This window comes from Canis lupus, chromosome 37, assembly GCF_003254725.2.
Source record: "Canis lupus dingo isolate Sandy chromosome 37, ASM325472v2, whole genome shotgun sequence".
Classification (NCBI taxonomy): Eukaryota; Metazoa; Chordata; class Mammalia; order Carnivora; family Canidae; genus Canis; species Canis lupus.
This window is the reverse complement of record NC_064279.1, coordinates 26141563-26266626: the sequence shown is the minus strand read 5'-3', so window position 1 is coordinate 26266626 and position 125064 is coordinate 26141563. Positions and strand designations below refer to the sequence as shown.

Sequence of the window (125064 nt, the reverse complement as noted above, 5' to 3'; positions counted from 1 at the left end):
AAAATAAAAATAAATAATTTTCAAATGTGTAAAACACAAACCAATGATAATTAGGTAAAACTCCAGGTTTTGGTGTGACAAATGAGCTTGTTTTAGTCTCCTTTTAACATTGAATATATACATTTATATATATATAAAATATATAAATATAAAATATAAAATAAAAATAGCTGAAAGCATGGAGACCAACCAAAAGCAAGAAAAACAAGGACTATAATCCTTGAAAATAAAAGGAAGTCCACAGGTGAGTCCTACAGTTAACAGGCTTTCCTCCTAAGGACACTTCACAGTTCACAGTGTGTTAAGGAGACCAAGTGTGGGGTTCAGGACCCATAAAATTAGAAGGTATTGGTAAACACTTTGGGTTTTTCATTGAAATCCCAAAAGGACCAAACCCTAGGTATAAGTACAATGTCCCAGGACTGACAGTTACAGCCTAGGATTAAGAGCAGAACCAAGGTCAGCCCCAGTGGCTCAGTGGTTTGGTGCCTTCAGCCCAGGGTGGGATCCTGGGATCCTGGGGTCCTAGGGTCCTAGGATCGAGTCTCGCATCAGGCTCCCTGCATGGAGCCTGCTTCTCCCTCTGCCTGTGTCTCTGCCTCTTTCTCTATGTCTCTCATGAATGAATAAATAAAATCTTTAAAAAATTATTTTAAAAAAGAGCAGAACCAAAATACTCCTGTCCTAACTAGGCTTCAAAGTTTTCTGCCAAAAATTTAATTGTTTGCCAGAGGGCAGCCTCGATGGCTCAACGGTTTAGTGCCGCCTATAGCCGGGGGCATGATCCTGGAGACCCGGGATCGAGTCCCACGTCGGGCTCTCTGTATGGAGCCTGCTTCTCCCTCTGCCTGTGTCTCTGCGCCTCTGTCTCTCTCTCCTCTCTGTGTATTCTCATGAATAAATACATAAAATCTTTAAAAAAAATTGTTTGCCAGAACAAACTCAACACCCTTTAAAGGAAGATAACATAATTCAGCATCTCTACTATGCATCAATCCAAAATATCCAACATACAACAAAATGTTAGTTGGCAAAAAAGTAGGAAAATGTAAACTGTAATCAAGAGAAAAATCGTCAATAGAAGCAGACCTAGAGGTGAGCCAGATGTTAGCACAGAATTGAAAGCAGCTATTGGAGATCCCTGGGTGGCTCAGCAGTTTAGTGCCTGCCTTCAGCCTAGGGCATGATCCTGGAGTCCCGGGATTGAGTCCCACATCAGGCTCCTGCACGGAGCCTACTTCTCCCTCTGCCTGTGTCTCTGCCTTCCTCTCTCTCTCTCTCTCTCTCTCTCATAAACAAATAAAATATTTTAAAAAGCAGCTATTATAAATATCTTAAATAATTTACCAGAAAAGATAAACAATTGAGGAATCAACAAAGAAGTAGAAATTATTTTTAAAAATTCAAATTTTGTAAGTGAAAAAAGTATCTGAAATGGAAGATTCATTGGTTGAGTTTAATAACAGGATGGATATAGCAGATATAATGATCAAATCGACAGAAATTATCCAAATAGAAGCACTGAAAGAAAAAAGATTGAAACAAAAACAGAATACAGGGGTGGCTGGGTGGCTCAGTCAGTTAAGCATCTGCCTTCAGCTCAGGTCATGATCATGGGGTCCTTGATCGGAGCCCCACATCAGGCTCCCTGTTCAGTGGAGGGTCTTCTTTTCCTTCTCCTCCCGCTTGTGCTCTCTCCCTCTCAAATAAATAAAATATTTTTTTAAAAAACCAAAACACAGAACCTAAGATTTGTAGGATAAGAGCAACTAGTGTAACATGTATGTAACTGGAGCCTCAGATGGAGAGGAGAGACACAATGGGAAGCAAAGAGTGTTTGAAGAGATAACTAAAAATTTTCCAATATTGATAAAATACATCAACCTACAGATTAAGAAGCTCAGTAAACCCTATTCAGGATAAATACAAAAAGGACACATTTAGCCACACCATAATCAATTTGCTGAAAACCAACATAAAGAAGAAAATACTAAAGTTAGGGAGAAAAAGACATCTCAGAGGGAAAAAAAGACCCATTTTTTCAGAGGGACAATAGTAAAAATAAAGGCTGTTTTCAGATCATAGAAGCCAGAAGACAATAGAATGAAATTTTTTTTAAAGATTTAATTTATTTATTTGAGGGAGAGAGAGAGAGAGAGAGAGAGAGAGAGAGAGAGAGGAGCAGGGGGAGGGGCAGAGGGAAAGGGAGAAGCATACTTCCCACTGAGCAGGCGGCTCTATCCTGGGACCTCAGGATCATGACCCGAGCTAAAGGCAGACACCCAACCAGCTGAGCCACCCAGGCAGCCCCGAATGATATCTTGAAATGCTGAAGGAAAAAAAGGTATACCTCAAATTCTATATATAGTAAACTCATCTTTTTTTAAATGAAGGAGAAATGGAGATATTTCTAAAATGATTAAAAATACGAGAGGTCATGGTCAGCAGACCTGCACAAGAAATGCCAAAGAAAGCTCTTTAAACTGAAATATAATGATCCCAGATAGAAACTGGACTCTAAGGAAGGAATAAAGAACATACCAGAAATGGTAAATATGTGAATAAATATAAATATTTTTTCTTAATGTCCTTAAAAGTCTACTGACTTATTAAGGCAAAAAAAAATGTAAGAAGTACTGTGTGATTTACAAAATATGTAGAAATAAAATATATCACAATAATACACAATGGGAAGGACAAATGAATTATACTGTTGTAAGGTTCATACATTTTAAGCAATGTGGAATAATGTTAAAGTAGTTGTGATTAAGAATGCCTACTGTAAATCCTATAGAGTAACCTCTTGAAAATAGTACAACATGAAGGAATATACCCAAAAAGTCAATAAATACAGTTGAATACTAAAAATTACTTGATTATTCCAAAAGAAAAGAGAAGGAGAAACAATGGAAAATGGGTAAAACAAATAACAAGATGGCAGAACTAACCCCAAACAAATCAATAATGTGGGACTAAACAGTCCAATTAGAAGGCAGGTGGGACGCCTGGGTGGCTCAGCAGTTAAGCACCTGCTTTTGGCCCAGGGTGTGGTCCCAGAGTCCCAGGATCAAGTCCCACTTTAGGCTCCTACATGGTACCTGCTTCTCCCTCTGCCTGTGTCTCTGCCTCTCAATCTCTCTCTCTCTCTCTCTCTCTCTCTCTGTCTCTCATGAATAAATAAATAAAAATTTTTTTTTTAAAAAAAGAGAAGGCAGAGATTGCTGGTCTGGATTTAAAAAAAAACAGAAACAAACTATATCTTGTTTATAAGACATATCCTTAAAATATAATGACAGAGACAATTAGAAAGTTAAATAATGGAAAAAGTCCATGAACACGCTTACCAACAGACAGCTGTTGTGGCCATCTCAATATCAGAAAAAGTAGGCTTAAGATAAGCAGTATTACCAGAGATAAAGAGGGATATATATATATATAAAGAGAGATATCTCATAATGGTAAAAGGCTCAATTCTTCAAGAGGGAATAACAATCCTAAATGCAGATGCATCAAATAAGTTTCAAAAAACACAAAGCAAAATTGACAGAGCCTAAAGGAAAGATGGACAATTCCACAAGTAACTTTGGTTATGATGGATAGATAGGTCAAGCAAACAAAAATCAACACAGATATGAAAAAAAATGAACATTAACCAACATGACTTACCTGACATTCATAGGACACTAAAACTAATAATTGCAAAATACATATTCTTTTCACATGCACAAGACAGAGTACATGCTGAGCCATGAAACAAAATCAATAAAGTCAAAACAATTGAAGTCATACAAAGCTCATTCTCAGACCCTATTAAATATAAATAACAAAAAATCTTTAAAAAAACTCCAACACCAACATCCTTCCAAATGATCCATAGATCTAAGAAGTTACAAGAAAAGATAGAAAATACTAACCAGGGCATCCTGGGTGGCTTAGCGCTGCCTTTGGCCCAGGGTGTGATCCCGGGGTCCTAGGATCGAGTCCCACATCGGGCTCCCTGCATGGAGCCTGCTTCTCCCTCTGCCTGTGTCTCTGCCTCTTTCTCTCTTTCTCTCTGTGTCTCTCACGAAAAAATAAATAAAATCTTTAAAAAAATAATAATTAAAAAAGAAAATACCACTTGATAATTAAAACACAAAAATGTAACACTTAGAGGGAAATATATAGCTTTACATGCATTTACTCTGGAAAAGAAAATATTTAAATCACTGATCTCAGCTATTAACTTAGAAAGCTAGAAAAAGAAAAAAAATGAGACTGAAAGAAAATAAAGTGAAATAATAATGAGTGGAAAACAATTACATGGACAAACTATAGAGAAAAACCAATAAAACCAAAAATCAATTCTTTAAAAAGACCAATAAAATTTATAAATCTCTAGCTACACTGATAAAGAAAAAAAAAAGGAGAAAAAGTACAAATGGTCACAATCAAGAATTTAAAAAGTGAAGCTTTAAATTCTATAGCTATTAAGAGGATAATGGGGCATGTTAATGCTAATAAATGTGATAAATGTTATAGACAAATTTCTTGAAAAGTTCAAGTTTCCAAAATAGACGTGAAAAGAAATAGAATATCTTGAGTAGCTGAAGAAATTGAAATTGTAATAAAACTCTCTCACAGAGAAACTCCAGGCCCGAACACTTAAAGAAGTAATACCAATCACGTACAAACTTCTTTCAGAACATAACCGAAGAGGAAATGCTTTCTGACTAATGAGATGAGGTCAGTGTAACTAAATCTTTTGAAGAAAGCCTAAGAGAAAAATATTTGTAACTGGGTTATGACACATTTTTAAGAAACAGAAAACATTTGCCATAAAAAATAAAACTAATAAATTGGACTTCCTCAAAATTAAAATATTTGCTCTTCAAAAGACAGTAGTAAGAAAATTAAAATGAAATGCTCAGGGATCCCTGGGTGGCGCAGCGGTTTGGCGCCTGCCTTTGGCCCAGGGCGCGATCCTGGAGACCCGGGATCGAATCCCACGTCGGGCTCCCGGTGCATGGAGCCTGCTTCTCCCTCTGCCTGTGTCTCTGCCTCTCTCTCTCTCTGTGTGTGTGACTATCATAAATAAATAAAAATTTTAAAAAAAAGTTAAAAAAAGAGAAATGCTCAGAGTTGGAGAAAATATTCACAAACCATTTATCTGATAAAGGAGTTGTACCAGAAGGACTAGAGAATTGTGGAAATTAGGAAATTATAAATATGTTTAGATGTTATGTTCCTTTCCAATTGCTGCTATAATAAATCACCTCAAACTTAGTGACTTAAAACATTACAAATTTATCTCATGGTTCTGGAAGTCAGAAGCCTAAAATCAAGAGGTCAGCAGGGCTGCGTTCCTTCTGGAGTCTTAAACAAAGAATCATTTTCTTGCCTTTTTTAGCTTCTAGAGGCTGTTTGCAGTCCTTGGCTTGTGGCCTCTTCCTGGCATCTCTCCAACCTCTTCCAATGTCACTTCTCCCACTACTGACTCTGACCCTCCTGCTTTTCTTATAAAGAACCTTGTGATTGTATCACATATACTTGGAAAATCCAGGCTAATCTCACCTGAGGTTAATCACCTTCTAAGGTTAATCACACTGCAAAGTCCCTTTTACCATATAAAATAACATATCCACAGATTCCAGGGACTCTGACATGGAAGTCTTTAGGCGACATTATTTAGCCTACCACAGGTGTCTGGTATTGTGGTTATGTAGGAAACTACATAATTCTAACAACTGTTAATTCTAAGAGATACATATTGAATTACTTAGGAGTGAAATGTCATGATGTCTGTAAGTTACTTTATTTATTTATTTATTTATTTATTTATTTATTTATTTATTTATTTATAAATTTATTTAAAAGATTTTATTTATTATGAAGCACAGAGACACAGGCAGAGGGAGAAGCAGGCTCCCTGCAGGGAGCTACATGCGGGACTCGATCCCAGGTCCCTGGAATCACGACCTGAGCCAAAGGCAGACGCTCAACCACTGAGCCACTCAGGTGCCCCTGTAAGTTACTTTTAAATACTCCAAGAGAAAGAAGCAATTCTGAAAAATCCTAATAATTGTTAAGTCTGGGATACATATATGAGTGTTCATTAGATTCTTCTTTTTTATTTATTTTATTTTTTGTTAAAGATTGTATTTATTTATTCATGAGAGACACACAGAGAGAGGCAGAGACACAGGCAGAGGGAGAAGCAGGCTCCCTGTGGGGAACCTGATGCGGGACTCAGTGCCAGGACCCCAGGATCACTACTCCAGCGGAATGTAGATGCTCAATCACTGAGCCACCCAGGTGCCCCTCTTTTTTAATATTCGAGAATGTTCACAATAAATTTGTTAAGCTTAATGAAAAAAAAATGTGGAGAGGTGCTTGGCTAGCTCAGTTGATAGAGCATGTGACTCTTGATATCCATGTCATGAGTTTGAGCCCCACGTTAAGGGTAATTTTTTAAAACTTTAAATGTTGAAATGCTAATCTATGGTTTAGAAAGCTCACACACTAGCTTATAACTAAATAAGAATGGACTCAAGAAATCAGTTAGCTTGTTAACTAGTTATCAGAGCACCAGCGTTTGAACCAAGGCACTGGCGGTGGATGTGGAGAGAAGAGGATGGATGTGCGCTAGATTTTGCAGGTTGAACGCATGCATGTTGAAGATTTTTAAGAGGTGATGGTAAAGTAAGCATCAGGGATAATAAAAATAGACCAATTACATTAAGTGTCCCCTGTCCAGTCGCTATTCATATTTAATCCTTATAATAAACTTATGAAGTAGGTACAATTTGGACCCGCATCTTAGGTGCAATAGGTTTGTACAACTTTGGGGCTGGGAGTAGAAGCAGTAGTCCTGGGAATCCCTGGGTGGCTCGGCGGTTGAACGCCTGCCTTGAGCGTGATCCTGGAGACCTGGGATCGAGTCCCACGTCGGGCTCCCTGCATGGAGCCTGCTTCTCCCTCTGCCTGTGTCTCTGCCTCTCTCTGTCTCTGTGTGTGTGTGTGTCATGAATAAATAAATAAAATCTTAAAAAAAAAAAAAAAAGCAGTAGTCCTTTGGACCTGGTTTACATAAAAAAAGCGGGCGCCCGGGTGGGAGCTGGGATGGCTCTGCCCGCGGTTAGGGAAGGAGGAGTGGGCTACACGTCCGCTGGGACAGGGACCGACCACGATTGGCCAAGCTGCCGAGGGTTGCGCAGACCCAGGCCTCGCTGCGGGTGCGAAGCTACAGACCCGCTCAGCCCCTACGGCTGCTCGCTCTCCTTTCTCTGCGACTGAGGAGGGGGGCGAGCGCGCCGAGCTGGGGAGGATGCAGCACCTGCTGCGGCCTCGGGGCTCCGGGGGGCTCTGGCTGCTGCTCTGCTTCCTGCTGCCGAACAGCCGCCCAGGGGGTTGCAGCGACACCAGTGGTCACGTTCCGGAGGAACCTGGGGGCGGGGTGGGGGGAGGGCGGGCAGCCAGAGAGCACTCCTGAGAGAGGTGGGTCGGGAAGCCTTGAGGTTAGGAACCCAGGAGGAAAAGGATGGGGGGGAGGGCGTGAAAGAAATGTAGAAAGAGACGCAGCCTTGAGGTGGGGCTCCGCATATGGGATCTGGACTTAAGAGAAGCGACTTCAGGGGAAGATGGGGGATGCGGGAGGAGGACGGGAAACGCGTGGGCAGAGGGAAGTAAGCCCCGCCTGTGCTGCCATAGGCCCGCCATAGGCCGGCCGAGGGGCCAAGGAAGAGATGCCGGGGCTGAGGGCTAGGCAGGGACCAGGATTTCTGGACTCCAGGTGCAGGGACGCACGGCTACGGGGTCCTGGCTCCAGACAGAAAGCTGAGCCGCGCTGGGCTAGGGTTTCCTCAGAAGCCCTCAGAGCCTGGTATCTGCGGTCCGCACTCCGACAAGAAGGGGAAGCTGAGGCTAGGGCCAAAGAGTAGGAGGGCAGGAGCCCATCCTCCTTCGTCCGCCTGCACCCCGAGCCTCCGGGATAGACCCGCGCTGGCTCGCGTCGGAGCATCCAGAACCCGACTGCGCAGACTCAGGATCCTCGTCCAAGCCGGGCTTCGGTCGCCCGCTCAGCACCACGGACAGCGCCTCGCCCCTCGGGCGTCCCATAGAGCCTGCTGCAGCGACGCCTTCCCTAGCAATCTCCCCTTCCAGAAGAAGCTCTTTTCTTTCTCAGTAGGGTGCTGGAGGTTCTGCTTCTTCCGAAAGCCGGGAAATTGGTATGAGAATCCATTTGATTTCAGAGGACAATTCCCTTTGCTTAACACCTGTCCATAATGGCTCATGGTAATTCCTTGAATTCCATAAATTTAATTTATGTAAACAAAAAAAATGCACTCTCTGCAACCTTACCCCCATCTCTTTGGAATAATGAAGGTGTTATGGCATTAGGGATTATCCTCCTCCACACTCTGTTCTTCCCCTATGCACAATTAGGTAAACTGTGGCTTTCAAGACAAAGATCCAGACACACAAACCCTATGCATACCAATACTTACTTCCTCTGAGGATTCTAGGACTCCTTTATAATCCCCTCCAGCCTTCTAAGCCTTTGAGATGCAGTTCACCTGCTTCCCATGCTCCATTTGTTCACTCAATTATCCATTCCATGTGTATAGCTTTCTGAGTCTCTGCTTACTTCACCCTCCACAGGCCGCTCTTTGCCCATAAGCTTGGTTCTTATCTGGAAGTTGGCATCAAAGGCGAATGAGGTTCTGAAGAACAGAGGCTGGTAGTGATGGGGGAAGGGAAACATGAAAAGAAGGAAGACTTAGAGGAGGAAGTGGTCTGTGAGAGGAAGGACAGAGATCAGGGAACCCAGGGGTCATAATGGAAGAGATTTGAAAGGCTTCTAGCCAAGCTCCTTGCTGATGCCACCATTCTGCCTCGTAGATGGTCAGGGCCAAGTGGGAGTAGGACAGTTCTGGTCCCTCCCAGGATTTGCCACTCCAGTCTTCCAGCACTTACAAGCTGTATTCCAGGAGATTGTGCCCCAAGGTGAGTAAGGGCTAGGGAAGAGAAGCTGGGGCCTGATCAGAAAATTTGGGGAGAATAAGGGACTGTTTGATTGGAGGATGAGCTTTCTTCCTCAGATATCTCTACTTGAAACTTTCCTGTTATGCTCACCTCATGGAGAAAGGAGTATGACTGAATGGGGGTGTAGTTGGATGGGTAGGTTTGTCCTTGAACTCCCTGGAAGAATCCAGCAGAGGGGAAGGGGCCAGGATCCAATTTCTTTGATGTGACCCAATCCCTAGTAATATCTGAGTTTTTCCATAGCCAGCAATCCTTAAGATCTCAGCCAGGAGAACACACATACACACCCTTCAGCCTCTGAGTAGGAAGCAGAGCAAATGGCATGATAAGTGGACAGGAGGAATGAAAGGGAGTGAAAAGTCCCTTGGAGACAGGTGTCTGACCCTTCCTTAGAGCACAATTTCATGGAAAGGAAATCTACCTGGAGTTCATATGACTGCTACTACTACTGATGTCTAATATGTGTGTAATGACTTAGAGCAGTGCTTCTCAAGGTGCATCCCAGGACCAGCAGCACCAGAGAACTTGTTAGAAATACTCATTCTTGAGATGCACCCCAGACCTACTGAATCAAAAATTTGGGGGCTGGGGACAGTAATTTGTGGGGATTTTGTTTTGTTTTGTTTTTGTTTTAAGATTTTATCTATTTATTTATTTATTTATTTATTTATTTATTTATTTATTTGAGATGGGGAAAGACAGCATGAGCATGGCAGGGGGAGAGAGAGAAAAGCAGATTTGCCACTGAGCAGGAAGCCAACTTGGGGCTCCATCCCAGGACCCTGAGATCATGACCTGAGCTGAAGGCAGACACTTGACTGACTGAACTCCCCCAGGTGCCCCTAATTTATGTTCTAACAATGAAATTCTAATGCACAACAAAGTTTGGAAATCACTGCCTAAGAATTTTCTAAGCTCTCTTTACACCCCTAATCACATCAAATAAATCAGCAAACAGAATGTAATCCTAGTTGAAGGTTTATTATGCTAAGGCATTATGCTAAGCAACTTTTATACACCAGCTCATTTAGTTCTCTGTACAAATTGCGATTTTTTATCTACTTGAGGGAGATGGCGACTGCTGGTCTCACTCTGGTTCCTGGAGTGGACCAATCAGAGTGTCCCGAGTACAATTCACCACATCCTTTTACCCTGCAGCTTTGTTCTGGAAGGATGACATCACTCAGGATGTGATGGCCCAGAAGATAGAGCAGATCGGCAGATTCCACCCCCAAGATCCATGTCTGAGGCATGGGCAGGCAGCCTTTCCCACCAAAACCACTGAGGTAATGTACGTGAGGACAATTGTTGGTCCATGCTGTCTAGCAGACAGACAGCATGGAGGGAACAGATATTAAAACTGCAGATAAGAGCTGCTGACAGAACTATGAGAATGATTCAGGGGTTCTGTCTGGGATCCACAAAAAATAGCTCCATTAGCCATTAGTGATATCTACAAAGGGAGAGGAGGTGGGTGTTGGAAAATCTGGCTTCCACCTGTCATCCCTGTCTCTTCTAGGAGCAAGCAAGAGGAGAAACTTCGACTCCTATTACCCAAAGTAAGACTTATGAGTCTTCTCAAGAATTGTAAATCCCTAACTTTGGGGCCTATTCCTTTCACCTCCAGAGCCCTGTCATCCTTTTCTGCCTTCCTCTTGACTGCTGGCTTTCACCTTCCCAGAGCCCAATGACCAAAGTGAACAGGGAGCAGTGCTTTACCTCGAAAGTGGATTTGAAGACCCTTGAATGAGAGATGGCCAACCCTGTCAAGGTAAAGGTTTTACTTTTTCTCACAGTTTGGAACCACCAAAAACCTGTTTAAATGAGAGAGGCAGCTATGAAGAAAGAAACAGAAAAACTAAAGAAAAGTTCTTTCCTTTTCCAATCAAAGGGTATCCTCACCCTCCTTCCTCACAGAAACACCTGTGGGTATCAGTGTGTGACATTGGGAGGGCAGATGCTCCGAGCTTCTAAGGATGAAATGATCTAAAAGATTGTGCATAGACATTGAGTCAAAAATAGGAATTGAGAGCAGCCCCAGTGGCGCAGCAGTTTAGCGCCGCCTTCAGCCCAGGGTGTGATCCTGGAGACCCAGGATCAAGTCCCAGGTTGGGTTCCTTGCATGAAGCCTGCTTCTCCCTCTGCCTGTGTCTCTGCCTCTCTCTCTCTCTCTCTCACTCTGTCTGTCATGAATAAATAAATAAAATCTTTTTTAAAAATAGGAATTGAAAATTGCCAAATTAAAAAAATTAAATTAAAAGTCCTTTTTTTTTCTCCATATACTCCTTTGCAATATGCAAAGCAAGAGATAGCAAAGCTCCTTTGGATAAATGGGAGAGGTAGCCCAGAGGCCTTCATATTCAGCACCCTCCTTGCTCTACTCCATGGCCTGGGGAAGTGACCTGGGCAAGGCTCTGGGTTATCTCCTTGAGATGCTTGAACTCTTCAGAATCCATATTAAAACACCCATCGTGGGGGAACCTGGGTGACCTCAGGCAGTTAAGCATCTGACTCTTTATTTCAGTTCAAGTCTATGATTTTAGGGTTGTGGGATTGAGCTCCGCTTTGGACTCCTTACTCAGTGTGAAGTCTGCTTGAGATTCTCCATCTCCCTCTACCCACCCTCCAACTCAAGCTATAAATAAATAAATACATACATACATACATACACTCATACATACATACATACATACAATCATTTTTAAAGAACCCAAAACACCCATCTAGCACTCCTATCTGCCTTTATAAATGAGACATTGGGGCCCGGGCTGATCAAGGGACTTACTCAGAGCTGCACTGCAGGTTCATGGCAGAGCCAAGATTGGACCCAGATCTCCTGCTTCCTAGACCTGTCCCTTGCACAGCCCCTGCCCTTCCTCTCAGGGTTGCAGTAATAATTGGGCTGGTCCAAACATCAGATTCCTCTACACTGATGAAGGGTGTTTTTTGTTTGTTTGTTTGTTTGTTTTTGGACTAAGACGTAAATTGCAAGAAGGTGGCAGCCAGAGGAAAGTGTAAGTAATGGGCATCCCAGGCTGAGAGCACTGCAGTGACAAATGCCCTGAGGCAAGTACACCATTCACATTAGAGGAACAGGTGGAAAAGTCAGTGGCAGAAGGTTAGGCTGGAGAGAAGCAGGCCCAGGAATGACCATATAGGATCATGGTAAAAAGTTGAATTTTATTCTAAGCATAGTGACAACGTAACTGGGAAGTTTCAAGGAAGGAGAGGTCATAACGTGATGCATAATTCCAAAAGCCCCCCCCCCCCTCATGATATCGGAGTATAACATCTGGGAATAGAGCAAGCATGAAAACTGAGAGAGGCAAGAAACCTGCACCTCAGGGGGCTTCAATCCCCTCAGCTATCCTAGGAAACCAGTTTCCACTCCATCAAATAGCAGCTGGTCTTCCTAAGCCTGGATTGGTTGCTGGGTCAAGGCATTCAGAGCTAAGTGACAGACCCACTTGTGAGGGATGGTTGCCATGGTGCTTCTGTGAATGCAAACAAGGTGCTGCCATTCTTCTCCAGCCCAGAGCCCAAGGGAAAAGCATGGGAGGGAGGGTGAACTATTTGTGGGAGCCAAGGGGACAGACAATGGTGATGGGCTGAGTCACTGTAGTTTACATAAATCAGGCTCTTATGGAAGCTTTTTGTGAAGGAAAGTAGGTAAGGAAGGGGCCACCTCCCCATATACTGATTCCAGTCCTTTGTTTCTTCTTGTTTTAGGGCTTCTTTGAGCCACCCCCCACTGTGGGCCGCCACCTTATTGCTGACTGAGACTTCACATGAAGCCTCTCTGCGCCAGTGCCCTCCCATTTGTCCTCCAGAAGGGCAGTCCTAGGATGACCCTAATCTGGATCATTAAAGTGAACTTTCATGCAGACTCTTTCTGTGATTTGTCTTGAGGCAAGATGGGTGGGATTCGGACATGGCCAGAGCCCCTGAAGTGAAAGAGTAAGGGTGGACCAGAACAAGGGTACAGTGAAAAGAGCACAGCTCTTCGGTGCTAGTAGGAGACTGGTTTTTGTCTTATCTTCCCTCCATGACCTGAAGCAGGGAAAGTGAGAGTAGGACCACAGCTGGAATGCAGGCTCTCTCACCCACACCTACCTGCACTGTGTGGTCTATCGCATACCCTTCCATGTCAGACAAGCCTGGACCCTGCTGTCTTATGAGGGGCTCCCTGTCCAGCATTACCACCCTTGCCAGCCATCTCCCACACTCATCTTGCTCCCAAGAATCACCAGAAAAGTGCTGTAACCAAAGTGTACACACATTAAATATTTTGATGGCTCTTGCTAGTTTGCTCCTGGTAGCTGAAAATCTTAAAAGGGAGTGAGTCATCTGACCACTGATGCTTAGCCCAGCTGAACACCAGAATATCCTGTTTGCAGAGCTTTATACTTCTCAAGTACTCTCACACTCACTGGATACTCAATGGTGTAAGCAAATGGGCAGGTGTCAGGATTTGACTTCTTTAAGGGGTTATGGAGTTGTGTACATATACTAATGTTCATGTAGCTATAAACCTAAGTTTCCATACTTTATTGGCTATAAGTTATACTTCAATAATAATAATAACTATGAGCCTCTCAAAGTAAAAAAATGTAAAAAGTGAATAGGAGAAAAGATGTTTCTGAAAGGAAGAAAATGGGGTGATTTGCTCTACCTGCTTTCAATACTCAGTATGAAGCTGTAGTAATTAAAAAATTGTGGCATTAAAAATAAATAAATAAATAAATAAATAATAAAAAATTGTGGTATTAATGTGAGGATAGAAGGTAGATCTGTGAAACAAAGAGCCTAGAAATAGGTCCACAACAATGAGGACCCTTTTTTTTTTATAATAAAGGCAGCACTGCAAAGAGGAGAAGATAATCTTTTCAACAAATAGTCCAGAAACAATTGAGTACCCTTACAGAAGGAAAATCCACCTTTGTCCATAACTTACAACATACACACCAATAGAATCCAGGTGGATTATAGGCCAATGTGAAGAATTAAATGATGAAACTTATTCTGTAGTTTAAAGCCATTGGTGGTTTTATTTCACTTCTCTGAACTCCTACTCTGCAAAATTTTATAGATGAAGCATTTAGAAGATAGTATAAGAGGGGCACCTGGGTGGCTCAGTCAGTTGAGCATCTGCCTTCAGTACAGGTCATGATTCCAAGGTCCTGGGGCCCTGAGATCCTGGGCTCCTGGAATCGAGCCTCAGGACAGACTCCCTGCTTAGCAGGGAGTCTGCTCCTCCCTCTCCCTCTGCCGCTCCACCCCATTTATGCTGTCTCTCTCAAATAAATAAATAAAATCTTTTTTAAAAATAGAAGATAGTGTAAGAATAACTTCATGTCCTAATGATTAGAAAAGATTTCTTAAGAAACAAAAGTACAAAAATAAAGGAAAAGATAGTACATTTGGTACATTAAATTAAGAATATCTATCAACTTTAGGGGCACCTGGGTGGCTCAGTTGGTTAAGCCTCTGACTCTCGGGGGTGCCTGGGTAGCTCAATCAGTTAACTGTCTGCCTTTAGCTCAGGTTGTGATCTTGCGGTCCTGAGATGGAGCCCCACATCAGACTCCCTGCTCAGCAGGGAGCCTGCTCCTCTCCCTCCTGCTTGTGCTCTCTCTCTTTCTCAAATAAATAAACAAATCTTAAAAAAATAATATCTATAAACTCTTACAACTGAAGTAAGACAGTTTTAGGATATACTATTATCTCTGCCATGTGAATACAAACTTCTTCCAGCTATCTTCCCTGATAAGAATGGAAAAGAAAGAATTTCCTAAGTCAGTGTTGTTCAGTAGAAATTATAATTTATAATTATATATGTAATCTAAATTTTTCAAAAATAATTCTCAGTCATATTTTTTAAAAAGTAGAAAAGAAACAAGATTATATCAAATCTCCTGCTCTCTGTAAAAGATATTTTTTACTTTGATATCCCACAGAAAATCACACTGGTCCATTATTTGTTGTTGTTGTTTTTCTTTTTACATAGGCCTTTAGGGACACCTGGGTGGCTCAGTGGTTGAGCATCTGCCTTTGGCCCACATCATGATCCCCGGGTCCTGGGATTAAGTCCTGCATCAGGGTCCCCGGAGGGAGCCTGCTTTCCCTCTGCCTATGTCTCTGCCTCTCTCTATGTGTCTCTCATGAATAAATAAATTAAATATTTTTAATAATTAATTAATTAATGAATTAGGCCTTTATTATAAATTTAAAATCTAGGGAAGCTCCTTTTTCCCTCTACCCAAAGAGTTCATAAATACAGACATTGGAACAAGTTCTTCATTGAAAGATAACACTCATGAATTTGTAAAAGATGATATCCATGGGCACCAGTGTAGCTTCTGATACACGGTGCAATCCTCAGATAGTCACCGTGCCAAAGTCAGCGAGGTTGTGTCACCATCTAGAATATATAGGTTAATTCCCACCCTTACCAGGAAAGGATAAAAATTTATGGGTCCAAGGGGGGAAAGCTATACCTAAAAGACATTCATGGATGAATCCCCACATTTTTCCATTTGAGGTGATATTGACTTTTCCTGTCCCATTTGGCCCTTGGGATGTTTCTTCATATGTACTACTATTATTCTTTATCTCTTTTTGCACACAGCTGAACAAATACTTTCTTTGATTATAGTATTATATTGGGAGGTAACCAGTGATATTTAAATATGCTGGCTCATAAGTGATTGAACTTTCAATGAGAATACCCTATGGGTGCCCTTCAGCTTTGATTCCACACAAAGAGATAGGGTAAAGGAACTCAAAGAAATCCAACAGCCCTCAGGTTGTAGGACAGTCAGTTCCCAGATATATTTCATAGTGCTGAGGTTGCTGATAATGCAAATAAGGCTTTTGTTTAATTCTGATCTGAAGCCAGTGCTCATTACAGGTTACAAACACATCCTCAAAACCACATATCAACACAAAAAGCCCAAGTAGCCCTCCAAACAAGCCAAAGACCCTTATCATTTCAGATCTCAACCCAAGATGTTAGAGGAAACAGGAAATCACACTGGTCCATTATTTTGATGATATTGTAGCAACTGGATACGGTGGGCAGGAGAGCATGTACCCTTAAATGTCATAAGACACATGCATGGAAGAAGAATGTCAAGAAAGTCCAGAGTCCTGCTACATTAATGAAGTTTCTAGGGTCCAGTTATCTGTAGTATGTCGAGATGCCCTCTCTCTGAAGGAAGATAAATTAATTAACCTTGGACATCTACCACAATAAAAAAGAGACATTACTCTCCATGGAAGAATGAGCCTCTTTGGCATTTGAGGCAACATAAAACACATTTAAATGTGCTACTCTGACCCATTTAACAGTAACCCATCAGGCTTTTAGTATGGCCTGAAGCAAGAAAACATTCTGCAGGAATTCCAGATTGCAATGCAAGATGTCCTTTCACTTGAAAATTATGACCAGTAGTCTCAGTAGCATTGGAAGTGTCTGTAGCCCACTATAATGTCATAAGAATCCCCTGGCAAGCCCCAGTAAGATTATTATTATAATAATCCCTAGGATTATTAGGATCCCTAGGATTTTAACGGAAGGTGGTGCCCTTTAAGGCCATCAGCTATTCTCCATTTGAAGAGCAGCTTAGTTTCCTACAAGGCTGTCGTGTACTGAACACCTGGCCATGAAACAACCAGTAATTATGCACTAAGTATTATCTGATCCACTAAACTATAACATTGGAAGTTAAATGGAAATGGTGTATGCGAGACTGGGCCCAAGAAGATCTGGATGGAATAAGTTACATGAGAAGGTAGCTTTCTTGCTTCACTGCATTTCCCACAATCTTATTATAGCCTTATGGGGGAATTCTCTATGATCAGCTAACAGACTGGAGGTAAAGCACAGTATAAGATGTAGAAATGTTTGCACAAAAAAGGGGGGGAGGGGCATCAGTTAGAAGTGGAAGGAAGCTATGTTACAGCACAATTTACAAGTGTCTGTGGATTACATTGGTGAAGAGCAATCCCCTCTGTGGGAAGTTTTGTTAGTAGATCTGGTGGTCCACCTGGGATGGAAGAAGAAAAGAATTGAGGTATGTGTCTATACTGACAATATTCATGACTAACAGGTTCGTTGGCTGGTCTGGGATTTGGATAGAACAAGATAAGAAAATCTGTGGCAAGAAAGTCTGAGAGGGATCACTTGGAATGAACACAGTGTGAAGATAGTCTTGGTTTCCTGTGTAAATAGCCATGAGAAGACATAGACTATAGAAAACTTCATCAGTGATCAGGTTATGAAATGACCAATTCTGTGGATATCAGTCATCCTCTTTCTCTAGCCACCGGGGTTCTTTCTTAATGGGCCCACATATCAGTGAATATAGTGGCAGGAAATGAGGCTATACATGGGCTTACCAACGTGGATTTCTCTCCTCAGGAATGATCTTTTAAAGGGAGGAATGATCTTTTAGGCCCACTATTCTCCATTTGAACAGCCACCTCTGAATACCAATTTGCCAGCCGCAGAGGATAATATTGATCTCCCAGTATTGCACACCTAGTGACAAATTTTTCTTTCGAACCTCTTTTCCCATGAAAAAAGGCAGTGAATTATATTCTGGATATAGATTTGCCCTTTCTGTCCACAATACTTCTGATAACACTACTCCCCATTAGTGAACTTAGAGAGTGGTTGTTTCCATCTGCAAGAGTTTTGGAACCAAAGGGTACAGGTCAGAGTGGTTCCCTCACTATTAAACCTCAAAAATCTCTGAAGGAATCTTTGCTTCCCATCTTCCCATCTCCTGAATGATGAGTTTTCAGGTGCTAGTGCCCAAGAGAGAATGCTTATACCATACTCATCGTCATAGTTGAATTGGAAGCTGAAAACTACCACCTGGTCACTTTGGGTTCCTCATGCCACGGAACCAATAGACAGTATCACTGTACTAGCCACAGTGATTGACTCTAATTACCAGGAAGAAGTTGAGTTGCTGTTACAAAATGAGGGCAAAAAAAGGTTATTACTGGAACCAGAGGAATTAACCCGGGCTCTTTGTATTCTCCTTCCCAGTAGTACTGGTTCAATAGAAAACTGTAGAAACCGGAGGGGTAGGGGGGCTCTGCCTTTGGGGCATCTGCCTTAGGCTCAGGTCATGATCCCAGGGTCCTGGGATGGAGCCCCTGGTGGGCTCCCTGCTCAGTAGGGAGCCTGCTTCTTCCTCTCCCTCTGCCCCTATCCTCCCATTCCTGTTCTCACGCGCTCTGCTCTCTCTCTCAAACAAATAACCTTTAAAACAAACAAAACAAAACATCCAGAATAAAGCACAGAGAGACAAAAGAATGGAAAATACAAAAGAAAAGGTAGAACCATAAAAGATACCATATGACAGTCTAATATAGTTTACTTGGAGTTCCAGAAGGAAGGGAACAAGAAAGTGGGATAGAATCAATATTTTTTTTTTAGAATCAATATTTAAGTAGATAGTGTCTGAGAATACCTCAAAATTGATGAAAGACATCAAGCTATGTATACAAGAAGCTCTTTGAATCTCAAGGAGAATAAATGTAAAGAAATGTCTCTCTAATCACAGCCTAGTAAAACTGTTGACAATCAAAGACAGGTTACCTACAAAAGAGTAACATTATACTGACAGATGGTTTCTCAAAGAGAGAGAAAGAGGGAAAAAGGTGATCGAAAGCAGATAACCAGATACTGTAAGTTTAATGATGGATCTTTTTCTCTACTTGACTTTACCCTATTTTCTCTCCCAAGAGGCTAACCTGTCTGGAGTACTTCAATGATCTCTCTCTTCCTCTGGATTCTGGTTAGGTTAGGACAATGGGAATATCTAGGAGAGCTCAGAGGGAGGGAATGAGGAGAGTAAGAGCCGGTTGTTTTTCCCCTCATTCTCCTGCCTTTAAGGTTGTTACAGGCTGTCTACTCCTCCTGGCACATATGTGCAATAGGAAACATGTACATGCTATACATAGTCACACTATTCATGATAAACCAAGACTGGAGATAATCCAAAGTCTATGTATTTTTACTTTTCTTTACAGTTTCATAACCTACCCATGCATCTTTAGGTTATAAAATCGTAAAGAAAAGTGAAGAAATATGGTCAAAAAAGAATGAATAATGGTTACCTTTGGGAAGAAGTAATGATTAGGGGGACACAAAAAGGTTTCTAGGGTGCAAGAAATGTTCTATTTCTTGACCTGGGTTACATGAGTGTTCACTTTGTGACAATGTATTGAGTTGTTCATTTTTGTTTTATGTGTTTTTCTGTTTCTTTTATTTCTCAATTTACAAAGTTTTTAAAAAGAAAATAAATGAGTGAAGTGATAAAAATGGCAGGAGAGGGGTACCTGGGTGGCTCAGTCGGTTGAGTGTCCAACTCTTGGTTTAAGCTCAGGTTATGATTTCAGGGTCTTGGGATTGAGACTCACATTGGGCTTGGTGAGTCCGCTCGAGGTGGGGAGTCTGCTTGAGTATTCCCTCCCTCTCCCTCTGCCTCTCCCCTCACTTGTGCTCTCTCTCTCTCAAATAAATAAATAAATCTTTCTTTAAAATATGGCAGGAGAAATCGTGGAAGATGCAGAGAATTCCCTGAGTATATTTTATTATATAGTTTTGATTTTCGAAAAATGTAAATATTTTACATATTCAAAAATATGTATTTTACATATTCAAAAAATAAAATTATATATAAAGTAAAAAAAAAACCTAATATTGAAAACAGACAAACCGAGTTATATATCAAATTGGTAAAAATGCCTACACAAACAAAAGAACTATTTCAAATGACTTTATTTTTTTTTTAAGATTTTTAATTTATTCATGAGAGACACATAGATAGAGAGGCAGAGACACAGGCAGGGGGAGAAACAGGCTCCATGCAGGGAGCCTGACGCGGGACTCGATCCGGGGTCCCCAGGATCACACTCTGGGCCAAAGGCAGTGCTAAACTGCCGAGCCACCCGGGCTGCCCCTCAAACAACTTTAGAATGCAGTATTTTAATGCTATACTCTGAGGGATTATATTCCAAGGACAAAATAAACTACCACACATCTTAAATGTCTTTATTGTTTTATTAGTAGAGTAATATTTGTATCATTATTTGTAAATAATTGTATGTATATTATAGGATTACACATATATGTGATTATATTAGATTATAAGAAACCAAAGTTAAAAAAAAAAAGAAACCAAAGTTTTCAGTATAAGAATAGAGATATGAGTACAAAGTCAAGAGTTCAGTATAAATCACAGTTATTTTATTTTTTTTTAAAGATCACATTTATTTACTCATGAGAGACAGAGAGAGGCAGAGGCAGAGGCACAGGCAGAAGCAGACTCCATACAGGGAGCCGAAGGTGGGACTCGATCCCAGGTCTCCAGCATCACACCCTGGGCTGAAGGCAGGCCCTAAACCGCTGAGCCACCCAGGGATCCCAACACTAGGGCCAATTTAAAGGAGCTTTCACTGACTTATTCTGAGGGAATTTGAATATAAAAAAAAATAATTACTGCAATTGATTGATGCACATTGAATATATGAAAATCCATACTTCCATAGTAATGCTCAAACAAGAAAAGTCGTTAAAATATTTTTTAAAAATTTATTTGTGGGATGCCTGGGTGGCTCAGCAGTTGAGCATCTGCCTTCGGCTCAGGGAGTGATCCCATACTCCTGGGATCGAGTCCCACATCAGGCTTCCTGCGGGGAGCCTGCTTCTCCCTCTATGTCTCTGCCTCTCTCTGTGTCACTCATGAATAAATAAAATCTTAAAAAAAATTTTTGTCACTGTTGGAGGTAACTACTATACCTAAATTCATTATGCTGCAAATGAAAACCAAAAAAATTAGAATGTATGCTACCTTTCCAAGGTGGAATTGTATTTCAGAGTAAGTAACCCAGTTGATGAAGAAAGTTCATCTTTATACAATAAAATTAGCTAACAAACGTTAAAAGAATGATAGAATTAAAAAAATAAAAGAATGATAGAATTAGAAAAATCACTATTTTGTGACCCTCTAATGAAGTAATTTAGTCAAGAACCATCAAGGAACAGCAAATCCATTAGGTGAAAAGTTGATGGGAACTAAATATTTTCACAATGCCAAAATATCATCCCATGGATTACATATTAGTTATAAGAGGGAAACATAAGTTTACATACAGTGATCGATCTTTACCTTTAACAAGTGATCAACTTTAGCATCACTAATAGTAGGACAGGCAGACATTATGCAGTTCCTGAAATGACACAATTGGAGACATAAACATCACCTATAAAGCATTTTGTTTAAAAAAATTTTAACCTGATCCAATCAAGACTTTAGATTAAAAAAAAAAAAAAAGACTTTAGATATAACATCTAGCATACAGGGGATCCCTAGGTGGCTCAGTGGTTTAGCACCTGCCTTTGGCCCAGGGAGTGATCGAGTCCCGCATCAGGCTCCATGCAGGGAGCCTGCTTCTCCCTCTGCCTGTGTCTCTGCCTCTCTCTGTGTCTCTCATGAATAAATAAATAAAATCTTAAAAAAATAATTTCCAGCATACAGTAAATGCAGGGGATACACAGGATAGATACTGGAGAAATACAGGGAAACCTATCATGAGGAAATAATCAGAAAATTTTAGAAGGTGGGGAATTGTAAAGAAAAACTAACCTCATCTATTCAACAAGACAATGTCAAAAATGGGGTGGGGGGCCTATGTTAATTTAAAGAGAATTAAGAAACATAACCACATGCAATGGTGGCCTTTTATTCCTATTTTTTTTACTCCTATTTTAAACAAAACAGATGGAAAGGGCATTTTTGGAAACAATTTGAGAATTTGAATATGAACTAAGCATTAAATGATATTAGAGAGTTACTGTAAATTTTGTTAGAAGTCACAATGGCATTTGGATTATGTGGGAAAATATCCTTATTTCTTGGAGATGCACACTGACACGTTTATAAGGCAAACATGACGTCTATAACTGAGTTTTAAAAAGAAGCGAATTTGGCAAAACAAAAATAACTGTTAAGTCTAGTTGATGAATATATGAGTATTTAGTATGCACCACTATCTTTTCTTGTATTTTGGAAAATTTTTAATGACGAACAAGAAAATAAAGTGATCAAATTTGAACTTTAGAAACCTCACTTCTTAGCTTTCTGGGTGAAAGGAGTTAAAACAAAAGATTAGTTAGACAATTACAGTCTAACTAATTAGACTGTAATTACAATATTCATGATGAAAGAGCACAGTGGTTTAGATAAAGTAGTGGAGGAAAAGAGAAATAGACAGATGGGAGATATAATTTGCTGGTAGAAACCGTAAGATTGTTGATAGGCTTGAGGCAGGAGAGGTTAAAAGAGGAGTCAAGACTAATAACAAAAGCCAATATGTATCATGTGTTTAGCATATGCCAGGGCAGTCTTTGTTCTATGTGATCCACATGAGTTTAACTCGTGTAATCCCCCACAACCACCTTGTGAGGTAGGAATTATTAGCATATCTATTTTATTTTCTTTTTAGATTTTATTTATTTATTCATGAGAGACACAGAGAGAGAGAGGCAGAGACATAGATAGAGAGAGAAGCAGGCTCCCCTGACGGAGGCTGATGTGGGACTCCATCCCAGGACCCTGGGATTGCGACCTGGGCCAAGGCAGACGCTCAATCACTGAGCCACCCAGGTGTCCCAGCACATCTATTTTACAGATTAGGGATTTGGGTGCAGAGAAGTTAAGCAACTTCCCCAAAGTTATACTCCTAGTAGGTAGCATTGCTAGATTTGGAATCCAGGCACACACGCAGGACCATCCCTGCTGTTAAGGATGACACCAGTACCATTCATTGAGATGCGTAACAGTACCTCCTCTACTCACTTTTATGTTCATCCTAGGTCTATACTAACCGACTCCTATTTCCTGGCCTCTGCCCAGCTGCAGCCCTTTCCTCCAACCCTGGGACTGGGTGACAGAGGTGGCAGTCCTTGGCGAGAAATGTGTGTCCAAAGGGGGTGGGGCCAAGGGGGAATGCTACTGCAGCGCCTACTCTTCGGTGGAGGGAGAAGAGCTGCGGGCAGGCACCTCCGTAAGACAGAGCTCTTACGCCACGTGTGACGCAAATAAGCGTAAGAGCCGGGGGTGGAGATGTCGTCACCACCCGCCCAGGGTTGGCCGAGTTGCCGCGAGAGGGGCGTATAGACCCCGCCTCGCCGGTGGGTGGGGAGCGGCAGGCCCCGCCTCGGCCCCTGTGGCTGGCTCCGGCCGGCGTCGCTGCGGTTGTGGCAGGGGAGCGAGCGCGCCGAGCCCGGAAGGATGCGGCGCCCGCGGCGGCCTGGGGGTCCCGGGGGCTCCGGGGGGCTCCGGCTGCTCCTCTGCCTCCTGCTGCTGAGCAGCCGCCCGGGAGGCTGCAGCGCCATTAGTGCCCACGGTCAGGAGGAAACGTGGGGGGTGGGGTGGGGGGTGGAGGATGGGGCCGGGAGCGTAACTCGGTGGGGGGTGGGGAGAGGTGTCACGAAGGTAGGAACCTCGGGTGGAATAGGTGTCTGGAGTCGGGCAGGGGTAAGCGCTGGGAGACGGGGAAGACGAGAGGGCGTCTGGGAGGAAAGGGGCGTAGGCCTGGAGGTGGGGCTGGAATACGGGGGCGGGACCGAGGAGAAGCAGGCTCGGGGAAGGATTGCGGGTTTGGGAGGAGGAATGGGGGTGCTTATGGACGGAAGGATTTAGAGACGGGCTGCAAGACCACGGGCGAAGCAAGTGGCGCTGAGGCGCCAAAGAAGTGGTGATTGGCGCTGAGGGATGGGGGTGGGAGGTAGGGGTAGGAAGAGGGAGCCCCGGCGTTCGGGCAGGAGTTGGGGCCACTGAGCATGGGGTCCCAGCTCCCAGGAGAGGATCAGACCGAGGGAGGGGCCAGGGTTTCCCTCTAAGTCCCGAGAGGCAGATTGCTGCGACCTCATCTCCAATAAGAGGACGACGGCTAGAGGAGGCGGCAAAGGAGGGTGAAGAGAGAAGGGTCCTTTCCGGGCCCCCTCCCCACAGCCAGGCCGGTGCTGACTCACATCTGAGCGGACAGAGACAGTCAGCGCTGACTCACGGGCCGGGGGAGGGGGGTGGGGCGCGTGGGGGAAGGGGCGCAGCCTCCCCGTCTGACGCCCTCCTTCCCCACCTGGCTTGGAGACCAGTGCGGGGTACTTCCTGTGGCGCTGTGGATTGGTAGGGGGGTAAGTGAAGTCTAGAACGGCGGAGGGGTCAGGTCTCGTGGAGGCTCCCGACCCTAGTACCCTTCCCTCCCCGGTAACTGCTTCCGAGCTAGCTAGCCCTCGGCGGCGCCAGACTCGGAGCTTCAGCACCGCGGACAGCGCCAGCGGCTCGGGCCGCTGACCTAGGGACGGTGTGGGGAGCGCTGCTTTCCAGACACCCCACCCCTACCCCTTTCCTACACGAAGGGAAGGTGTGCCTGGGTTTCCATCTCGTTGGAGTCCCAGCCCATCATAGTGAGAATGCTTTTGGAGATTTGGGGAGGAAAGTCCCGTTTTCCTCAGAATTTGGCCAAAAATCCCCCCCATAGTAATTCTATGACAATAGAAGTATACGATCCTTCAGTACCCCCTGCGCTTGCAAGGCTTCTTCTCCCCATCACTCAGTTAAGCCAACTGAGGCTTTTAGGGAAAAGATCCAGACTCTCAGATCCTTAAAATCCAAAGCCAGATCCTGTGCTTCCTTCTCTTAAGAATTCTAGGCCTCCCTACTCTCCTCCCAGCTTAAAGCCTTTCTGAGAATGAAAGAATGGGCCTCATCTGTTTCCCCCTTTCCCAGCCTGTCCATTCTCTTACCCTTCTATGTGTGTGGGTGTCTTAGCCTCTGCTTGCTTTTCCCTCTACAGGCTGTCTGTTTGATCGCAGACTCTGCTCTCACCTTGAAGTCTGTATTCAGGGTGAGTGAGGACCAGGCATAGGATTTACAAGACAGGGGACACAACATGAAAGATGTGTGTGTGGGAGGCCTGGAAGGGGGGAAGGGGTGCTAGGCTTGTGAAGAAGGAATGGCTTGAAGGAACAGAGTTCTCTGAAGCCAATAGAGATGGAGAGAGTAATGCCCTTTTGCAACCTGGACTTTGAAAGCTCCTTGCTGACACCACTTTTGTGCTCTTAGATGGCTTATTTGGACAGTGCCAGGTGGGAGTGGGGCAGGCCCGGCCCCTTTTGCAAGTCACCTCCCCAGTTCTTCAGCGCTTACAAAGTGTGCTCCGACAACTCATGTCCCAAGGTGAGGTCTAGCTGCACTGAAGGAGAGACACTGGAATTTGGTTAGATAAGGGTGGGGAAGTGAGGGGCCACCTGACTTGAGAATTTCTCTTCATGAAACATTGTTATCACACCTACTTCTAGAGCCTCACCTTCCCAGACCTTGCTGGAGAAGGGGACAAGACAGGAGTCGGGGTGGAACCATAGAGATGGGCTATTCACACTTGGACTCTTGGAAGGAGTCTAGAGGCTTCCACAGAAGGAGCCACTGAAAGAAGCCAGTGTCCATCTCCTTAGGACCAGTCTATTCCCTGGAACTGTCTGAGTGCTCCACAATTATGAATTCTGGAGTCCTCAGCCAGAACAGCTCACTCATCAAAATCACTCACTCAACAACTATTTGTTGAGTATTTACTATGTGGCAAGCTTAATTCTCGGTGCTTGGGATGTATCAGGGAATAAAACAGACAATGATCTCTGTCTACTGGGACTTACATTTTGGGAGATAAGGGGAATACAATATACAAATTAGAAAATACATAGTATGTTATAAGGTGATAAATGCCATGGAAAAAAACAAATATCATAGCATGATAAAGGGGTCAGAAATGGTGGGGTAAGAAGCTTCAGTATCAAATTGAGTGGTCAAGATAGATCTTATTGAGACTATGAAATTTGAACAAAGACATCAAGGAAGTGGAGATGTATTCCAGGAGGTTATTGGGGGCAGTGTTTCAAGCTGATCAAAGAGCTAGAACAAAAGGCTTTACTAAAGCAGGAGCATGAGTTTGAAGAATACCATGGAGAACGCCTCTATGGTCTGGCTGTAAAGGAGGGATAGAGAGGGAAAGTGGAAGATGCAGATAGGTATTGGGAAATAGGGATGCAGATCATTGTAGGGACCTACAAGAGAATGTATGGATGGATGTTGTCTTTACTCTGAGTCAAAGAGGAACCCATGACAATGTTTTAAGCATAGGGATACATAATCTCACCTCTACTTTAATAAGATCAAGCTTGTTGCTGTTAAGAATAGATGGAAGGGAGTCAAGGGTAGAAGCTGGAGGTCATTAAAAGCTACCACAATAACTCATGTAAGAGATGAATGTGGCATGGATCAGGTGATTGCAGGGAGGTAGAAAGGAATAAGAGAATTCTATATATATTTTACAGGTAGTAAGCATGTTATCATGAAATATTGGAAAATGCTGTGAAAGAAAGGGAAGTGTCAAGAATGACAACAGGTTTTATTGCCTGAATAATTGATTAATGGAGATGTCATTAATTATACAGAAGGATCAATTTGGAGGAGGAGGTGTTCAGTTTTGAATATATTAAATTTAAGATGTTTATTCAAGTAAAGTGGAAGTTGAGAGTATGAGTTCGGTTTTGAAAAGAGATGGAGGATTCTGGAGTGGAGATATGAATTTGGAGTTCTTTGGCATATTAATGGCAAGTGAACTCATAAGGTAGGTGAGATAACCAAAGGATTTGGTGTATATGAAGAAGAAGCCTAGAGAATTATAATAATAAAAGGACCAGGACAAGGAGAAGAACCAACAAGGTAGACTGAGAAGAGGGAGACAATGAGGTAGGAGGAAAAACAAGAATGTTCAGTGTCCTAGAAGCCACGTGAAATGTACCACAGAGGAAGGAGTGATCAATAGTGTCAAATAATGATGGTAGGTGAAGTAAGATGAGATCAGAGAATTGGCCACTGGCTTTAGTTAGCTATGCAGAAGTTACTGGTGATTTTGATGAAAATAGTTTTGATAGAACAGGTGATTTTGATTGAAATAGTTTTGGTAGAATGAGTGGGAATAAAATCCTGAATAGAGGAGGGAAGGAGACGAAAAGAATTGGATACAGCTGGTAGATAGAGATAACACTTTCAAGGAGTCTTGCTGGAAAGAAAAGGAAAGAAATGGAGTGATCACTGGAGAGGAATGTGGGGTCATACAGTAACTTTATAAGATTAAAGGTATTCCATGTTTGAGTGATAAAGGGAATAATTCAGTAGAGAACAGAGGAAAATGATCATGTAGGAAATAGGAGGAAGTTGTGGAGAAGATATTCTTAAGTAGATAGCAAGGGATGAAATCCAGTGCTCAAGTGAAGCAATTGGCCTTAGATAGGATGAGTGATCTGATGTTCAGAGGCAAGGAGGCAGGTATGGATGCTAATCAATCTTAGAATGTGAATTAGAAGCAGTACAGACTATTAACTTAGGAGCAAGGAAGAAGGAATGGAGGTGGAGCGTGGGAGATTATGCCTTTAGAATAGGTAACTGACTTTGCCTGAGAACAGTTTCATGAAAGGAAAGAGTCAAACAGGAGATCTGCCTCAGCATAGGATGATTGATGCTGCTGCTGCTGCTGCTGGTGGTGGTGGTGAATGTTTAAAATGTGTGTAGCTTTAGAGTTTTCTAAGCACTTTCATTTCTCTGATTGCACTTGATCTTCACAATAGCTCCATGAAGGATGTATTATTCCCACTTTACAAAGATAAGTAAGATTCAGCATCAACAAAAAGAATAGGAATAATAATGAGGATAATAATAATAATTAATAATAAGAGCAGATGTTTAAAGTTCACTATGTGACAGGTACTGTTCTTACCAAGTTACATTGGGTTATTTTAATTATCACAATCTTAGGAAGTATAAACCCCTATTTTACAGATGAGAGAATTGAGGCTCAGACAGGTTTGGTAATTTGCCCAAAGTTGCACAATGAATAAATGGCAGAGGATTCAAACTTAGTCTCAGTGGAGGCAGTCTGACTTGAAAATCTGTACCTGAGAGTGGGAAGGATAGCTCAGATCACCCCCAGGTCCCTGGGCCACCTCCACTGCCCCTCTGCTCTGCCAAACTCAATATACTGCAGGGTAGGGAGTGCAGTTTTTGATTTCCACTGGTCCATGTTACTGGGCCCTCAGACTGTCCCGAGCCAACCTCACCCTATCCTATCCCCTGGCAGGATTGTCCTGGCACGATGACCTCACTCAGTATGTGATCTCCCAGGAGATGGAACGCATCCCCAGGCTTCGCCCCCCAGAGCCCCGTCCAAGGGACAGGTAGGCATCATTTCTCAACAGCTCTAGCATAGCAAGGCTGGTGGGTCTGGGTCCCATCCTGATGGACAGAGGGAAGGGGAAGGGAAGTGGCCTTCAAGGTGAGTAGCCTCAGGCACAGGTAAAAGAGGTTCAGGAGTGGTCATAACATATTCACATGCTCAGCATGACCTGAGATCACCCCTGGGGATCCAGCAAAACAGAAAAAAATGTAAAAACTTGGACATTTCATAATTTAAAAGAAGCATCAAGGGGATCCCTGGGTGGCTCAGTGGTTTAGCGCCTGCCTTCGGCCCAGGGTGTGATCCTGGAGTCCCGGGATCGAGTCCCACATCAGGCTCCCTGCATGGAGCCTGCTTCTCCCTCTGCCTGTGTCTCTGCTTCTCTCTATATATATCTCTCATGAATAAGTAAATAAAATCTTAAAAAAAAAATAAAAGAAGCATCAATGGAGTCAGCATGGGACAAATGAGAATCTTGTCATACTGAAATTATTTAATGTTCCATTTCATTAGTATGTGGAAGTGTATGTGGAGAGACCATAGTCTTTCTGTGGTTAGGGCCTCCGAAGGCATTCTTCAGACCCTGCAAGCAGAGAGGAAAGCAAACGAGGGCCATGGGGCTCAAATGATGATTCCAAGATGAAAAAGGCAGAGTGGGGTGGGAGAGCAGAGTCGGGGGGCATAGTACTGAAGTTTGAACTGAATGCTTGAACGTACACTTGGAGAGCCAGGTGTGGGAATGTGAGTACAGGGGGAATGGGGCATACTGCAGCCACAGTTTGTCTGTAGAGGTGCCTGACTGCCTCCCCCTGCACCCATTCTTTCCTCCATCCCTCGTCTCACATTTCCCTGACCTCCTGGGTGTTTCAGGGACCTAGGTGTGCTTACCAGGGAGGCAATGCCCAGGCTTGGCCCTCTAGCCCTTCCCCATTCTCTTCTCTCTTCCCCTGAGGCTACCTCATTTCTTAAGAGGTTGGGCTTACCCTAAGCTTCTAAGCCTGCTGGTCCACCATCTCTGCCTCTTGTAGTTCTCTGGACACTCCTGCCCCACACAACCAACACATACACACAACGCTTTGCTTTCTTCCCCAGATCTGGCTTGGTGCCCAGAAGACCTGGTCCTGCTGGGGAGCTGCTTCTACAAGGCCTCCCTACTGGCTCCACCCCTGCTGCCCAGCACCGGCTTCCTCAACCTCCAGTGGGTGGGGGTGGAGCTGGGGTGGGCTCTCCACTGTCCCCCCTGCAGGCTGAGCTGCTGCACCCTCTCTTGGAGCATCTACTGCTACCCCCGCAGGCCCCCCACCCTGCTCTGAGTTATGAACCTGCCCTGCTGCAGCCCTACCTGTTCCATCAGGTGAGCTGTGAACACTGGCCCCAGCCCAATGTCTGTCCCCCAAGCCCTGATATCTGCTCTGACCTGGATCTCCGATTTCCCCACAGTTTGGCTCCCGCGATGGCTCCCGGGGCTCAGAGGGCTCCCCAGGGATGATCAGTGTTGGCCCCCTGCCCAAGGCCGAATCCTCCACCCTCTTCAGCAGAACTGCCTCCAAGGCCATGTTTGGGGCTCACTCTGACCATTCCTACGGGGACCCCCCAGGGCCTTCACCTGGTCAACTTTTCCAGGAGTCAGGGCTTCTCTACCTGGCCCAGGAGCTGCCAGTGCCCAACAGGGCCAGGGCACCGAGGCTGCCAGACCAAGGGGGCAGCAGACGGGCAAAGGACTCCTCAGAGGGCTATGAGGAGGAAGGGCTAGAAGGTCGCAGGGAGAAGCCTCCTTCTCCAGCAGAGCAGCCAGGTAACAGAGTTCTCAGCATCCTTCCGTGGGGGCTGCTTTCGGGGACTCCTCCCAAACTATCCATGCATTTGTTAATTTGTCTTTGAAGTCATTCCTACATTTAACTAATATCTACTGACAGCCTGATCTATGCCAGGCACTAGGTAGGCAGTGGGAATACAGGGTGGTGGGGCGGTGGAGGTGTTATAACTCTTCCTCAGCTGGAGAGTCACGATGTCCATAATGGGCCTGTAGTTTGGTCTTGGCCCTAAGAAGGCCTTTCCCCCAAAGTGTGGACAAGAGCTGGAAGGTGGAGGGCATCAGTGTCCTGGTGTTTGAGAAGAAGCTCTTAAGTATACTAGTGCCCTCCCACCCCCAAATGCATCCCACAAGTTCATCTTACCACCAGCACCTCCCCACCACCATCTCGCCATAAGCTCTGTGTCTGGCTCCCAGCAGACGTGACTCTGCAGAGACGGGCAGCTGTGCTGGCGGGCTATGGGGTGGAGCTGCGTCAGCTGACCCCTGAGCAGCTCTCCACCCTCTCAACCCTGCTGCAGCTGCTGCCCAAGGGCGCAGGACGAAATCTGGGTGAGTGTCCAGGGCGAGAGACCAGCAACTACCAGCTCCATGATGGCCTCTTGCCCCACCTGTCAAGACCACATGGAACAGCCTAGAGGGGAAGGGTCAGGGTCAGAGAAGGGAGTTCTTTTGAGACACAAGCACAGGGTCATTGCCTGGCAAGGGCAGGAAGCAAGGGAGTGGGGTGGTGAGCTGGAAAGACCTGGAAGGTGGTAGTAATGGAAAGAAGAGGCCAACAGGGGGATGGGCAGGGATCAGGAGGCACCAAGGAAGGTGGGTTGTTGATAACAGCCTCTGAGGAAGGAAGTGGCCAATACCAAGTGAAGCCAATAATTGATGGGTAGGGAGACTGAACAAAGAATAGTTTTGAGAGGTGTAGCCAATAACTCTGGAAGGAACTGATACAACAATTATAAGGTAGAAGCAAACAAGGATGAGGTCATGCTTAGGATGAGACCAAAAACAGGGCTAGGTCACTGACAGAGAGAAAAGAGGCCACAGAAGATACAACAGGCCCAGGGCCTCTGGCCCTTTCTCCTGCCTATGTTATGTAGACCTTCACCTTGGTCCTTTGCCCAGAATCTTGTTTATCCTGTCTCTACAGGAGGGGTTGTAAATGTTGGAGCTGACGTCAAGAAAGTGAGTTCGTGACACCTCCCTGCCCCGTGGTGCCCCTAGCAGCAAACCCCCCTTGTCAAAATCTAAACCTCAGCATTGGGACCCTGATCTGTATCCTCCAACCTTCCTCATTTGGGGTGGGGGGTGGGGAGCACCAGGGACCAGAGACTCCAAGCCGTGGCCTTAAGATCTCACCTCAAGTTGAGGGCAAATTGGGTCTAGAAGCTGGAATTTCCAATTTGCTGCTTTTTTCACTACAGTCATTTCAGACCCTACCCTGAGGATCCCTAGGTGAAGAGGGGAGTTGCAAGCATGCAGGCTCTGACCCCCTGTAGCCTGAAGAGCTCTCTTTCTCACATGTTCGACTTCTGAGATTTTGGAGCTAAACAGAAGTCTAAAAACCATTACCTGCCTGTTCATGTCTCCTAACACCACCGGCCCTCCCTCCAGAGGTTCTCCTCACTCCAGCTCCATCTTCTGGATCATTACTGACCATGTCACACTCATCCAGTCCTTTATTCATTCATTCATCCACCTAAATCACTTTTCTGGGTGACCTCTCTGGGCCCAGTGCTGCCCTGAGCCCGGGGGTGGGGGTGGGGGTGGGGGTGGAAAGAAACAAGTCCCAGGGTCCTCTTTAGGGACTTCAGAGTCCCTACAGTGTGGACCCCCATCCCTCCCATCCCCTATACTGTCCAGAGACCACACCTCTGTCCTCTCTTCTATGCAGACAATGGAGGAGCAGGTGCAGGGTGGAAACACGGCAGAGCCTCCACCCCCCACACCCTCCCTGCCTGGGTACCCCACTGCCAGCCCCACTGCCAGCAAAGCCCAGCAGGTGCCGAGCTCTGGATCCTCTGAGCCTCCCAAAACTGCTAGCCACCTTGCCACACCTGTCCTGCTGGAGAAGAAAAGTCCACTGGGCCAGAGCCAGCCCACACTGGTGAGGCAGCCCTCAGCTCAGTCATCAGCAGAGGAGTATGGCTACATTGTCACCGACCAGAAGTAAGGGCTTCAGCCCCCCAGGGTGGGGGGGTGTTGTGTGGGCTGGCCTCCCGGCAAGAAGCAGAGAGCAGAAATCCAGATGTAGAGTGGACGGGGGGTGGGCTCCTCTGCACCCTTGGAGATAGCTTGTTTCAAGAAAGTGGCCAATAGGATCCCTACTTTCTTTCCATTCCCTGCTCCCCACCTCCAGGCCCCTGAGTCTGGCCGCAGGAGTGAAGCTGCTGGAGATCCTAGCTGAGCATGTGCACGTGTCCTCGGGCAGCTTCATCAACATCAGGTGGGGCTGGTATCCAGCTGGGGAAGCAAGGATTTAGAAGGTAGCTCGGGGAGAGGTGGCTAGAGGGGCTCAGGGAAGGAAGGGAAGACAAAGTCTTGGGTAAGTGGCCCAGGTGGGGTCAGAGATGCTCCCAGCTGCATTGAAGGTACCCCCACCACACACACACACACACACACACACACACCCTCACCGGATGCTGGCCTCATCCAGCATTGCCCTCAAACATCCCTTTAAGGCATCTCTGATCAGCCTCAGCTTGGTCCTCTCCTGTGCAGAGGGCCCGAGCTCACCGTCTGGGGGCTGTGGTGGGTGAGGCGGTAACGCAGCTCCTGTTTGGCAGTGTGGTGGGACCGGCCCTCACCTTCCGCATCCGACACAATGAACAGAACCTGTCTTTGGCTGATGTGACCCAGCAAGCTGGTAAATACCGCCTGGTCCCAGCCCCAGCCCTAGTAGGACATACCCAGGCCTGTGGCTGATGCCTCCCCTTGAACTGTTCCCAACACCCGGGCTGTGCCTGCCACCTAGCAGAGCGGGACACGGGCTGGAGAGCACATGGAGCCGGAGACAGTCTGACCTATGTCTTCCCTGCAGGCCTGGTGAAGGCGGAACTGGAAGCACAGACAGGGCTGCAGATCTTGCAGACGGGAGTGGGACAGGTAGGAGCTAACTGAAGAATCAGCGGAAACCCCGGAGGGTGGACATTGCCCACAAGAGACGGGGGCAAACTTGGCAGGGAAACCGGAGCCGAAGCCTCCTGTACCTGGTTGCCCGCCCCGCCCCCGACCCGGGCTTTGCCAAAGCAGCCTCCCCCCCTTGCAGTTCTCTTTCTGGCCACCAGACGGCCCCAGTGGCTCCTCCCCCTCCTCCTTCCCCCTGCCCTTGCCTTCCCAGCTTTGCCCTAGAGATACCATAGCAGGGAGTGTGGCATGGGGGGACAGGGTTGAGGAACAGCCCCTCGGCTCCCCAGCCACTGACCCCCGCGGTGATGCTGGCCTTGTTCCCACAGAGGGAGGAGGCAGCTGCGGTTCTTCCCCGGCCAGCCCGCAGCACCTCTCCCATGCGCTCAGTGCTACTCACCCTGGTGGCCCTGGCAGGGGTGGCCGGGCTGCTGGTGGCTCTGGCAGTGGCTTTGTGTGTGCGGCAGCATGCACGGCAGCGAGACAAGGAGCGCCTGGCAGCACTAGGCCCTGAGGGGGCCCATGGTGACACTACCTTTGAGTACCAGGTGTGCAGCCCCAAAAGCTTGCTGATGAGATGTAATGGAAGGGGTGTGGGAGTCTGGGTGTCACATGGGGTGAGGGTGGGGTGTTGGACGGAGAGTGAGCACCCGTCCCTGGGAATACCCAGGCCAGGGCTACAGAAACCCAAGCAGAGGTGTATGGGGGGGGTGGTGGTGGGGGTATTTTGAATGGATGGGAATTGGGAGCAGGTGCTTCCTAAAGTTCTTCCCAGTGCAACAACTCTGGGATTCCACTCCAGTGTCTGAGGCTGTCATAGGCACCACCCAGATGGGACAGCCCTGAGAAGAATGAGGGCCAGGCCCGAAGAACCAACCCGGAGGAGACGGGTTTCATATGGAATCAATCAGGATGAGCCTAGAATGGAACCCAGGATGCTGCGAGAAAGGCTTCAGGGGGCCTGGGACCCTGCCTGATTTTTCTTCTGCAGGACCTGTGCCGCCAGCATATGGCCGCAAAGTCCCTGTTCAGCCGGGCAGAGGGTCCCCCAGAGCCTTCTCGGGTGAGCAGCGTGTCCTCTCAGTTTAGTGATGCGGCGCAGGCCAGCCCCAGCTCCCACAGCAGCACGCCGTCCTGGTGTGAGGAGCCCGCCCAGGCCAACATGGACATCTCCACGGGACACATGATTCTGGTCAGGACCCGGCCTGGGCCCGGAGCGGGTGAAGGGACAGGATGGTCGAAGAGGCAAGGCGGGTGGCGTGGGCCAGAGCCAGGCCGTGGTATCCCTGTAGGCCTACATGGAGGACCACCTGCGGAACCGGGACCGCTTGGCCAAGGAGTGGCAGGCCCTGTGCGCCTACCAGGCAGAGCCGAACACCTGTGCCACCGCCCAGGGGGAGGGCAACATCAAAAAGAACCGCCACCCGGACTTCCTGCCCTGTGAGTGAGTCCTGCTTGGCCCACCAGGCCCAGCCATCTCTCTGCTGGGAGCTCTGGAGGCCTTGGGGGAAGGGCTGGCTCCTGGCTCAGGCCAAGTGGCACAGGTTCCAGGGCCCCAGTAACTGGAGGGGCCTCTGAGGTAGGGTGTGGGGTCTGTGCAGATGATCACGCCCGCATCAAGCTGAAGGTGGAGAGCAGCCCTTCTCGGAGCGATTACATCAACGCCAGCCCCATTGTAAGTGGCCCTGGCTCCGGCCCCCTCCCCTGCCCCATTTTTATCCTGCCTGCATAAACTCCCATTTCAAAAAAACAAACAAACAAACAAAAAACTCCCATTTCCTTATGGTCACCATCTGCCCACCCTCTGCCCCAAGCCCTGGAATTATGGGGCCTGGTATCCTGGCAGGGAAATGGAGGTTTCTCAAGCCCTCCATGCCCTGGCCTGCTCCCTCCAACCACGCCTCTCCATAGTAGCGTTTCCCATTCAGGCTCATGGTGTGTCTTCCCTGCCCCAGATTGAGCACGACCCTCGGATGCCAGCCTACATAGCCACACAGGGCCCGCTGTCCCATACCATCGCAGACTTCTGGCAGGTGAGTTTCTGGAAGGAAGGCTTCTCCAGGGACCGGTGGTCTCTGAGAGCAGCTGGACAGATTAGAATGGAGTCTCTGTCCTTAGATGGTGTGGGAGAGTGGCTGCACTGTCATCGTCATGCTGACCCCACTGGTGGAGGACGGTGTCAAGCAGTGTGACCGCTACTGGCCAGATGAGGGGTCCTCCCTCTACCACGTATATGAGGTCAGCAAGACCCCACAGGCCAGGGGACAGTGGAAATGGGGAAAGTGGACAGTGAACCATTCATGCTCGTATGGATGTACATGCATATACACATACGTATGTACACACGTGTATTATATATTTACGTGTGTGTGTGTGTCCAGTCCAGGGCCAGAGAGCATTTGTAGTGACCTGTGATGAAAGGTACAGAAATAAAACTATAAAACCACCAAAACTGAGGTAAGAAACTAAGAGCTGAGAGTATAGGAGACAGAGAGATAAGTAAAAGCAAAGACCAACATTGGGACCTACTTTAATCGAGCCTCACTTAGCTCTGAGTTCCCTGAAGACCAAAGCAAAGAAAGAAAGAACCAGGCATGCCTGGGTGGTTCAGCGGTTGAGCGTCTGCCTTTGGCTCAGGTCATGATCCTGGGGTCCTGGGATCAAGTCCCACATCGGGCTCCCTGCAGGGAGCCTGCTTCTCCCTTTGCCTGTGTCTCTGCCTCTCTCTCTGCGTCTGTCATGAATAAACAAATAAATATCTTAAAAAAAGCGAAAGAAAAGAAAGAACCATCAGTCACATGAAGAATAGAAACAAACATTTTCATTAGGAGAGACGATAGGCAGGGGGAACTGGGCAGAGGCAAAGCCCAGGGAAGAGGAACAGATTCCTGACACATGGAAGGCTTTACCCCTCCGTGAAACAAGAGCCACTGTAGAGCACAGCAGAAGCTTCTTGTCACCCGGTGAGCCTGGATAGGTTTTTTTCATTATTAGGTGGGCACTCAGCAGCCTGTTTAAAAGATTTTATGTAATTATTCATGAGAGAAAGAGACACAGAGAGAGAGGGAGAGGGAGAGGCAGAGACACAGGCAGAGGGAGAAGCAGGTTCCCTGCGGGGAGTCTGATGCAGGGCCCCATCCTAGGACCCCCGGATCACGCCCTGAGCCCAAGGCAGATGCTCAGCCTGAGCCCAAGGCAGATGCTCAACCAATGAGCCACCCAGGTGCCCTGAAGCTTTTTTTTTTTTTTTAATTGGTGTTGCTCATGGTTAAAGAAAACAAAACCAGAATTTCATCAAGGTTTATGGTGTGTGTCGCACAGACACTTTGCTAGACTCTGTGAGGAAGAGGAAGGAGGGACCCTGGCCCCCAGAAGCCCACAGTAGTTGTGGGGGGGGAGGCACCAGTTGTCCCTGAGCCGCAGATAAGTGACACAGACAACGAGGGGCCTGGGGGACAGCAGGGGGCGGCCGGGTAGGCTCCCTGGAGGGGTGGCATGTGCACGGCCCGGAGGCTGGGAGGGCTGGAGAGGCCGTGCGGCGCTCGGGGCGCCCAGGTGAGCTCAGGCCCGGGCCGCTGCTCGGCAGGTGAACCTGGTGTCGGAGCACATCTGGTGCGAGGACTTCCTGGTGCGCAGCTTCTACCTGAAGAACGTGCAGACCCAGGAGACGCGCACGCTCACGCAGTTCCACTTCCTCAGCTGGCCGGCAGAGGGCACCCCCGCGTCCACGCGGCCGCTGCTGGACTTCCGCAGGTGAGGGCGGCGGGGAGGGCGCGCGCGGGCTGGGGTTCCCCCCCCCCCGCCCCCCAGCTCCTCCCCGGGCCCTGGTCCTGTGAGGCGGGCCCTCCTCCGGCCTGACCCCAGCCTCCGCCTCTGACCCCGGCCCCCGCCCCCCCTCCCCCCACCCCAGCCCGGACTGATGCTCAGGCTGGCCGCGCGCCCCGCCCCGCCCCGCCCCGGCCCGCTCCCCGCTCCCCGCTCCCCGCTCCCGTCCTGCCCTCGCTCTGCTCTTCTGCCGGCCGTGCCCCCCCACCCCGTTTTCTCGCCCTGCCAACCCCCGCGTCTGGCTCCGCCGTGCCCCCCCCCCCCCCCAGGAAGGGCTCACCTTAGTGCAAGCTCCCTCCACCGCCCCCGCCTTCTGTCCCTCCACCTGGTCCCGGCTCCCGTGTCTCCTGGGCGTCGCCTCCTGCGCTGCTCTTTGCGATCTCCAGCACATTCTGTGTGTCTGCTGTGCCCCGGCCCCTCCCTCCCTCCTGCCCACCTCGCCGTTTCTTTGCCTCTGTTCCCTCTCCCCACCCCCCCACCCCCGTCTGTCTTTCCTTCCTTTCCCTCTGTGCCCGCCCCTGCCTCTCCCCTCATCTCCGTCTCTCAGTGTCTGAGTCTGTCCCCCTTTCAGCCCCCCTGCACCCCTCCCATGTTCCACACCGTCTCCCCTCCTTGTCCACCTCCTGGCCCCCTCTGCCTCTGTCCGTCCGTCTCCCCACTCTGTCCACCGCCTCCCCTCCTCTCTCTCTCTCCCTCTCACGGCTGCCAGTGTCATTTTTGTGATCTGCAGCTAGTGTTCTCTCTCCAGTTGCATAGTCACAAAAGTGATCATTGGCAGGCGTGGCCGCTGCATGGACAGGACAACCCAATCAGGACATGTGGGCCCAGGGGCCCCCTGAAGGCTGCTGGGAGGGCTGGAGGCGGGGGAGGAATCGAGGAGACAAAAACACTATCAAAGGTAGTGGAAGGATCTCGGGATTCCTGGGGACTCGGTGGAGCCGGTGGGGGCTGGTGGGGGTCGGGACAGGAAGCTAACTAGGGGACTTGCCCTGTTCTGACAGCAGAACCCCCACCAGGCCAGTCCTCCAGCATCCCCAGCCTCCCCATCGCCCGCACTGCAGCCTCCTCCTGCTTCTCTGCCTCTTGCCAGGCTGGCCTGGGGTCTCCAGGTGCTGGGCAGAGAGCAGAAGAGCAGAGCTGGGGTGGGGAGCTCGGGATAGTTCCTTTCTCTCTCTCTCTCTCTCAAGTTTATTTATTTAAGTAATCTCTACCGTCAATGTGGGGCTCAAACTCAAGACCCTGGGATCACATGCTCTTCCGACTGAGCCAGCCAGGCAAGTCGGAAGCTGGGGATAGTTTCTGAGGCTTCTCAAAAGCAATGCCAGGGGTAATAGAGCTATTTCCTGTTTTCCACATTTAAAAAATGCTTATAGAATTAGTGCATGGGCCGTTTTTAAGACCACAAGGGGGGCTAAAAGGTTACACTTCTTTGCTTTAGGTCATAATTATGTAAACTCAGTTGGCATTGGACACCCAGAACAAATTAGTTGCTGCTTAATAAATATGGTTTGCTGAAGGTCTACCAGAAGGAAGGCAAAATAATCTCTAAGTGCTAAGAGTGACCCTGAACAGGTTCCTTGATCTCCCTCTGTTTCCTTACCTGTGAAACAAGGATGATGACCCATACTTGAGGGGGTCGTTACGAGAGTCGATGGGAAAAATTCTGTAAAATCTAGTTTAAGTGCCTGGCACACAGCAAAGCCTCAATGAATTCTAGATGCAATTCATCGTCTTTATTATTAAACAATTGGGAGCTACTGCGGAGACTTCTGTTCGGCCCCAGCTCTCTAACACATGAGCCAACTTGCTTGACAACCACGTGGACTCCTTTAAAACCATTCAGAGTCACCTGGCCCTTGAAAATCTGGGGGAATCGAACTGGAAGACCATTAAATTCCAAGCTTCCCCTGAAATAATCAAATAATCCCGAAGGTGGTCCTCCCTAGTCCGGGCCCACTGCAGGTGACTCTCAGAGCAGGAAAGTCATAAGGGACAAGGGCAGGTTAGACTGGGCCCACTGAGGAAGGGAGAAATCCCCTGCTCCCTGCTGAGAGGACAGAAGTCAGGGTAGCAGTAAAGAGTTTGAGGTCCAAGTGGACCCCAAGTCGAAATATGACCCAACCACAGAGCCCCTGTGCTGAGACGAGGGAGACAGCCTCATAACATTCTGGGCTGAGAGGTTGTCCTCCCCTGGCCAGAACTTTGTGCCAAGGGGTACCCGTAGTCCTCTGTAGCAAGGAATACAAGGGACCTGGGTGGGGAGGGAAATAGCCTGGGCAGCTCTAAGGGAGAACAGAGGAACAGAGCAGGAATGTGACAAGATTGACACCCTGGAAGTCACCAGAAAGCCTATTCTCCTTGGACTTCCAGCAGAGGTGGCTATTGATATTGTCTATTATCATTGATAGCACTGCCATTTATTGAGCACCTACTGTATGTCAAACCGAAGAAGGTCACTATTATTATCACCCTCATTTTACAGGCAAGAAAACTGAGGCCTTAAGAGGCCAAGTCAGGTATTAAAGGTGCAGAGCTTGGGCCCCCAGCTCTTTAAGTGACAAGGCAAGCCCAGCGCCACCCACGCCATCTCTGGTTCTTTGCCCCCTGCCCTGCCTCATTGCTCCTGCCCTCTTCCCTCCTCTGCCCTGGGCACTCGGGGAGCAAAGGAAGAAGGAGAGGCCCACAGGTGTGTGCTGGTGCCCCCCACCCTCACACCCGCTTCTTGTTGCAGGAAAGTGAACAAGTGCTACCGGGGCCGCTCCTGCCCCATCATTGTGCACTGCAGGTGCGTGTGGAGGGGCTGTGGGCAGGGGTGCGGATGAAAGGGGACAGGACAGCCCGGGCCGGGGCCCTGAGTTGGGGCATTCCCGGTCCCCACCCCCTCTCTGGTCCTCCCCCCAAGTACATCTCCCGTGCATGCTGCCCGCCTGTGCCCTTGATGCTGGCCTGTGCCCTTGATGCTGGCCGACTGCAGCCCACGGGCCAAGTTCAACATCCCGTCTGGTTTCTTTAATGACCCGGGAGCTAAGAATGCTGTTCACATTTTTAAATGGCTGAAGGAAAAGAAAAAAAAGAAGAATGTGCCACAGACACTAACATGCAGCCCACAAAGTGGAGAATATTTACCCTCTGGCCATTTACACCAAACGTTTGCTGAACAAAAGCCTGGCCAGAGGCTGGAAAGGGCCCTTCCCATCCCCTCCAGGGCTTCCACCTTAGGACCCAGCCAGGGCTTTCCTTTTCGGTTGGCCCATTACCCAAGTGACACCCCCAAGGGTCACAGGCTTCCCACTCAAGGCCCAATTTCTGGGGCCCAGGGGATAGAACTGCGGCCCCCTCAGCCCACTCACGCTCTCCCAGCCTAGCCTCCCCGTCTCCTCTGCCCTTCCCCCTTTCTGCTGGGTGAGCCTGTCCTCATCTCCCGTTTCAGTGACGGTGCAGGGAGGACTGGCACTTACATCCTCATTGACATGGTACTGAACCGCATGGCAAAAGGTGAGGACCTTCCCCGCAGCGCCCGCAGCCCAGCCCGATTAGACCGCTCGCACCCAGGCCCGCATCACATCCCCAGGCTTTGCCCAGTCCTCCCAGCCTCCCACCCCAGGGTGCTCCAGGCTTCCTGGGTCCTCTCCTCTCCCGGCCACCCCCTGAGCAGCCCTGTGCCCTCTCCAACCTCCAGGCGTAAAGGAGATTGACATCGCTGCCACCCTGGAGCATGTCCGTGACCAGCGGCCCGGCCTTGTCCGCTCTAAGGTGACTGTTCCTCCCTGCCCCGCCCCTAGCCGCCAGCCCTCCCCGGGGAAGCCAGCAACAGCCTGCCTCCCCCACCTGCCCCCCTTCCCCAAGAGGACACCCCCCCCTCGCCCGAGTGACCTCCCCAGCTCCCCCTCCCAAAAGCTGCCCTGGGGCAGGAGCAGAAGTCAGCCCTCTCGTGACCGTCCTCCCACTGCCCTTCCCAGGACCAGTTCGAATTTGCTTTGACCGCTGTGGCGGAGGAGGTGAACGCCATCCTCAAGGCCCTGCCCCAGTGAGAGCCCTGGGGCCCCCCGGTGGGCAGACCAGCCTCTGCCCCCTCTTTGCCTGTGTGAGCACCCGTCCATGTGCCCACTCCTCGGTCCCCAACCCTACTACCTTGGTCCCTCTTGGACACGGCCAGTCGTCTGCAAGAAGTGTAAGGAAAGGGGAGTGGGAAGGGACAGACCTACCCAGCCTCTTGCCCGTCGGAGCCCCCGCAAGTGCCACGGGGAGCTGGCAGCCAGCCAGGAGCAGAGGACCGTCGTGGGCAGTCATTCTCCCCGGAGCCTTCTCCTGCCTGAGTTCCCTGGCTCCCGCCCCCTGTTCTTCTGAGCCCTTCCTGCTTGCCCAGCCCCTGCTGCCTGCTGCCCAGCCTCTGTGGCCCCCACTCTGCCCCCACCCTCCCTGCCTCCCTCCGGCCTCCTCCCCTGCCCTCCTGCCACGTGCCACTCCACTCTCACCCTCTGACACAAGAGAACATTTCTAGAAAGATCTACTTTTGTATCAATGTGAATAAAGTTAGTGTGTCGTGTGTGCAGCTACAACCCGGACTCCTCCACTTTTGCATCGTCTCTGCTTCCAGACCCATCTCCAGTGTCAGCGAGGGGCCGGCCCTGCTGCCCTCCTGGGGAGATGCAGGCGGTGACAGTGCGCCAGGCTGCAGAGGCTGGCCCTCCTCGGCTGGAGTGGTAGCCCGTGGTGAGGCAGTTGGCGCTCCTGCTGGCTTCCCCTGAGGCCCGCGCTCTCAAGGGGCTCACGCACACGGCTTCACGATGCTGCCCGTCACTAGCTCCAAAGACCTCTCTCCCGAGGTAACACGAATTGTATACAGTGGAGTTTGGATTCGAACCAGGCACGCTTCATCTCTCTACTGCCCCCCTCTCAGTTCTTGACCAGTTGCTTCGTGCCCTTCAGCCTCAGGCTAATGGACCTCATGCAGGCGAGGTGCCTGGCACCCCTCAAGCAAAACTAGCTGGACTCCAACAGCAGCTTGTAGACCAGGCCTGTGAGACATCACAACAGGCATCCATCCACCTGGGGGCAGGGGGCGCTTTCTCCCCCTCCCCCAATTCCCCCCAGAGGGGCCCTCACCTGCATGTCAGGAGGCTTCCCTGGACAAAAATGGTGGATGTAGAAACAAGGCAAAAAGAGCCTTGGGCCTGGAGCTGCCTGGGACTACTTAACCTTGCCAAGGCTGTGCCCTCACATGAAAAATGGGGAGGTACCATCTGCCCTGCACAGGGAGCAAAGGGACCTGTGAGCAGATCACAGGCCCCCCTACACCTCACATGTGTTCTGCTGAGGCTCAGCGCCAGGTGTTTGACATCACAAAGCCTAAAAGTGGGCAAAAGAGTCATTTTACAAACTGCCAGCAGGGTCTTTCAAGGTAGAGGCTTGAAATGCCTTTCAGGGCAGGCTGCTTCCTTGCTTTGAGAAAAATACAATACAAGCCCTCTGGCTGTTGAAGAGGAAGCCATGCGCTTCTCCTGGAATGGCAGAGTGTCGCTGGGGAGCCACAGGGCTCTGCTTGATGATGGAAAGTTGCCTGTCGGGGCTCAGCGGCTGTCTCCGAAGGTGTCTGCAGAGAAGGGGGGGGGGGTCCCTTGGCATTTTCCTCCCCAGGTACTGGTGAGTTTGGGGCCTGCACTCTGGGCAGGGTGGACTTGGACCACTGCACGTGGGAAAGGCAGGCCTCGGAGACAGGCCGCCGGCCTTGGGAGGGGCTCATTTATGGGCTTGAGGAGTTTTTACAAGTTCTCACCATGCATTCCCTACTTCCAGGAATTCCCATGCTTGTAGTCGAGGCATAACTTCATCTGGTCTGGTCCTAGCTGTGTGACAGAGTAGTGAACGGTGGGTCCCTGCTAAGGGGAACAACTGCTGCCTGGGGAAAGCCACCATGGGGCCACAAGACGTGTGTGGGTAGAACTGGAGCATTTCTCCGGATTCAACGATGTATTTGGGAGGGCAGCCTGGTCAAAGGGGGAACTTCTGCTGTCATCTGGAAAGGCTTGTGACCGCCAGGTGTTTGGGCAATGGGGGGTGGATGCTGCCCACTGGTCCCATAGGGTCCCTCTGGGGCCACCCTGGAAAGGAAGAACACAGGGACACGGCACACCACCAAGCTCTCGAAACAGCTTTATTGACTTCCAGTGTTTCTCTCTCGGACTGAGCTCAGCCCAGCTGGCTTTGATAGGTCTCTGAGATGCAACGTCACAGGGCTAGCACCACCCTGGCTCCACCACTCCCCTCCCCGGCCACGGGGCTCCCCAGGCAGGGAGGAGGAGAGGCAGCTCACTTGTGGTGTTGGAGAAAAAGAATGGGCAGCAGGGTCAGAGGCCAAAGAAGCCATACAAGCAGCAACATGCCTGGAGCACCCATCACACACCAATCCCGACCACGCGCGTGCGTGCTCTTGCCCACACACACACAGACACACACAGACACACTCTCTCACACTGGCCGCCTCCCCTTCCAAGCTCTCTGCCTGCCCACGCCCGATCCCATCCATCCCACGGGGCAGTCCTCGGATCCCAGGACTGCCCACAGGATGAGAGCCTCCCAGATGGCACAGGGCTCTGATCTGTACGCTCTAAGCCTGGCGCTACCAACAGGTGTCAGGGGAACCGAAGCTTGGTCCACTACCCCTTCATCCACATTATTGCCACCCCTGCCACAGTCAAATCAGATGACAAGATGTCCCCAGTTCACAGCGAATGACAAGTCAACCGGGGCTGGAACTACATGTCCCAAGATGCACAGCTCCACAACCACGCATCGCTTCCCCTAACATGATCTATCAGAAATGAGGCAGGGTGTGTTGCATTCTGGGACTTGTAGTCCCCAAGAGACAGCACCAAACACCCAGGGAAGAGTTCACAGGCTAAGACTACAGATGCCTCCCACCCGGCCCCCACCCACCACCCAGGCCCAGCTCTACGCTCAGCATAGGTGAGGGAGAGGAATGGAGGGTCCCCTCCCAGCGCACGGGGGAGGGCGCTGTCCTGTTGGAACTGTGCAGCGGCTCTGGATCCCGGCCATCCAGCTCAGAACACATCTGAGGAGAGAGCGGGGGCGGGGTGACAGGAGAGAGGGTCAGCAGCAAGCCGTGGAGGACAGAGCCGAGCATGCAGACCTGGGCAGCCCTGTGGCCTCTCCCTGAGCCCTGATGCATGGTGAAATAGTACGGGGTACAGCCCCCTCCTAGGCCTCCCTCCTGGGGCACCCTGACCTTAGCCCACCTCTCCAGGGATAGCCGGCCTCACCTGCCTAGTCCCGAGGCCTGGGGCAGGCTGAGGCAGCAAGAGGAAGGGAGGAGGAGTGGGCTCCGGTTCCGTATCTGGATGAGAGGCGCCCGCCCCACCCAGCTAGCCTCCCCAGAAGACCTTATGGCCCTACCGGCCACAGCATCTTCCTGGTCACACTGAGGCTTTCTTGGGGAAAGAAGAAGGGAGTCCTAGCCAGATGGCAGTGAAAGCAAGCGATGCGGCCCGCGGGGAAGTGCAGAGAGAAGAGAGCGAGGGAGGAGCAGCAGCACCAGAAGGAAAGCAACAGAGACACGTCAGAGCTCAACGCTGCACAGAAACCAGGGTGGGGCATCTGCAGCTAGACGGGAGCACAGGAGACTCCCTGGTGTAGCTGCGGATCCGGCTCAGAGAACCCCAGGCCAAGTCCTCCTTCCTTGACGTCATCAGCAACACAGGTGGCAGACCTGGGCACAGAAGGCCCGACCCAAGCCACTAATGCCCTTGAGAAACTCCCCATCTGGCAGGAGTGCCTGCCTCCTGGCTCCTGGGAGGCCCTCCCACGGCCCGAGGCTCCCCACCCTGGGCCTCACCAGGGACCTATCAACTGTGGGCTGAGCAGAGCGATCCCGAGTCCGCACTGGAGTGCAAGTGGACATGGGAGGTGCATCTATGGGGGGGTGCTGAGCGGAGGAAGAGCTCCTGCAACTCAGGCCCTGCCCCTCTGCTCCCGACAGCGAGCAGGACCCCCGGTCGCCCCGAATCAGGGTGGTTCGGGCCTGCTGATCAGAGAATGAGGCAGCGAGAGGCCTTCTCCTCTGGGGATGGGCTGGATTTGGCCGCATCCCCCCTTGCAGCCTCAGGGGTCCCCCCCAGGCCGGGCTCTTGGTCCTGGGCCTTGGGCCGCCCCTGCCTTCGACGCTGCGCCCCCCGCCCACCTGCCGGTTTCTTCCCAGCCGCCTCCATCTCTGACAGGCTGTAGGCCATGGCGAGCTGCAGGTCCTCGTCATCCTCGGAGAGATCGCTGTCAGAGGGGTGGGAGGCAGGAGTCTGCCGAACCTGCGTGCCCCCGGACCTGGAGGTGACAGACTGTTGCTGCTCACGACGGCTCAGCTCCAAGCCCAGCGCCAGGTCATCTGGGACACCTGCAGGAATCACGGCCCCCATGAAGCCCTCCAACTAGGCCAGGGGAGTCCTGCCAGGCTGCCTCATGCATGGCAACTCTGAGCACTTACAGCCCCCCCTTTGGAATTGGCATGCACGCACTCTGGCACCGAGCGTGGTGGTCATGCGCGTGGGCAGGTACCGAGCTCCAGCAGGGATGAAGCTGTCTCCTTGGGCAAGCTACTCAACCTCCCTAGCCCACCCTTTCCTCATCTATAAAAGGGAAACAGTGAGAGAACCTATGTTGTCAGATTGTTCTAATAACCAAAGACGGCCCAGGAAACGCACTAGGCGCGCAGCATTCCCAGAGCCGGCAGGCACGGGAGGGACACCATGCTGAGCATGCCCTACAAAGGGATGCTGTGGGAAGAGTTCCGCCCCTGGAGTCCTGCATCCTGGGTGTCACTCCCAGCTTTACAAACCTTACTAAGCAGGACCAGGCCTTGAGCCTCATGCTACCTAGGAGTTAGGGCCATTTGATGATGCAGAGGTTCAGTCTCCTCACGTGAAAAATAGGGCAAATACCAACAGCCCCACTTCCCCCACCCGTTTCCATACAGAGCTCACGTTCTGTGCACAAGTGCTTTCAGAACAGTCAAGTGCTCTGCAAACACCAGGCACCCACTGATGAAGATGGTGATTAGCTGGCCCTCGGAGACTCCTCACTTCCCTGCCCCAGCCCCCCTCCCTGGCATCCTTGCCTCTGATTCTGCAGTGGGGCCGGTGGCTGCCACTCCTTCCCTGCCCCAAAGGAGTTCAGAGAGGAACAGTGTGGAGGGGGCTTCAGGGGCTGGGGCTTCCTGCCAGGGACCAGGGCACACAGCCACTCCTCACCATTGATTGTGACTGACTTCAGCTGTCCATCTTCTTCCACTTCCACCCGTTCCTGCCCGTTCTCCATGATTCTGCAGGGGACGGCATGGTTCACTCATGGAACACGAATCCTGCAGGTGCCTGTCCATGCCCTGGGATGCCGCAGAGACCGAGACAGACTCCGCCCACAAGGAGCTGTATGCAGCGCCCCCTCCCCACCTCCCCCCTGCACCCCTACACCTGGAATGAGCCCAGAGGAGCCCTCACCTGCGTGTCGTGATGCGGTGTCCTTGGACAAAGGTGGTGGATGTAGAAACAGAGCGAAAAGCACCAGCCCCAGGACTGAAGGAGAAAGAGGAGGAGGAGAAATCTGGAACGGAGACAAAGGAGGAGGCAGAGAAGTTGTCAGAGGGAGGCTGGACCCAGCATGCTGCAGTTACAATGCGCCCAGGAACCTCTGTGGCATCTCCCTGCAGAGCTGCCCCAAGGCAGGGCTCCAGATACTCAGGAGAGAACATTTGGAACAGGAGAGAACATTTGGAACTCTGGGTCCTGGGTTCCAGGACCCAGAGCTTCCAAAAAACGTAAAGGGACAGCACATACCAGAGTGCCCAGGAAAGGAGGAAGAGAAGGTGAAGAAGGGGCCCGAGGGTCGGGAACCCCGGCTCTGAAGCTCTGAGAAGGGGCCCAGGTCATCTGCAACAAGCAAGCAGAATAACAATCTAGTAAAGAGACCTGTCCCCCCACCAAAATGTGTGAACCCTGCCTTTCAGTCTAGAAGTATAACCTGCTAAGCATTTCCAATTTTTTTCTTCTTTTTTGACTGTGGACTTGTTTCTGAAGTTTTGTTTTGTTTTGTTAATATTACATATGAAAACGATCACTGGTAAATTCTGTCCAGGGTACCCAATGAAGGGGGGGGGAAAGGGAAGACGGCTAGCTCCTTCAGCATATGCCTACCCTGCTACGAGGCCCGACTCCCCCGTTGGCTGGGGGAATCCAAGCACACTGAGAGTACCTTTGTGTTCTCACCTGTACATGGGGAGAACCCTACCCACCTCACAGAGTTCATAGTAATCACCACAAACATGGTATCGGTCATTTATGACGCCACTGTGATTGTCACATGGCACTCTGAGTCTTGCTTTCACGGCTCCTATTGTGCAGGCCTAACAATGTACCATTGTTGCTGTCATTGAACAAGGCAAGTCTCTACGGGTTCGGGCCTGTGTCAGGTTCTGTCCCCACTGTCCCCGGATCCACCCCAGCAAAATCTTCTGTCTGTGGAATTCTGCTGCCCTCTCAGCCTTCTGTCTCAGGGGATCCAGGCTGATGGAGAGCAGGCCTGGAGCAGGAGTCCAGCCAGTCGGAGGCGTCCTGAGCCCACTCACCAAAGAGCTCCGCAAAAGGGTCTCCACTCCCAAAGAACTCCCGGAAAACCTCCTCGGGGCTGCGGAAGGTGAAGGTGAAGCCGGGCCCACCGCCACCAGGTTCTGCCCGGGATGGGCCAGTTCCTGGAAGAGGGACAGGATGAAGAGGGGGCTCAGGGCACACATCCTGCCCTGAGCCGCACACCCCACCAAAGGCACGCCTCCAGAGAGCATCTGTTGCCCTAATCTGCCCTCCCCCTCTCTTCCGTGACCCACTTTTATCCCCAGGCCCTGCCGCCATTCCACCTACCTGCCCCAGTCAGCCCTTCCCGGCCATAACGGTCGTAGATTTCCCGCTTATGCTCTGGAAAAAGAGACCAGATCATTTCTCCCTCCCACTGGGATGATGGCCTCCCCTTCCAGGCTAGGACCCTCAGAGGACTGCCCAGTGACTGATGCTAGGGGGACAGCAGGGTGCACATGGGGCACCGGCTATAGGTTTTAGCAGCGCCAGCTCTTCGCACAGTGGCTCCCTCTCATCTGTAGAATGGACACAACAACAGCACCAACCACACAGGATCATTGCAAGAATTAAGTAAGACAATCCACGTGCACTGCTTAGCAGTGTCTGATAACACATTGTGTTCAATAAATATCTGCTAATTATTACCATGGTATCAATCAGGGCTCAGCCTAAATATCACCGCCTCTAATGTGGGTCAAAGGTCAAGGTCAGAGGCCCTCTGTGACCACCAGAACAAAATCTGGTGCCTCTTATTTCCTATCAACATCACCCTGTACCTTCCTTCAGAATACTCCTAAGTATTTCCTTGGTTAATGGTGGTCTTCCTGGACTAAAATGTAATAAACCCATCATGACAAGGACAGTGTCTGCTTGTCCTCCATTGCTCTCCAGTACCCAGCAAGGGCCCAGCACCATAAACACTCAATGAATATTTTCTGAATGAATGAATAAAAAGAGACCTGGAGGAACATCTGAGTGGCTCAGTTGGTTAAGCAGCCGACTCTTGATTTCTGCTCAGGTCATGATCTCAGGGTCGTGAGCTCAATGCCCCAGTTGAGCTCTGCGCTCAGCCCGGGGTCTACTTCAGATTCTTTCCCCTTTTTTTCCCTCCCCTTTGCTCCTCCCCCTGCTTGCTCTTTCTCTCTCAAATAAGTAAAATCTTTAAAAAAACAAAACAAAACAAAAAGCAGACCCAGGATTTATATTCCAGCTGTGTGACCTTGAGCAAATTACTTTACCTCTCTCAGCCTCAGTTTCCTTGCCTGTAAAGTGAGGATGACAAATCCTGCCTCATAGGATGACTGTGAGGATTTCTGCAGATTATACCCACCAATGCTTGGCACAGAGAAGGCTCAGCACATGTAGGTTATGCGCCCTGCTGCCATCCCCTTGTCAAGACCCATGCTGCAACTACCATACCAGATCCGGGGGAGCAAACACTGAGCATGGGGGATTAGGGGAAGAATAAAAGGCTGCTTTGCACATAATAGGTGCTTGCTTGAATTGCAGCAAAAAAAAAAAAAAAAAGTCCCAGAGTCCCCTGTTGGAGGAGGCACTGAAATCCCAGGCTGGAAACAACAGGCCTGGAAGAGACAGGAGGTAGCAGCTTGGCTTTGTTTGGGAAGGAGGAGGATAGGGCATGAAATGGGGGGGCGGGGAGGGGGGTGTAGGTGCTGCCCTGCCTTGCCCTCAGCCCTTACTGTCTGACAGCACTTCATATGCCTCGGCCACCTCCTTGAACTTCCTCTCAGCAAATTCTTTATTATCCGGGTTCTTGTCCGGGTGCCACTGAAGGGCCTTCCGGCGATATCTGCAAAAAGTAGGTTCAGAGGAGTGGGTCAGAGGACAAAAGCAAGCACCTCCCACCATGAAACGGAATGACCCATTTGCCTATTAGCCTGCCACTGTCCTCTCCTCGCTCAGCTCCCCATCCACCCTAGCTGCCAGGGTTGCCTCTGCGGCGTGTGTTAATGGGGTTCCTGTCTCTTCCCTCTGCAGCCAGTGCTAGGACTCCTTGCAGTAGCAGAGGAATATGGAAGCATGAGAAAGCCCCAGCCCTAACCCCCCGACCCCCACCCCTGGAGTTCGCTGGGGCTTAAGTTGGAAATACGTGTGGCCATGGAGCGTACCCGGCACTGGTCCCTCCTGGTCACAGGCCCTGGACATTTTTGCAGGCGTCCCGAGAAAGCCCACCCCTGGGCTGGGGATGGGAGTGAAGGGGAAGGGGGGATCCACCGAGAAGGACCCACAGTGCAGCTCTCTGCAGGGCTTCGCGCTAAGGACTCGCCCCTGCTCCTCCAGGAGTCTTCTTCCTCCCTATAGAGGGAGCCCCCCATCCTTTCGAAGGACCCAGTTCCCTGGGCCGGCCAGGCCTCCGAAGGGCCCCGTGGGGGGGGGCTGGGGTGCGGGGGCGACAGGCTTCCTGACGCGCGGTGCAGGCACTTACGCCTTCTTGATGTCGTCAGCGGACGCACTTCGCGGCACGTCTAGGATGTCGTAGTAGGATGCCATGGCAACTCGTCACAGCCAGACGGGCCTCGCCGGGGCTGCAGGACGGGACGCGGCGTCAGGCGAAGGCCAGGGCCCCCCGCCCCCCGAGAGGCGGCCCGCCGTGCCGAGGCCCCCCGCAGGCCGGGCCCCGCGATCTCGGCGCCCAGGCCCCGGGGCGCCCCGTCAGCCCCGGCCTCCAGCGGCCCGGCCGGGGCCCCCCCAGCCCGCCCCGGGCCTCCCGCCCGCACCTCCTCCGCCGCCGGGGCGCCCCGCCCCTGCCCCCCGCCGGAACCGTCTGGCACCGGCCGCGCGGCTCGCGGCTGCTGCGGAGGACGCCGGGCCCGGCTGTGCGCGCCGGCCTGCGTCAGCGGCGCCGAAACTACCAGAGCCCGCGGCGGCCCGGCGGCCTGGGCCCGGGGGCGGGGCTGCGGCCGCCGCGCGGGCTGCCGGGAGGCGGGGGCGGGGCCGGCTATTTTGGGCTCGCGCCGCGGCGACGTCATCCCCGGACGGGCGGGGGCGGGCTCGGCGGCGCTCAGGGGCCCGCAGCCCGCGGTGCCTCGGCCGCTCTCCCGGGCGCGGGCTGGGCGGTGGGCGATCGGCGCAGGGCGCTGCATGGCCGCGCGGACTCACGGAGCCCCCCGGCCTGAAGCCTCCGCCTCACACCTCCGCTCCCGCACCGGGTCCCGACAACAGGCCGCCCGACTCCCCGACGAGGTCAGACCCGCCGGCCCGCGCCGCGCCGAGCTGCGAGTCAGCCCTTACTTGTCTGATTCTTCCTTTGACGGACGTTCGCCTCCCGCTTGAGACAGTGAATTCCACGGGACAGACATTGTGTCCCCACCACCACCTTTTTTTTTTTTTTTTTTTTTGCACAAGAGTATGTGGGGCAGTTGTAGGGTTCAGGAATAGCCTTTGGATGATTAAATAACGAACAGGTTGGAACCTCTTGTTGACAGTTTTGACACATCGCGGGGAGGTGGGGTTAAAGGATAAAACGAAAACAGGAAAAGGAAGTCCCCCAGATGGAAGGTTTTGTGGTTTTTGTGGTTGTGTTCCTCGCAGAGGGATCCCAAATAGACCTCGTCCATCTCAAAATGACTCCTGGGTTCAGGCCTCGTGGGAGAGTTAGAGAACTTTCCAGAATTGGCTCCTGCTTGATACCATCCAGGCTAAACCACAAGTATTAATTGAACGTATTCTACATAGTAGATGCAGGCAGGATGTGAAAAGAATATGATCTAGTCCCTGGTCCATAGAGCTCCGACTTGATAAGATAACAGCCCAACAATATAGTCCACTGGGAAATCCCAAGGTTTTAAAAACAGACAGAACTGGGTCTGCAACCTGGCACTGTTGCGAGACTTGGCAAAACCTCTGAGGACTCAGTTTTTCCTACCTAAATACAGGTAAATGCCTAGGGCTGTTTGAAAGTCAGATAAGGTGTGCTACACACTATGTCTGGGTCTTAGTACATATCCTCTCCATGAGCGTGATTGGCCCAGGCAGTCATGCCTATGTGAGTCCAGAAGAGTGTTTTTCTGGCTGGGTGACCCAGAAATGCTTCACCAAAGATTGAGCCACACATGAGGAAAGAAGGAAGTGTGCATTTGTCCACTTTCCCTGGCTGCCCACAGTCAGAGACTTCCGCCTGTTTGGGCAATTCCCATTGTGTAGGCCTTGCTGGGAGGCAGGCCACCACCTGTCACAAAGCCCTGACACTTGCTGTCCCAGACATCTCAGCTCCGGAGGTACAGGCAAAAGCCATACGTCCTGCCAATTGAAAGCTCCAACTGGGACTTTGAATGTGGAGCAAGCCACAGAAAAATTGAGAATTCTGGAGTGGTTGTGACATGGGAGCCAGCAGTGGCCTCTAGTGTGTGGAGGAAGAAATGTCAGTGCCTGGTGGGGAGGGAGCCTCATTGCAGCTCCTTGTTCTGTAGGGAACCCCCTTCTTTTAGGCAGACTGTCCTGTGCCCTGACCTTGACTAGGATGCCTAATGCTCAGCTTCCCTTGGTCCCTATCTGTTTGTGGAGCCTCACTTGGCATCCCTCGTATTAATTCTGTGTGCAACCCAGTGTCTCTAATTTGTGCATGTATGTGTGTGTATTGGAGTGGGGGTGGGGGAGTGTCTTTTTTGTTTTAATTTGCCAGAGCTAATTTTTGCTGTTTACAAGAGCCCTGACTGGCCTTGGTATAAGAGGAAGAAATAGGGTAGATCACTCCAAAATTTTCCAAATCTCTTTCTCCTTACTTCTCTTATCTCAACAGACATTTGTCTAGCATCTACGGTGTATGTGGTATTATATTAAGAATTAGGAATACAAAGGGGTTTAAGTTCCAGCCCTTGTACTCAAAGAGATAAAAATCTAGTTGGGACATTGACAAGTGACACCTGAAGGAAATGATATCGAGCCATCTAGCAAACCAAGGGTTAATTTCCTTTGTTCGCAAGGAAAGACAAAGAAAGAAAGCAGTTTTTTAAATGGCCAAAAGGTGGGGATCCCTGGGTGGCGCAGCGGTTTGGCGCCTGCCTTTGGCCCAGGGCATGATCCTGGAGACCCGGGATTGAATCCCACATCTGGCTCCCAGGTGCATGGAGCCTGCCTCTCCCTCTGCCTGTGTCTCTGCCTCTCTCTCTCTCTCTCTCTGTGTGATTATCATAAATAATAAAAAAAAGACCATTAAAAAAAATAAATGGCCAAAAGGCTCAGACAAGACAGTTCACAGAAGAGAAAATGCTGACTTTTAGACATATGAAAAGATGCTTGATAACAAGAGAATTATAAAGGAAAGCTGCAATAAAATGCTTTGTTTCACTTATCAGATGATTGACAAAGATCAACAAGTTGTATACACTGTATGGGCAAGGCCCCAGGCATAGGCGTGCTAGCACACTGGTAGTAGGAGAGCAGCATGGGGCATGTCAGAGTTAAAGGTGCATAGTCTTTGACCCAGCAGTTCTGATCCTAAGAGTTTATCATTGAACGTATGTGCAAAGAAGTATGTACAAGGGTTCCAGAATTTGTTTCCAAAGCAAAGGATTGGAAACCTAAATACTCATTAATAGTAGACTGGTTAGGGGCACCTGGGTGGCTGGTTAAGCATCTGCCCTTTGGCTTAGATCCTGATCCCAGAGTCCTGGGATGGAGCAGGGAGCCTGCTTCTCTCTCTCCCTCTGCCCCCCCCCCACTTGTGCTCATTCACACTCTTTCTCTCTCAAATAAATGTTTTTAAAAATAGTGGACTGGTTAAATAAGCAATGATACACTATGCAATGGAATAATACATTGTTACCAACAAGAATGAGGTATATCTATATGTACTGATAGGGACAGTCTTCAAGATTTCTTGTTAGGGATCCCTGGGTGGCGCAGCGGTTTGGCGCCTGCCTTTAGCCCAGGGCGCGATCCTGGAGACCCGGGATCGAATCCCACGTCGGGCTCCCGGTGCATGGAGCCTGCTTCTCCCTCTGCCTGTGTCTCTGCCTCTCTCTCTCTCTCTGTGACTATCATAAATAAATAAAAAATTAAAAAAAAGATTTCTTGTTAAATGAAAAAACGAGGGTAAGATAAAATGTATCTAAACATGTGTGCCCACCTTATGGATGGTTTCAGTTACCCGAGGTGGACCACAGTCTGGAAAATGGTGATCCTCCTTCTTGTATCATCAGAAAGTCAGTAGTAGCCAAGCACCATATCACAATACCTCCACCTCACTTTATCTGATCACGTAGGTATTTCAGCATCTTCTATTGTCGTAAGGAGAGGAGTACGACATGAGATATTTTGAGAGAGACCACATTCACATAACTTTTGTCACGGTATATTATTAGACTCGTTTTATTTTATTTTTTAAAAGATTTTTTTATTCATGAGAGACACAGAGAGAGAGGGAGAGAAAGAGAGAGAGAGAGAGAGAGAGAGAGGCAGAGACACAGGCAGAGAAGCAGGCTCCATGCAGGGAGCCCGACATGGGACTCGATCCCAGGTCTTCAGGATCAGGCCCTGGGCTGAAGGTGGCGCTAAACCGCTGAGCCACCGGGCTGCCCTGTTTTATTTTATTATTAGTTATTGTTAATCTCTGGGCCTGATTTACAAGTTAAACTTTATCATAGGGATGCATGTATAGCAAAAAACATGGTATATATGGGTTCTGGTACCATCCATGGTTTCAGGCATCCATTGGAGTCTTGAACATATCCCCCATGGATCAAGGGAGACTACTGTATACACATTAATATATATGTAGATGTCTCTGGAAGGAAACACTAACAAATTAATAGTGGAGGCTGTCAAGAGGGGAACAAAAGAAGGGGACTTATTTTCACTTACAAACTTCTTTTTGCTCTTTGTAAACCTTTGTACCTTTTCCATTTGGAAGCATGTTCACATAGTAACTGTTCAAATATATATATATATATATATATATATATATATATATATAATCATATATAATCATAACATAACATATATATATATATGATTTTTTAAAACTGTAGTTGAAGAAATACTGGCAAGAAGCTGAGCGCCACAAGGTAGTTCATGCCAAGTTCCAAATGAGTGTTAGACAGTAAGGTGCTGGGCGAATCTAGAAGGGGGAGCTTTCCAGGGCGGATGGTTCTGGGTGGCTGTGACCTAAGCTGGAAGGAATGGCAACATTGAGACAAGCAGGGGGAGGCAGCGTTCCAGAAGGAGGGAATGGTGAGAACGTAGCTTTGGAGACAGGCATGTTCTTGACACCCCAGAGATGAAGGAATAAATGTGTTGGGTGGAATCCACTTTGGGAATATGTCTCTTGTGTCTGCCTACAGGAGGTAATTGTACCCTGGTTTTAGAAGCATCGGGGATGAAAGCGCCCTGCACTGAGGGAGTCCCCGGGAGCCAGGCTGGGTGGTGCTCCTGGCTGTCCCGTGGAGGTCTGGGTTGCCACCTCCCACGCCCACACCCACACCCACACCCAGTCCAACTTAGGCCTGCCAGTGCCTGCCAGCAGACTTACTAGCTGGGAGGCCTGGAAGGGTCTGAGAGGAGATAATGTGGGATATGAGGCAGAGCTGATGAAAAGGAAAGAACCAGCTCATGCTGTTTCAACTGCCCAGGGCAGGTGGGCTGGTGCAATAGATGGAGGGATGCCTGGCCCCCTCTCTGCTGCCCAGCCACCCTGGCTGGTTAAAGACCTCACATCCTGCTGGGCTTTTCCAAGCCCTTATCTCACCTCCTATGAGATGTTGGGGCTGGGGGCCCTTTCCAGAGGGCATGGAGAGCCCCCAAACCTGGCCCCAAAGATGCTTCTGCCCTGGTTCAGCCCCAGAGGCTGTGTCTCTGCCCCACCTAGTGCCCTCCACCTCAGCGCCTAGGCAAAGGAGCGTCAAGCGTCACCCCCTCCTTGCCTTTGAGGTGCCTGAGTCACTGTCTGGGCATTAGAGATCTGGCAGGTTCTGAGCCGCGTCTGGAGGCGTGCCTGGAACTGCTGTGGCGGGAGTGGGGAGGGCAGCTGAGGGAGGGGAGGACAGCACCATAAGCTTCTGTCCAGGCTGACCTGGGTTTGAATCCCAACTCCTCCATTTGTAATTGAATAACCTTGAGCAGGTGCCATAACTTCTCTGAACCTCAGTCTCCACGTCTGTAGAATAGGCATTCACTTAGCAAGTCTATTCAATGACCATTCAACACATATGTTGCCTAATATGTTCACCCAGCAACATTCTAGGTGCTGAGAATAGAGTAAGCCTTGTTTTCCTGAGGCTTCCAGTCCAGTGTGTGTAACTGTATTTACCTCAGGATTTTTTTTTTTAATTTTTATTTATTTACTTATGATAGTCACAGAGAGAGAGAGAGAGAGGCAGAGACACAGGCAGAGGGAGAAGCAGGCTCCATGCATCGGGAGCCTGATATGGGATTCGATCCCGGGTCTCCAGGATCACGCCCTGGGCCAAAGGCAGGCGCCAAACCGCTGCGCCACCCAGGGATCCCTACCTCAGGATTTTTTTTAAGATTTTATTTGAGAGAGAGAGAGAGAGCATGAGCAGCAGGAAGGGGGAGAGGGAGGAGAAGCAGACCCCCTCCTGAGCAGGGATCCCCAATGTGCGACTTGACCCCAGGACCCTGGATCATGACCTGAACCCAAGGCAGATGCTTAAACAATTGAGCCACCCAAGGCTCCCCCACCTCAGGATTAAACAAGGTAATATGGGTACAGGGCCGAGTACATAGTAGGGACTCAATAAATGACAATGTTTCTTGGGATGTGAAGGGCTCCCAAAATGACCCATCTTGACTTCCCAAGTTTGAAACCAGGTGAGAGAGAGAAAGACCCAGGAGTCAGAGATTTGAAAGTCAAGCCCTTTGATGAGGGAGAAAAGTGGATGTGAGGGTATAGCTGAGCTCCTCAGCCAAAATGGGCTTCTAAATACTGCCACTGAGTTAAATTACTCCCGCGCCAGCACCACCACACACGCGTACACACAAAACCACAGGCGTCTCTCTCCTCAGGACAGAGCTGCCCCCGTAAGCTTACACCGTCATAGAGGAGTGGAGAACACTTGCTCTCCCTGGGCAAATAATTGCAAAGTGGAAGGAGCAGGCTGCTGTGCTGGGCCTGCCCACTTTCTTCCCTAAACCCCCCACCATCTGTTGCTTTCATCCCATCCTCTGCTTACTACAGAGTTATTATCTGGATAAGACAGGGATAGGTGATGCTACCGGGAGTCACTCCGTTTCCGGTTTGGTTTGAGACAGGCCCTGAATGCTAGACCTGGTGTGGGTATGCGTTTGCTCCGAGCTCCAACCCCCCACCTTCCCAGCCCGCTCTGTCTCTCACTTGCTGCACCCCCTTGTAGCTAGGCCCCCTTGCCAACTAGCTCCTGCCTAGGTTCAGACAGTGGGAGCCACCAGCCAGAGATTGAGGGTGTAAGGAAGGAGAAGCCAGGGTCTTTCTCCCCCTCTCTCTAAATCAGGGGGCACCTCTGGTTTAGTGGTTGTGTCACCTCCGTGGCTCTGGATCTGCCAAATATCCCTCCCTCCTTGGTTCCTCCTGCCACCTCTGAGCAGCTCCACTGCGGCTCCAGCTCCCACCCGGCATCTCAGCTCCAATGCTCTGGCATCACCAGAGCTTGGCTCCTCCAGCCGTAGGGTTGCTAGCAGCATCCTGGTGTTGCTGACCTTTCGGATGCCTTCCCAGCATCCAGTCTGAGGAAAGGGGAAGCTGCAGAAAGGACAGATCTGAGGGAAACACTAAGCATTGAATCTCTTTGGTGGGAGGCAGGGATTGCCCTAGTTTCAATTATTCTAATGGTTAAATCATCCCTCCAGCCACCAGAGGCTACAGAAAATCCATATATAAGGATTTTAGGGCCAGCCGTCTGGTTGGAGGTGGGGGCTTGGAGCTGTGCTTGCATAGCCTGAGGCATGGAATTGAAATAAAGGTCACTTGTCTGTTATCAAAAAGTGGGACTATCGATGGAGATCACAGGGAGGTCAGCCCCCACCCCAGCTGTTTCCCCATTGTTGCTGCCACTGGGCCACCGTTCTGCCTTAATGCCAGCTTCTGGACTCTCGATACCCAAACCTCCTGCCTGAAGGAGACAAACCTGTGATCTGTGGGACGGGACTAGTGAGCACCAGCTCTGTCTAAGGCACACTGCACACCCTCCTGGCCTCACTAGACTCTCCTTGCAGCGCTGTGTGGCTGGGACCAACGTCACCCATGTCCTGCCCCAGGGCTTCCCTGTGGGCACTGCCTCCTGAGTGTGTGCCACCCAGAAGGGCAGGGGCGTTCGTGCTTCATGGGGGGAAGGCTTAACCAATGGAGGAATGGGGCCAGTGCATACATTTCCCCACCCTCCCGTCCTCTGCTGCCCCTTCACCCAAGAGCTGATCCCGAGATGCCATTTATTCTTCTCCGGGGTAAATTCTGTCTCCTTCTCTGCTTTAACCTCCTTGATCCCCATTGTGCTTCTTTTTCTTTTTTTTCTTTCTTTCTTTTTTTTCCCCATTGTGCTTCTTGGAACTTCACTCTTTCCTAAAATCTGGAACCAGATCTGGTTTCTGGGGAACCCAGGTTAAGATCCCAGCCTTCCTATCTCTCTTGAAGCAGAAAGCCCTGCTCTGCAGATTTTCCCAAGAGCAAAAGACACTTGCCAGACGGTAAGGCCACAGCACTTTATTTAGGACAGGCACATGGGGTTCCCCTAGTATTCATCTCCCTCCTCTTCTCCCTCCCCCTCCACGCTATCCATGCCCACCTCCTCGTAATCCTTCTCCAGGGCAGCCATATCCTCCCGGGCCTCAGAGAACTCCCCCTCCTCCATGCCCTCGCCCACGTACCAGTGCACAAAGGCCCTCTTGGCATACATCAGGTCGAACTTGTGATCCAGGCGGGCCCAGGCCTCGGCGATGGCGGTCGTGTTGCTCAGCATGCACACGGCGCGCTGCACCTTGGCCAGGTCGCCCCCGGGCACCACGGTGGGCGGCTGGTAGTTGATCCCCACCTTGAAGCCCGTGGGGCACCAGTCCACAAACTGAATACTGCGCTTGGTCTTGATGGCGGCGATGGCGGCGTTGACGTCCTTGGGCACCACGTCGCCCCGGTACAGCAGGCAGCAGGCCATGTACTTGCCGTGGCGGGGATCGCACTTCACCATCTGGTTGGCGGGCTCGAAGCAGGCGTTGGTGATCTCCGCCACCGACAGCTGCTCGTGGTAGGCCTTCTCCGCGGAGATGACCGGCGCGTACGTGGCCAGCGGGAAGTGGATGCGAGGGTAGGGCACCAGGTTGGTCTGGAACTCCGTTAGGTCCACGTTGAGGGCCCCGTCGAAGCGCAGGGAAGCCGTGATGGAGGAGACGATTTGGCTGATGAGCCGGTTGAGGTTGGTGTAGGTGGGGCGCTCGATGTCCAGGTTGCGGCGGCAGATGTCGTAGATGGCCTCGTTGTCCACCATGAAGGCACAGTCCGAGTGCTCCAGGGTGGTGTGGGTGGTCAGGATGGAGTTGTAGGGCTCCACCACGGCTGTGGACACCTGGGGGGCGGGGTAGATGGAGAACTCCAGCTTGGACTTCTTGCCGTAGTCAACCGAGAGCCGCTCCATCAGGAGTGAGGTGAAGCCCGAGCCGGTGCCCCCTCCGAAGCTGTGGAAGATGAGGAACCCTTGGAGTCCTGTGCACTGGTCAGCCTAGAAAGTAGACGGTGAAGAGAAATGTGGGATATGAGGCAGAGCTGATGAAAAGGAAAGAACCAGCTCGTGCTGTTTCAAATTCCCCAAACATTTCTTTCATTGAATCCTTGTGCTTTTCCAAGAGCACAAAACAGATCCTCATAGGGAGGGCCCACTCTCTCTCCTCTTGTTCCTCTTCCTCTCTAAACCCACCTGAGGTCTCTAAAACAGGTCTCTAGAATCTCATGACATAGTCACTTTTGTCACCATAACTTGCCAACCCCACCCAGCTCCATACCTGTTTACCCCTGATTTAATTTCACATGTTTCTGGAGGGCTTCCGTACTGAGATCAACAACCCAGGAACCTGATCCCCCATCCTCAGTGGAGGCCAACTTTGATCATAGAGCCCTGGGTCAGGATTATTTGGATCCCTGCTTTTCATTGGGATTTCTGCCAGATCCCTGCAATTCCTATTTTAGGAATGCGTAAGGACCTCCATAGCTTGGCCAGGCAGCCCATGGTCATGTTTGCCCTGGTGGCCATTCTGCCAGGCCTCGGGCTAGTTGCTATAGGAGGTAAAGAGGACACCCAGCTCCAGGCTAGAGCTTATACCTCCCCTGATCAATGTGTAGGGCCCCCCTCACTGGTCCTGATCCTACATCTTTAAAACTCATCCAAAAATAAAATAAAACTCATCCAGGAGGCTCTCCCAAGGGCTAAAGCTGCTCTTCCTACATAGTGTCCAGATCTCTTCACTACAGGAATCCAGATTCCTCTTTCCCCAGCCCTCAGCCACCACCACTCACCAGCTTCCGAATTCGGTCCAGTACCAGGTCGATGAGCTCCTTTCCAATGGTGTAGTGACCTCGGGCGTAGTTATTGGCAGCATCTTCCTTGCCAGTGATGAGCTGCTCTGGGTGGAAGAGCTGGCGGTACGTGCCTGTCCGAACCTCATCTGCAATGGGCAGAGTTGTTTTTTTTTTTTTAATTTTTTATTTATTTATGATAGTCACACACACACACACACACACACACACACACACACACAGAGAGAGAAGCAGGCTCCATGCACCGGGAGCCCGACGTGGGATTCGATTCTGGGTCTCCAGGATCGCGCCCTGGGCCAAAGGCAGGCGCTAAACCACTGCGCCACCCAGGGATCCCAATGGGCAGAGTTTTAAACGCCTCCCTGCCCTTGCAGCCTGGCTCCCCAGGTTACCCAGAAGGGGTGGGGTCACCTGGCCCCAGGTCCTACCCTAGGGGAGCCCCATTCGGGCTGATGCTATTGCCCTTGACTCTTAGTATTCTTGGACAAACAAGAAATGGATATGGAGCAACCCTGAGACTTTGGAGCTGAGTGGCAGCAGATCTATGTTTGTTTGTTTTTAAGATTTTATATTTATTCATGAGAGACAAAGAGAAAGAGGCAGAGACATAGACATAGGGAGAAGCAGGCGCCATGCAGGGAGCCCGATGTGGGACCCGATCCCCAGACCAGGATCACGCCCTGAGCTGAAGGCAGGCGCTCAACCACTGAGCCACCCGGGTGTCCCAGATCTGTGGTTTAATGGGCTGCCACACATGGGAACTACAAATTCTAGTGCTCTAGTTATGGAGAACGGCTTGCTGTGGTACCTGGGACAAGGTGACACATGTGGCAGAGACTGAGCATCACTCACCAATCACAGTGGGCTCCAGATCCACAAACACCGCCCGGGGCACATGTTTCCCAGCCCCAGTTTCACTAAAGAAGGTGTTGAAGGAGTCGTCCCCTCCACCGATGGTCTTGTCACTGGGCATCTGTCCATCGGGTTGTATCCCATGTTCCAGACAGTAGAGCTCCCAGCAGGCATTGCCAATTTGCACACCGGCCTGCCCCACATGGACTGAAATGCACTCACGCTGAGCAGGCAAAGTGCAGAGAACACTCTTAGCAGAGAGGAGACTGCCGTGCCTGGTCACGGTTCCTGCCTGTAATCCTTTCCTGAGTGGCTCTCTGGCTGAGGCCAAAGGTTCCTGCCCAACTTGCCCCCTCTCCTGTGTCTAAGCATTGACTGGTGGCCTCGGAGGTCCACAGGCAGTGGCTCCAGGGGGCTGGGCCCAAACTGTCAGGAAGCAGATGTGGGCAGTTCTAAGATTATAGTTTTGCTCAGTGACTAAGCGTCTTAAGGAGCGTTGAAGGGGTCAGATGAGTCTGGCAGAGCATGATAGTCAATCCACCCGTGTTCAGAAAAAAAAAATTAAGGGCCATTGGCGAGAAAAGTAAGATCCAAGGCAGGTTTCAGGGATCAGAGGCAAGGGAGAGGTTTTGAAAGCAGGAATATCTCTAGATTCGTGCTACAGCTTAGAAATGCCAGCAAGGAAGGGAAGAGTGGACCTGGAATGGAGGGGGATATGCTGTTTTTTCCCCTCTTGGGTGTGCATAATTCTGCAGTGGAGTGGAGTGGGGCTGAGTAGATGGTCTTCCTCACATGATTCAAGGCTGGTGTCAAAGAATGCTTGGCCCCTAAAGCAGGACAGGCATAAACTGCTTGGTCCCAGAAATCAGAAAGGTCAATGCTTTCTCCTGGGGAGCCCCATGAGAATCAAGAAGGTTGGACTTCTGGCTTCATCAAATATTTTGAGGCTCTGCTATGCTCCTGACACTGTGTTGACACTGGGGATACATGGCACCTAATGCATGGTCCCTGGCTTCAGGTGGCTCACTGTGGGGGGCCAGGAGAGTTTCACACATTAACAGGTGTGTGACAGTGTGGTAGGTGGGGTACCAGACTCTGCCTCCTTGCTCTCCTTGAGAACTAATTACCACAGGCCTTAAAAACAAAATGAGCATATCCATCAGGTTTCCCCAAGCTTTAACGCTTAACCATGTGGAGGATGTGGAGAAATGGGATCCCTTAAATAGTTGGTAGAAGCCTAAATTGATTATCTCTTTTGGAGAAAAATTTGGCAATATCTAGGAAAGCTGATGATTTTCTTGCTCTAGAGAAGTTCTCACACAGGTAAACAAGAATAGGTGCAAGAACAGTCACAGCACCATAGCAACGGAAGCCAATTAAATGTCCTTCCACAGGAGAAAATGGATGAGGAATGATTCAGAAGTAGAAATGGATGAGTTACAAGAAAGAATCTTACCAGAAAGTTCTTACCAGAAAAACACAAAAGCAAATTAAGGAAGAATCATACCATATGATACCATTTATAAAAATCTTTAACTCGTAAAACAATGTTGTGCGTCATTTACAGATAAATTTATATTTTACTACATAATCTTGTAGTGTGTATATTACAAAAATAAAGCAAGAGAAAATATTAACACTAAATTTGGAACAATGGCTCTCTCTATAGAAGAGGGAGGTGAATGCAGTTGGAGAGAGATTCTATTTCTTAAGCTGGGTAGCAGGTGTTTATTATATTGTTCTTTACACTTTCCTGCCTGGAATATTTCATAATTTTTTTAAAAGATTTTATTTATTTATTCATGAGAGACACAAAGGGGGGGGGGCAGAGACACAGGCAGAGAGAGAAGCAGGCTCCATGCAGGAAGCCCGACGTGGGATTTGATCTCAGGTCCCCAGAATCACGCTGTGGGCTGAAGGCAGAGCTAAACCGCTGAACCACCTGGGCTGCCCATATTTCATAATTTTTAACGAGGATACTTTCTCCATAAATTTAACACTTGACTGACTTTTTAAAAATGTGACACAAGGGCCTTGATTTGGATTTTGAGATGACTGGGATTAAATCATGCATCGTTGTTACTTCTCTACTTGCCTTGGGCAAGAGCGTTAACCCCTCTGTGGGCCTCCCAACATCCCATGAACTGGGGCAATAATAAGAGCCCCCCCCCACAGAATTCTTAGGAGGATTTTTTTTAAAAGATATTATTTATTTATTCATGAGAAACACACACACACACACACACACACAGAGGCAGAGACACAGGCAGAGGGAGAAGCAGGCTCCATGCAGGGAGCCCGATGTGGGACTGGATCCCTGGTCCCCAGGATCAGGCCCTGGGCTAAAGGCAGCGCTAAACCTCTGAGCCACCCGGGCTGCCCTCCTAGGGGGATTAAATGAAGAAATGCCTACAAGTTGCCTGGCTCACTGTATGACACAAACTGGGTGCACCATACATGTTGGGTCGCCTTCCCAACTCCCATCCCCCAACCTCTGCGGTCATTAAAAAGAGAAGGTAATGAGTTAAGCTGGGGATGTTTAGGGACAAAAGGATTCCAGAAATCCCCCTATCTCACAGGGAGGACTAACAGGGCTTACCAATCCACTGACAGCCCAGCACCGGCTGTTGTAACCAAGCCCGCCCAGGCTCTGTCTACAAAGCCAGACACCATCTTGGCCCCTGTGACTGCTGCAGGCCCACACAAGGTGTCTCTGACCTCTTGGGTATACTTGAGATGCTAGAAATGATACCCCTTACTGTGGGGCAACAGGTGCAGGGCAAAGAACTCAACCCCTGGAATCACATAGATTTAAGGTCAAGTGCCCATCCCCCTATGACCTCAGACAAGTTATTTCTCTTCAGCGTCTCTAGTGCCCTTTTCTTGAATGTAGAAATAGTATGATCTTGTACCTGTTGGGCTTTGTCATTATGCCACTTAGTTCCCCTGTGCTAAGCATTAATTAGGGACCCTATGCTAAGCACTCCACCTGTTATCCCATTTCATCTTCGTGACAACCCTATAAGTGGGTACTTTCATGCCACCATTTTGCACATGAGGAAACTGACCCTCAGAGAGATTAAGCAATGAGCTCAAGGTCATGAGTAAACCAGTGATATTCAGAGTGAGAACAGCTTGGCTCCAGCCATGTTCTTCACAGCTCTTCTATCCCTCCTGATGGGGAGCCTGGCAAAAGATACCAAATGAGCCCCCCACACAGCCAGCTTTCAATAAGCAGGAGCACCTTCCCTTTCCCTCCCCTTCCTCCTCACTCTCTCTGTTGAAATAAGGGATCAGATCAGACACATCAGCTGGGCAGGGTGGTAAGGATGTGTCCCTACAGCTGGGAGGTGAGATGAGAAGCCAACAGTAAATCTGCTGTGGGGCCAGGTTTGTAAAGTGCCAGCACTTCCTGCTCCAGTCCTGCTGAGTCTATACGCCCTACCCCTAAATTCAGAGCCCCTCAGCAGCCCTGCTCCTGAGCAGAGGCTCAGACCCACGTCCTGGTTCCCATAACCCTGTCCTCCACCTCTGCATGCATTCTCACATACCTATACACTTGGGGAGCCACACTCACATCTGGAAGTCTTTCCTTCTCCCCACCTCACCTGGCCACACACCAGCCCCGGGAACACTTGGACTCCCCAAGGGTCCTTCACACCACCCACCTAGGGCCACTAGGATCCTCGCTTGCAGGCCCAAGCCCCCAACCCTGCTTACCATGCTGCTTCACTTGGGGCTGGCTAGGATTGTCTGTCTATCTGTCTGTCTGCTGTTTGATGAGAGGCAGATATGGGTCTGTGAGAGACCCACTGGCCTCCTTATACTCTGCAGCCGGCTATCAGCTGGGAAAATGTTGTTAGAAACAGCCCCAGGAGGGCAGGCTTGTTGACTTGGTTACCAAGTGCTGGGCCTGGGCTCAAACAGGGCAGCAAGGTGGGGTGGGTAGAGGAGGGGCTCCGCTGCTCACCCCACACAGGTACCCAGGCCCCTGGGTACACAGTGTCTGCTCCTCAGTCCCATTTCCTGGTGGTTCAGCAGTCTCTAGCAGGTGGGAGAGGATTCAGACATCAAACCCCCTGTGCTCCAGCTGCAAGGCCAGCCCTAGGGTTGGTGAGGACTGGAAGTGGAATGGGGGTGGTGCCAGGAAGAGTGCACTGAACCAGAAATAACGAGTCCTAGGGCAAGAGATCAAGCCCCAGGGTCTTCTGGGTGGAAGCTCAGAACATTATAGGCCATAGGGAACTAGAGCTCAGGCTCAGTGCCAGCTCTGGTATTTTACGTCTTTTCCCACCTCAGTTTTCTCATCTGTAGAATGGGGAGAGGAAATATGGTGAGGATGAAACAAGATAAACTTCTGTAAGTGCTTAGTCTAGAATTGCTGTTGTTCTCCACAGGGAAAGCAAGATGAGGAGCAGGGGTTCAGGGCTACTCCTCGGGGTCTCTCCCTATGCCAAGCAAGTGGCTGCCAGCCTCGCTTGGCCTTATTTTCCCACAGGAGTCTCCCTATGGCCTTACGCAAACTTGTGAAATACAAGTGTTAATCTCTCACGTTTGTACCCCACTTTGTGGCTCTTAAGGTGACTACACCCCTTACCTCCTTTGAGTCCCTCAACAGCTTTGTGAGGTAGGCAAGGTGGGGCCTCCATTCCCCCTGAGGAAGAAAAGGAAATGGAAGCCTCTTGCGTCTTGCCCAAGGTCACATGGGGGCTCATTAGTGGTGGAATTAAAATTCATCTGGGACTCAGGCTCCATGCTTCTCTTTCCACAAGGCAGAGCTCTGACTGTTCCTCACCCTCTTCCCGTGTCTTTATCTCCTTCCTTTCCATCTTAAATTCCTTGGTGGGTCATGATCATTCTCTTGCTTCCCTCCAGCTTTAGCATCCTCATCGACTAAACCACAACCCTGGTTCATCGTCACCAACTCTGTCTGTACTGACCCAGCTAAACAGTAGCTACAGAAAAACCCAGAACCAGGCTGGCTGATCTGACTTCAAATATATGACCGCTAACCTCAAATGGATGCTAATGCTGCCTGGAAACCACACTACGTCTCTCCAGTCATTCTCCAATTAACAACCATGACCAGGAATAGGAATGCCAGATTTAGCAAATAAAGGAATTTTATTTAGCAACCCTATCCATGAAGCAGTTGCTAATATGGAATTTCAGTCATTGTGGCAAATGGTGGGGAAGCTATTTTGAAGTGGGGGCTTTTTCAGAGCCCTTCTCAACACAGGATGCCAGGGAGTGACCTAGAATATCAAGATGGTTAACTCTGGTTTTGGCTGTGGACTACAGTCATTGTTCTCCTAGCTGGAATTAAGAGGCCAAGATCCCCAGAGAGAAGAAACAGCAAACCAACACTTCAAAGGTACGTAAGCCCAGCCTACACTTGGTTGATCCACAAAGCCATAGACTTCAGGAATTGTTTAACAGATGGAAGGATTTGGGACCCAGAGAGCCCAGTGGCCCCCCAAAACCTCTTGTCTAGCACTTCAACTTCCCTACTGGCCTTCAAAGTTCGGTATCTGAAGAGACAACATAAACATCACCAATTCTGGAAAGGAAAACTATCTTTAAGGTAGGCCGGGGGAGGATCTTATGTACGATCAAGTAAAGAGACTGAGATTTTTAAAGCATATTAATATATCTCAGTTATAAAATGAGAGGAAATCCTTAATTTCTTCAACAAATATTTATCGGGTATGTCCTATATGCCATGTACTGTTCCAGGTGCCGAGAATACAGTGGTGGACAAAAGGTTTGTGCTTATAAGGAGCATGCATTTTCATGGGGAAGACGGATAATGAATAAACAAACTAGGCAATTTCAGTTAGAAATAAACACATGAAGAAAATAAACCAGCATAATGATGCAGAAAGAGATAAGGAGGGCTACTATTGCCATCTAAGAAGCTGATGTCTGAAGAAAGGAAGGAAGGAAGCAAACAAGCAAGCTAGCTGATGTTTTAGCTGAAACCAAATGCCAAGGAGTCAACTATAACAAGATGTGGATCGTAGTGCTCCAGATCAAGAGAATAGTGGGGACAATGGAGAATAGTGAGGACAAATGAAGCCAATGGTGTGTTCAAGGAGGGTGGGGGAGAGCTCTACAAGATGAGAACACAGAGGTAAAGGAGTCTGGGAAGAATGGCTTCCATCACTGGGGCAATGGGAGGTTTAAGCAAGCATCATTGCCTACTTTGTGTTTTAGACAGATTATTGCAGCTGTTGTGTAGAGGATGCATTATAAGGTTAATCAGGTCCAGGGGTTCAAAAATAGAAGCAGGAAACCAGTTAGGAGGCTACTTCGGGCATCCAGAAATGAGGGACGGTGGCTTGGACTGGGGTAGGGATTGTGGGAAGTAGCTGGGTTCAAAGTAAAGTTATAGGACATGCTAACGTGGGGTGTGCAAATCTACCCAACAGCCTTACCTGCCCCCTGACTCTTTTTTTTTTATAATATTTTTTTTTATTTATTTATGACAGTCACACACAGAGAGAGAGAGAGGCAGAGACACAGGCAGAGGGAGAAGCAGGCTCCATGCACCGGGAGCCCGATGTGGGATTCGATCCTGGGTCTCCAGGATCGCGCCCTAGGCCAAAGGCAGGCGCCAAACCGCTGCGCCACCCAGGGATCCCTGCCCCCTGACTCTATTTCATTTTTGCTGGCTGAAACTCAGGGTCCTGGGTTCGTATAATTATTTACCCTCCCACTTGCTCAAGGAAGATGGTCTTTCCCCAGCCCTAGGTGTGAGTATAAATTAGTCTAAACCATTCATGGTAATTCCATTCGCTCCTTCCAATGACTGGTTGAGGCAAGGCACTAGTGACACACACGAGAAGTCTGCAAGGGTGCTTGAAGGCAAGGTTTTTCTCCCTGGTAAAAAGATTATGGGAGGAGATCCCCCTTCCCAGCCTTAGTAAATGAGGACATGACACTTGGAGCTGCTGAAGCCATCTGGTGATCATAAGGAAAGACATCACCAGCCCACTGAGGATGTCAGAACAGATAGCTGGAAATGCTGGAGTTGTTGGTAACATCACTGAATCAACCCTGGAAACTGCCCTCCACTCAGATTTCTTGTAGGATAATAAATATCCTCATTGTTTAAGCCTCTGTTAGGCTTTCCATTACTTGCAGCCAAGAAATTTCTAACTAAAAAAGAGAGGGAGGAGAAAGGGAAAGAGGAATGTAGGATGAATCTAGGGTTTTAACTTAAGCACATGGGTAGAAGACTTGAAAGCCTTAGGACAGAAGCATTTTGGGCAGGGAGCAGGACGAGGGTAGGACATTGGGAGTTATACTTTGAATGTGTTATGTTTGAGATGCCTAACAGACTTTCAAGTGGTAATGTCAGAAAGTAAAATAAGCATGTGAGTCTGAAATTCAAAGAAGTCCAAAAGGACATATAAATTTGAGCAAATATATAAATTATTAGCATATAGGTGATATTTCTTCCTGTTCTTTTTCTATGGTTTGAGAATGTATACACTCTAGTTCTATCCCTTTTTGAATAACCCTAAAATGTCACAGTAACTTTTTATTAAGGACATTTAAAATATACCCAGGGACACCTGCGTGGCTCAGTGGTTGAGCGTCTGCCTTTGGCTCAGGTCATGATCCCAGTGTCCATGATCAGGTCTTGATCCCATGATCGAGTTCTACATTGGGCTCCCCACAGGGAGCCTGCTTCTCCTTCTGCCTGTGTCTCTGTCTCTCTCTGTGTCTCTCATGAATAAATAAATAAAATCTTTCAAAAAAATAAAAATACACCCAAAAATAGAGATAATGTAACAAAACCCCATATACTTATCACTTACCTTCAATTGTTCCTTCAGGGAGAAAAACAAATGAAAAAAAGAGAGGCCCTGGGAAACACTCATTAGCGGTAAGCCATCAAAAACCACCAAGAAGGAATGGCCAGGACCAAGAGGGGGATGTGTCACTGAAGCCAAGAAGAAAGTGTTTCAAGGAGGCAGGAAGAATCAGCTATCTCTACATTGGTGAGAAGCTGAGAAAGATGTAGAAACGTGACCTTTGGCTTTGGCCGGTTGGAAGTCACTAGAGATTTTGGCAAGAACATCTCAGTAGAGCATATGAACCAAGCCTGCATGAACAGTGAAGAGAAGAGAAGACATGAAGATATCCCTTTGGAACGATTGTGCTGTAAGGAGGAGGACAGGTGATAGATGCTCCATCCAGTCTAAAGAAATGGAAGGATATGTACTAAGGCCCTGCTCCACCTTGCCCAGATGGAATCAGTGGAGACCTTTTTAACTTGAGGACCTTGCTGCAGCGCTCCAAGACGAGGTGAGACTCTGGGAAGGGGTTAGAAAAGAGGGAGATAACAAAGGGCAAGGGGAAGAGGGAGAGAGATCCAAAGAGAGAGTGGTCTGCTGGACACTCCTGTGGAGTAGACACACTAAGCGGTGATTCAATTGGAAAAATGAGGAAGTGCCTGGCATCATCTTCTAGATGATGTCCATGTATGTGAATGTCTAAGTTTTCAATCTGGTAATATGGATTGTTAGTGTACACCCACCCAGACATTGTGACCTTAATTCAAGAGATGCATTCATACTCACAATCGTGTGCACATGTACATGAGTGCACACCCACACACACATAGAGTCAGTCAGAATCTGTCTCCCACTAACATGCCTTGGACGTTTCTCCCTGCACCCCTGTCTTCTCCATCTTGCTTGCCCGAAGTCCTGCTCCAGGTGGGGTGGGTGGTTATAAACTCCTTGCTACAGGGGGCCAGAGTAATGTAAATATGTTACAATTGAGTATATGATGGTAAATGGTAGATGGAGTGATTTGGAGCAGCTTGCTGTCCATCCTAAGAAGGGAGCCATCACCCAGCTCTATCTGTTGCGCACTGGTTTCCTACTGCTATTGTAACAAATTGCTACAAACTTAGTAGCCTAAAACCACACAATGTTATTATCTTACAGTTCTGGAGATCAAAAGTCCAAAATAGGCCTTATGGGGAATGCAATACTGTGATTCATAAGAAAAATATTTATTTGGTTATTCAGATGACTAAAATATATTCCTCGTATATATTTGGTCTTTGTCTAGGATTCCTGGCTCACAGCTGCTAAAACCCTTGGAATTCCATAAGGGTTGAGAATGATGAAGATATGTTTTGTTATGTTAATGAGGTAACTTTTGGAAATCACCCTAAGGTTGGGGGCTGGTTGCCAGTGGAGCCAACCAAATGTTAGAGGGTTGGAATCTTCAGTCCCCTCCAACTCCAGAGAGGGGAGAGGGGCAGGAGACGGAGCGCGAAACATGGTCAATGGTCAACCATGCCTATGTAATGAAGCCCTCATAGAAACCCAAAAAGATGGAGTTTGTGGAATTTCCAGTTTGGTGAACATGTGCAAATACTGGGAGAGTGGGATGCCCAGAAAGGGCCTACAAACTCCTTGTCCCTTCTCCATACCTTGCTCTCTGCATCTCTTCCATCTGGCCATTCCTGATTTATATCCTTTTTTTTTTTTTTTTTTATTCCTGAGAGACAGAGACAGAGACACAGGCAGAGGGAGAAGCAGGCTCCATGCAGGGAGCCTGATGTGGAACTCAATCCTGGGACTCTAGGATCATGCCCTAAGCCGAAGGCAGACGCATAACTGCTGAGCCACTCGGGCGTCCCTATATCTTTTTATAATAAACCAATGATACAGTAAGTGAAATGTCTCTCCAAGTTCTGTCAGCCACTCTAGAAAATTAATTAAACCCAGGAGGAGATCATGGGAACCTCTAATTTATAGCCAGTTATCAGGGGACCAGGTAACAGCAAGGGTGCTGGAGAGGCAGTCGTATAGGACTATACCCTCAACCTATGGAATCTGATGCTATCTCTGGGTAGGTAGAGGCAGAATTGAGTTGAATTCTTAAGACACCCTGCTTGTGCCTGAACAATGTTCCGTGGTGTATGGGGAAGCCATCCCTACCCCACCACCCACTGGAATTAATACCAGAACCTATTTAGGTACAAATAATCTAGAGATTCTAGGAGAATCTATCCCTTGCCTTTTCCATCTTCCAGAGGCTGCCCATATTCCTTGACTCTGGCTTCCTTCTATCTTGAAAGCCAATAATCGCATCACTTTGACCTCTGTTTCTGACCTCTCCTTCCCTGACTCTGACGCTCTTGTCTCCCTCTTCCATTTATAAGGACCTTTGTGATTATATTGGGCCCACCAGAAAATGTAGACCTCAAGGTCTCTACCTTAATCATATCTGCAGTCTCCTGGCATGTAAGGTAACAGTCACAGATTCCAGGTATTAAAATGCGGACTATAACTCTGCCTATCACAGTTGCTAAATGGGACTGCAGGTCTCATATAGCCAGATCTCCCAATTTGCTTCAAGGCAAGCTAGAAATCTGGATTGTTATATGACTATGCAGAAAGAGTTAACGCAGCAGGTTGAGACTTCTCCTTAGAAAGGTCTGCTTGTAAGACAAGCCCTTGTCTTGGCTCTTAAAGTGTTCCAGGCTGGTTTGTTGTGCCTAGACTGTGTGTATAAAGAATATGGTTTATGCTGTGGGGCACCCGGGTGGCTCAGTCAGTTAAGTGTCCAACTCTTGATTTCGGCTCAGGTCATGATCTCAGGGTTGTGAGACTGAGCCCCAAGCCAGGCTCTGTGGTGCTCAGCACAGAGCCTGCTTGGTATTCTTTCCCTCTGTCCCTCCCCAAATGTTCTCTCTCTTAAATAAATAAATAAATAAATAAATAAATAAATAAATAAATAAATAAATCTTAAAAAAATATATGGTTTATGCTCAACAGCTGCTTTTCTCCTAGACTCTGGAATTTGGGTATGTGCAAGGCAGAGGTGTCTATGTGACCAGCCTTCACTATAAACCTTGGGTGCTGAGTCTCTAATGGGCTTCCTTGGGCAGAAACACTTGCAGGGAAATGTTGCCCCATTTTCATTTTGGAGGCAGAGTGTGCTGTGAGTCCCCCCGGAAGGGAGAGTGCATAGATTCCTTCAGATTCTGCTTGTGTCTTTTCCCCTTATGATCCAGCTGTGTAGCCTTCCTACCTCTGTAATAAACCCTAGCTGGGGGGTACAACTTTATGCTGAGTCCTTCTAGTAAATCTCCTGACATGGGGGTCAGGTTGGGGATGCTCTAACACAAAGGTAGTCCCTGATTTTTCTTTCTACAGGCTATAGGGATTAACACTGTGAGGGTCAAACAAAACAATTCTGAGAGGGAACCTGGCCTCCAGGCTGCCAATTTGCAATTTCTGGCTTCTTAGAGTTCTACCCTAATTTTACTCTCATCTCTGAACTGAAACAATTCTTCTGACACACATTTGCCAAATGCTTACCATGTGCTAAGCACTATGCTAGGATCTAGGGACACAAAGATGAATAAGACACAATCCTTACCTGGAATGAGTTTGCAATTTATAAGACGGACGTGCACACAAAAACTGCAGTGTGGTGTGCTAGCGCACTGAAGTAAAAGAATAAGATGCTCTGAGAATCCAGAGAGCCACTTACACAGCACTTTTGCCGTGTCTGTGCACATCCCTAAATTCATCTAGTCCTCGCAATGTGAAGTTATCCCTGTTTCACAAAGGAAGGACCTGAATCTGAAGGTCAAAGGAGTTTGGGGTTTTACCTGAGAGCTCAGGTCTCTTGCCAGACTCATTCTGCTGGGGTAAGGGTGTCTTACCCCATGAGGGTAAAGGAGGTCCTGGGAAGGTCTGTAAGAGACTGTATGTGCTGGAATCACCAAGGGTCCTTCTCTGTAGAGATCATGACCCCATTTCCCAAAGCAGCCTCACAATAAAATATGCCCTTGCCACTTTCCATTTTTATAAATGAGTCTTGTTCTCCCAACCATGTGGCAAGTCTACCGAGAAGAGAGACCTTGGCATATTGCACTGTATTCCTTCCCATGTCTTGCCTAAGTAAGGTGTCAATTAGCTACTCTGTTGATAGGAAGTTGCCATTGCTAGTTATTACAGCCTCCTCGGTTGTCATGCCAGACAGCTCTGGCCCTAGGAAACCTAGGTTCTCCGTGGTAGGAGAGGCAGGTGAATCTTTTCCAAGTGACTAGCCTGGGAGACAGGTTTCTTCAGGGCACGTTGATGGGCACACGGGGCACTTCCTAATGATTTCCCCAGCGAAGGGAGACAGAAAATGTAAGGCATGCAGGGGAAAGCAGATGGAAAAGCCCGTCCTTGCAGGAAGTGGAAATGAAACATTGAAGGAATAACTGCCATAGAGGCCTCCACCTGAGCCCTAAGAGTCAAGACGCGGGGGGGAGGGTGGGGGGGTGGTGAGAAGGAGAATATGGGAAAGTCAAACCAGCTATAATACCAGAATCTCCACTTTCTTTTTTCCTCTTCAGAGTCAACACGCGTTTGGATACCTCCCGGCAACACTTTCAGTGTGGAATCATTATCTCCTTTTCACCGATGAATATGCCAAGGACTCAAGGAGGTTAGGTCGCCCGTCCAAGGTCGCAGGGCAGTCGGGATGCGAATCCCGGTCCTGAGGGCTCGGTCCAGAGCTCCGGCGGCTCTGGCAGCGGGGCAGCGGGCCGGTGGCGGTGGCGAGGGCTCGCTGATAGTGACGGCGCTGATGACGGGGCCAGTGACCCGCGGGCCGGCGGCGAGGCGCGCCAGATGCCTGGGGTCGGCCCTCGCGGACAGGCTGCGGGGCTCGGCGCCCTAGGGCACTCTGAGGGATCGGCACCCTGGGGCTCAGGCTGTGCAGCTCCTGGTCCGCGGCCGCCCACAGGCATTGGCGAAGGCCAGCCGTCCCGGCCGAGGACCAGCAGGCCGCGGGCCGCGGCAGGGGGCTCTCCGGGGCCTGGCCGGAGCCTCCAGGGAGGCAAGGCGGGGAGGGGAGCACGGGCGAAGGCCAGCTGCAGCCACTTCGCAAGGTCAGCCTCTGCAGCACCTGGCCTAAGTCAGAACACCTGGGCCGCGGGCGCCCCCATGACTCAGGTGAGGGCGAGAGGCGCCCCGGCACGGCGCCCTGCGTCCCCGCGGTGGAGATCCGGAGCCCAGAGCACCGGCTCAAGACCTGGAGCGAAGGGCTAAGGCCCGGGTCGCTGCCCCCAGCCCAAGTCAGACAGGTGAGAGACCGGGACCCGGCAGGGGGAGGGGCCCCGCCCGGCCCCACCCTCGGGGCCGCCCACCCGGGGCGGGGCCTCCGGGCCGCTCAGCCCCTAGCGGGCGAGCCGCGCGGGCCCCGCCCCCCGCCTATAAGAGCGGTGCGGCACTGCAGCTCCGCAGTTCTCACCGAGACCCGTCGCCCGGACTCTACGTGAGACCCACCGCCCGGACGCACCATGGTGAGTGCGGCCCCGCGGGACCGCGCCCCCTGCCTGGCTGCCCCGCGCCTCCCGGGCCTCGCCCCCGGGACGCCGTGCGCCCCCGCCCGACGCTGCGGGTCTCGAGGAGGTGCGAGGGGTGGTGCGTTCCCCGCCCCCACTCCCTCCGGGTGACTTGGGCCGGGCCGCGCGGTCCACTTCTGGAGGCCGGGGAAGGGAGGTGGGGCGGAGCGGGACTCCTCGCCCGCAGAGAGGAGTCCTGCTGGCAGTCGCCTCCCGCTCCTCCAAGCATTTGTGCCCTGAGCCTCCTGAGGGGAGTCGCGGTCCCGCGCCCCGTCCTTCCTGCGGGCGGGGGAGACCCGCTGGGCGGCCCTCCGCCCCTAGCCTGCCCGACCCCGACCACCACCCCCGCTCCCAGGACCTGACCGAGCACGTGCTTAGCGCTCGAAGGTGGTAGGGGGTCACATTACTTGGTCCAGCATCCCCTTTTCCTCCGACTGTGCGTGCATCCCTCCTACCCACTCCCCCCCCACCGGTGACTCAGCACCCCGCTTCTGAGCCGGGAGGGGTGGCGGGAATGGGGTTCGGCCTCGTGAGGCGAGCCGGCCCCTCTCCAGCCCGGCCGAGTGAACGGACGGGCAGAGACAGCTGGCGCGGAGCGGAGCGCGGGCCCAGGCCAGGTTGGGGGGAGGGGTACGAGGTGTGTGGGGGGTGGTATTTATAGCCCGGGAACGGGGGCCGAAAGCCAATCTTCGCTTTCCGCTGGGATGTAACTGGAAAGAATCTAGAAGGGGGGCGAATGCAGGGCCCGGGGGCAGGGTGGCCCCTGCGCAGGGGCCAGGCGGGTTACCTCTGGGGCCCCACCGCAGGTTCCGCTTCCTTTTCTGGGTGTTTGGAAACCGTCACCCCGCCATTTCGGTAGGGAGGCTGCGCGGGCCCTGCGCCGCACTACTTTGGCTGTTTAGGGGTTAATTTCCGACTGGCAGGGATGAGCCTGAGGCAGCCAGTGCCCCAGTGCCCACCACAACCCTATTGCCCGCCTGCCATCTGCACTCTGCTATTTCCGCGAGGGCTGCACGATGGAAGAAGGTGGTGAAGACACCCCAGAGTGCGTGGGTGGAGGTGGGGAGAGGAGCCAGCTGGGATCGATCCCCAGAGCCAGATGGCATTTAGAGGTGGGGGAGAGGGCATCCTGGTGGCCAGTGTGGTCGGCTGATGCCAGACTGGAAGGCTGAGACGTCTCTGCAGCTCACAGGAAAGAAAGGGGGAGAGGGTTATACGAAATTCTAGTTGTTTACCCTCAAAGAATTAAGTTGGGGGGCTTTTAGCTATAAACTCATGCCTCTGGGAAACCTGAACCTTCTCAGGCTGGGGAAGGTGGCTTCGGGAGCAGAGAGCTGCAAACAGCTGAGAAGTCGCTTGTCCTTGTCTGTTACTGCAGTGTCTGCCTGTCTTTCATATGCACTTGCCCTCTCTGTCCTCCCTGAGTGTCTCGTGAGTGTGGCAGGGTCATGTGGAGCCACAGCTCTTACTTGACAAGGTCGCCACAGAGAAATGGGCTAAGGGATTGGTTTGCTCTACTGGGTGCCTGGAGTGGTTAAGTCCTACGGAAGGGCGGGGGGAGGGGAGCCTGGGCAGGCTGCCAGCCTCTCTCGACCTCTGCCCAGCCCCAGGCCTCCACTTTTGCTAACCGAATCATCCTAGCTGGTTAGGGGAGAGGGTGGAAGAGAGGCTCCTGAGAGGAGAACTGCAGAGGTGGGGCTTACGCCGTGTCCCCTTCTCTTTATCCTTCAGCGCGAATGCATCTCAGTCCACGTGGGGCAGGCAGGTGTCCAGATGGGCAATGCCTGCTGGGAGCTCTACTGTCTGGAACATGGGATCCAGCCTGATGGGCAGATGCCCAGTGACAAGACCATCGGTGGAGGGGACGACTCCTTTACCACCTTCTTCTGTGAAACCGGCGCTGGAAAGCATGTGCCCCGGGCAGTGTTTGTGGATCTGGAGCCCACTGTGATTGGTGAGATGAAGATGGGGTGGAATTGAGGGGAGCAGAGAACGACTCTAAGCTTCTCTCTGGAGAGATGGCAGCCAGACCGGGCTCTCCTGGCCCTGCAAACGCTTTGCCCTGTTTGAAGCCGAAGAAGGGAGGCTCACCCGCAGGCTGGTCTGGGTTTCTCACACGCTGCTATCACAGGCTGGCAGACGATGAGCTCTTCCCCACATCTGACCGCAGCTGCCTCAGTGGGGGAGGGAGATCCCTGCTGAGCACGGCCTCATGGTTTGTGCCCTCATGACATGTTTGTGCCCTTCCAGATGAGATCCGAAATGGCCCCTACCGGCAGCTCTTCCACCCAGAGCAGCTCATCACTGGGAAGGAGGATGCTGCTAACAACTACGCCCGTGGTCACTATACCATTGGCAAGGAGATCATTGACCCGGTATTGGACCGGATCCGCAAGCTGGTGAGAACTTGGGATGGAAGGGAGGGAGTTTCTGAGATGATGTTCATGGTCAGGAACATTGTTTTTTCCCCCCCAGGATCCACTTTAGGGGGTCATCTCTAATTTTGTGTGTTGTAGAGCATGCTGCTGCTATGAGATGCTTACTAGTCCCTGCCCTGACGCCTGAAAGATTTTAGGCTTTTGGGGAGCCAGAAGGTAGGGTTCCTCAGGCCCCTCGCCTACACTGTTCTTTCTCTTTTCTGCCTTTCAGTCTGACCAGTGCACGGGACTTCAGGGCTTCCTGGTATTCCACAGCTTCGGAGGGGGCACCGGCTCGGGCTTCACCTCACTCCTGATGGAGCGGCTCTCGGTTGACTACGGCAAGAAGTCCAAGCTGGAGTTCTCCATCTACCCCGCCCCCCAAGTGTCCACAGCCGTGGTGGAGCCCTACAACTCCATCCTGACCACCCACACCACCCTGGAGCACTCGGACTGTGCCTTCATGGTGGACAACGAGGCCATCTACGACATCTGCCGCCGCAACCTGGACATCGAGCGCCCCACCTACACCAACCTCAACCGGCTCATCAGCCAAATCGTCTCCTCCATCACGGCTTCCCTGCGCTTCGACGGGGCCCTCAACGTGGACCTGACGGAGTTCCAGACCAACCTGGTGCCCTACCCTCGCATCCACTTCCCGCTGGCCACGTACGCGCCGGTCATCTCCGCGGAGAAGGCCTACCACGAGCAGCTGTCGGTGGCGGAGATCACCAACGCCTGCTTCGAGCCCGCCAACCAGATGGTGAAGTGCGATCCCCGCCACGGCAAGTACATGGCCTGCTGCCTGCTGTACCGGGGCGACGTGGTGCCCAAGGACGTCAACGCCGCCATCGCCGCCATCAAGACCAAGCGCAGTATTCAGTTTGTGGACTGGTGCCCCACGGGCTTCAAGGTGGGGATCAACTACCAGCCACCCACCGTGGTGCCCGGGGGCGACCTGGCCAAGGTGCAGCGCGCCGTGTGCATGCTGAGCAACACGACCGCCATCGCCGAGGCCTGGGCCCGCCTGGATCACAAGTTCGACCTGATGTATGCCAAGAGGGCCTTTGTGCACTGGTACGTGGGCGAGGGCATGGAGGAGGGGGAGTTCTCTGAGGCCCGGGAGGATATGGCTGCCCTGGAGAAGGATTACGAGGAGGTGGGCATCGACTCCTATGAGGACGAGGATGAGGGAGAAGAATAGAACAGCTGCCTGGAGCCCACGCACTATGTTTATTGCAAAATCCTTTCGAAATAAATAGTCTCCTTGCACGGTTTCTTGTCCCCTCTGTGAGTGCTTGAGCTTGTGCTGCTGCCGCCCGCTGCTTCTGCTGCTGCCCTCATTCTTTGCTGCCCATGACCCTTTTCCCTTCCACGGCTGAAGGTGAGACCTGCCAAGGGGTCCTTGCCAGGCCCAGAAACGTGGCCCCAGGGACCTTGATGTAAGACCCCAGGGGCGCCCAGGATGGTAGAGAGAGGAAATGAGGACTGACTCCCGGACCTGGCTGGCCAGCCACAAGCTGTTGAAAGATGCAAGTTTTCACTTCCTTTCCAAGTGGGAGTCTAAGTCCAGCACAGTTTCTGTATTTGAGTTAGATTGCTAGCCCGTTTCTTCCTGCTGCTGCTGCATTCACCGACTCTGGAAGCTTGGCCCGGGCACCTCTGTGCGTGATGAGGGCTTGGGAGCGGGGCTGGGCAGGCCCACAATTCCTGGGCATGGAGCCTAGTCATGAGCTTGGGGGATGGGAGGGGACGAGGGCAATCTCCTCAAGTTGTTTGTGTCGCCGCACCTCTGAGCAGCTTCCCACAGCTGTCTCTCTCGCTGCATTGCTGGGGCCTAGGGCTGTGCCATTAAAAGTCAGGTCGTCTCCCCTCTGTTTGTTCTTTATTTCTGGCCTCAGCCTCTATGCTAGCCTGGGGAGCCTCCCGCCGGGCCCTGGGGAAGATTCCAGCATTGCTAATAGGCACCCCAGGACCCATATCGACGTCAGCACGTGGGGGTGCACACTGCTGGGGTGGGGGCAGTCGGGGAGGAAGCTTCAATCTCAGGAGCAGGTGATGCCAGCCCTGCCCCTGCGTTCCCCTCCCTGGTGATTCAGGGACGCAGTGCCCTTCCCTAGGGAACAGGTTTCAAGCCCGGCAAAGGCAGGGCCCCTGTTTACTCAGCAGAGTAGGGCAGGAAGTGGCAGCTGGATACTGCTGCACCACACTGGCCTCATTAATCATTAACCGTGTGTGAGCTAGAACCCTCTGGGACAGACTGGGCCAAATGGCTGCCACCTCCACTCCCCTTGCCCCCAGGCCGAGGCTGGGAGAGACCTGTTAAGTTGCTGTCAGGAAGCTTCCTCAGGTGTCTCCACCCAGAAGCCCTAGCCTGGCAAACCGGCTGGGCTGCTTTGACTCAGCTACCCACTCCTGGGAATGAAGGGAAGAACAAATTCAATGTGCTTCTAGGGGGCCCTGGTCCTACTTCTTAGCAGAGAAGCCAGCTCGATCCAGAAGAGCTTTAAGTTTTTGACTAAGACAAGCTAGGACAACTGACTCCTCCCAGCTAGTCAGATCTAAGGTAGGGACACCTGCCTCCTTAGGCAGAATGGCGAAGTCATGCCATTCCTCATTAGGCCAGTCCCTCTTCCCAAGCGGTTCCCTTGGAAATGGCAACCAGACCCTGGGCCCCGGGCACCTCTTCTCTTTCATTCCAGGAACAATGAGACTAAGATCCACACCAAGCTGCTTTCACTTTATTCTTCTATTTATACATTCTCCTGCTCCCAGATGTGAAGGCAGACCATGATGTAAGCTCAGCAGTCCTGCTCAGAGCCTTTCTAGATTCTATCCATTTCCCCTTCCCCATCTCCTACCCTCGTCCACACCCAGTCAGTCCCCTGTCCAGTTGTTGTAGAAGCAAAGAAATAAGACTGAGCTGACAGTTCCCATCCACTTGTCCCCGATGCCAAGAGAGCAGTCCTGGAGACACCGGGTGGAGATTCTAATGAGGGATGAGAGCCTCCTTCCAAGGCACAGGGCCACCTCTCAACGTAGCCATTGGTCTGTTTAGATTTGGGTGGTATGTTGGCCTGAAGCTGGGGGTTGCAGTGCCTCCAACTGACTGAGGAGGAGAGAGATGGGAGGGCGCTCCTGGGGGTCTACAGTCATCATTGAGGCCAGCAGCTGCCGCAAGGTTGAAGAATGCCTGTGGAAGGAGGCGGGCAGGGTGACTGGAGGGTCCTCATTCCCCATGCTACGGTTCTAACTCCACTAATGCCAGTGAGGAGTCTGAAGTGTTTCGTACCCCTTTTATTGCTCACCTGGGGCTCTGCGGGATGCTGAGTTGGTTCTGCACAGCAAGGGCCACACTGTCACCCTTCTGGAACACCATGTCATATGGGCCTTCCCCAAACATCATGGCATACAGCACGCAGCCTAGGGACTGAACATAACTTGGTTATTACTTGACAAGGGACCAATAGAAATGATCTCTTTCCTCTGGACTCTGTAGTGAAAGGTGACTACATAAGCTAATAAGAATAGGCTGACCTCAGCCCCATGACACCACCAGGGTCCAGAGAAAGCACCAGCTAGCTGGAGGCTTCTGCACCCCCTGCTTGCCACTGCCTTCAGTCCTGACACTTAGCTGTACTCATTCTGTTCAAAGGGAGGAATGATACCACTTCCTGAGCAATTGAGTACAGTGTCAGTGACGGTTCCCAGGAAGGAAGTCGAGGGGGATGGGGACATACACGGTTCCTGGGGCCCCATGCAATCGAAACCAAAGACCTGCCCCTCTGCTGCACAGCAGGTACAGAGCGGTACTCCTCCCCATCCATGTGCCCCCCCACATGCTCCTCACCCAGACATCAGTCCGCTCATCAATGACACAGTGGCTCTGCACGGAGAAGAGCTCTGGGGCGCGGTAGGAGATGGTGCATCGCTGGGCTGCCCAGTCCTGGAAGAGTGGCCCCATAGCTCAAAAGAGAGGCACAGGTCATAGTCATGTGACCAAACTGGGGCATGCAACAGGAAAGGCTGAGGATGGGGAACAGGAGGGCAAAGGAACCTGGACACTCTTTTACCTGCAGGGCCAGAGCCTGGCGGGAGCCTTCCACATGGATGCAAGCTTGATTCATGGAACCCAAGTCCATTAAAACTGGCTGCCCCTCATCTCCAAGCAAGATATTGGTGGGCTTCAGGTCCCTGCAGGAAAGTGGAAATAAATGGCCCATGAACATCCCTGGATAGGGAGACTAGAATCCCTGGGGGCAAAAGAATCATGGGGACTGTTCCTTGGGAGGAGAGCAGAGACCACTCAATCCTTTTGGTGAGGCTCTTTCTTTCTGCCCCATAAGCACACTGGGCCCTCCCACTGACCTGTGGGCATAACCTCTGGCATGAATGGCCTCAAGGCCTCTGCAGATACCCAGCAGCAGCTGAAGGATTTGATCTTCAGTCAAGAAGTTGCCTTTGTCCTTCAGCCTTTCTATCTCGTTCCACAGCGTACCCCTCTGCAACACAAGTTTCCCCACGGTTGGACAGGTTTTCTGGGTCTCTGCTCCCTCAGCCTGATCCCTTCCCTGTGTCACAGCCTAGCAGCTCTTTCACCACACACACTACACACCTCACAGTCCCACTTGGGTTCCCCTAAACCCCAAATCTGAAGCGGTCCAACACAGGACATGGTCTCTGCTTCCTAACGTGCTTGGCTACTCACACAGCCCTCGGTAGATGACTCTGTTGCAAGCCCCTCCATTGCCAGGAGACTTTCTGACCTTGAAGAAGGGTAGCAGCAGCCAGGCCTCATGTTTAGTGCCCCGCTCCCTCAGACAATAAGCCACAAGGCGGAGGATGTTGGGGTGATGGAAGAGGCGATGCATGTCTGCTTCTCGTTGGGCTTCCTCCCGATCCTGCTGCTCGTGACACAGGATCCGCTTCAGGGCGTAGAAGTGTCCATCATGTAACCCCTCCACTAGGTCCACATAGCTGAACCCACTGTGGGCCAAAGGGGTCAGTGAAGGACCACGGTCATCTCCCACACTGCTTGGACCCAGAGGAACTCCCTGGGTGGGGAGGGGAGGGGGTGTCTTTCCCAGTCAGCAGAAACCCTCCCAAGACGTGGCTTCAGGAGAAGTCTGAAGATTTTACACTTTGAGCTCAAGGGTAGGAACACAGCAATCTTTGAGGTACCTTGGTCATAATGCACAGCTCTGCACGTGACAAATGCTCCGGAAATGTTACATGAGTAAGTAACAGTCAACATCTGTCAAGTGCTGTGAACCGGGCCCTGGGTGAGATTATTATTATTATTTTTTCTCTTTTTGGTGAGATGATTTCTATGCACTATCTCATTTAATCCTCACAACTCCATCAGCGACAAAAGATAATTATCTCCAGGGCAGCCCGGGTGGCCCAGCGGTTTAGCGCAGCCTTCAGCCCAGGGCCTGACCCTGGAGACCCAGGATCGATCCCGCATCGGGCTCCCTGCATGGGGCCTGCTTCTCCCTCTGCCTGTGCATGTGCGTGTGTGTGTGTGTCTCTAATAAATAAAATCTTAAAAAAAAAAAAAAAAAAGATGATTATCTCCATTAAGCAGATGATGAAACCACGGCTTAAGGTCACACCAGGTGGAGCCAGGAGGCCTGGCTCCAGAATCCACTTTCTTGGCATTCGGGTTGCTAGGCTCTGTCAGGGGAGCTAAAGGATGCTTTACAAGGATGAACCTCCTGAGGCCCTATCACGTGCAGACTGCTGTCCTTCACTCACCAGAACCCTGGGGGCTGGCTAGGCGATTTCAACACTCACCCCTCCCCCAGTTTCTGGATGAAGAGGTAGCGCTTGTTGTCAATGAGGACGGTTCCCCGGGAGCAGACACACAGCGCGTGGCCCATAGCGCCTCAGTCATCCTCCTCAGGGGCGGTCCGGGGCTGCCGACGGCCGCGTGCGGGCTGAGGGGGCTCTTCCAGGCGACGCGCTGGGGGCCCCGCGGATCATGCTGGAAGGCAAAGGACGGCAGGGTCGTGGGCCAGGCACGACCCCCGAAGTGCCGACGTGCAGAGCTGGCGCCCGGGCCTCGGAACGCAGAGGAAACGAGCCTTGGCGACGCCGGCTCGGGCACGGCCGAGGTCGGGTGCCCTGGAGCCTCGGGCCACGCCGCGACGCCCAGGCCGCGTCCTCGCCGTCGGGCCGCCTCGGCAGCCGCGGAGCGTGGGGGCGAGGCCCGGGCCCACCCGGCGGGGCCCGCCCCGGCCTCGGCGCGCAGAGCCCCGGGAGGGCCGGCCCCGACTCCCCACTGACCTGGCTCCGGCCGGAGACAAGCGCCGCGGACCGGAAGGAGCGTCTACGTCATCAGGCCGCGCCGGCGTAACGGCCCGCGGTATCCTAGCAACCGCAGGGCATCCGGAGGATGTGGGGGCGCGGAGCTGAGAGGCCGGGGGCGGGCTAAGGCGGGGGGAGCACGGGTCCCGGGACCCGGTGAGGGTTCCACACCAGGCCTTCAGTAGTGGGCAGGACGCAGGCACCCGCGCCCAAGGGGAGCAAAGCCGGGCTCGGCCCGAGGCCCCCCAGGCCCCCCGTCTCCCAATGCCGGAGGTAGGAAGCTGCAGTCCAGCCCCGAGGGGCGGGGGCCGGGCGGGGGCCGGCGGCCTGGACCCCCACAGCGCCGATCGGTGCACCCTTCGGGGCTCAGGCCTGCATCCCACTACCCTAGTTTCAGTGGTTAAGAGCTTACTAGCTGCGTGACCTTGGACGACTTAACCTCTCAGAGCCTCGGTTTCCCCAGTTGTAAACAAGCTCTAACAGTACCTAAGGTTAGGTGCCCGTACGGGGAGGCCAGGCTGCAGCTCCCAGCTCTGCTAAACTAGCTGCGTGACCTTGAGCAGACTATTTAAAATTTCTGCCTCTCAATTCCCTCATGGGTAAAATGGGAGTGATAATTACCAACTGCACGGAGCTTTTTGAAGATGAAGTGAGATGTAAAGTGCTTAGCACACTATCTGACACAGCCTTGGTGTCAATAAATAGAAGTTGCTGTTATTTTTATTATGATTCTATTTTTCTTATCCTGGTCCTTACATCCCAGGCTTGGGATTGTGAAGGCAGGAGTCATGGAAATTCATAAATTCCCAAGCCTTGGCCCCAGGTAGTTGTTCTTGACAGCTCTCGCTGAGGCGGGCAGGGATAAATTGAAGAGCGGTGGACATCCAAAGAAGACAGAATGGCTGAGGTGGTCTCTTTTGCTGTAGCAGGGCCACTAGGAGAAAAAAAAAAAATCCCATTTATAACTTGGTTCCTACTTTCACACCACTGGGAAGATTGATTCCGAACCTGTTTTAGCCCCCTGGTTCCGACATTCATTCATCTAGATTTAACCTGCTATGTACCGAGTCCCGTGCTAGAAGCTGAGGATGCAAGATGGACAAGGTACTCTTCACCCTCAGGGAGCTCAGTTTAGTACCACAGTGCTTCTCAATCTTGAATGCCTTTCGGATCGCCTGGGAATCTTGTTAAAATCCAAATTCTGATTCTAATAGGTCTGAGGTAGGACCTGAGACTCTGCATTTCTAACAAGCTCCCAGGTGATGCTGATGAAGCGGATTCAAGATGTAGAGGATCTTACAAACTAGTAGAGTAGCGCGGGTGGACAAGTCCAGGCTAATTGCCTGGTGACTTGAGGTGGTCTCCGCCCCCTTGCTCGCTGAGGTTCCCTCCCAGGAATCCACCACGTGACAGCCGGACCGCCCTCTCTGAATAGAGGAGCCCTGTTAGCGCCATGGCTCCCAGGAAGCGGCTCTGCCTTCCCGTCCTGCTGTTGCCACTTCTGTCCCTGCTGCTGCCCCAGGTAAAATGACAGGATTGAATCGGCAGGCTGGGCGTGGTGAGGCGGGATGAGATCCAGCCCAGGAGAGAAAGTGAAAATAACAGAACAACAGGCTGGGCTAGTTCCATCTCCTCTGCAGACTCTGACCCCTCCCTCTGTTCCAGGCCTCTGCTGACCCCGGGCTCTCTCTTTGCAGGCAGACAATCGGTCGTTCATAGTGGATCGGATAAATGACAGATTCCTTCTAGATGGGGCCCCGTTCCGCTACGTGTCTGGCAGCCTACACTACTTTCGGGTACCACGGGTGCTTTGGGCAGACCGGCTTTTCAAGATGCGAATGAGTGGCCTCAACACTGTACAATTGTAAGAAGTGCTCAGGACAGGCCATGGAGGGTGGGATTTACTCTTCCTACCACCCCCCGTCAGAAGGGGATTGGGACAGGAGGACTAGCTGGGTATGAGAGCTCCAGGGCTTCCAGGCCAAGGGTGGGAAACGGTGGGCCAGGACCTCCTTCCAACAGCTTCCTGGAGATTCCATGCAAGGCCTGAGCCCTTAGGCCTCTCCAGCACCTCCCGCCTTGGGCCCTGTTAACCTTTTTCTTTCTCAGTTACGTGCCCTGGAACTACCATGAGCCAGAGCCTGGGGTCTATAATTTTAATGGCAGCCGGGACCTCTTTGCATTTCTGAAAGAGGCATCTCTAGCGAACCTGTTGGTCATACTGAGACCAGGACCTTACATCTGTGCAGAGTGGGATATGGTGAGTTAGAAGGGATAGAACCAGAGCCACTCCTGTGCAGTTCCTTCACTCCCCCCATCTGCCCACACTGTAGGGCCACTTCCAGTGCTATACTCAATATCCTCCCTTCATACCTCTTCCACCCCACTCCCAAACAACAAAACCTGCTGTCTTTATGTTTGTCGCAGGGGGGTCTCCCAGCCTGGTTGCTTCAAAAACCTGAAATAAATCTGAGAACCTCAGATCCAGGTGAGCTGAGACAAAAGTTTCAACACAGAAAATAAAAGCAACCGATAGGAACACAATGAGTCATTTGGGTGCTCAAAACTGAAGAGACCATCCCCAAACTGGAGATCATCCATGCAGATATTTGAGTGTTTCCTTCATGCCTAGCAAGATGCTACAAACTGACACCGGGCAGACCCAGTCCTTGTGTAGTGGGGCTTATGGGGAAAGAAACAGGTTTGTTGTTTTTGTTTTTGTTTTTGTTTTTTAAAAAAAACAAAACAAAACCTGTAAGATTATTGCAAATTGTAAAAATACCACACAAGAAAAAAACAATACTCATGAGGCCATGAGTAACAGAGAAGGCCTGTTTTGGGTAGGGAGGTCAGAAAAGGCTTTTCTGAGATGATGACATTTCACTTGACTCTAGGGAAGGAAAAGCTTTGGTCATATGAAGAATGAGGTGAGAACGACCCAAGTAGAGGGAACAGCATATTCTAAAGCCCAGAGGTGGGAAAGAAGTGGTATGGTTGAGGCCAACTCGGCCAGACCATAGTGGGTAAGGGAGAGAGGAATGTGACGTGAAATTGGAGATAGACAGGGACTGTTAATGCAGGACCTTGTAGGCCACCGTAAGGGGTTGGTATTTTATCATAAACACAGTAGAAAGCCATTGAAAGAGCTTAACCAGACAGGTTTGATTTGTTTTCAAATTACTTTAGCCCGGATGTGGAGAATGGAGGGAGGGGGCCAAGCAAGGATGGAGGTGGAGAAACTGGGAGACTCAGGCTGTGATTGAGGAAGGAGGTGATGGCTCGTGGATTAAGGCGACGGTGGTGGAGATGGGAAGAAGAGAGCAGTTTTGAGATGTAGGTTGAAGATCAAAAATCACCAGGCCTTGTTAGATTCTGATGGGAAGGAGAAGGGTGGGGGCAGCATGAATCGGGTTTGGAAAGAAAGGAGTCATGTTTCCAATGAACATGGTGGTGCCATTTACTGACACAGGGAAGTAGGAGGAGACTAGGGGTGGCAAAGGACCACCTTTTTTGGGGGAAAAACAGTTCTGGTTGTGTTAAATTTGTGTCATCACACACAAGTTAGGGTGTTAAGCCACAGGCTGTGTGAATGTGACGCTCACGGGGAGCTCTGAGCTAGAGATAAATTTGGGATTTATCAGTCTAGAGATGGCATTTAGATCCTTGGCTGTTGAGACATTGCCTGAGGGAAAGAGCATCAGGAGAGAAAAGATGAGAACTCAAGATTAAGCTCTAAAATGCCCTATATTTTAAGGAGTTTGGATTTTACTTCAAGTGTAGATAGGAAGTCATCAGAACAAGGGAGTGATCTTATCTGATTTATCTTTTAAAAAGATCACTCTAGTAAAAACGCTTTGTATCTGTTGGGGACCATCCCGCTTCTTAGGGCGCTGAAGAGCTCTATGCTCCTCAGAACAATTCCCCAACTCAGCTGGCTCTGAAATACATTTGAAATGGCAAAGTAGTGGTGGCACACCGGCATGCAGTGTCCACTTTTCCCAAGAAAGCAGCGACCTCTTCACTGCAAGTCCACAATTCCTTTCCAGGCCTCTCACCTCCTTGGCCAGTCAGGAGCACCCAGCCCGGCTGTTCACCTCATCCTTTCACATACACTCTTCTCTTGGCTCTCCAGATACCATCTTTATGTGGTCTGTGCTCCTTTCCCTGAATCCCAGCCTTGCTGACCACTCCTCCTTAGTCTCTTGCTGGTTCTCTGCCCTTTCTCTTTCTGCTAAATGCTGGATGGGGTGTTGAAGGCCTCAGTTCTCCGACCCTTCTCTTTTATGTGTTCACTCCTTAGACAATCTCATCCATTCCCATCGCTTGCTTTTTTTTTTTTTTTAGATTTCTTTTTTTTTTTTTTAATTTTATTTATTTATGATAGTCACACACAGAGAGAGAGAGGCAGAGACATAGGCAGAGGGAGAAGCAGGCTCCATGCACCGGGAGCCCGACGTGGGATTCGATCCCGGGTCTCCAGGATCGCGCCCTGGGCCAAAGGCAGGCGCCAAACCGCTGCGCCACCCAGGGATCCCTAGATTTTATTTATTTATTCATGAGAGACACAGAGAGAGGCAGAGAGGTGGGCAGAGAAGCAGGCTCCCCACAGGGAGCCCAATTCAGGACTCACTCTTTCCCAGGACCAGGGATCACGCCCTGAGCCAAAGGCAGGTGCCCCCAGGTGTCCCTCCCATGGCTTTCAATCCTATCTAGTAGCTAACAACTCTGAAATAGAAAACCTCTGCAATAGGTTCTCCTCTCCTTCAGAATATGAACCATGGATTCCTTAAAATGGCCTCTCAGGCCCTACCTAATGGACCTAGTCACCTCCCTGACCTCTACTCTTTTCTTTTCTTCATTTTCTACTCTTTTCTTCATTGTTCACACTGGCCTCATTGCTGTTTTTCAAACCTATCAGGCACATTCCTGCTTTGAGGCCGTTGCACTTGGTGCTCCCTCTATCTTCCTGCAGAATCACCTTTTCAGAGAGGCCTTCCCTCAGCTGCCCTCTAAAACTTAAGCTCTCCTGCCATTTTATATCCTTCCATGCTTTATTTTTTCTCCTGGGCATTAACATACTGTGTATTTTAGCTATTTATTTATTACCTGCTTTCCTCACTGGGAAGGAAATTCCACAAGGGCAGAGATTTTTATCGATTTTGTTCCATTCTGTATCCCTAACACCTAGAATGTTGCTGGGTACATGCTAAACACTCATAAATATTTGTTGGATGAGCTTTAATATATGCTTGGATAGAAGGAGGCAGTCAGACCTGGCACCCTTTGTACAGAATGCAAAATGGAAAGGAATTGAACGTTTTAAGAATGCAAAAATACCCTCGAGTACATCTTCCATTGAATCCATTTTTGAGAGTCTGCTACATGTTAGGCATTGTCCTCAAGGATAGGGATGAAGCAGATGGACCTGACAAATAGGTTCCTGTTCACTGGGTGAGGGAGACTGACAGGAGACACTTAGAGAGGGGCACCTGGATGGCTCAGTCTGCCTTTGGCTCAGGTCAGGATCTGGGGTCCTGGGACGAGTCCTGCATCGGGTTCCATGCTTAGTGGGGAGTCAGCTTCTCCCTCTCCTTCTGCTTGTGCTCTCTCTCTGTCAAATGAATAAAGCCTTTAAGGGGGGGGGGCATTTAGAGAAATACTGATAATTTGTTATGTGCTTGAAAAAAAGTAAGAGGTGACATGAGAGTATGTAACAGGGACACCTACCCTCATCAGGATTATCAGAGGTTTTCTTGAGGAAGTGAAATAGAAGTTAAGATCTGAAAACTGTACTGAGAATGGCCAGATGAAGGATGGTGGAGAGAAAGTGTCAAGCAGAGGTCATAACAGGTGTGAAGACCCCGAGGATGAATCAACAAAAATCACAAATAGGGCCTGAGATTTTAAGGCACAATACTGAATATAGTGGTCTTCTGATGGATGACTTAAATCACCAGAACTGTCAGTTCCATCAGGGTGCAAGTCATCATTCTGCATTTTTGTGAACTCCCATGCTACTTCACAGCTCTCTCAAGTATACATCGATTACATAATTAGTTCCCTATGATGCTTTTAACATTTTTCTTACATTAAAAAATTTCTTAATTTACAACTTTAAGGTTTCCTGTGCTTAGATGTCGTTGCCATGCAAATTCACAAGTGCTCAGGGTTCAGTCACCACTGCTCAGGTTCATTTGTGGGCGAGTGGGCTGCAAACAGTAGCCCAGGGTTCAGGCAGCACTGAAGTTGCTGGCCTTGATGCTATGGGTGGGGGCTGCAAAGGCAGTGGTGTCCTAATGAGCAGAGCACTGCTCCTTCCTTTAGACTTTCTTGCTGCAGTGGACTCCTGGTTCAAGGTCTTACTGCCCAAGTTATATCCATGGCTCTACCACAACGGGGGCAACATCATTAGCATTCAGGTACAAGGGACTGGGTGAGAGGAAGGAGGTGCCAGGGGTCCTAACCTCTGCTGCATGGCTGAGCTCCATTTTCCATTTTCCTGGCAGGTGGAAAATGAATATGGTAGCTACAGAGCCTGTGACGTCAACTACATGAAGCACCTGGCTGGGCTTTTCCGTGCGCTGCTAGGAGACAGGATCTTGCTCTTCACCACAGATGGGCCTGAAGGACTCAGATGTGGCTCCCTCCAGGGCCTCTACACCACTGTGGATTTTGGCCCAGGTCTTCTGAGCGAGGGTGGAGTAGAGTCTGGGGAAGGGGCACCTCTTCTATGTTTATCTTTCACTTTTGTCTCCTCTCTGCAGCTGACAACATGACCAAAATCTTTGCCCTGCTTCGGAACTATGAACCCCATGGGCCACTGGTGAGGAGCTGGAGGGGAGGGCAATCAAAGCAGGAGTTGGGGTTGGGAATGGGTCGAGCTCAGTCCCCATCTCACTTGTGGCTGCTTTCTAGGTGAACTCCGAGTATTACACAGGCTGGCTGGATTACTGGGGCCAGAATCACTCCACACGGTCTGTTTTGGCTGTAACCAGAGGCCTAGAGAACATGCTGAAGCTGGGAGCCAGTGTGAACATGTAACTGGAGACACGGGGGCCAACATGAAGGCAAAACGGGATGTTGGGGAGGAAAGTGATTCAGTGGGTCAGCTTTTCCCTTTCCCCCCACCTTACCCCCCTTCAGGTACATGTTCCATGGAGGTACCAACTTTGGATACTGGAATGGTGAGTCCAGGTGGTCCCTGGGGTGGAAGCAGGGAGGCATCAAGGAATTAGAATCCAAGGGCTGGGTAGATTAGGAGGTCTCAAAGCTGGATGTGGCCACCACTGCCCCTTCTGATGGCAAAATTCTTTGTGTGAATTTCTTTGCTTAGTGCCTGTCATTTGAAAGACACTGAATGAATGAAATTGGTTTGACCCCAGGTGCTGATGAGAAGGGGCGCTTTCTTCCAATTACTACCAGCTATGACTACGATGCACCAATATCTGAAGCAGGAGACCTCACACCTAAGCTTTTTGCTCTTCGAAACGTCATCAGTGAGGTGCCCTACCACTTCATTAAGTGCCAAAGGCTTTTATCAATTTGGGGAAAGGGAGTACCTAAATTGTTAGTAATGGGATCCCATAAATCATTGGTTGTTGTCTGGGCCGCAGAGCCTACAGAACCACTTCCCAGCCACCCAGACGGGACTACTTGGGAAGACGCACACAAGCATGTGCAAAATTACAGGATCTTCGTGACCCCTTAAAGCCTTTCCCCGGAACCCAGGTTGAGAGCCCTGTGCTTAGTAGGGTCTGGGAGTAGGGGTTATTTGTGTGGTTTTCCTATGGCTCCTGAGAGAATTTGGGCTCAGTTCCAGGAAATTCCCTTGGGACCTTTACCTCCCCCCAGCCCCAAGATGATGCTTGGACCTTTGACCCTGCATCTGGTAAGCTCTGGATCATCTTTTCTCTGATCCTACCCCTTTGTTCTCTAAATGGCCCAGCCTTTCTGGCCCTCTATTCTGACTTACCTTTTATTCTAACGTCTTCCCCTTATCCTAACAGGATGGGGATTTGCTGGCTTTCTTAGACTTCCTGTGCCCCCAAGGGCCCATCCATTCAATCTTGCCCTTGTCCTTTGAGGCTGTCAAACAGGTAAGAGACAATCCCACGTCCTGGAGGCACGGGAGCCTTCCCCAACAGCTGTAGCCAGAGGTTCCCTCTGTTGCCCATCTTCCCCATAGTATCCTCTTTCCTCTCATTTCATCTTAAGTACTTAACTCTTCCACACCCAGGACCATGGCTTTATGTTGTACCGGACTTTTCTGCCCCATCCCATTCCTGAGCCAACGCAGTTCTGGGTGCCTAACAATGGAGTCCACGACCGTGCCTATGTAATGGTAGATGGGGTAAGGACCTCATTCCGGGCTACCCTGTGAGCCCATCCCCTCTCCTCCCAGCACCCCGTATCTGCCCACGTTTGCAGGAGGGGCCACAGATAAGCTGGGATGAGGAAGAATTTGAGGCGAAGGTTCCAGAATACATGGGTAACGAAGGACGGGCTACATTCTCTTTGCTTTCCAAACACGTGTGCTAACGTAGCTTCCTGTGTCATGGCCACAAGCTAGAGCCCTTCCTCTCAGAGCGCATCTTATCCACAGGTGTTTCACGGTGTCTTGGAACGAAACATGAAACACCAACTATTTTTGACGGGGAAAGGTGGGGCCAAATTGGACATCTTACTGGAGAACATGGGGAGGCTCAGTTTCGGATCTAACAGCAGTGACTTCAAGGTGAGCTAGCCTTGCCTGTCCCTTCTCCTGCATATTAGTGTCCATCAAACTCCCCTGGAAAAATAGGGGCCTAATAGAAGACAAACAAGAGCCCTGTGCTTAGGAGTTAGGCAACAGGGATCCCTGGGTGGCGCAGCGATTTGGCACCTGCCTTTGGCCCAGGGCGCGATCCTGGAGACCCGGGATCGAATCCCATGTCAGGCTCCCTGTGCATGGAGCCTGCTTCTCCCTCTGCCTGTGTCTCTGCCTCTCTCTCTCTCTCTCTCTCTCTCTCTCTCTCTGTGTGACTATCATAAATAAATAAAAATTTATTAAAAAAAAAAGAGGCAGCAAAATAGTCGCTTGTGGGGATCTAGACATGGCCACTCGTTGCATCCCAGGGCTTGATTAGGGACAGTTACACCATAAGAGCTTAAGAAATGATGAATTTTTATTTGCCTTCTTCACAGGGCCTACTAGAGCCACCAGTTCTGGGGCAAATGGTCCTTACCCAGTGGCTGATGTTCCCTCTGAATGTTGATAAGCTCGTAAAGTGGTGGTTTCCCCTCCACTTGATGAAAAGTACACGTCCTCAAGCTCCTTCTGGCCCCACCTTCTACTCCACAACGTTTCCAATTTTCGGAGAAGGCGGGGACACTTTTCTCTTTCTACCTGGATGGACCAAGGTACTGCTGACATTGGGGTCAGGGTGATGAGAAGAAAATAACGTTAGAAGGGGGAGTGGAAATTATTCCTGATTAGAAACCCAAAAGGAGGGACACCTGGATGGCTCAGTCAGTTGAGTATCTGACTCTCGATTTTGGCTTGGGCTGTGATCTCAGGGTTGTGGGACTGAGCCCCGCATCAGGTTCCATGCTCAGCACGGGGAGTCTGTTTGGGATTCTCTCTTTCCCTTTCCCTCTGCCCCCTACCCCCACTCCCGTGCTTTCTCTTTCTCTAAAATAAATCTTAAAAAAAAAAAAAGAAACCCAAAAGGGGGTGATTTTACCCCCTTGAGAGCTGACCATTTTCTTCCACTCTCTATTCTCTTCTTCAGGGCCAAGTCTGGATCAATGGGTTTAATTTGGGCCGGTACTGGACAAAGCGAGGGCCCCAACAGACCCTCTATGTGCCACGACCTCTGCTGTTTTCTAGAGGAGGCCTCAACAAAATTACATTGCTGGAGCTAGAAAGCGTGCCTCTCCAGCCCCAAATCCAGTTTGTGGATAGGCCTATACTTAATAGCACTTCACATAAGACATTTGTCTATTCCCTCTCAGTTGAAACGCCAAGCGCCCCTGAACCAATGGAGTTAAGTGGGCACTGAAAGAAAGGTAACCTTGGACCCGGGACATGGAGTGGGCAGGATCCCTTGGTGCTGGCCACGGTGACCGCCAGGAACCAAAGGCCACAACCTGAATGCAATACAAGTGCAGTTTCCTTGCCAAACTTTATTACGATTAAAGTTCCAGAGACAGTACCAGCTCCACACCCCTCTATGGCCCTGTCTTTGCCCTGGTTCCTGAGTGTCCTTCTTAATCTTCCAAATACTCCGGTTTCACGGGAAAGAAGAAACCTAGGGCTACTGTGAATGCACCCTCTCAGGGCCCAGAGTTGGCCCAGGTGCAGCTGTAAAGAGGTCAGGAAGAGGGCTTGGCGGCCTGGCAGCGGTGATCCCGGAGGCAGCGTGTGGAGCAGAAAGAGAAGTCAAGATAGTGAAAGGGAATGAGGCCTTGGAGGGATGTCCCACAACTCCAGCAGCGCCTGGACAAGAGGAAGATAGATGGCTGAACAGGTACCCCAGAAACTTTCCAATCCAAGCTCTTCCCCGCTCCTCCGGCCATATCTGGTTTTGTTCCAGAGGTTTTCTCAGAACATCTCAAGTCCCCCCTCCCCCCAACAGCCTTTTGGAGGACTCTGCAGCATTCATTCCACTTGCCCACACCTGGCCCTGTACTTACTGAGCACAAAGGGTTGCAGGACCGGGTGTCTGCGGGGTGGAGACTCCCAGCTGGGCAGCCAGCCTGCGCTCTGCGGCCAGAGCTCTCTGAGGGGAAGAGAAGTCTTATTAAGGACAAGGCCCCAGAGCTGGACAGGGTGCCTGCGAAGTGACAGCTGCACGCTGGGAAGGGGTCAGACCTCTGAGGAAATCAGGGCTGTGGAAGAGAGAACCTCCAGCCTCACCTTCTCACGATCGCTGAGGGCGGCAAAACGCCGCTGCTCTTCTTGCTCCCTCTCCTCCTGCTCCCGCTGCTTCCGCTGCTGTTCCTCCCTTTGCCTCCGGGCAGCCTTCTGCTCCCTTTTCCGCATAGCCTGCCGTGCCTCCATTTCTGGCGTCAGTGGCCCTGGCACCTGGAGGATTTCCAGGGAGGTGTAAGGTAAGACCCATACAAACTGTCCTTGGGAAAACTATAAGAAAGTGGAAAAGATCTTAGCCAGGATCAATGCTGCCTTCCTACTCTACTGCTGCTTCCTTTTCCAGCTGACCTGAGCCTTGCTGTAATCGTAAGCATCTGGATTCTTCTCCATGAACCTTCGGAACTCATTACGCGTTGACTTGTCAGCTGCAACCGTATATGGTGGCCGGGCCCGGGAGTCCCTAGGTGCGAAAACCCCCCAAAGTGGGTTCAGCTCGCCTCCTCCATCTCCCAACCTCACCCAAACAGATCAAAGGGAATACTGTCAAGTAGCCAGTACCAACGTTAGCCTCCAGATGATCCTCTCTATACCCCAAAGGGCTCGGCTTGGGGACCATTACTTACTGTACAGTGGGGTCGGCACCTGCCTCCAGCAGCAGGCGAACCACTGAGCCTCTCCCAGCTGCAGCTGCTGCATGCAGGAGGGTGAAGCCATTGGAGCCCAAGGGGGCACTGAGCAGAGACAGAACTCCAGGGTCTGTGGGGCCAGCAGCTAGCTGGAGTTTCAATATCCCAACATCTCCAGCTCTGCAAGCAGCCAGAAGCATGTCCCAGAGCTCTGACTGATCAGGGGTCTTGGCCTCATCCAGGGAAGGCCCCAAAGGGGCTGCATGTGCCTGGGCGGACTGTGAGAAGGCCTCATCTCCTTGAGGTTGCTGGGGAAGAGTCACATGCACCCCGGCTTCCAGGTCCTGGCTTCTCTCCTTCTTATTCCTTTTTCTCCTTCTCCGCTTTGGCAATACCTCAAACTCACGAAGATCCAGGGTCCCTACTGTCAATTCTACTAGCTCCAGCTCCACCTGAAAGCTGTCCTCTCCCTCCGACCCTGAACCTAGGGAAAAATACGATGTTAGGTCCATCTAAAGAAATACACAGAGGGTGGAAGGATGTGGGCTGCCCCAGATGTATAATAATGTACATAAAAAGAGAATCCAGATTGTCTTGAAATGAAATTAAGTATTTGTATTTTGTCACCAAAGATCAAGTAGCACATCAAAAGCTGAATCCATTAGTATCCCATGTAGAAATGAGGCTCTCAGCTCAGATGGAGACAGGCCCAGAAGGACCCACGCAGGGACAAACGTCCTTAGGCTCTCCCCTTGAGCAGCCTTAGGATGGTACACAACAGGGGAGAGCATGGGAGCTGTGACAGCCGTGCAGGCTAAGAACCAAGCAGGCCTCAGCTCCAAACTGCAGCATCCAGTAAGAGGGCAATTATGTGAGATTCGCGCCACACAAGCCTCTGTTTCACATACTTATGTCATATTTCCTAAGTGTTGGGGATACATCAGTGAACAAAAGAGAACAGGAAGTTGGGAAAGGTGATTAAACCCATCTTAGTAATTGCTACCGGGTGCCCCTTATCGTAACAGCCCTATGCGTGTGTGTAATGGTATGTGTGTTATGTAAGGGCTCATTATAAAGAGGCAAGTGACAGTAGGAGATTTGACACTGCATTTCCAGGATAGACACCCAGATAGAGTTGACAGTTGCCAGATGGTGCTCAAACCCTGTTTGGGAGATTCCTCATTCTGCCCAAGTGTCTCATTTTCATCACTGGAGACCTTTCTTTCTGCCTCGAGAGCCTTCTTCCCCACTCTCATTGTCTTCCTATGTGCTTGAGGTGAGTCCAACCTGGCTGTCTCCCGGGGGTCTTCTCCTGCCATAAAACAAAAGATGTTTCTCAAGTTTAGCTGAGGAGAAGCCAGCTCAGGTCTCTCTCAATGAAGATGCTGTCTGGATGTACAAATGAGAACCCAAGGCTTGGGCTGGAAGGTACAGGAAGATCTAGGGAGTCTGGGGGGTCTGGATCAAAGGCTCACCATGGACATGCAAGGTGGTCAGCTTATGGAACACACGCTGTAGCTCTCTGAAGGTAGGTCTGCGGGTAGCGAGGGGGATATCCCAAAGTCGGGGGTCCCCTCGTTGCAGGGGTGCACCATGGCCTCTGAAGAACAGGGACCGGCCAGAGCGGGGGGCACGCAGCAGTATTGTCCCAGCCTCCTCCAGTGCTTTAGCCCAGCCTGGCCCTGCCAGCAGGTCACGAACATCCTAGGGAAGAGAATAACTCAGCCCTGTGTATCTTCACTTGCTATTTTTAAATCTCCAACCCAAAAAAATGGGCCACAAGATGATGTATAAGGAATGTGAAATAGAAAATAATACGAGGGAAGAATGAGAGGATGAAGACTCTTGGGGATCCATTCCTAGTCTACTGTTGCCTTCCCAGAAATAATGGGGTCAAGCTCCCCACGCTAACATTTGATGAGAGGGGGGGAAAAAGTAGATTAGCAGACCACCAGATCCGAGACACCTAACTTACCTTGTATAATGTGGCTTCATTATAGCGCCTCAGGTTGGCTCCGGCAGACCGAGAAGCCCCACCCCGGGCATCGCGAATTCCCTGGGCTGTGCCCCGCTTGGCCCGCACTGTGTAGCGGTGAAAGGTTTTGTGTGTCACCACGTCTCTTCTGTAGACAACACAGACTCAGTACTGGAAATTAGCCCGTACTCCCAGGCTAACGGGGTCCAGTCCATCCTTCTACCCCATGCAGCACCCTCTCACCCTTGGAAAATGGCGCCAGCAAAGTGCCCAGCTGCAGCCATGAGCACCACATAGGATCTGGGACCTCCGTTCTGCAGGTTCTGTAGCAGCAGTTCTGGTTCTTCTGGTGGTACCTGGATGACAGCACAAACATGCCCACTGTATTCACGGAGAGGAAGAAATCAGTGCCAAGTGTCTCACGTGCATGATCTCATTTCATACAACCATCCTGAGGCTTGTCTCCACTTTACAAATGAGGACATTTGAGGCTTGTAGTCGCGATCAAGTGGTAGAATAACCACTCAAACCTATATTGGTCTGTTTCCGAACTTAATTCCATTACACTCGACCTCAGATTCAGGCCAATTCAGTCCAACACTGTGCTGTCCATTGTGGTACCCACATTCAACAGGAAGAAGAGAAATAAGAAATGGCCTGGGCTTAGGGGAGATCTAGGCTGAGTGCTCAAAGGCCACAGTTGACCACACAACTTGTGCTGCCACTTGCCTGGCGAGGGCCTAGCACACAGCGATAGGCATAAAGAAACTGGCCCTGGGCGTTTTGGAAAAGAACCCGATGTGGGTGGAAGCCTTGGGGTCTGCTGGGCTTCTCAAATTCAGCCCTCTCCTCATCTGGTATCTGCAAGTCCTCCTCACTGGCTGATTCTGAGTCTTCTGATCCTGAGATGCTGGAAAGATCTCCTGAAAACAACATGAGGTGCACAAGTTTGGTGTTCCATCTTTGACCTTTCCTCAAGCTCCTAAACTAGGGCCTTCCTCCACCCCCATGTCCTACTCAACACAGGTCTCCTACCAGCCGTCACCTGTGGAGCTCTGCTTTTCAAAATCCAGGGCAGACAGGAAAGGCTTGTCCTTGAGACGCTGCTTTAGGTTAAACCGATGCCAGTCAAGTTTATAATGTTCCCTCTGGTAGGAGGCAAAGAAGGAGGCTGATGTGGAAATATGCCCCAGCCTGGCCCTTAATAGTAAGTATTCAAGACCAGAGAGAGAACTCCAGGAAGTATGACCAGGTAATACCAACTGCCTTAGTCAAAACATGGACCTTTATTAATTAAAGACAAATCACATGTCTGCCTCTCCTCACCCACCATTATACTTTTTGCTTCTACCATTTAGCTCAGCACCTGGCCTTTTACCTGTTCCTGGTGGTTCTGGAAGGTCTGGTCACAAGTGGAACAAAATAACTTCTCTGAAATATCCAGGAGACCCTGGGGTAGTTTTCTTTCTGGGCTTGCTGAACCTAAATAAGGGGAGGGTAATTAGAGGTGGAAAGGGAGTCCAAATCTGCAGTACCTAGAAATTACATGCAGTGTCTGATACACAAATGAAAAAGGTGGCACATCCTTTCCTTCAAAGAATTTATAATCTAGGAATCATGAGATAAATGGCACAGTGATCATTTTATATGGGAAGTATGCTTCTGAAAAGATGTGAGACAAACATATATCAAACAGTCTGACGGGATGGGTTAAGGGAATCCTGTAGAAACGTTAAAATTATTTTTAACTGCAGAAAACACTTCCCAAATGCCCAGTTTTTAGCTTACATTTACTTTTTTTTTTTTTTTTTTTTAAGATTTTATTTATTCATGAGAGACACGGTGGGGAGGGGGGGCAGAGACACAGGCAGAGGGAGAAGCAGGCTCCATGCAGGAGCCCGAGGTGGGACTCCATCCCGGGTCTCCGGGATCAGGCCCTGGGCTGAAGGCGGCGCTAAACCGCTGAGCCACCGGGGCTGCCCATAGCTCACATTTCCAATTACCGTGTGGTTTGTTTAAAAAAAAAAAAAAAAAAAAAAGGCTAAGAAAAACAGCCAGAGACAAATGTTGTAAAAAAAAAAAAAAAAAAGTTTTACATTCAGCAAGAATGAATGATTTGATTGGAATCCAGTTACCTTTGGACAATAGGAATTTTGAAGGATTTTTTTTGCAGGCAGTCTCACCCAGAGACGGAGTGAATGTTAGATAAATTTTATCCAGTAGGAAGATGTCAAGGGCTCTTAAACCGGGGAATTTATCAATTAGAATGTGTTCCCTGGACAAGCGCTAAGCTCTAAAGAGCCTGCCCCGTTCCTCATGGGTCCTCCCCAAACGTTCCCAGGTACCTGGACAGGAAGTCCGCAGAGCCTGGGCCGGAGCCGCCTCCGATGGGTGGCTCACCAAGCTCAGGCCCTGACAGACCCGAGCATCCGCGTTGAGGTCAAACAGGGAGACCAAGGCAGGAACCCGGGCTGCAGCTGAAACCGGCGACATGGCTGGGCAGAAATTATGTGGGAGCAGCTCCTGGAGCAGAAGGGGGTGTGGGGGGGTAAGAACGGAGCCCCCAGGGTGCGATCCTACCGCCCGGCGGCCTGACTCGGCCTCCTCCACGCCGCGGGGCACCCAGTCCGCTCTCGGGGTTAATACGTGACCCCAGCCCGGTTTCTCAAGGGGGAAGCATCCGGCTCCCACATCGAGTCCGAGAGAGCTGAGGCTCCCCCATCGACCGCTCCTCGTTACCCGTGCGACGAGATCCAGCAAGGGCTAAACCGCGTGGACTCGCCGCCGCCCCCAGCAGCTGCACCAAAGGTCCCGGGCAGCCGGCGGCACAGACGTCCACGATTCCAAGCCCGGATTTCTGCAACACCACAACAATCTCGTCACTACGGGGCCGCGGAGGGGACACGCGGCGTCGCCCGCACCTTGGCCCCGCCCCAAAGGGCGCGCACTATTGGTCCTCTGGCCGCCCGAAGCCCACTGCGAGCCCTTAGTCCCGCCCCCGAAGCCGGGAATGGGCCGTCGTGTCTCCGCCCCCTCGCGCTCATTGGTCAGACCGGCTGCGGTGACAGTGAGTGGCAGGCGCCGGGCCTAGAGCTTCGGGTCCGGACGAACCCAGTGGAGCCGACCGAGCCCCTGGAATCACTCGGGTCACGGTTCCTGAGGTGAAACGCGAGATCGATTACTGGAATCTCCGGGCCCGGGCCGGGCCTGACGGAGGGCGCCCGCGGGGCCCTAAGTGAGCGCACGGCGGGTAACGGGGGGCAGGGGGCGCCGCGGGAGGGGCGGAGGCGCGCGGCCGGAATGTTTTGATGGCGGGGGCGCGCGGGCGGGGGCGCGCGGGCGTCGGGGCCGCGCGCGAGGTTGTCCGCTGTTGGGAGCCGAGCCCTCGGCCTGGCGCCGGGCGACCCAGGGGCGCGCCGGGCTGGGTCTTGGCTGGGTGTCGGCTGCCGGGCTGGCTCGAGTCTTCCAGCATCCGCAGGCACCCCGAGCCCCCCCGGCCCGCGGGGCTCCTTGACCCTGGGGCCACACTGACCCCGTGAGTGGTGAGTGCCCCGAGCGGAGCGCCGTCAGCCCTTCCGACCCAGGGCTCCCACTAACCCAGGGAATCCCACTGGGGCCAGGCTGGGCCGCGTTCCACGGCCCCCGGGGTCTGCACCGGCGGGTGAGTTCCCCGAGCGCCGCCTAGACGAGCCTGGCTCCAGGGACCTACAGACCCCACAGTTGGCCCAGGATCTGGGTCCACACCGGCCCAGTCAGGATTTCCCGTCCAGGAATTACGCCTGCCTGTTGGGCCTTTGGTGCTAGGGAGCCAGGGGAAGAGGATGAACAGAAAAGTCATTTCAGAAAAGACTCTTCTTGGGTGTTGGCTTTCGGGGGGCTTTGAGGGCTTTGAGGACCCTGTGAGGCCTAATTTCTGAGAATGAGGTGGGGCGATGGAAAAACAGTCCAGGGTAGCTGTCTGACCTCAGGCCTGTACTGACTCAGTCTTTACAGGTTCAACAAGCCACTTCTTGGGATCCCAGAGTTGGATGAGTGGCCAGTATAGTACAGACCAGAGGAAGTACGCGGAGCCCCCATGCCTCTCCCCCACTGCAGCCTCCCTGCCCCGTGCTTGGCCTCCTCTTAGTGGAGGGTGGGTGGGCAGGAGGGCTGGCTTTCTTTTATCCCCACTCCCCACTCTCTGGGGCCTGACACCTTCTCCTCCAGCAGCTGCAGAGCCAGGGCATCAAGGGCTGGAGTGTGGAGCAGACGCTGTCCATGGAGCTGGTAGGGCCATGTGCTTATCTCAAACCTTTGTTTACAGACTGCTTCCAATCTGCTAGTCTCTTGGGAGACCCGGGTTTCTCCAGGAGGGCAGAGGGAAGTCCCCTTATCCCCACTAAATAGAAGATGAAACAGCACCCCCCCACCACCAGCACCAAAGGGGCAAGGGCTGGCTTCAGACCAGCAAGACCTCAGTAGGCACTCGGTAAAGGCTCTGGGATTGACTGGCTTCCCAGGCCCCAAGCTCTCAGCTCTCCTTTGGTAACTACTCCTCTGCCTCTGAGTGGAAAAGACTGGAAGTAGACACCAAGCCCAGAGATCCTTTCTCACTCTTTCTGGTCTACGAGGCAGGGCAGGAGACAAGCAGCACCAGAGTCTGAACCTGGATCTTTTTATCCTTACTGTTAGGTGGACAACGTGGACAGGGGGCGGTGGTGATGGCGCAGTTCGACACGGAGTACCAGCGCCTTGAGGCCTCCTATAGTGATTCACCCCCTGGGGAGGAGGACCTATTGGTGCACGTCCCTGAGGGGAGTAAATGTGAGTTCTTGGACATGACAGCAGAGCCGGGGCATGGGGAGGAGAGGGTCGGTGGAGGAACTCCGAGGGGGCAGGGGGGCTCGTGTTCCTTCAGGGCTCTGACCTCTCTGCTCCTGCGCCCACAGCACCTTGGCACCACATCGAAAACCTTGACCTCTTCTTCTCTCGAATATCCTTTGGGTCTCTGTGTTGGAGCTGTGGGACCGTTAGCCCCTCTCTAAGCTGGGCCCCAGATGGGAAGTTGGGGTGGCTTTGATTCTAATCTCTGGAAGGGAGATGGGAACTCTTCTGAAGGCTGAAAGAGGCTGGGGCAATGGTGATCGTTATAGATAATGATACCTCACGTTTCCCAAGAGCTACGTGCCTTTCACTTTGTGGTGTCAGTTTTTATAAGGAACCTCTCTAAAGAGGATCTTTCTTTTTGATGGGACACTAATAACTATAATAATTAGTATCTTTTGATTTACTCTGTGCCAGCTTTGTGTTAAAATACTTCACGCTCATTATCTCATACCTAATAATACCATGAGACAGGCGCTATTACCTCCAAAGTACCACTGCAGACGAAAGTTGAGGGAGTAACATTGGCCAAAGTCACACAGCTAGAAAGTCCTAGAGCCAGGAGTTAAGTTCAGGTATGTGACTCCCCAAAGTCTGTGCCCCGAATTGCTGTCTCTCTAATCAACCACATTTTTCTTGACAATTCTACGTGTATAATCTACACCAGAAGAATGGCTTCACTTGCATGCTCATCGGGGAGGTCTTTGAGCTCATGTAAGTCTAAGAAGGGACGGTGATGTGGGGAAGCACTGTGTGTCAGCCTTTTCCTCTTCCTGAGCTCAGCCAGCCCTGGCCATTCCTGCCAGTGCGGCTCAGTCCTCTGCTCAAAACCCTGCAGACCTAAGAGTTCAGGGACTGGGTGTGGCACCCAAATTCACAATCCTGTTTATTTGTTATCTCGCTTTTAAGGAATTCTTCCTAAATCCTCACTCTTCTCTGAAGAGAGCTCAGACTTGACCATTTCATCAGAGCTCCCGTGGGATGGACAGGGTTCAGTCAGGAGGTCTCAGAGATGCCTGCCACTTAAGAAAAGTGTGTGTTCTGCTTTGGTTATACCTAGGAAGGCAGAGCACTTTCTCAAAGGAAGAAGCCACATGACCTTGCCAAAGGGGAAGGGATTGAGAAACCCTCCCTCAATAACTAAAGACTGTAAATCCCTTTCGGGCTTCTAAATACTATCTCAAAAGGAAATCAGGGATTGGGAAGCCAGACCACAATCACAAGATCTTGGAGCGACTCTAGTAAATGGTGGTAGAGATTACCATGCTGTGAGGTGAGGAACGCAGGCTAATTGTGCGATGCCCAAGGCTAGGAGGAAAAAGCAGGAGCTGGTTTGGGCCTAAGAAGGTCCCTGGGGCTGAGCGGTGGAGAGAGCCCATGGGGAGTTTTCCAGCCTCAGCACGTCCCCCGGGGGTTGCTCTCTCACCTCATTCTGCTGCTTCCAGACTCTTCTCTCTGCCCCACACTATTTCACTGGTGCCCCTCTGACTCTTGGGCTGTGGCCCCTCTTCCCAATTCCTCAGGCAGTTCCTTTTTGTGGTTGCCTTCACCACCTTCTTGGTCAGCTGTGTGGACTATGACATCCTATTTGCCAACAAGATGGTGAACCATAGTCTTCACCCCACGGAGCCTGTCAAGGTCACTCTGCCAGACGCCTTTTTGCCTGCCCAGGTCTGTAGTGCCAGGTAAGGGCCGCAGGTCAAAGGACACCAGAGCCAGAGTTCCACCAGCAGGTAGGGAATGGAGTGGGGTGTGAGGCAGTAGCGCATCCCCTAGAACACAGACCGAGGCTCAGCCCCACCATAGCCTTCAGGAGTGTCCTGTCTGCCAAGACTCCTCAAGGGCCACCCCTCCTCCCCTGCTATTTCCCCCACCAGGATTCAGGAAAACGGCTCCCTTATCACCATCCTGGTCATCGCTGGGGTATTCTGGATCCATCGGCTTATCAAGTTCATCTATAACATTTGCTGCTACTGGGAGATCCACTCCTTCTACCTGCATGCTCTACGTATCCCCATGGTGAGGCTGGGAAGTTGGGCAGCTGGCACCACAGCCTGGGGAAGGGTTGGGCCTCACTGGCAGGTCAAGGAGCATCTGCGTACAGGCTCCAGTGGGCTAATGCGGGGCGAGGAGTCCAGGCTGCAAGCCAGCCTTGCCTAGCGTGTCCCTCCCCCGCCCTGCAGTCCGCTCTTCCGTACTGCACGTGGCAGGAAGTACAAGCACGGATCGTGCAGACCCAGAAGGAGCACCAGATCTGCATCCACAAGCGTGAGCTGACAGAGCTGGACATCTACCACCGCATCCTCCGCTTCCAGAACTACATGGTCGCCCTGGTTAACAAATCCCTCCTGCCTCTGCGCTTCCGCCTGCCAGGCCTTGGGGAGGCCGTCTTCTTCACCCGTGGCCTCAAGTACAACTTTGAGCTGATCCTCTTCTGGGGACCTGGCTCCCTGTTTCTCAACGAATGGAGCCTCAAGGCCGAGTACAAACGCGGGGGGCAACGGCTGGAGCTGGCCCAGCGCCTCAGCAACCGTATCCTGTGGATCGGCATCGCCAACTTCCTGCTGTGCCCCCTCATCCTCATCTGGCAGATCCTCTACGCCTTCTTCAGCTACGCTGAGGTGCTGAAGCGGGAGCCCGGGGCCCTGGGAGCACGTTGCTGGTCACTCTACGGCCGCTGCTACCTCCGCCACTTCAACGAGCTGGAGCACGAGCTGCAGTCCCGCCTCAACCGGGGCTACAAGCCCGCCTCCAAGTACATGAATTGCTTCTTGTCACCTCTGCTGACACTGTTGGCCAAGAATGGCGCCTTCTTCGCCGGCTCCATCCTGGCTGTGCTTATCGCCCTCACCATCTACGATGAAGACGTGTTGGCTGTGGAACACGTCCTCACCACCGTCACACTCCTGGGGGTCACCGTGACCGTGTGCAGGTGGGCTGGGGCAGCAGGCAGGAGCAAGCTGGACCAGTGTCCCTGGGAAAGGCTTGTCTCTCACTGTGGCCCCGATCCCCCAGGTCCTTTATCCCGGACCAGCACATGGTGTTCTGCCCCGAGCAGCTGCTCCGCGTGATCCTCGCTCACATCCACTACATGCCTGACCACTGGCAGGGTAATGCCCACCGCTCGCAGACCCGGGACGAGTTTGCCCAGCTCTTCCAGTACAAGGCAGTGAGTGGAGTTGGAGTTAGGGCCTGTTAGAGACTGGCCGATGGCTCGGTGGTGAGGGCGGGGAGCCCTCCTGCTCCCCTCTGACCTCGATCCCCTCCCTTATAGGTGTTTATCTTGGAGGAGTTGCTGAGCCCCATTGTCACACCCCTCATCCTCATCTTTTGCCTGCGCCCACGGGCCCTGGAGATCATAGACTTCTTCCGCAATTTCACCGTGGAGGTTGTAGGGGTTGGAGACACCTGCTCCTTTGCTCAGATGGATGTTCGCCAGCACGGCCATCCCCAGGTACCAGGAGGGGACGGGGGCAGGTGGCCAGAGCTGATGCTGGCAAAAAGACACCCCTCTGAGCCAACGATTTGCAGGAAGGCAGCCCTGCCTCTGGGCAGCCATGCACGAGGGTACACACTGCTTGGTGAATAGGAGCTTCGGCTGGATTTTAGCCTTAAACTTGCACCTTTGGCCAAGTGCCCTTGAGAAAGGCACAAACCAAGCAACTAGCCCAGCGAGCCGACTGTGCCGCCTGGGGTGGGCCTTGGGGCTGCGGACGAGAGACAGACAGCAGCGCATTGCTGTCTCGGTCCTCCAGGGGCAGGGCCTCCCTGCTGGCAGGAAAGGTACAACAAGCGTTTCTGTCAGAGGACGGTCTTGCTCACTGGAGCCTCCCTTGTGCAGTGGCTGTCCGGCGGGCAGACGGAAGCCTCAGTGTACCAGCAAGCTGAGGACGGGAAGACAGAGCTGTCACTCATGCACTTTGCCATCACCAACCCCGGCTGGCAGCCACCCCGTGAGAGTACAGCCTTCCTCGGCTTCCTCAAGGAGCAGGTTCAGCGGGACGGAGCAGCCGCTGGCCTCGCCCAAGGGGGGCTGCTCCCTGAAAATGCCCTCTTTACGTCCATCCAGTCCTTACAGTCTGAGTCTGAGGTGTGTCCTTGGGGACTAGGAGGTGACGGGCAGAGTGTGAGCTGAGGGCCAGGCCTGGGGTGGAAGGGCCTTGCTACCTGGTTGGTTTCCTTCTGTCAGTTCAGTCTGTGTCCTTGGGTGCTGACACCCAGGGCCCTGTGGCCTCCCTGCTGCCCTGGTAATTCAGCTCACCCCTTTTTCACAGCCACTGAGCCTGATTGCAAACGTGGTAGCTGGCTCCTCGTGCCGTGGCCCCCCACTGCCCAGAGACCTGCAGGGTTCCAGGCACAGGGCCGAAGTCGCCTCTGCCCTGCGCTCCTTCTCCCCTCTGCACCCCGGTCAGGTTCCCGCAGGCCGAGCTCCTAGCACCATGACAGGCTCTGGGTGAGTAGAGATGGGCCTCGGTGGAAGGGCGTGGCAATCCCCCCCCCCCCCCCCGCCCCAGTAACTTTGGGGCTCTTAGAAATGTTGACGGCTGCGGTCTGTCTGTGCTGGGAGGGACAGGGTGGATGCCAGGACAGCCAGCTCCGGGAGCAGCGTGTGGGAAGGACAGCTGCAGAGCCTGGTGCTGTCGGAGTACGCATCCACCGAGATGAGCCTGCACGCCCTCTATATGCACCAGGTGAGTGGGCAGCAAGGGGCAGAGCCACAGAGTCAAGCTGGCCACTGACAAATAGAATAGAGGGTTCTAGGCAAGGAAAAGCAAGACATGGGTCTGGAACCCTTGTCTGTTATTCACCTACTCTAAGCTCCATTCCTGCAGATACCCTTTTGCCATCCATTTTTAGGCAAGCTTATTGTCATCCGGGGCCTTGACACATTTGCTATTTCCCTTGCCAAGAATCCACTTCCCTAGATATGCTTATGGCTCCCTCCTTTAATCACCTGTCTGTTCTTAACTGTTCCATGAGACGTCTCTGGCCACCCTGACCAAAAGAGTCTCCCTTGGCCACCCCCGACTCTCCCTGCTTTTATTTTTCTCTGTAGCATTTATCTGATCTATTGCATTTTCCCTCTTTTATTTTATTGTCTCTGATCCCCCCCCACCACCTCTGCCTCCAGCATACAAGCCAAACAAGGGCTGAGATTTTTGTCTGTTGTTCAGTGCTATCTTCCTGGCACCTTGAAAGAGTGCCTGGCACTTAGATGTACCACCAACTTGTTCTTGACTCAAATGACTAGGCAAAACGAGTGCCATCACAACTTATGCAACAGGTTCGTTCCAGGGATCTGCTGAGAGTTTAACCTATAAGATGTCGTATGTGTCTTACACACTGTTAATAAGATAGTTACTCTGGGTCAGTGATTCTGGGCGCGGTGCCAGAAATGGGAACATTTGGAACAGTGTAGTGGGGGCAGCTGTTTCAGATATCCTAGCCTTAACTAATGAGTGTCACCCTCCACTCCCCACACTTCTCAGCTCCATAAACAGCAAGCCCAGGCCGAGCCTGAGCGGCATGTGTGGCATCGCCGGGAGAGCGATGAGAGTGGGGAGAGCGCCCCTGAAGAGGGGGGAGAGGGCTCCCGGGCCTCCCAACCTATCCCCCGCTCTGCCAGCTATCCCTGTGCTGCACCCCGGCCTGGAGCACCCGAGACCACCGCCCTGCAGGGGGGCTTCCAGAGGCGCTATGGGGGTATCACAGGTATCCAACGGGGGTACAGCAGGGTACAGTGGCTCTTTGGGGGGGCCTCTTGGGGAGGAAAGAAGTCAGAGGGATCAAGCCCAAAGAGACTAACCCTTACCCCCACCTTGAACAGCCCCAGAACCTTGCTCCACATTTGTGTTCGTTCTAAGACCATGTTTACTTGTGTCTCTAGATCCTGGCACGGTACCCCGGGCTCCCTCTCACTTCTCCCGGCTGCCCCTTGGAGGGTGGGCTGAAGATGGGCAGTCAGCATCAAGGCACCCAGAGCCGGTGCCCGAGGAGGGCTCGGAGGATGAGCTTCCCCCTCAGGTGCACAAGGTAAGGGCCCCAGGACTGGAGAACAGCTACCAGATGTAGTAACTTCCAGGCTGAGATCAAAGTCTCCTGTGAAAGAAGGCAGGCCTCTCGTATGGAGGTACTGTCCCTTCCCCTCCAAAATACACTCCCATTTTTTGCCTCCCCTACTCTGGAATCCAGGGCTTAATTTTCCCCTTCACTTTCCTCCCCTGGAATCAAGCTTTCCCCTTCATTTATCTCCAAGGTTTTGTGTGTGTGTGTGTGTGTGTGTGTGTATGTATGTTTTGTTTGCTTTTTTGCAGGAAGGTGGTAAGCAGATAGCTGAAGATGGTCTCCACTACTGACCCTTTTCTCTCTATAGGTATAGACAAGGCTGAGGAGGGTCCCTATGTCCCAGGATGGAGGCCACGGTTGCCCTGCCATCCCATCTGCCCGCCATGGAGGGCTCCTCTGACTGTTGCCTGGCTCCACGTGTGTGGTGTTTGTGTGTCTGTGCCTGGCCAAGGGAGGTGCCAACGCTGGGCTTGCCGCAGCCCCAGGAGAGAAATTGGGGGCCTAGGAACCAAGGCACACAGGACTCTAGCCTCATCCCCAGGACCCCCCTTGGCTCAGAGTGTGGTGCTAGAAACTGGTCCCCGGTCCAGCCCCAGTACTGCCACCTTTGCACCCACCCCTGCAAGTCTCCAGAGGACTGCCCACCACAGAAGCTGCCAAGCAGGGAGAACCTGTGCCAACTGTGGAGTGGGGAGGTTGGGCCCGGACCCTCAACCTCTGCAGCCTCCCTCCCCCACCCCGAACAGATGAGTAGCTCAGGCTGTGGCCCTTACCTCACCCCCAGTTCTCTCCCAGTGCTACAGCCTGCTCACCTCTCCTGCTTCCTGCACATGACAGGCATGTATGCCGCTTACTCTGTTCTGTTCGCTTGCTCCCGTTCTGTTCAGCTTTTGCTTCGCACTGGTGTGGAGACCCTAGCTCCCAGCTCCTCTCATGCTACCTTTTGACACTACGAAGGAAGGTTTCTAAAAGGCAGGAGCAGGATGGAAGTTCTTTGCTGCCCTCTCCAAGTTTGAAGCAGGGCCCCTGAGAGACTGAGGCCGTCCTGGCCTCCATTGCTGCTTATTGTACCCCTTAACCGCCTGCACAAAGGACGGACTGGGCTGGTTGTGCCCTCGGCTGTCTACCTCCCAGCAAGAGAGCTCTGGGCTGCCTCCCGCTGTTCCCCCCGGGGCTGGAGGGGCGACAGGAGGCCTGCGCCCGAGGCTGTGAGCTGCCGCATTGCATGCTGGGACCCAGCTCCTACTCTCCGCCCCACCCCTCGCCCGCCCGGGCCGCTGCGGGCGTGGAACGCGGCGCTGCCCGGGCTCACAGCGGAAGGCGTAGGAACTGTGTACAGCTTGATAACCCTTAATAAAAAAGGGACTTTGACCGGGCTTGTTGCGTCGCGCGGCTGGGATCCCGGGAAGGAGCGGAGTGGGGTGCGGGCGAGCCCCCTGCTGGTGGGGGCCCGGCCGGGCGGTGGGAAGGTGGGCCGACGCCGTCACTCGGATACACCGGGCGGGCCAGCGAGCAGGACCACCTCCCAGCGCCGCGCCGCGGAGGTCAAGGTCTCGGGTCGGACGTGCGGTCAGATTTCGCGCTCTGAGCACGTGACCGGGCCGGCCCCGCCCCTGTATTTTGCCTTTTCCGCGTGCACGCTCTCCCCGCGCCCCGCCCCCTCGGCGAGGCTGGCCAATGGGGGCCCCGGTAGGGGCTGGGGCCGCCCCGTGGGCGGGGCTGCCGCGCCGGCGCCGCGCCGGCCGCACGCTCCACATTCCTTGGGCCCGGACGCGGCCGGAGGGTCCCGGGCGGCGAGCGGGGGGCGGACGGACGCGCGAGGAGGGCGTGCGTGCCCTGCGTGAGTGCGCGGCGGCGGCGGCGCGTGCGCGGGGCAGGGGAGCGGGGGGAGCGTGGGCGGGCCCACGTGTGCCCCTGCGCGAGGCCCCCGCGGCTCGGCGCCCCTCGGGTCCATGACCCGGGACCCCGCGGCCTCCGCGCCCCGCCCCGAGCCGCCGGTCCGGGTTTCCGCCCCCGCAGCCCCCGCAGCCCCCGCGGTGCCCGCAGCCCCGGCCGGCGGCCACGCATCGCCATGGTGACTGTGGGCAACTACTGCGAGGCCGAGGGGCCCGCGGGGCCGGCCTGGGTGAAGGGTGGCCTGAGCCCCTGCTTCTTCTACACGCTCGTGCCCTCCATACTGATGGGCCTGGGGGCTCTGGCCTTGGTGCTGGCCCTTCCCTGCAAGCGTCGCGAGCGGCCCACTGGCGCCCACGAGCGCTCTTGGACCGCCGGCCCTCTTGTCGCTCCCTACGTGCTGCAGTTGCTCCTGGCCACGCTTCAGGTGGCGCTGCCCCTGGCCAGCCTGGTCGGCCGGGTGGGCACTGCCGGGGGCGCCCCGCTGCCAGGCTACCTGCTGCTGGCTTCCATCCTGGGGACTCTGGCCAGCGCCTGTGGCCTGGGGCTGCTCGTGGTGGAGCATAACCAGGCCTGGCAGAAACTAGCAATGGGCATCTGGATCGAGTTCAGGCACAGCGCGGGTCTCCTGCTCCTCTGGACTGTGGCGTTTACAGCTGAGAACTTGGCCCTCGTGTCTTGGAACAGCCCACAGTGGTGGTGGGCAAGGGCAGACTTGGGCCAGCAGGTAAGGGACCTCCTGGGGACAGGAGAGTCATGAGGGGCAAGGGCTGGGAAGAAGGATGGTGTGTCTGGCCACACTGGCTCCATACTTTGGGATGCCTTTAAGGAGGTGAAGGGAGAGGCCTGCCTGGCCTGGTTGCTGATAGCCAGCTGGTGGGGTGTGTCTGTGCTGAGTCACTCTAAACTTTTTCCAAGCCTTCTTGATGCTGGGGCCCTGACCTGGGTGTGTGCCCTACCCCAGACCCCAGTCCTGTTGTAAGTGGTAACAATGGCATTTTGGCCTTCTTTGATGCTCTCCCTACACGTTTTATCCTAGGTTCAGTTTAGCCTCTGGGTGCTGCGATATGTGGTTTCTGGAGGGCTTTTTATCCTGGGACTCTGGGCCCCTGGACTTCGTCCCCAGTCCTATGCCCTGAAGGTTAATGAAGAGGATCAAGATGTAGAGAGGAGCGAGGTATTCCTGAACTTCTGAACCACAGGGTCTGTCTGAATTTCATTGCCTGTCTTCATTCACATTTTTTCACCATAGTACTTCTTTCCCAAATCTCAGTTTGTGCCCTGTAAGCCTTTCTGACCTCATCAGGGGATCATTTGTGAGTCTGAGATAACTGGGAGCTGTAATCCCATACATTTTCCCTAGAGGAGTTCGACTAGGGCACTTCTGTTCAATTTCTGAGCTCCCCTCCTCTGTGTTGCACCATCCTAGGTTCAGACAACAGAGGCACCCCCAAGATCTACCTGGCGAGACCTTGGCAGGAAGCTCCGCCTGCTGAGTGGCTACCTGTGGCCTCGAGGGAATCCAGTTCTGCAGCTTGTCGTGCTCATCTGCCTGGGGCTCATGGGGTTGGAACGGGGACTGAATGTGTTGGTCCCCATATTCTATAGGAACATAGGTGAGGGAGAAGGGGTGCCAGCTCAGCTCTCTGGTCCTTCATTGGCTGGATGAGGAGTAGGGACCCTAACTTAAGGGAGGTGGGACAGCATTAGGAACTGGATGATCAGAAAGGGGCTGTGGCTGGTGCCTGGAGTAGTTTCTCCTGAAGAATCCCCGGGGGCCAAAAGTGGGCTCTGACTTATTTTCTCTGTAGTGAACTCACTGACCGAGAAGGCACCTTGGAACTCCCTGGCCTGGATTGTTACCACCTATGTTGCCCTCAAGTTCCTCCAGGGGGGTGGCACTGGCAGTACAGGTATGATAGGACTCTGCTGTCACCCTGGTTGGCGTTGGGCTCTCCCCCACTTCCCCCCAAGCATCCCTCCCCTGGCCCCTTGGTGATCTCAGACCTTTCATGTCTTGGTACTGGGCTGATGTCATCTGGCCCCTAAGTTCTACTGAGGTCCACCCTGGCTTCCCCTAGGCTTTGTGAGCAACCTGCGCACGTTCCTATGGATCCGGGTACAGCAGTTCACATCACGGCAGGTGGAGCTGCGCCTCTTCTCCCACCTGCACGAGCTCTCTCTGCGCTGGCACCTGGGGCGCCGCACAGGGGAGGTGCTGCGGATTGTGGACCGGGGCACATCCAGTGTCACAGGGCTGCTCAGGTGCCAGGCCAGTGGAAATGGAGTGTGGGAGGGTGGAGCTGGAGAAGCAAGAATGAAGGGGCTGGCAGGAGACAGCACCCTGCTTCAGCTACCTCTCCATTCTTTTTTTTAATCCTTTATTTTATTTTATTTTATTTTATTTTTTTAATCCTTTTTTTTTTTGAGATTAACATATACGTGCTTTCATAATAAGACGAATAAAATGGAAGAAGTACCTCATAAATTCGACTCCTTTCTCCAGAGGTTCCCACTCCATGTAGGATGTTGAGTTCTGCTCTTGACATTTTTACATACATATGTGTGCAGACTCACAGCACTGATATGTTATTGGGCAGGATTTTCCTAAAACACATGAGATCATGACATAGGTATTGTTCCAGAAGTGCCTTATTAACAAAACAGTATGGAGATCTATTCTTTATCTTCCGTGAAGATCCTCCTCGTTCATTATAATTGGCCCAGAGCATTCTGTACTTGGGGCATGCTACAATTTATTTGGCCCTCCACCTCTTGAGGGGGCATTTAGCTTGATTCTAGTCTCTCGTCACTGAAAAACAAAATACCACATGAGACTCTTGGGGGCAGAGTTTCTGGCTCTAAGCCCCTAAACTGTCCTTTGTTGCTTGACTTGCATTCCTAGCTACCTGGTGTTCAACATCATCCCCACACTGGCTGACATCACCATTGGCATCATCTACTTCAGCATGTTCTTCAATGCCTGGTTTGGCCTCATTGTGTTCCTGTGCATGAGTCTTTACCTCAGTGAGTGCTGCTTGGTGGGAGCGTCTCCCTGAATTGTGGTAGGGACTGCCTTGGGTATGAGCCCTGCCCCTACTCAGTGGCCCAGCTAGGAGAGGCTGTCCATTGGTGGACTTGAATAAGCTCCTGCTGCTCCCCAACATGATGGCTTGGCCTCCTCCTCTGCCAGGGAAGCCTTAGCTGAACCCGGATAGAGGGCCAGGGAAGGGCATCCTGGTCACATTGGGGGCCTGCTGTGGGGTGCACATCAAAGAGAAACCTCAATTTCTCTAACCAGATGCAGCTCGCCTTCATTTGGTCGCCAACAGCATTTTCACACACAGGGCTTGGTACAGGCTGCAAAGAGATCTTGGGCACGGCCCCTTCCCTCAGGGAGCTTAGGGCTCTTTCCCTTTGGGATCTAGGTCCCTGGTCTGTAGCTCAGGGTTCATGTGTATGTGGTAGGTAGCAGACCTCCCCCTGTGGTCTCTGGTGTTGGGAGTGATGTCTTGATCTCTTCTTCTCTTTCTTACCCAACCTATTACTCTGTAGTCATGACCATTGTGGTCACTGAATGGAGAACGAAGTTTCGACGTGCTATGAACACACAGGAGAATGCTACCCGGGCACGAGCTGTGGACTCTTTGCTAAACTTCGAGACGGTAGTGAAGGCCTTGGTGGCAGTAGTGTGAGACACAGGGATGTGGAGCAGTGGGGCTGCCAAGAAGCTGGGGGTGGGGGTGCTGTTTAAAATGAGGAAGGCAGGGCACCTGGCTGGCTCAGTTGGAAGAGTGTGCAACTCCTAATCTCAGGATTGTGAGCTTGAGCCCAGGTTGGGTGTAGAGATGTCTTAAATAAAAATAAGACTTAAAAAAAATAGATAAAAATACGATGAGGAAGGAGGCATTGGGAAGGCTGGAGGAAATGATGCAGGCATTCATGCTGCAGCCGTGTCTTAACACCAGTGATTTGACTTGGTCAGGTGAAGTATTACAACGCGGAAGGTTATGAAGTGAACTGCTATCGAGAGGCCATCACCAAATATCAGGTGAGGATGCTGGTTTGACGCCTGTTGAGAGCAGTGGCCTAGCCTTGTGGAATTGCCAGGGCCAAGAAGAGTATGGTTTGGGCTGAAAAATCAAGGTTGAAGATACCTGGGCCCAGGTTTGGATTTGGTGAGACTGTATACATGACATTCCACTTACGCCCCCATATTATTATTGCCCCAGGATTTGGAGTGGAAGTCAAGTGCTTCACTGGTTTTACTAAATCAGACCCAGAACCTGGTGATTGGACTTGGGCTCCTTGCTGGCTCCCTGCTTTGTGCATACTTTGTCAGCGAGCAGAAGCTACAGGTGAAGAAATGGTGCTGGGGACGGAAGAGGGGCCCGAGACCTACATCCAGGCCCCCAGGTGTCTGGGTGGGAAGTGGGCAGGGGGACAGCCTGTTGGTGGCTGGTGACTCGGTACTCCTCGTTGGATTTCCACAGGTCGGGGACTTTGTGCTGTTTGGCACCTACATCATCCAGCTGTACATGCCCCTCAACTGGTTTGGCACCTACTACAGGTAACCTGATCTCTGCCCCTCACCTGTCCGGGATGCATGGTTATTTCCCCAGCTCCTCAGAGGAGCCCCAGCCAGCACTATTCTTGCAGGATGATCCAGACAAACTTCATCGACATGGAGAACATGTTTGACCTGCTGAAAGAGAAGCCAGAAGTAAGTGGAGTGAGGGGAGTTGGGGGCAGGGTGGGAAGCGGCAGTCTGCGAGGTTGCTCCTGGTGTCTGGAGAACCCCAGACCTATGACGGCAGCACCCATGGGTGGTACTCTGCTAGGTGAAGGACCTCCCTGGAGCAGGGCCCCTGCGCTTCCAGAGGGGCCAGATTGAGTTTGAGAACGTGCACTTCAGCTATGCGAATGGGTAAGGCCCTGATTTTGCCACCTCACAGCGCCCTTTTGCCTCATCCACATATACGTGGATAAGTATGTATCCCCACAAGTATCCCCACACCCCATCCCTGCCTTTCCACCCACCACTGCCTAGGAAGAGAGCCTGAGCAGGGGAGGAGCAGGGCCCAGTAGCAGCTCTCCCGATAGAAGGAGTCACTGGGAGCACAGCAAGCCTGCTGACCATGCTCACCCTTCCTTCCAGGCGGGAAACCCTGCAGGATGTGTCCTTCACCGTCATGCCTGGACAGACAGTGGCCCTGGTGAGAGAAGACCCAGGCACTTGGCCCCGACTCCTTGAGTTTCCCTAGCCCAGTATTCATGGAAGTTTGTGACTGAGGCTGTGGAGTCAGAATGCTGTCATGACAGGCCACAGGATTGAGTGTAGCAGCCTCCTTGGACGTTGGTGGCTTTTTGGAGAGCAAGCCTTAAAAGCCAGCAGGCCTGAAAGTGTTCTCCCTTTGTTTCCAATGCAACAGGTGGGCCCATCTGGAGCGGGGAAGAGCACAGTATTGCGCCTGCTGTTTCGCTTCTATGACATCAGCTCTGGCTGCATCCGGATAGATGGGCAGGACATCTCCCAGGTGCGGTTGCTTGGGAGAAGATTGTAATTTAGGGGCCCGTTGTGAAAGCATGGCAGTTTGTGAAGTGCTGGCTACTCTCCAGGGAGAGGAGATGTCACCCCTGCAAAAAGCTGCAGCAGGAGACCTCAGCCTTCCTGACACCATGTAACGTACCCAAGTAAAGTAGTCATGAGCATAAAAAGCATCTCTTCTCTTTATAGATGGGGAAAAAGACTTAGGGAGGTCGAGTGATTTGTCCTCAACAGCTAGGATTTGGGATGGTGGTGACAGGGTTCCTGTACTCATCCCTTGTGTTTCCTCCTCCAGCTTGTCCTACCTCCCAGGCCTAGGGGTGGGGGTGGGGCAGTCTCACAGCCTGAGCATATGGTCTTCTGGCCCCAGGTGACCCAGATCTCCCTCCGGTCTCACATTGGAGTTGTGCCCCAAGACACCGTCCTCTTCAATGACACCATCGGCAACAATATCCGCTACGGCTGCATTACAGCCGGGGACGAGGAGGTGATGGCTGCTGCTCAGGCTGCAGGCATCCATGAGGCCATTATGAGTTTCCCTGAAGGTGAGCCTCCCGGGAGAGTGAGTCCCTCCCCTGCCTGGTTTAGTCCCATTGTTCCCTCTGAGCTCTGTTCCATCCATTCCTGCTCATGTGGTCACGGAAACCCCATGTATTACGTGTGACTTGAGAGAGGTGGGCAATATTCACAGGTTATGAGACGCAGGTGGGCGAGCGGGGACTGAAGTTGAGTGGTGGGGAGAAGCAGCGTGTCGCCATTGCTCGCACCATTCTCAAGGCTCCAGACATCATTCTGCTGGATGAGGTGAGGGCCCTGGGCAGCCTGCTCCCCTCTTCCTCCCTTGCCCACACCCGGGCCATTCCTGCTGGATGGCTTTCCATTGCGGAGAGATACTATGAGTCCCTGCTTCATAAAAACACCTTAGGGTTCTCAAATACAGAGAAGGTTTTTTTGATTCCTGAGGTCTCAGCTAGCAGCCTGTATCCTCCTTCTACTTGGATTTTGGGTGGCGGGGGCAGGTTTACCCAGATCCTCTCTGTAGGCAACATCAGCGCTGGATACGTCTAACGAGAGGGCCATCCAGGCTTCTCTGGCCAAAGTCTGTGCCAACCGCACCACCATCGTAGTGGCCCACAGGTACAGGACCGGGCTGTGGGCACCGGGGGCCCGCTTGTGTTGTGTGGTGCGTAACTCAGCTCTGATCTCTCAGGCTCTCAACCGTGGTTGATGCTGACCAGATCCTTGTCTTTAAGGACGGCTGGATCGTGGAGAGAGGACGGTAAGGAACACAGCTGGATGAACACGGCAGGGCCTCCGAATTGGGGGCCTGAGGAAAAGGAAATCCCAGGGGTTTCTGAAAGGGCTTTCCCCTTGAGGATCCCTCTCACCTCTGTGGGCTGGCGGTGAGCACTCTTGAGGTGAACTGGGGAGTCGGAACTCACACTTTCCTCCTTGCCCCAGGCACGAGGCTCTGTTGTCCCGAGGTGGCATGTATGCTGACATGTGGCAGCTGCAGCAGCGGGGACAGGAAGAAGTCTCTGAAGACACCAAACCCCTGGACTGAGATATGGTGACCAAGGCTGTGGCCACGTCCCTCCCAAAGGATAATCCAGTGGGGAAGAAGATGTAGCCCTTTTCCTGGTATATTTCAAGCCAGTGTTGGGGTATGGTGCTAGCTATAGGAGGGAAAAGAACCTTCCAGAGAAGCACTTTTTGGGGGAAATAAAAAAAAGTGTGGATTGTGCTCGGATCCTTGTGACTGGTGTGGGGTATTGTGGGGGGCCCCTGCCCTTAGGTCAGGGGAGCTCCTTTGCTTTCAGTCTGACAGGAGAAAGAAACACATTCGGAGGTCTTGTTGACTGCCAAGATCCTTTATTCCTTCCAGGACCCCCTTGCCCCTAGAGATGGGGGCAGCCCCAGCGTAAAGGGGGATGACACGATGCAGGGGGCTGCCCTGCGTGGGGCCTGGCCAGCACTCTCCCAGGGCCCAACCACCAACGGTTGTAACTGCTCTCTCCTATGCAGCTGGAGAGGCCAGCAGGGCCATCTGTAGGCTCCGCTCCACAAGCTGCTGCTCCTGCTGCTCCCTGGAGGTGGCCTGCTCGTCTTCACTCCTGGCTGCTCCCAGCCTCCTCTCCCAGTGTACCCTAGAGGTGTGGGGGCCACAGTCCTCCTCAGTTGAGCCTCCCTCCCCAAGCCCAGGGCCCTAGCACAGGCTGCAGTTGGACGGCTTCAAGCTGCGGCTTTGGGCCTGGAGCAAGGAAAGGGGAAGGAAGGGAAGACAGGGCACGATGTCAAGGAAATGAGAGCCGGTCCTCACTTCAGAGCTCTGCGTGGGCTGGAGTCACGACGAAAACGAGAAGATGACCACCATTCCAAAACTCTCTACCACGTGAAGAAAGCCCCCGGGGTTCCTCCTCCCAGGGCAGGACTTCAGCTCCCCCAGCCCTCATACCTGCTGCTGCCGGTACTCTGCCTCACTGGCTGACAGCGCCTGTGCTAATGCTAAGTCCTCTTCCTCCTGAGAACTGAGAGGGAAGAGCAAGTTGGAGGACAACAATATCTAAAACATGAGCCTCTGATCTGTTAGGCATCCTCCTGGTGCTGAGCATGTGAGTATTCTCTGAGTCTTCACACAGCCCGATGGGGTAGGTAGTAGCACAGTCCCATTTTACAGAAAACCCTCAAGGGTTAAAGAACTTGTCAAAGGTCATAGAGTTAATCAGTTTACTTTTGAGCCCGGGTTCCTAATTATTATCCTACACGGGGTTGGAGTGGTCCCACGGCCCTCCTTCCAAACTGAACCACTGCCCACATCCCACCATCTTTCACTCAGGTAGGTACCTTGGGACCTGGGGTTTGGTTTCTGCCAGTGACAGTTCCAGGGCTCGTTGCAGAGCCTCGTCCTCACTCTGCGAGAAATAGAAAGACCACCAGTCGCCTTGCACTTTATTCTCCACGTGGGTTTGCTTCTGTCTGCCCAGCCTCCGCCCAACTCACCAAGCCATTCTGCAGGGCAATCACTGGAGGGGCTGTCCGGGATGGAGACTGGGTGGTTGCTCTATGGCAGACATTCAAGAGACTCAGGTCAGAGACACGAAGGGAAAAGAGGGAGAGAAGAAACAGGCAGGCCTACCTGCTGGGAGAGGTAGACGAAGGCAACGTTCGACTTGGGCTGGGGACGGTGCTCGTAGAAGAAGCTAGACCTTGTGCTCTGGAGATGGCAGCAAGTCTGTAGGGAAGAGACACTCTTGGCATGCCTCCAACAACAGCCAGCTTGCATGCTCCTCCCAGGCCTTACCCAGGAAGTCAGGAGGGAAGTTCCTCCAAACAGTCTGGAAAAATAGGCACTTGAATAGGAAGCTAAAAGACTCCTCTGGCCAAAGGCAACAGGTTTGAAGCTCCCCAACTGGTAATGATAGATAGATACTGAGTCAGTTCCAAAAGGATGGGGTGATCCGAAAGGCAAGTACTGGACTTGGTTGCAATTACCCTGCCCGGCTGGTTGGGTGACTCTGCCCAGAACAATCATGGTCCAGTGGGTGCCGGTGCTTGATGCAGAAGTTCCGGCCGCAGCGCTCACAGGTCAGTTTCATCATTTCTCGCTGCCGGCAGCCAGCGCGTTCACACTTATTGGTGAAGATCTGAGGCGGAGAGGGAAGGTTTCTCTCTGCTGAGACCTGGGCCCGCATCTCCAACGCCATCATAACAGCTGTTGGGGCTTGCAAGCATCCGTGGCCCAGGCCGGGTCATGGCTAACCCCTCCAGTGCTTACCTTACGTTTTTGCTGGGCTGGATCTGAGCGGCAGTCTCGGTCAATGTGCTCCCCGACAGCGCGGTCGGGAGGCTCCCCTCTGGCCACAGGCACAGGCACATTACAGAGCGGGCATACAGGTACCTGGATGTCCTAGGGTTAAGGAGCAGGGGTCAGGCTGTGGCCCGCTCCCAGCCCTGAAATCCTTCCAGGCTTCCTCCCTGAAAGAACCCGGATGTGCCCCCTACAAACGCACCAGGAAACCGTGCTCCCAGCACCGAGCCTCAGAAACACAAAGGAGAGGAAATGGGAGGCCGAGGGAGTCCAGAGTGGCCGCAGGCACCTCCACCCGCCCCCTCACCTTTTGGTACGCGGATCCACAGTGATGCTGGGCGTAGGCCACATGGTCTGCGCAGAAGATGCCGGAGCAGGCGTCGCACTTGAGCGGCAGAAAATCTGCAGGGAGCGGGTCGGGTTGCAGGTCCAGCGGGACCTCGACGTCGTGCCCCCTCAGAGGAAGGGAAAACGCCGCCCGGTTTGCAACAAACTGCACCGGGTCCGAGGCCCCGCGCGCCTTAGCCACGCCCCCGCGGCCACCGCCCCCAGCGCCTCCCCCCGCCTCCCCCCGCGTTCCCGGCCCCCGAGCCCCCGCCGCCCCCAGCCCCCGGCCCCCGGCCCCGCCCCGGCCCCGCGCGCTCCGCCCCTCACCCAGGCGCTGACAGCTCGGCTCGGAACAGTGCGCCCCGAGGTCCGGAAACTCCATCGCCGGGCCGGGCCGAGCGGGGCCTGCTGGCGGAAGCAGCGGTGCCGAGCGCGTCCGGGGCTCCCGCTCCGGGCCGGGACCACGACCCCGCGCTCGCAGGGGGCTCCGGCCCCGCCCCCTCCCCCGCCCAGCCGGGGTTACGGGAGCCTCAGCCCTTCCCGGCCAGCGACTCCCACTCCTCCCCCCGCCGGCGCGCGCGGGCGTGCTGACGTCATCGCGCAGGGCGAGGGGCGGGGCCTCCCTGCTGGGCGGGCGGGGCGGGCGCGCGACGGCGCGGGGCTGCGGGGTCCAGGGCGCGGGCGCCGGCGGGCACCTTGCGGTGTCTGACGCACAGCGGGCCCTCGGCCCCTTCGCTCGGCGCCGCGGCTGCGTATTTCCTGCCGGTCCTTCTCGGGTTTAGCTCCGCGGCCCTTTCTGTAAAACCTCCCTGGGCCTCCCCGCCCCGAAGTAGGGGCACGTGCTGTGGCGCCCCCGCCCCATCCCCCCGGCCCCTCCGGCCCCCCCCCCCGCCCCGCCCGGCCCCTCCAGCCCCCGCTCACCCTCCCGCGATCCGCGCGCAGATAAATGTGCTGGGAAACCGGGGACCACCTCCGCCTTGTGCTGGGTCCCCAGCACCCGGCGCAGCGCCTACAGTTGTGTGGTTTTGTGCGTGGGGGTTCGATACGACTTCAGAAGGTTTCAGTCGTAAAGTTACTTTGACCTAAGAATGAAGTAAGTTGTGTCGGGATGTCATCATCTGTTCCCACAGGTGAGAACTCAGTAGCGCAGCTGCTGAGGGGCCCCTGGGGCTTGTTAATAAACATGTGAAGCAGCTGGATGATACATGCAGCCGTGACTTGCAGGGCAGTATAGATGTGTATGTGGCTCAGGTGCCCCGAGTCTGGGCGGACAAGTATTCTTCGCTCAAAACCTGGAAGGGTGAATGGCTGTTGTCCTAGGTGAAGGCCAAGGGAGACAGGACAGAGGGGAGGGAGATGGTATTCCAGGTAGAAGAATCAGCAGGACAAACACTTGTAGATAGGAGAGGGAACGAGGCCCTTTAGATGAGCTTTTAAAAAGCTCTGGGCATCTGGATCTTGGGGTATAAAAAGCAGTCTGCAGGAAGTGAAGCTGGAGAGCTAGCAGGGGCCAAATTAGCTCAGATGGTGGAGGGCACAGCAGTATTGAGAATTTCAACATAAATATAACAAGAGACTAGAGATAGCTTTAAGCAGGGGAGTGAGATGATCAGGTTTGTATTCTGGGAAGGTCACTCTGGCTTCAGAGTGGAGAACAGATCAGGGAAGCATGAAATTGGAAGAAGGGAGACCAGGTAGGAGGCTGTTGCTGTAATCCAGGCAAGAAATAATGGTGGCCTGAACCAGAGTAGGGGCAATGTTTAGAACCTAGTGAGAGTTCAGTAGAGAGTTTAGGTATGAGACAGATATTTTAAAATCAGTAACTTTCCAAGATATCACTGAAAGAATAAAATGGGTGGAGGGAGTGCTATTCTATTCCCAGAGCAATTATAAAGTACTCAGAAAAAAAATTTTTTTTAAAGGAAAATTCTAACCGTACCTGCGGGAAACACTTTGACTTACCTCTATGCAAAACTTCAGCCAAACAGTGGGTTAGTGTATGGAGCACCTTTGGCCATTCCTTCGGGGAAATTCTGACAGTTTCTTCCCTCGCCCCACCCTCACACCCTGGGGTGGCTCAGGACAGCCGTGTTTCTGCCCTTGCAAAGATGATTGGTCTGGGAGTGATCATCTGACACATACTGAGTAGCTAGCTAGGTTTGTGTTCCCCCAAAAGCATAGCCTGAGAGACAAGGATTTGGGCGCAGGTAGTTCATGTGGGAGGTAATCCTAGCCAAAGTAAGAGAGAGAGAGATAGGCAAGGAAGGAAGGAAAACCAATAATGTTATTGAGCCGATTACCACTGTTGTAATAAGAGCTCAATTCCATTGGGAACCATAGGAAAAACCATATAGAATGCCCCACAGAATTATCTTCTAAAAGTCAGAAGGCTGGGCTGACTCCTGCCATAAGTTGGCGTTGCTGCTGGGGGTGATAACTCTCCCACACCCACTTTCTTTGCACAGCCAGTCTGCGCATGTGTGCAAGCTGACTGAGAGTGATGGAGGTTTTGTCTTGAGGCAGAAATGGCTAGGCTAGGCTTTGAGGTGGGAGCCATTAGGGCTTATAGGAACTGTCCACAGCGTGGCACAGAGCCCCAGGCTCTGCTATACTTGGCTATACTAGGCCAATTAGTTTCTCTTCCAAGAATTTGGAATCGAGGCCAGGAGAACCAGTGTTCATAAAACCATGGGGCCTGTAACATATTACCTACGGGATGGCCATCTGCCATACTTCCATACTGTCATTCTGTCTGGGGGAAAGGAGAAGAGGTTATTGTCTGCAATACTCTATTTTCTGCAGTGGGACACAGCGTCATAAAAAGAGGTTGATCTTGTAGCTCACATATATGGGCTTAAGTCATATCATCAGCTAATTATTTTGCCTCCTCTCGAAGTCTACACCTCAACAAAACTATAGCTAACTGCCATTACTCACTGACTTCACTTTGTCTGTTTTTTATTTTTTATTTATTCGTGAGAGGCACAGAGAGAGAGAAAGGCAGAGACACAGGCAGAGGGAGATGCAGGCTCCCCACGAGGAGCCCGATGTAGGACTTGATCCCAGCACCCTGGGATCACGTCCTGAGCCGAAAGCAGACACTCAACCACTGAGCCACCCAGGTGTCTCACTTCGTCTGTTTTAAGATAGTTATAAGTCATCCCACTAGATTCAGGGTATTTCTCAAGGCTTTGTTAGAATCTCTGATCACAACCCAACGGCAGGTTGATGACATTGTGGAGGCTCCTGATACAGTGTATACATTAGGGCCCTCTGCCATGGGGGTTTAGCTTTTGACCTAGGCTTTTTAGAAAGAAGAGTTGTTGCCATTTGTGAATTCCAGAACTCCATACCTGTAAAATCTAGCACTAATTCTGTTAGACTTAAACTTACGAAATGGCTAATATTTGTGTTTTTTAAAGATTTTATTTATTCATGAGAGAGAGAGAGCGAGAGAGGCAGAGACACAGGCAGAGGGAGAAGCAGGCTCCATGCAGGGAGCCCGATGTGGGACTCAATACTGGGTCTCCAGGATCACGCCCTGGGTTGAAGGCGGCGCTAAACCACTGAGCCACCCGGGGATCCCTGAAATGGCTAATATTTGACTTTTTTTTTTTTTTTTTTTTTTTACTTAAAAATTTTTCTAATGGGGTGTCTGGCTGGCTCAGTTGATAGAGCATGAGACTCTTGATTTTGGGGTCATGAATTCAAGCCCCATGTTGGGTGTAGAGATTACTTTTAAAAAATGAAATATTGAAAAAAAATGAAATATTGAAAAAAATTATATGATTTAATCTAAGCTGCATACATCATGGGCAAGAACTATTTTTCTCTGACCTTCTATCTAATCCTCAGCCTGCTGGGTTTTTGAGCCCAGACATGAAGGCAAACAGTTACTGTCTGGGAGTATGGTTTAAGTCCACACACCTTAAAAACAGATGTGCCACATCTCTATGTACCTCTGCCCTTCAAACTTCCATTTTCTACTAATCATATATAAGAAAAGGATATTAGATAGGATACAAGCTATGCCGCCATAACTGGGACTCAAAACCAGTGGCATAAAGAAGAAAGAAGTTTACTTTCTTGTTTGTGTAATAATCCAGGGCTGGTAGGAAAGCATGTGTCAAGGACCTGGACACTTGGTATTGTGTGGCTTCATCAACCTAAACTGTTGCCTTTGTCCCTGCGGTCCCAAATGGGTAGGAGACCAGACAGCAGAATGAGGGAAAGGAAAAGGAGGTCACCCCCAGTGATTTAAGGGTATGACCCTGAATTTGCATGCATCACTTCTGTGTGCTTTGGATGGACCAGCACTTAGTCACATGATCATACCTAGCTCCATCATGTTCATTCCCTAGCTGGGGAAATGGAGTTCTTAGCTGGATGGCCATGTGCCCAGATCAGATTTCAATTATTATGTCAGTAAAGGAACATAGATATTTGGGAGAAAACTTGTGTTACAAGGGGAAATAAAGGATACATTTTATGATATGTGGGCCATCTTAAGCTTGAGGTGATGAAGCAAGGGGGTTGGTCACTTAACATCACATAGCAGCCAAGACTGTAGAAGGCTTCTTAGCTCATGTGATCTGAGGATGAGAAGGACAGGATTGAGCACCACTTGACCAGTCTCCTGTTGGTTGTCTACCCAATAATTTTTTCTCCAGCTCCCTCCTTGAGGACAAAACGTGATTTTAATCACTCTTCTCGAAACAGTTGTGTTTTATAGGGATCTCTTTTCAGCCCCCCGGATGAGTCTCAAATGGCCTAAGTCAGTGTTTTTCAAACCTTTTAACCACTACCCACATTTTATAGCCATTTTCTAACTATATTTTATAACCTGACACACACTTAGGCCAAAACTGATACGTGACCTTGTTATGTTTGATACATTCTGATGTTCCATTCTATTTCATTTTTTATTTATTTATTTTTTAAAGATTTTATTTATTTATTCATGAAATACAGAGAGAGAGAGAGAGAGAGTGAGAGAGAGAGAGAGAGAGAGGCAGAGACACAGGCAGAGGGAGAAGCAGGCCCCATGCAGGGAGCCCGATGTGGGACTCTATCCCGGGACTCCAGGATCACACCCTGGGCTGAAGGCAGGCGCTAAACCGCTGAGCCACCCAGGATCCCTATTTCATTTTTTAAAAATCTGGTTGCCCATTCACTATATTGATTTCCATCTCACCATCCCATTAATGGTTTCAACCTTGGTTTTGGGGGCAGGAGGGGAACAGCCCAGCTGGTCTAAGCCAATTAAGCTGCCATCATTTCCCTTGGTTAAAACATATAGCACAATTTGTATCTAAATGATAAATTTATCCTTAACTATTTTTTAAAAAGATTTTATTTATTTATTCATGAGAGACACACACAGGGAGAGGCAGAGACGGAGGCAGAGGGAGAAGCAGGCTCCATGCAGGGAGCCTGATGTGGGACTCCATCCCGGGACCCCAGGATCATGCCGTGGGCCAAAGGCAGATGCTCAACCACTGAGCCACCCAGGCATCCTAGTTTATCCTTAACTTTAAAAAAGACAAAATTATGATAATTCTCTTTAAAAAATAGAATACTAAAAAAGATAATGCTGGAGTTTTTCTAATAATCCTGCATGACCTTCATCTGGTGCTCTTGGAAACATAACTGTTGTCATATTTGGCTAACAATCCACTAATGGTAAAAGCACAGTTTACAGTTTTGTAGCATTGACCTGTGGAAACTGATAAGTTGTTCCTCACATATAGCCTTGAGGAAACTAACCCGAAAGGCATTATTTTTTTGCCCTGTGGAACGTTAATCAGTTTGTAACCAACCTAGTATTTTGTTCATTTATTGATATGCAGATTTCTTCCTTGAAAACACCAGCTTTTTGTATTCTTTACCAGTTCCCTCGCTCATGATTTAAATAAAGGCTTTATATGCACATACTATCTATTTAGATG

At 51.4% G+C, this 125064-nt stretch overlaps 10 protein-coding genes and 1 long non-coding RNA gene across 42 annotated transcripts; 6 read left to right on the top strand and 5 right to left on the bottom strand.

The window, feature by feature from the left end:
- Window positions 1–23256: 23256 nt before the first annotated feature.
- On the top strand, window positions 23257–41658 carry PTPRN (protein tyrosine phosphatase receptor type N). Of its 5 annotated transcripts, none has more exons than XM_049106809.1 (23): window positions 23257–23451; window positions 24904–24954; window positions 25173–25286; window positions 28243–28339; window positions 29431–29692; window positions 29779–30133; window positions 30572–30703; window positions 31299–31333; window positions 32043–32317; window positions 32508–32594; window positions 32935–33014; window positions 33189–33253; window positions 33604–33822; window positions 34266–34466; window positions 34567–34714; window positions 34876–34949; window positions 35203–35307; window positions 35393–35512; window positions 36861–37027; window positions 39831–39884; window positions 40530–40594; window positions 40779–40852; window positions 41059–41658. In XM_049106809.1, the coding sequence occupies exons 1-23, from the start codon at window positions 23337–23339 to the stop codon at window positions 41128–41130; spliced, it is 2967 nt and encodes a 988-aa protein (XP_048962766.1). In that variant the 5' UTR covers window positions 23257–23336; the 3' UTR covers window positions 41131–41658. The 5 variants fall into 5 exon arrangements, with proteins under 5 accessions (XP_048962766.1, XP_025297350.1, XP_048962765.1 ...); XM_025441565.3 differs by having other exon boundaries at window positions 30569–30703; window positions 35230–35307; XM_049106808.1 differs by having other exon boundaries at window positions 30569–30703.
- A 1577-nt stretch (window positions 41659–43235) lies between these two features.
- DNAJB2 (DnaJ heat shock protein family (Hsp40) member B2) lies at window positions 43236–50610 on the bottom strand. 4 transcript variants are annotated; one of them, XR_007409021.1, is made up of 10 exons: window positions 50469–50608; window positions 50177–50276; window positions 49431–49540; window positions 48016–48069; window positions 47727–47849; window positions 46939–47031; window positions 46603–46705; window positions 46357–46427; window positions 44380–45503; window positions 43236–44171 (listed from the first exon to the last, which is right to left on the bottom strand). XR_007409021.1 is itself a non-coding variant. In XM_025441571.3 (10 exons), the coding sequence occupies exons 2-10, from the start codon at window positions 50239–50241 to the stop codon at window positions 44161–44163; spliced, it is 837 nt and encodes a 278-aa protein (XP_025297356.1). In that variant the 5' UTR covers window positions 50242–50276; window positions 50469–50608; the 3' UTR covers window positions 43236–44160. The 4 variants fall into 4 exon arrangements, 3 of the variants coding, with proteins under 3 accessions (XP_025297356.1, XP_025297355.1, XP_025297357.1); XM_025441571.3 differs by having other exon boundaries at window positions 45297–45503; XM_025441570.3 differs by lacking the exon at window positions 43236–44171 and having other exon boundaries at window positions 44377–44406; window positions 45297–45503.
- A 30-nt stretch (window positions 50611–50640) lies between these two features.
- LOC112656374 (uncharacterized) lies at window positions 50641–73910 on the top strand. Its single transcript, XR_007409022.1, has 5 exons — window positions 50641–51626; window positions 65930–66428; window positions 68899–69370; window positions 70145–70227; window positions 73440–73910. It is a non-coding gene; the product is annotated as an uncharacterized LOC112656374 (long non-coding RNA).
- Window positions 58362–73606, bottom strand: LOC112656371 (tubulin alpha-1B chain). Of its 3 annotated transcripts, none has more exons than XM_049106818.1 (4): window positions 73409–73606; window positions 61055–61277; window positions 60182–60330; window positions 58362–59390 (listed from the first exon to the last, which is right to left on the bottom strand). In XM_049106818.1, exons 2-4 carry the CDS (start codon window positions 61173–61175, stop codon window positions 58410–58412), a joined length of 1251 nt encoding a protein of 416 aa, XP_048962775.1. In that variant the 5' UTR covers window positions 61176–61277; window positions 73409–73606; the 3' UTR covers window positions 58362–58409. The 3 variants fall into 3 exon arrangements, with proteins under 3 accessions (XP_048962775.1, XP_025297465.1, XP_025297467.1); XM_025441680.3 differs by lacking the exon at window positions 73409–73606 and adding an exon at window positions 64775–64792; XM_025441682.3 differs by lacking the exons at window positions 61055–61277; window positions 73409–73606 and adding an exon at window positions 65652–65708.
- A 33-nt stretch (window positions 73911–73943) lies between the features above and the next one.
- On the top strand, window positions 73944–78126 carry TUBA4A (tubulin alpha 4a). 2 transcript variants are annotated; one of them, XM_025441684.3, is made up of 4 exons: window positions 73944–74171; window positions 76164–76386; window positions 76683–76831; window positions 77082–78126. In XM_025441684.3, exons 2-4 carry the CDS (start codon window positions 76206–76208, stop codon window positions 78051–78053), a joined length of 1302 nt encoding a protein of 433 aa, XP_025297469.1. In that variant the 5' UTR covers window positions 73944–74171; window positions 76164–76205; the 3' UTR covers window positions 78054–78126. The 2 variants fall into 2 exon arrangements, with proteins under 2 accessions (XP_025297469.1, XP_025297468.1); XM_025441683.3 differs by lacking the exon at window positions 73944–74171 and adding an exon at window positions 74230–74390.
- A 1442-nt stretch (window positions 78127–79568) lies between these two features.
- STK16 (serine/threonine kinase 16) lies at window positions 79569–83267 on the bottom strand. Of its 3 annotated transcripts, XM_025441685.3 has the most exons (8): window positions 83138–83267; window positions 82646–82835; window positions 81616–81835; window positions 81218–81351; window positions 80923–81043; window positions 80700–80795; window positions 80158–80279; window positions 79569–80042 (listed from the first exon to the last, which is right to left on the bottom strand). In XM_025441685.3, the coding sequence occupies exons 2-8, from the start codon at window positions 82729–82731 to the stop codon at window positions 79904–79906; spliced, it is 918 nt and encodes a 305-aa protein (XP_025297470.1). In that variant the 5' UTR covers window positions 82732–82835; window positions 83138–83267; the 3' UTR covers window positions 79569–79903. The 3 variants fall into 3 exon arrangements, with proteins under 3 accessions (XP_025297470.1, XP_048962776.1, XP_025297471.1); XM_049106819.1 differs by lacking the exon at window positions 83138–83267 and having other exon boundaries at window positions 82646–83006; XM_025441686.3 differs by lacking the exons at window positions 82646–82835; window positions 83138–83267 and adding an exon at window positions 82031–82054 and having other exon boundaries at window positions 81616–81774.
- A 2-nt stretch (window positions 83268–83269) lies between these two features.
- On the top strand, window positions 83270–95241 carry GLB1L (galactosidase beta 1 like). Of its 5 annotated transcripts, XR_004812536.2 has the most exons (18): window positions 83290–83431; window positions 84554–84680; window positions 84856–85022; window positions 85268–85418; window positions 85586–85646; window positions 89483–89577; window positions 89665–89839; window positions 89923–89981; window positions 90074–90195; window positions 90302–90342; window positions 90541–90659; window positions 90972–91046; window positions 91165–91254; window positions 91395–91508; window positions 91761–91892; window positions 92342–92557; window positions 92929–94249; window positions 94354–95241. XR_004812536.2 is itself a non-coding variant. In XM_049106815.1 (17 exons), exons 2-17 carry the CDS (start codon window positions 84612–84614, stop codon window positions 93196–93198), a joined length of 1956 nt encoding a protein of 651 aa, XP_048962772.1. In that variant the 5' UTR covers window positions 83290–83431; window positions 84554–84611; the 3' UTR covers window positions 93199–95241. The 5 variants fall into 5 exon arrangements, 4 of the variants coding, with proteins under 4 accessions (XP_025297464.1, XP_048962774.1, XP_048962772.1 ...); XM_049106815.1 differs by having other exon boundaries at window positions 92929–95241; XM_025441678.3 differs by having other exon boundaries at window positions 83291–83431; window positions 84542–84680; window positions 92929–95241.
- Window positions 93303–99537, bottom strand: ANKZF1 (ankyrin repeat and zinc finger peptidyl tRNA hydrolase 1). 3 transcript variants are annotated; one of them, XM_025441675.3, is made up of 14 exons: window positions 99351–99537; window positions 98957–99134; window positions 97990–98093; window positions 97657–97759; window positions 97341–97534; window positions 96855–96967; window positions 96612–96759; window positions 96112–96340; window positions 95799–95948; window positions 94634–95120; window positions 94359–94470; window positions 94056–94223; window positions 93833–93918; window positions 93303–93635 (listed from the first exon to the last, which is right to left on the bottom strand). In XM_025441675.3, exons 2-14 carry the CDS (start codon window positions 99102–99104, stop codon window positions 93512–93514), a joined length of 2166 nt encoding a protein of 721 aa, XP_025297460.3. In that variant the 5' UTR covers window positions 99105–99134; window positions 99351–99537; the 3' UTR covers window positions 93303–93511. The 3 variants fall into 3 exon arrangements, with proteins under 3 accessions (XP_025297460.3, XP_025297459.3, XP_025297461.3); XM_025441674.3 differs by having other exon boundaries at window positions 98957–99537; XM_025441676.3 differs by lacking the exons at window positions 97990–98093; window positions 98957–99134; window positions 99351–99537 and having other exon boundaries at window positions 97647–97759.
- A 133-nt stretch (window positions 99538–99670) lies between these two features.
- ATG9A (autophagy related 9A) lies at window positions 99671–108911 on the top strand. Of its 13 annotated transcripts, none has more exons than XM_025441667.3 (17): window positions 99673–99846; window positions 100596–100671; window positions 100821–100877; window positions 101283–101414; window positions 101540–101583; window positions 102124–102188; window positions 102998–103159; window positions 103352–103493; window positions 103658–104406; window positions 104490–104643; window positions 104749–104928; window positions 105316–105564; window positions 105749–105927; window positions 106048–106165; window positions 106964–107186; window positions 107362–107507; window positions 107848–108911. In XM_025441667.3, the coding sequence occupies exons 4-17, from the start codon at window positions 101312–101314 to the stop codon at window positions 107851–107853; spliced, it is 2520 nt and encodes an 839-aa protein (XP_025297452.1). In that variant the 5' UTR covers window positions 99673–99846; window positions 100596–100671; window positions 100821–100877; window positions 101283–101311; the 3' UTR covers window positions 107854–108911. The 13 variants fall into 13 exon arrangements, with proteins under 13 accessions (XP_025297458.2, XP_048962770.1, XP_025297452.1 ...); XM_025441666.3 differs by having other exon boundaries at window positions 100818–100877; XM_025441670.2 differs by lacking the exon at window positions 99673–99846 and adding an exon at window positions 99986–100153.
- Window positions 108912–109499: 588 nt separating this feature from the next.
- ABCB6 (ATP binding cassette subfamily B member 6 (Langereis blood group)) lies at window positions 109500–116731 on the top strand. The gene is made up of 19 exons (XM_025441698.3): window positions 109500–110160; window positions 110473–110610; window positions 110863–111049; window positions 111245–111346; window positions 111515–111698; window positions 112339–112460; window positions 112989–113098; window positions 113419–113484; window positions 113666–113791; window positions 113927–114003; window positions 114093–114156; window positions 114275–114360; window positions 114592–114649; window positions 114866–114970; window positions 115352–115526; window positions 115673–115785; window positions 116024–116118; window positions 116192–116260; window positions 116443–116731. The coding sequence occupies exons 1-19, from the start codon at window positions 109612–109614 to the stop codon at window positions 116543–116545; spliced, it is 2529 nt and encodes an 842-aa protein (XP_025297483.3). The 5' UTR covers window positions 109500–109611; the 3' UTR covers window positions 116546–116731.
- A 102-nt stretch (window positions 116732–116833) lies between these two features.
- ZFAND2B (zinc finger AN1-type containing 2B) lies at window positions 116834–119677 on the bottom strand. Of its 2 annotated transcripts, none has more exons than XM_035710860.2 (9): window positions 119444–119677; window positions 119097–119191; window positions 118757–118888; window positions 118474–118625; window positions 118118–118213; window positions 117982–118042; window positions 117826–117893; window positions 117437–117509; window positions 116834–117232 (listed from the first exon to the last, which is right to left on the bottom strand). In XM_035710860.2, exons 1-9 carry the CDS (start codon window positions 119496–119498, stop codon window positions 117188–117190), a joined length of 777 nt encoding a protein of 258 aa, XP_035566753.1. In that variant the 5' UTR covers window positions 119499–119677; the 3' UTR covers window positions 116834–117187. The 2 variants fall into 2 exon arrangements, with proteins under 2 accessions (XP_035566753.1, XP_035566754.1); XM_035710861.2 differs by having other exon boundaries at window positions 116834–117128; window positions 119444–119662.
- Window positions 119678–125064: the final 5387 nt, after the last annotated feature.

Bases quoted from the DNA above. Each gene is read 5' to 3' on its own strand.
- STK16 (XM_025441685.3), bottom strand. From the start codon at position 82,731: ATGGGCCACGCGCTGTGTGTCTGCTCCCGGGGAACCGTCCTCATTGAC. The intron at 80,280-80,699 runs GTGAGGAGCATG...AGTTATGTTCAG, and splicing joins ATGAGCGGACTGATGTCTGG to TCCCTAGGCTGCGTGCTGTA. The intron at 80,043-80,157 runs GTGAGCAATAAA...CTCCTTCCACAG, and splicing joins AGCATCCCGCAGAGCCCCAG to GCATTCTTCAACCTTGCGGC.
- GLB1L (XM_049106815.1), top strand. From the start codon at position 84,612: ATGGCTCCCAGGAAGCGGCTCTGCCTTCCCGTCCTGCTGTTGCCACTT. The intron at 84,681-84,855 runs GTAAAATGACAG...CTCTCTTTGCAG, and splicing joins TGTCCCTGCTGCTGCCCCAG to GCAGACAATCGGTCGTTCAT. The intron at 85,647-89,482 runs GTGAGCTGAGAC...TCCTTCCTTTAG, and splicing joins TCTGAGAACCTCAGATCCAG to ACTTTCTTGCTGCAGTGGAC.
- ABCB6 (XM_025441698.3), top strand. From the start codon at position 109,612: ATGGTGACTGTGGGCAACTACTGCGAGGCCGAGGGGCCCGCGGGGCCG. The intron at 111,699-112,338 runs GTGCCAGGCCAG...TTGCATTCCTAG, and splicing joins AGTGTCACAGGGCTGCTCAG to CTACCTGGTGTTCAACATCA. The intron at 113,485-113,665 runs GTGAGGATGCTG...TTATTGCCCCAG, and splicing joins AGGCCATCACCAAATATCAG to GATTTGGAGTGGAAGTCAAG.
- ZFAND2B (XM_035710860.2), bottom strand. From the start codon at position 119,498: ATGGAGTTTCCGGACCTCGGGGCGCACTGTTCCGAGCCGAGCTGTCAG. The intron at 118,043-118,117 runs GTAGGCCTGCCT...TGTCTGCCATAG, and splicing joins TCGTCTACCTCTCCCAGCAG to AGCAACCACCCAGTCTCCAT. The intron at 117,894-117,981 runs GTGAGTTGGGCG...TATTTCTCGCAG, and splicing joins TTGCCCTGCAGAATGGCTTG to AGTGAGGACGAGGCTCTGCA.
- LOC112656371 (XM_025441680.3), bottom strand. The intron at 60,331-61,054 runs GTGAGTGATGCT...TGCCCATTGCAG, and splicing joins TCTGGAGCCCACTGTGATTG to ATGAGGTTCGGACAGGCACG. The intron at 59,391-60,181 runs GTGAGTGGTGGT...TCTACTTTCTAG, and splicing joins TGGACCGAATTCGGAAGCTG to GCTGACCAGTGCACAGGACT.
- DNAJB2 (XM_025441570.3), bottom strand. From the start codon at position 50,241: ATGGCATCCTACTACGACATCCTAGACGTGCCGCGAAGTGCGTCCGCT. The intron at 49,541-50,176 runs GTAAGTGCCTGC...TACTTTTTGCAG, and splicing joins GCTGACGACATCAAGAAGGC to ATATCGCCGGAAGGCCCTTC. The intron at 45,504-46,356 runs GTGAGGAGTGGC...TGATTCCTGCAG, and splicing joins GAAGTCAGTCACAATCAATG to GTGTCCCAGATGACCTGGCG.
- PTPRN (XM_049106808.1), top strand. From the start codon at position 23,337: ATGCGGCGCCCGCGGCGGCCTGGGGGTCCCGGGGGCTCCGGGGGGCTC. The intron at 28,340-29,430 runs GTAGGCATCATT...TTTCTTCCCCAG, and splicing joins GAGCCCCGTCCAAGGGACAG to ATCTGGCTTGGTGCCCAGAA. The intron at 32,595-32,934 runs GTGGGGCTGGTA...CCTGTTTGGCAG, and splicing joins GGCAGCTTCATCAACATCAG to TGTGGTGGGACCGGCCCTCA.
- TUBA4A (XM_025441683.3), top strand. The intron at 76,387-76,682 runs GTGAGATGAAGA...GTGCCCTTCCAG, and splicing joins TCTGGAGCCCACTGTGATTG to ATGAGATCCGAAATGGCCCC. The intron at 76,832-77,081 runs GTGAGAACTTGG...TCTGCCTTTCAG, and splicing joins TGGACCGGATCCGCAAGCTG to TCTGACCAGTGCACGGGACT.
- ANKZF1 (XM_025441674.3), bottom strand. From the start codon at position 99,104: ATGTCGCCGGTTTCAGCTGCAGCCCGGGTTCCTGCCTTGGTCTCCCTG. The intron at 95,949-96,111 runs GTGAGCCTTTGA...GTTTTATGGCAG, and splicing joins GACCACCTTGCATGTCCATG to GAGAAGACCCCCGGGAGACA. The intron at 93,919-94,055 runs GTGAGGCTGGAG...TCTTCCCCTCAG, and splicing joins CCCTCAGCGATCGTGAGAAG to AGAGCTCTGGCCGCAGAGCG.
- ATG9A (XM_025441672.3), top strand. From the start codon at position 101,312: ATGGCGCAGTTCGACACGGAGTACCAGCGCCTTGAGGCCTCCTATAGT. The intron at 101,415-101,539 runs GTGAGTTCTTGG...CTGCGCCCACAG, and splicing joins CGTCCCTGAGGGGAGTAAAT to CACCTTGGCACCACATCGAA. The intron at 104,644-104,748 runs GTGAGTGGAGTT...CCTCCCTTATAG, and splicing joins AGCTCTTCCAGTACAAGGCA to GTGTTTATCTTGGAGGAGTT.